The sequence below is a fragment of the Somniosus microcephalus genome, chromosome 19 (assembly GCF_052327205.1).
Source record: "Somniosus microcephalus isolate GS21.2 chromosome 19, FLI_Smic_1.0, whole genome shotgun sequence".
Classification (NCBI taxonomy): Eukaryota; Metazoa; Chordata; class Chondrichthyes; order Squaliformes; family Somniosidae; genus Somniosus; species Somniosus microcephalus.
The window spans coordinates 60530399-60672823 of record NC_141005.1 but is presented as its reverse complement, the minus strand read 5'-3'; the positions used below and the strand labels follow the sequence as shown (position 1 = coordinate 60672823).

The 142425-nt window shown below is 47.1% G+C and overlaps 1 protein-coding gene across 1 annotated transcript; it reads right to left on the bottom strand.

Annotated features, from left to right (window-relative positions):
• Positions 1–20807: 20807 nt before the first annotated feature.
• LOC147104512 (solute carrier family 2, facilitated glucose transporter member 11-like) lies at positions 20808–121478 on the bottom strand. Its single transcript, XM_085962187.1, has 10 exons — positions 121316–121478; positions 120284–120322; positions 79878–79976; positions 77205–77365; positions 70808–70932; positions 53816–53945; positions 33549–33697; positions 32118–32305; positions 22003–22113; positions 20808–20954 (listed from the first exon to the last, which is right to left on the bottom strand). Exons 1-10 carry the CDS (start codon positions 121337–121339, stop codon positions 20808–20810), a joined length of 1173 nt encoding a protein of 390 aa, XP_085818313.1. The 5' UTR covers positions 121340–121478.
• Positions 121479–142425: the final 20947 nt, after the last annotated feature.

The following is a 142425-nucleotide window of genomic DNA, read 5'->3' as shown; positions in this document are numbered from 1 at the left end:
GGAATGGAACGGTATAAAACACACTCTCGTTCCACCATATCATCCAGCTTCAAACGGAACAGCCGAATGGTCAATCAGAATAGTGAAAGAAGCTCTCTAAAAGCAAGTGTTGCAGGGTTGTTTGTGACTCAGCATGAAACAACGTTTGGCAAATTTCTTGCTGAAGTACAGAACTACTCTGTACACTACAACTGGACATACCCCAGCAGAACTCTTGATGAAGAAAGAAAGACTTGCATTTATATAGTGCCTTTCACGACCACCGGACGTCTCAAGGCACTTTACAGCCAATGAAGTACTTTTGGAGTGTAGTCACTGTTGTAATGTGGGAAACACGGCAGCCAATTTGTGCACAGTAAGTTCCCACAAACAGCAATGTGATAATGACCAGATAATCTGTTTTTGTTATGTTGATTGAGGGATAAATATTGGCCAGGACACCGGGGATAACTCCCCTGCTCTTCTTCGAAATAGTGCCGTGGAATTTTTTACGTCCACCTGAGGGGCCTTGGTTTAACATCTCATCCGAAAGACGGCACAATCCGACAGTGAAGCACTCCATCAGCACGGCACTGGAGTGTCAGCCTAAACTTATGTGTTCAAGTCCCATGGAGTGGGCCTTGAACCCACAACCTTCTGACTCAGTGGCGAGTGTGCTACCCACTGAGCCACAGCTGACAAGGAGAGTGAGAATACGATTGAGTCTTGTTCAACCGAATTTGGCCTCAAGAGTTGAACAGAAATAGTTGAGTCAGAAATGTTATTATGACACCAATCAGAAAGAACGCAGTTTCAAACAAAATGAGTGTTCATGTTCTCAGTCCCCCAGCAAGTCGAATTCACACAAGTGGGATGTAGGAGCCATCGTAGAGGTTGGTGGAACCAAGAGATATTTGGTTGAAAAGGGTGACAAAATCCGAAGTGTTCATGTAGATCAAATGATCTCTGCTAGAGATGAACCAAAACATGATCGTGAACCAACAACAGAAAATGCTGAAACACTCAGCAGGTCAGGCAGCATCGTGGAGAGAGAAACAGAGTTAATGTTTCAGGTCGATGACCCTTCGTCAGAACTGAAAAAAGTTGGAGATGTAACAGATTTTTAAGCAAGTGTGGGGAAGGGAAAGGGAGGGGGGGAGGAAGGAACAAAGGGAAGCTCTGTGATAGGATCGTGAGCCACTTGATCATGAACACAAACATGAGTTTGACTCAGTTCAGACTTCAGTAACTGAAGTATCAGGTTCAAACAAGTCTGAGATAGAAACAGGATCATCTTTGAGTTCGGAACCAAAACAAATCAACCCAAAATTTGGTTCAACACCAAAACCTTCTGTAAGGAGATCAAGAAGGCTCTGCAAACCTGTTATTAAACTGGATTTATCTATATATATAAATTGGTACTTCTGTCATTCTGTCTTTCTGTCTATCTGTCTATCTGTCTATCTGTCTGTCATCGCGTGTGCGTTGCGGGTATGCACTCGAAAGTTACAGGGCGTACCTACGCGCGCGTTACCTCCAAAGAAAGCTTACGCTTCCGAGACGGTTTTAAGCGTATTTACGTTTCGGCCGGGCTAAAATTGCGCCCGCGGTATCCCAAAAACCTTCAACATTCCGCTCATTAGCATCTCATTATCCGCTCATTCGCGACAGAGTGACCTCGAGCTCGACCAATCGTACGCCGGGTTGCTGGCGTGTGCCGCCGGGCCAATCGGTGCGCGTGTGGCCGGGCTTTATCGTTCTGAACCGAGGTGAGTCGCCGCCATCTTGATTCCAAACTTTTCCTTTCTTTTTCCCGCTTTCTGCATCTTAAAAAAAAACGTTGCTTTTAAAACACATATTGTTTTTTAAAAAAATGATTTAGAAAGTAATTAACTTATCTAATCTCATAAATTTTCCTACCTTTCCCCGTTTTTCCAGGTAGGCCTAGAAGCCTCGGCGTCTCCTCCGCACCCACGCCTGAGCTAGGCACCTCCCGGCCCCACTCGAAGGCTGGAGGGCCGAGCCTCAGCCCAGCGCCGCTAGGGTGCGCGCGCAGCAGGAGCTGAGACGTCTTTCTCTGCCGGGGCTTGCTGAGCGTCCAGCGTTACCCTGGCAACGGGCGCAATCGGCGGTCTTCACCTCGGGGGAGGGGAGGCGGCCGCGACCCTCGGGGGGGGGCGCGACCCTCGGGGGGGGGGCCGCGACCCTCGGGGGGGGGGGGGGCCGCGACCCTCAGGGGGGGGGCCGTGACACTCAGGGGGGGGGGGCCCGCGACCCTCGGGGGGGGGGGGGGGGGGGCCGCGACCCTCGGGGGGGGGCCGCGACCCTCGGGGGGGGGGGCCGCGCGCGCAGCAGGAGCAGCTGAGACGCGGCGTCTCTCTCTCTGGCTTGGTCAGCGTCATGGTTGCCCTGGCAACCGGGCCCGCCGGCCGAGAGAGACGCCGCGTCTCAGCTCCTGCTGCGCGCACAATCGGCGGTCTTCACCTCCGGGGGGGGGGGCGCGACCCTCGGGGGGGGGGCGCGACCCTCGGGGGGGGGCGCCCGCCGCCCTCCCCCCCGCCCTCCATCCCCCCTCCCCTCCCCCGCCCTTCCCCCCCGCCCCTCCCTCCCCCTCGCCCTCCGTCCCCCCCTCCCCTCCCCCACCCTTCCCCCCCGCCCTCCCCCCTGCCCTCCCTTCCCCCCCCTCCCTCCCTCCCTTCCTCCCCCCCGCCCTCCCTCCCCCTCCTCCCTCCCCCTCCCCCCCGCCCTCCCTTCCCCGCCCTCCCTTCCCCTCCGCCCTCCCTTCCCCTCCCCTGCCCTCCCTTCCCCCCCTCCCTCCCTTCCTTCCCCCCTCCCCTCCCCCCGCCCTCGGGGGGGGGGGGTCGCGACCCTCGAGGGCATGTTGTTCTTACCGGAAGCCATGTTGTGCTGTTGTATATATATGCAGTGTCTCAAGATATCACAGAATTGGTGATGAGAATGCGATTGCGGATTCGCTAGCTGAAATTTTTGTTGGAGGATAATCCTGCCAACTGACGGAGGGACTGTTAGAGGTTTTTTGTTTTGCAGAAAATTTAAATATCCGAGGTAAATTTTGAGCATGCATGGCTGAACTGTTGATGTTGCCAGAGTCCAGATGGTCATGCCTACAGGAATAATAGGGCGTTTGGGTGAGTTTCATCATGACTGAGAGACTTTCAGAGCATATGTGGAGTGGCTAGAAATGTTTTTCACCGCGAATAGTATTGTCGAAGTCCCCGATGATGTAAACCGTAACTAGGCGGTTTTAGAAATGAAACAGGCTATTTTTTTGAATAAAGCAGGCCCCGAGGTGTATGAAGCCCTGAAAAATTTGCTTGCTCCCACCAAGCCGAAGGACATGCCACTGAAGGAGATCCTAACCAAGTTAGAATAGCACTACAGTCCTGAGCCACTGGAAACTGCTGAAATTATAATTTTGGAACACACGATCAATTAAGTGACGAGGGTATCAGTGAGTACATTGTAGCTTTAAAAAAGCTATCCATTCACTGTCATTTTGGAAACTTTCAGGACTGAGCTTTGCGTGACTGCTTTGTTTGTGGGTTGAAAAGTGAACGTATCAGAAGTAAATTGTTGACAACCCCAACTTGATTTTTGACTTAGCTTGTCAGACAGCTATGTCGATGGATATGGCTGACCGATACTCCCGAGAGTTCTGCGCTATTTTCAGTCGTCAGACAACCGAGGTGAATCGGCTGCAGGCTAAAAGTAAAAGACAGTTGGGCCCCAAAGCCTCAGCAACTGGCCAAGGTAACAGTGCATTGAAGTCATGCTATCAGTGCCCGGGACAACACATCACACAAAGCTGTCCATATGTGAAAGCAGAAATAACAACAGAAAATGCTGGAAAAACTCAGCAAGTCAGGCAACATCCGTGGAGAGAAATTTGAGTTGACGTTTCGGGTTTGACCCTTCTTCAAAACTGGAGAGAAAAGGAACTAGATCGAAGGCAGGGCTGCGATCGGACAAAAGAATAAAAGAACCAAAAGAAGTAAAAGAGATTAGAAGCTAGATGAGATGGTAATAGGCTGTGATTAGGTGTAAAGTGTACTGGCAGGGCAAAAGATAGCTGCCAGGTGTGAGAGAGAAACAAAAGGAAAGGGGGGGGGGGGAAAGGAAAGGAGTGGAAAAATATAAGTGAAAATGAAATAGGGGCCGAGGTTATGATCTGAAATTGTTGAACTCGATATTGAGACCGGAAGGCTGCAGAGTGCCTAATCGGAAGATGAGGTGCTGTTCCTCGAGTTTACGTTGAGCTTCCGTGGAACAGTACAAGAGGCCAAGGACGGTGAGGTCCGAGTGGGAATGGAGCGGTGAATTGAAATGACAGGCGACCGGAAGCTCGGGGTCACCCTTACGGACTGAACGGAGGTGTTCCGCAAAGCGGTCACCCAATCTGCGTTTGGTCTCCCCAATGTAGAGGAGACCGCATCGTGAGCAGCGAATACAGTATACTAGATTGCGAGAAGTACAAGGAAATCGCTGTTTCACCTGGAAGGGGTGTTTGGGGCCCTGGACAGTGGGGAGGGGGGAGGTATAGGGGCAGGTGTTACATCTCCTCCGCTTGCACGGGAAGGTGCCAGGCGAAGGGGAAGGGCTGTTTGGGGTGATAGAGGAGTGGACTAGGGTGTCTCGGAGAGAGCGGTCCCTGCGGAATGCTGAAAGGGGAGGGGAGGGGAAGATACGTTTAGTGGTGGGATCACTTTGGAGGTAGCGGAAATGCCGGAGGATGATCCGTTGAATGTGGAGGCTGGTGGGGTGAAAGGTGAGGACAAGGGGAACCCTATCGTGGTTCCGGGAGGGAGGGGCAGGGGTGAGGGCAGAGGTGCGGGAGATAGAACTGACACGGTCGAGGGCAGTGTCAACCACGGTAGAGGGGAATCCTCGGTTGCGGAAAAAGGAAGACATGTCTGAAGCACTGGTGTGGAAGGTGGCATCGTCGGAGCAGATACGGCGGAGGCGGAGAAACTGGGAGAATGGAATAGAGTCCTTACAGGAAGCGGGGTGGGAGGAAGTGTAGTCCAGGTAGCTGTGGGAGTCAGTGGGCTTGTAGTAAATATTGGTCGATAACCTATCCCCAGAGATGGAGACGGAGAAGTCGAGGAAGGGAAGGCAAGAGTCAGAGATGGACCATGTGAAGGTGAGGGAAGGGTGGAAATTGGAGGCAAAGTGAATGAAATTGTCAAGTTCGGGGCGAGAGCAGGAAACGGCTCCGATACAGTCATCAATGTATCGGAAAAAGAGGTGAGGGAGGGGACCCGAGTAGGACTGGAACAAAGATTGTTCCACATAGCCCACGAAAAGGCAGGCATAGCTAGGACCCATGCGGGTACCCATGGCAACACCTTTGATTTGGAGGAAATGAGTGGAGTTAAAGGAGAAGTTGTTCAATGTGAGAACAAGTTCAGCCAGGCGGAGGAGGGTGGTGGTGGATGGGGACTGGTCGGGCCTCTGTTCGAGGAAGAAGCGGAGTGCCCTCAGGCCATCCGGGTGGGGGATGGAGGTGTAGAGGGATTGTACGTCCATGGTGAAAAGGAAGCGGTTGGGGCCATGAAACTGGAAACTGTTAAAGTGGCGGAGGGCGTCCGAAGAGTCGCGGATGTAGGTGGGAAGAGACTGGACAAGGGGAGAAAAGATAGAGTCAAGATAGGAAGAGATAAGTTCCATAGGGCAAGAACAGGCTGAAACGATGGGTCTACCAGGGCAGTCCTGTTTGTGGATCTTGGGAAGGAGGTAGAAGCGGGCTGTGCGGGGTTGGGGAACTATGAGGTTGGTGGCAGCGGGGGGAAGATCTCCAGAGGAGATGAGGTCAGTGACAGTCTTGGAAACGGTGGTTTGATGTTCGGTAGTGGGGTCATGGTCCAGGTGGAGGTAGGAGCAGGTGTCGGAGAGTTGGCGTTCAGCTTCCGCTAGGTAGAGGTCAGTACGCCAAACAACAACAGCACCACCCTTGTCAGCGGGTTTAATGACAATGTCAGGGTTGGATCTAAGAGAATGGAGTGCTGCAAGTTCAGAGGGAGGTAGGTTGGAGTGAGTGAGGGGAGCAGAGAAATGGAGACGGCCGATGTCACGGCGGCAGTTAGCGATGAAAAGATCTAGAGAGGGTAAGAGGCCAGGGGGAGGGGTCCAGGTAGAATGGGAATTCTGCAAGCGGGAGAAAGGGTCAGTTGTGCGGGGGGAGGACTCCTGGCCAAAGAAGTGGGCACGGAGACGAAGGCGGCGGAAAAAGAGAGTGTTTCTACTGCAAGAAAAGTAGTGGAAGAGAAATTTGCATTGAAAGATAATGGCCTAGAAATTCAGTTGGGCGCGGCAGCCGTTAGCGCCTTAGGAGGAGTAGATTTCGAGCGCTAGGCGCTTAGCGGCCGGGCGCAACGCGATCTGCGCCTCGCCCCAACTTCAGCACACATTTAGCGCTGGCGCAAAGTCTTAGCGCGCGCCCTGCTGCGCGCGCACATCATGACGTCATTTGCTAGTGCAACGCCTTTTGTGCGCCCCGAACCGGAACTTCACTCGCGCCGGCACATTGTGCGCCGGGCGGCCCGAGCGACTGTGAAGTGGAATGGTACACAGCCCAGCCGGGCCGCGGGGAGCGCAAATTAAAGGGCACTTACCCAAAAGTATAAAGGCCAGCCATTTTGCAGCATTCACTCTTGTGCAACGGTTTTTTGGACAGAGACCAAGGAGGAGAGTTTACTGGTTTGGACCAACACTTGGACAGGTATTTTTGGCTCAGGCCAGAGCTTACCAATTATCTTTGCCTTCATTCAGAGCTCAGTATTTGCCAGCATATAATGGGGGCTGCATTGGGTGGCAACGCTGAATTTCAGCCTTATGCCAGAAGGGCTTACAGACGCCATGAGAGAGTGGCAGGCCTGGCTGGACGCAGAGGGGGCAACAGGCGTCGCCAACTGAGGCCTTACCCACGCAGGGTATACCGCCAGCAAACCTCCTATCTGACCATGTCTGCCGCGATGTGTGTTAGGAGGCTGCGATTCAGAAGGGAGGTGGTTGCAGACATCTGCCGGCTGCTTCACAGAGATCTGCAGCCACAGCTGATGCGCAGGACATCTCTGTCAGTGGCAGTGAAGGTGACGGTGGCTCTCAACTTCTATGCCTCCGGCTCCTTCCAATCCGCTACTGGGGACATCGCTAACATCTCCCAGTTCGCCGTGCATTGCTGCATCCGCCAGGTGACCGAAGCCCTTTTCAGAAGGAGACATCAATTCATCTCCTTCCCCATGACCCTGGACAAGCAGCAGCAGCGTGCAGTGGGGTTTGCAAGAATAGCGGGCTTCCCCATGGTGCAGGGCGTCATTGACTGCACGCATGTGGCTTTGCGGGCACCTCTTGAGCATGCCGAGGATTACTGCAACCGGAAGGGCTACCATTCCCTCAATGTACAGCTGGTGTGTGACCACAGGCAGCGCATCCTAGCTGTCAATGCCCGCTTTCCAGGCAGCAGCCACGATGCCTTTATCCTGCGACAGACAACTGTGGCTGACATGTTCCAGGCACAGCCTCCCCCCAAGAGGATGGCTTATCGGGGACAAAGGCTATCCTTTGTGTACCTGGCTCATGACCCCGCTCCGCGCGCCCACGACCCCTGCTGAAGAGGCATACAACGAGAGCCATCAAGCGACGAGGAACCTCAGAACAAACAATCGGCGTGCTCAAGCAACGGTTCCGCTGTCTCGATCGCTCCGGGGGAGCCCTCCAGTATTCGCAGGATCGAGTCTCCCAATTCGTCGTTGTTTGCTGCATGCTGCACAACCTGGCTATCCGCAGGACTCAGGCACTGCCACCTCACGTTGGACCACCACCTCAGGAGGAGGAGCATGAGGACGATGAGGACGAGGAGTACCAGCCCAGGAGGGAGGCACAAGGTCCAAGGGCCGCCCGTCGGCGGCTTATTGAACGTCACTTCTAGGCCCCCGGTCAGGGAATGGCTTGTGCCAATGATAAAACATGATTGCAGCCGCTCCGCAAGCCCTCAGCCGGTTAAGGCAACAAACACTTCAAAGATCAAACATGGACAATGTGCATAAATAAAATGGTTTATTGTACAAACTCTGGGCCCTTCCCACATGAAAACCAAAAACAGACGAAACCCCCAAAAAACACTCAAACACATTACTCGCTCCCACAACCTGGAGAGGATTAACAAAATAGGGCAACTAAAATGGCCGTCATTCTCGGCCTTCGTCAAAAACAAACATCACATCATCGGCCTTCAAAAAACAAACATCCAATTCTCGGCCTCAAGAAACAAACACAAATGGCCACACATTCGACTATTTGGCCCGCTAGGGCGATGCCTTGGCCATCTTTGGGTGGCCCCTGCCCACCCTGCTGCTCCGCCTCAAAGTAAGGCCATTGGCTGCTGCAAGGCTGGGGGCAGGCTCCTGAGGGGCACATGTCGTGACGGCAGATGCCCTTGGGGGTCGGCCTAGTCGAGGTCTGGCCGTCGAGCGGGCGGCTGTTGATTGCTGCAGCTGTGGCTGGCCAGCATCAGTCGCTGCAGCAGCTCCTGGCAGATCCACTGGAGGACTGGCAGTGGCGGCTGGAGGAATGGCGGCAAGCTGGCGGATGGCAGGCGCTCGCTGGTCACCTGAGACACTGGCACTCGCCCGGGCCAGCACTGCAGCATGCGCACCAATCTGCCGAGGGACAGACCGCTGTGCTGCTGCAGCGCGCCGGGTGCCCTGGCGATGCCTGGCTGACACAGCGAGTGTGGCAGCAGTGAGTGCCCGTGTTGACCTGTTCACTGACCGCATCAGAGCAGCCAGTGACTGGACGGCACCACTGATCACCTGGCCAGTCGCTGACAGAGCTGCCCCGAATTCCGCCCGACTCGCTGCCTGATCTGCCCGGTATTCCGCCCGACTGGTGGCCTCTGAGGGCCCGAACTCGGCCACACTCCGAGAGAGGGAATCGATGGACTCAGGCAACCGTGCCACTGCCGCCATGAGCTCCGTGTGCCGGCGCTCCGAGTCCGTGGACAAGTCTTCGAGGCGTTCCATCTCCTCGGCGAAGAGCATCTCCTGACTGGAGGCCAGACTCTCCCTCTGGGGAGAAGGCTGCCGAGCTGGCCGACCCTTCCTGCGTTGCTGGAGGCCGCTGGGCCCAGCAATTGGACTCCCCTCCGACGCTTCCTCCCTCTGGGGAGAAGGCCGCCGAGCTTCCACCCCCCTCCCGCCTTTCTGCAGCCCGCAGGTCCCAGGAGCTCCCCTCCCCTTCGACACTTTCGCCACGCTGTCCTCCAGGGAAGACGTGTCCCCTACATTGGCCTGGGTGGCCGCGGCTGAGGGTTCCCCCGATGGGCCGCCTTCCTCTTGCTCCTCCTCCTGCTCCTCTTCGGAGGGTCTGTCACTGGCAAGTTCAGGGACCTCCTCTTCACCATCTGAAAGCAGGAAGGCACAAGAGTAGCTTTAGAGTGAGGAGAGGGAGTCAGTGCGGGATGCATGAGTGGTGGCATTCAGCGCATTGGTCGGACAGTGGCAAAGGATGTAGATCTGATGCACAAGTGGGACGAGAGAGGTGCAAAAGGTGATGTCCTTACCATTGCTGCCCAGAACAGGGTCGGCATCTCCACATGCAACGGGCCCAATCACCCGGCCACCCATGAGGCGCTCCACGCGATGTTGCAGGTCGGTGAGTGGCTGGATATGGGGTCGGCCTCCCCCGGTCGCAGTCCGGCTCTTGCGATTATTCGCCAGCTTGGCCTGCAAGAGAAAGGACGGCCTCTAAGTACAGTGTGTCGCCGTGATCTGGTGTGCACTGCCTCTCATGGTGGAATAGCCTGGCCAGTGTGTCGCCATGATCTGGTGTGCACTGCCTCCCATGGTGGAATAGCCTGGCCAGTGTGTCGCCATGATCTGGTGTGCACTGCCTCCCATGGTGGAATAGCCTGGCCAGTGTGTTGCCATGATCTGGTGTGCACTGCCTCCCATGGTGGAATAGCCTGGCCAGTGTGTCGCCATGATCTGGTGTGCACTGCCTCCCATGGTGGAATAGCTTGGCCAGTGTGTTAAGTGCAGAATGTGCAATTGATGCTCATGCCTGTCCCATAGCTGTTGGATGAAGGCTGGCCATTAGAGCTTTCAGGTACATTTGCCCATAATGTGAGGTGCACATGCAAGGATGAGGAGGTCATTGGAAAGGGTACTCACCCTGACAATGCGTGTGAGGTCATTTAACTTTTTGCGGCATTGGGCACCGGTCCTGGGGACGTCGCTGTTGGCTGACAGCTTGCTGGCGACATGCCTCCAGGCTCTCCTGTAGACGCGGACCATCGCCTTCTTGCCATTGTCCAGGTACAAAACATGGCGCCTCTTCTCCACAGCAGCAAGCAGCACACTCAGATCACGCTCTGAGAAGCGCTGCGCACGTTCACGGGCCTTCTCCATGTCTTCAGGCGCTATTTGGGTCCAGCAGCAGTGTTCAGGCCTAGCTGGAGGGCTCCACTATCCAGGGCGTGGCAGCAGACACAGTCGACCCTTCCCCCTTAAGAGCTGGCCGGCGCCAGGGTGTCTGCTGTCAATCACGAGATGGCCGCACCTGCGCTGCGCCCGGCCTCGGCGCTATCGATCACCACCTCCGGCTTAGCGCCCAAAGAGAGGCGTCCAGCAGCAGTTTTAGTGCTCGCCCGAACTCCTAGGGCGAAGCTAATGAATATCGGAGAAGTGGCATCGATTTGGTGGCGGCCGCAAACTTTAGCAGACGCCCCACTTTAGCGCCCCAAAAGTGGCGTCAATGAATTTCTAGGCCAATGTCTTCAAGCAGTATCCGAAGGTGTTCAGTGAAACAGAGAGTCCGATCCAAGACTTCAAAGTGAGTGTCAGAGTGCAGAAGGATGTAAGACCAGTTTACTGCAAGCCACGTCCCGTACCATACGCATTCAAGGAGAAAGTTGAGCAAGAACTCAAAAGACTAGAAACTGAGAACATTATCTCTAAGGTAGATCTGAGTAATTGGGCTACACCCATGGTTGTTGTACCTAAGTCAGATGGTAAGGTAAGGTTGCGTGGTGATTATAAGATAACCGTAAACCAGGTTCTAGAGTGTAATCTACCCAATACGTTGCCAAATATGGAAGATTTGTTCACAACGCTGACAGGTGGCCAGATCTTTTCGAAGTTAGATCTAACAAACGCCTACCTACAACTTGAGTTAGATGAAGTGTCCAAGTCATGCATGACTATAAATAATCACCGAGGCCTATATCAGTTCAATAGACTACCTTTTGGAGTGTCTTCTGCCCCCGACATATTCCAGGGGTGATGAACCAAATTTTGCATGGGATTGAAGGGGTAGTGTGTTATTTGGATGACATACTCATTTCAGCAAATCCATGATGAGGTGTTGAATGAAGTGCTCAAACGGCTAGAGAAGCATGGAGTACGAGTGACAGCTCACAAGTGTGAGCTGTTTCAAAACTCAGTGGAGTACTTAGGGCACAGAGTAGACAAAGATGGTTTACATCCAACCAAGGGAAAGCTGGATGCAATCAGAAATGCACCAACTCCCAAGAATGTCTCTGAACTTCGATCATTTTTGGGTCTTTTGAATTATTGCGGAAAGTTCCTCCCAAACTTGGCTACATTGTTACATCCACTGAATGAGCTGTTGAGAAAACAGGTTTCTTGGAAGTGGTCAAAAGAATGCGACACAGCATTCAAAGAGTGTAAAAGCCAGTTAGTAGAGAGTACCATATTAGTTCACTATGATGTATCTATGGAGATCAACTTAGCGTGTGACGCCTCTCCGTACGGGGTTGGGGCAGTGATCTCTCATGTACTACATAGTGGGGAGGAGAGACCAATTGCTTTTGCTTCACGCACTCTCAGAGCCAGTGAGCGGAATTGTGCGCAGATCGAAAGGGAAGCTTTGTCATTGATTTTTGGGGTCAAGAGGTTTCACAAATATTTGTTTGGTCATAAGTTTACCATAGTTACTGACCATAAGCCCCTGATAGTAATCCTCCATCCAAAGTCCCCAGTTCCAACCTTAGCTGCAGCCTGAATGCAGAGATGGGCTTTGATTTTGTCAGCGTATACGTATGACATGGAGTACAGATGATCAGCTGATCACAGTAATGCTGATGCCATGTCCAGGTTGCCATCCCCATCACAAGTTATACCCAATATGGAAGAAGTGTTCTATTTCTCATACTTTGATGAGCTGCCAGTCACAGCTGAAGAGATTGGTAGGGCAATCAAACGTGACCCAATTATGTCAAAGGTATATGATTGCATAACAAATGAATGGCCAAACCAGGTATCAGAGGAAGATATCCATCCATACTTCGTTCGTAGGAATGAATTGTCAGTGGATTATGGCGGAGCCACCAAAGGACTCAGATCGTTTGTACATAATTCCTTTAACAACATGTTAGCTGCAGTCTGAGTCTGTATCTTTATTTATGCTGTTTAACTGTACAGAGTGTGGTTGCTTTAACAGCGCGGTTAAAACGTGATGACGTCACGCCGTTCATCACGTGATCCCCCCCGGCAGGAAAACGTGATGACGTCATGACGTCAGCCACAGGACTGCAGGGGCAGTCCTCATGGAGCCTCCAGAGAGAGCAGACCTACATTCAATGTTATCCTGCAGTTTCTTGTTAAAGCCTGTTTGTTTCATTAAAGTTCATTTTGTTTGATCGCCTGAGTAGAACTCAGTCTTTTAGTTAGGAACCCACGTTCCTACAGGATAAAGATTGTATCATATGGGGAGCAAGAGTGGTTATCCCAAATAGGTCCAGGTCTAAATTGTTCAGAGATCTTCATGACCAGCACCTGGGAATGTGCTTGACCAAGAGCTTTGTAGAGAGTTACTTATGGCGGCCAGTTTTAGAAAATGAGAATACATAGTCAGTCAGTGTACAACATGCCAATCGGTGAGCAAGAAACCACCATCAGTACCATTACAGCCATGGAAATGGCCTCCCAGAGTGTGGCAAAGGTTACATGTAGATTTTGCTGAGCTAGAAGGACAGCAATTGTTCAGTGATATAGTCACTCGAAGTGGGTAGAGGCGTTTCTGATGCTGATAATAACAACAAGCAATACACTAGACAATTTGCAAAAATTGTTTTCTTCATACGGCCTCCCAGAAGAAATTGTGTCTGATAACGGGCCGCAATTTTGTTCAGAAGAGTGCACACAGTTCATGAGTAGAAACGGTGTGAAACATACCACACTTCCACCGTACCACACTGCTTCAAATGGTGCAGCAGAGCGCACAGTACAAACTGTCAAACGTGCCCTCATTGAGCAAATGTTGGATCCAAATCCAAAGAAACGTCAGTTGTCGTTGGACCACAAACTGGCAAATTTTCTGATTACCTATCAGAATACTCCTCATACCACTACTGGTAGAAAACCAGCATTGTTTCAAACAACAGCCACCAACTAGGTTTTTGTTGTTAAAGCCAAACTTGGCACAGTCCGTATAAGAGAAACAATCAAGGCAGAAAGAGAGTCATGATAAAGGTAGAGTTAGAGAGAGAAGTGGGAAGTTGAACCAGAAGGTTCAAGTGAAGAACCATCACCATAAATGGTTAAAGCGGTTACCAGGAAAAGTAGTGAAGATATGTGGCCCTCGCACATATTTGCCAAGATGTTTGATCATGGAAAGGTTAGGTTTGTTTACATTGATCATATCTTACCTACAGATGTGGAAGGAGTTGAAAGCTGGGATGATTCAATTTATTCTGATGAGTCAAATAGTCTTGATACAAGTAGAGTATCAGTAGCAAATCCTACATCAGACGTACCAGAAACAAGTCCAAGGCAAAGTCAAAATTTAAGTCTGAACCCAAGTCAGGCAGACAAACAGTCTGAAAGTGTAGCGAGTCCAAATGTAGATCAAGGTCAGCCCCTGGAGAAAAATTCTCTGCAGGCTAGAATGAGTCAAAGTCCTACAAGAAGATCTGAAAGTTCTGTTCAAGAAAGAAGAAAACAGAATACTCACACTCTCATCATCTCTCACCTGCTCCCTCTCACTTAAGCGCCTCAATAGAACTACTGCACAAACAGGGGTTGGCAATGGACAGATCAGATAGAATTCTTGCATTTTTAGACTAAGCAAGCACTAACCCATTTCTGTAAATGTTGGTCGATAATATTGCTATCCAGCAGCACCATACCTGCTCAGAAAACCAGTGGTTAAGTTTAATCTGTAAATATGGAAAATAAGTTCATATCTTTTGTTGTATTACAGAATTCTATAGTAGAATTTGGAAACATAAAATGGGTTCCATTTGAGAAATGTATACCTGTGGCAGAGCCACTGAGGGACTCTGAACAACTGTACATAATTCCCTTTAACGATGTGTTAGCTACAGACTAAATCTGTACCATTGTATATACTGTTTGCATGTAGAGTGCGCGGCCTCTTTAAGGGCGCGGGCAAACGCGATGACATCATGCCGCTAATCACGTGATCACCCAAACGCGGGAAAAACGTAATGACATCATGACGCCATCCACGGGACCGCCCAGGCAGTCCTCGTGGAGCCTCCGACCTGTTAAGACCTGTATTCATAGTTCTCTTGCATCAATCTGTTTAAACTCATTAGTTTGACATTAAAAACCTTTTTGATTGATTGCCTGCGTCGAACTCAATCTCTAGATAGGAATTTGAGCATTCCTACATTGGCGACCCCGACTTTTGTGAACGGATTTCGCAAAAGGAACGCAGCATGGAGGCGAATGCCGTTTCGTTGAAGCTGCCACAGTTCTGGGAGCAACAAGCAACCTCGTTGTTCATCCAAGTCGAAGCCCAGTTCGCCCTGAGAGGCATCGTTGAGGATCAGACCCGATACTTATACGTGGTCTCCACACTCGACGGCTCTACCCCCTTGCGATACGTCAGTTTTCTCGGGAATCCCCCAACTGACAGCAAGTATGAAACCCTCAAGACGCGGTTGCTACAGGTTTTCGGGCTCACGAAATCAGAGCGCGCCCGTCGGCTGCTCGCTATGCCCGGGCTCGGGGACTCCAAACCTTCTGAGCTGATGAGCCAAATGCTCACACTCCTCGGCTCCGAACCGGAATGCTTTCTCTTCAGAGAGTTATTCCTCAGCCAATTACCAGAGCAAGTGCAAGCGGCTTTGGCGAGATCCAAGGTCGAAGACGGCGCAGTGCTCGCTGCCGAGGCAGACAAAATATTCGCAGTTACACAACAGTACTGCGCTGCCACGAGGCACCCTTCCCCCACAGACGCCGCCCCAGCTCCTCAGCCCACGGGGCTGTGCTTCTACCACGCGCGGTTTGGGGCGAAGGTGAGATGTTGCCGCCCTCCCTGCAGCTTCTCTCAAAAAAAAAACGACAACTCTGTCCAATGAAGAACGGGTCTAACGGGTGCCCCGTGGCCGCGATGGCAATTGGCAATGCAGGCAAGCTGCTCTTCATCACAGATACCCTCTCCAGTCGTCGGTTCCTGTGCGACACCGTAGCGCAGTGCAGCATTCTACCCACGTCAGCTCTTGATCTACAGGCTGGGAGGCACAGCCTCACCCTCGAAGCGGCTAATGGTGGAGCTATTTTGACCTTCGGCAGACGGCGGGTCCAGGTGTGCTTCGGCGGCCAGCGGTTTGTCTGGGAATTCGTTACGGCCAAGGTTTCGCAAGTCATTCTCGGTGCAGATTTCCTGTGCGCCAACAGCCTCCTGGTCGATGTAAGGAACCGGCGGCTGATCAACGCGGCCACGTTTCACTCTATCCCTTGCCACCGTAGTAACACCATGTCGCGCACCGTCTCCTGCGCTTTCCCGACTCCGAATGAGTTCGCTCGCCTGCTGGGCGAATTTCCAAATCTGACCAGGCCCACGTTCTCCTCCACGGCCACGAAGCATGGTGTGGAACACCACATCACCACCACCGGCACCCCAGTCCACGTGCGGGCCCAGCGCTTCGAACCTGGCAAGCTAGCGGTCGCAAAGGCGGAGTTTGCTACAATGGAATGCTTAGGGATTATTCGCAGGTCGAATAGTCCCTGGTCCTCGCCTCTTCACATTGTTCCGAAACCTGGCGGAGGATTAAAAAAATTTTTTTTTAATTCATTGATGGGATGTGGGCGTCGCTGGCTAGGCCTGCATATAGTGCCCATCCCTAATTGCCCTTGAGAAGATGGTGGTGAGCCGCCTTCTTGAACCGCTGCAGTCCATATGGTGTAGGTACACCCACAATGCTGTTAGGAAGGGAGTTCCAGGATTTTGGCCCAGCGACAGTGAAGGAACAGCGATACAGGTCCAAGTCAGGATGGTGTGTGGCTTGGAGGGGAACTTGTAGGTGGTGATGTTCCCATGCGTCTGCTGCCCTTGTCCTTCTAAGTGGTAGAGATCGCAGGTTTGGAAGGTGCTGTTGAAGGAGCTTTGGCGAGTTGCTGCAGTGCATCTTGTAGATGGTACACACTGCAGCCACAGTGCGCCGGTGGTGGAGGGAGTGAATGTTGAAGGTGGTGGATGGGGTGCCAATCAAGCGGGCTGCTTCATCCTGAATGGTGTCGAGCTTCTTGAGTGTTGTTGGAGCTGCACTCATCCAGGCAAGTGGAGAGTATTCCATCACACTCCTGACTTGTGCCTTGTAGATGGTGGAAAGGCTTTGGGGAGTCAGGAGGTGAGACACTCGCCGCAGAATTCCCAGCCTCTGGCCTGCTCTTGTAGCCACAGTATTTATATGGCTGGTCCAGTTCAGTTTCTGATCAATGGTAACCCCCAGGATGTTGATAGTGGGGGATTCAGCGATGGTAATGCCATTGAATGTCAAGGGGAGATGGTTAGAGTCTCGATTGTTGGAGATGGTTATTGCCTGGCACTTGTGTGGTGCGAATGTTACTTGCCACTTGTCAGCCCAAGTCTGAATGTTGTCCAGGTCTTGCTGCATATGGACACGGACTGCGTCAGTATCTGACGAGTCTCGAATGGTGCTGAACAGTGTGCAATCATCAGCGAACATCCCCACTTCTGACCTTATGATGGAGGGAAGGTCATTGATGAAACAGCTGAAGATGGTTGGGCCTAGGACACTGCCCTGAGGAACTCCTGCAGTGATGTCATGTGATTGAGATGAATGACCTCCAACAACCACAGCCAACTTCCTTTGTGCTAGGTATGATTCTTATCGGCGCCTAAACGACGCCACCACTCCTGATCGATACCCGATCCCCCACATTCAGGATTTCTCTGCCCATTTGGCTGGAAATAACTTCTTCTCCAAGGTCGACCTCGTCCGGGGCTACCACCAGGTCCCGGTGCACCTGCAGGACGTCCAGAAGACCGCAGTCATCACCCCATTCGGCCTTTTTGAATTTCTGCGCATGCCTTTCGGCTTAAAGAACGCTGCCCAGGCTTTCCAACGCCTGATGGATTCCGTGCTGCGGGACCTCAACTTCATCTTCATCTATCTGGGTGACATTTTGGTCGCCAGCCCCACCAAAGAGGAGCGTCTTTGCCATCTACGCACCCTTTTTCAATGCCTCAGCCAACACAGCCTGATTATCAACCTGGCTAAGTGCCAGTTTGACCTGCGACACATCGATTTCCTGGGGCATCGCATCACCGCAGAGGGAGCGATTCCTTTGCAGGCGAAGGTGGAGGCGGTGACACACTTCCCACGCCCGCAGAACATAAAGGCTCTGCAAGAATTCCTAGGCATGGTGAACTTCTACCACTGTTTCGTGCCTAAGGCAGCACTGCTCATGCAGCCCCTGTACGAGGCCCTCAAGGGCAAGTCTGGCAAGGATCCGGTGGGCTGGACGGTTGACATGGACCGGGCATTCACCGACACCAAGAGCGCCTTGGCCAACGCGACCATGCTGGCGCACCCGCTACCAGGAGCCACCATCGCCTTCACCACCGATGCGTCAGATTACGCAATCGGCGCCATTCGGGAGCAGTGGGTAAACAGGATGTGGCAGCCGTTGGCATTCTTCAGCCGTCAACTGCGGCGTAACGAGCGGGCGTACAGTACGTTCGACAGGGAGTTGCTAGCCCTTTTTCTGGCCATCCGCCATTTCCGGTTCTTGTTGGAAGGACGTCCTTTCACCGCTTTCGTCGACCATAAGCCACTGACTTTTGCCATGGCCAAGACCGCTGAACCGTGGTCATCTCGACAACAACGTCAGCTGACATACATCTCCGAATTTACCAAAGATATCAACCTGGTGGCAGATTGCCTCTCCCGCGCGACCGTGCATGCGGTCCAGCTGGGCATCGACTACGCCCTCATGGCAGCAGACCAAGTCTCAGACCCAGAAATGCAGGCTTACCGCACCAACACCACTAGCCTCCACAGAAATCACAGAAACCACACAGTGCAGATAGAGGCCATTTCGGCCCATCGAGCCTGCACCGACACATATCCCACCCGATCCCCGTAACCCCTACACCAACACATATCCCACCCTATCCCCGTAACCCCACGTATTTAATCCCGCTAACACTAAGGGTCAATTTATCATAGCCAATCAACCTAACCCGCACATCTTTGGACGAAACCGGAGCACCCGGAGTAAACCCACGCAAACACGGGGAGAATGTGCAAACTCCACACAGACAGTCGCCCGAGGCCGGATTCGAACCCGGGTCCCTGGCGCTGTGAGGCAACAGTGCTAACCACTATGCCACCGTGCTGCTCCAGTTGGCCAACGTCAGGTTCCATTCAGCTGGTACCACGTTGTTGTGTGACGTCGCCGTTCGGGACCCTCGCCCTATTGTGCCGGTCGCCTGGCGCCACAAAGTGTTTGACGCCATACATGGGTTGTCACACCCAGGAATGAAGGCTTCTCAGATGCTAATGTCATCTAAGTTCATTTGGTGGGGCATGCATAAAGATGTCCGCGACTGGGCCAACACCTGCGTGGTCTGCCAAAAGGCCAAGGTACAGCGCCACATCAAGGCTCCATTGGCCACCTTTGCAGTTCCTGAGCAACGGTTTGACCACGTTAATGTGGACCTGGTAGGACCACTTCCACCTTCCCATGGTTTTACGCACATCCTGACCATAGTAGATCGCACCACCAGATGGCCGAAGGAGGTTCCCCTGTCATCTACTACTTCGGCGGACGTGGCCAGGGCGTTCATCTCTTCATGGGTCGCCCATTTTGGAGTGCCTGCTGACATCTCTTTGGACCGGGGACCGCAGTTTTCCTCTGAACTCTGAAATGCGGTGGCTCAACGACTCGGTGTCAAGTTACACCGCACCACAGCCTACCACCCACAAGCGAACGGTCTGTGCGAACATTTTCACAGATCACTTAAGGCCGCACTGAGGGCCAGCCTCCAAGACGCTGGATGGGCAGACAAGCTGCCGTGGGTCATGTTGGGCCTTCGCACGGCCCCCAAGGAAGATCTTCACTCTTCCGCGGCAGAGCTCGTTTATGGTCAGCCGCTGCGAGTGCCAGGGGATTTCTTGCCAACACCAACAGAGCCACGGTCCGCCTCACGCCAGCTTATCAGTCACCAGGAAGCAGCCAGATGTTTTGCGCCGGTTTCCACATCGCATCACGGGTTTCAGGGCTCTCATGTTCCAGCGGAGCTGAAACAAGCCGACTACGTGTTCATCCGCCACGATGCTCACCGGGGTCCGCTCAAGGCCCCATGCACTGGTCCTTTCCGCGTGTTAGAGGCAGGAGACAAAACCTTCAAGGTGGATGTCGGTGGTAAACCGGACCACATTTCGGTCGACCGTTTGAAGCCAGCACACCTGGACCTTGACCGTCCCGTTGAGACCGCATAGCCACCGAGACGAGGTCGGCCGCCCACCGTCGTCACGCCAGAACAAGTGCAACCACCCGCAAGTCCGCCCGCCGTCCAACAGCTTCCGCTTCAGGAATACAGGAGTCATTCTGACAGGCTTGTCAGACCCCCTCACCGTTTGACTTTTTCCGTTAAAGACAATTCTGGGGGGGTGCATGTGGCAGAGCCAATGAGGGACTCTGAACAACTGTACATAATTCCCTTTAACAATGTGTTAGCTACAGACTAAATCTGTACCATTGTATATACTGTTTGCATGTACAGTCCGCGGCCTCTTTGAGCGCGTGCAAACGCGATGATGTCATGCCGCTAATCACGTGATCACCCAAACGCGGGAAAAACGTGATGACGTCATCCACGGGACCGCCCAGGCAGTCTTCGTGGAGCCTCCAACCTGTTAAGACCTGTATCCATAGTTCTTGCATCAATCTGTTTAAACTCGTTAGTTTGACATTAAAAACCTTTTTGATTGATTGCCTGCGTCGAACTCAATCTCTAGATAAGAATTTGACCATTCCTACATACCAAGAGTTGTGTATACCATGCAAGTCATGTCCATGATTATTTGCTATGATTAACTTCTTCAATAAGGAGGGAGAAGTGTAATAGAGCCACCTGGTGGACCACTGATGTATATAATAATAAAGCCACGGGCAGTACAGTTCTTACCGGAAACCATGTTGTGCTGTTGTGTATATATATGCTGTGTCTCAAGATATCACAGTATGAGCATGCTCAGTTCGCTCTGGCCTAATAAAGCAAGCACCAGCAACTCATCCTGTCTCTGTCCTTCATTTGTTCTACCCAAGTATATTGCAGAATCCTTTTATCATTTTAAAAACTTCCATTAGATCACCCTTCAACCTTCTAAACTCAAGACAATGTTATGCAACCCATCCTCATAATTTAACCCTTTCCTCTGGCAAAAGTGAGTTCCATTACCTGATCCTTCTTAACTTAGTCTCCTAAGGCCTGACAGTTCTGGACTTTTCAACAGAGTAACAAACACAGACCTAAATAATTATTAATGCCAGTTTAAAAAAATGTCGTCAACAATGGTGGCTCCCTTTCGGTCCCACCCAGGTATCGCTCACCTGCAGTGCAAAGGTAACTGTCAAAAGTGCCGTCCACAGACTCATAAGCCCTAATCCTCCACAGAGGAGGGTTTTTCTCCCGGCTCGTTCAACAAAGAATCCCTGTGCAACAAGATTCATAAAAGAAAACATTCAGTAACAGTGAAACTCTGTTATTGGAAGTCCTTGGCCTGGCCTCAGGAGAAGCTCAAGTACATGTCAGTAAAGGAGCTCCAACTTGGGTTAAAAGAACTGCTTCGCGGCCCCATGAATCTCTAAAACTGGCTTTTGGTTATAAACCTAAGTCAGGACCCAGCAGAGTGCATGCCAGCATCATTGAGGTATCTGGGTGTCACTGAGCTTCAGGCAACTTCATGAAAATGTTAGTGCCTATTGATAAATGCCAGAGAACCTTGGTCATGTAAGTAACACGGGGAAGCTCTGGAATCTGCTCCCAGCTCTTCTAACTAGGCATTAATGAAGTAAAGTACAATATTTCCCTAGTCGGCAAATGCAATAGAAATTTCATGAGCTCACAGTCTTGCTACAGGATAAAGCTGTGCACAGTTGCAGTACTGTGTCAGATTGTATAGGGGCTGAGTATTTTGGCTGTGAACATGGCACATTTGTCACCAAGATTCAAGGTCTGAGATACAAACTGATTCCTCTATAGTTTTAAACATTTATTTCCCTTTAAAGAGGCAGCAAGACCTCCACAATGCAGATTGTGGGTATCACACTGTGTAGTGCAGCAGGTCGATGAGTGCGATGATATCAGACATCTCTGACGCAATTTCCTTTCCTGATGCACTTCCAGGCCCAAGTGAGCTAGAGTGTCACTCTTTAAATCACTGTAACAGCAGTCTGAACAATGGCAAAGTGGTGCTGGACCAGTGTGATTGGCATATAGGAGCTAGTCTGAACTCAATGGAACTAAAAGACCTGCAGCTCTTTACACACAATGGATACTGTGCATGACCTCAGCCAACCGGCGAGGATTCAGCCTTCAATAACCAATACCCATTGATAAATACCAAGTCGCAAAGAGGAGCCCAGCATGGAGAAAGCAGCTTCTGAACTAACTAACTCCAGCTAACTAACTCAAACTCCTGTAATCTGTGGCTTCTACTCATCCCCATCACCAATAATCCAGTTCAGCATTTGTACCTACACAGATTGCCAACGTGAAAGCTTCAATCAATCCTGTTCCAATGGACACATATGGTATTGTCTCATCGGGAATTCCTACTGCATGGAATATCTCAAAAGCATAAGAATAGATCTGGAAAACAAAATTTGTATAAAGGTACTTTGAGAATAGAAGTCTTGTTTAATAATGCATGATCATACAGTGATTTTATGGTGCACAACATTCACTGGTCCTCCTAGACTATCCAACACACTCTTTCATTGAATCATAGAATAACACAGCACAGAAGGAGGCCATTCGGCCCATCCTGCCTGTGCCGGCTCTTTGAAAGAGCTATCCAATTAGTCCCACTCCCCCGCTCTTTCCCAATAACCCTTTAAATGTTTTCCTTTTTAAGTATATATCCAATTCTCCTCCCTGCCTCCGCAATGCATTGAAATTAAGAACCATGGGGGGAAAAATTCAGTTGTTTGCACCTCCCGTTAGCGCCTTAAGAGGGCGCCAATTGGGGCGCAAAGCAACTAGCGCCCGGGCGCGGTGATGTTTGCGCCGCTCGCGAAATTAACTAGACATTTTGCGGTGGCGCTAAACACTTCCGCCACAATCTCCTGCGCCGGCAGATTGTGACGTCATTCGAGTGCGCAACGCCCCGTTAGCACTCCGGACCGGATATTGAGTGGCACCCCCTGCCTTACCGCCTGCCGCTAGCAACGACAGGTTGAGGGGAGCGTTATGCTGTCAGAAAGGGACTAGGGGAGCGCTATTTAAAGGCGACCGCTTCCTGCCTTTTTTTGTCGGTGACATTTTTGCACCACGCAGTCAGAGAGAGAGACTTCTGGAGAGATTCAACGCTGTGAAGGAATCTTTTGAGTACTGAGCAGCACTTTGCAGGTTTATTTTGATTTGCCCTTCCTTGCTTCGCCAGCGCTCTGAGGTAGCACCTCACTCTTCCGCGTTTGCGCCTTAAGAGAGGTGTGAAGCACCTGATTTAGCGCTCCAATCACCTCCAGGGGCGATAAAAGCCAAGTTTGCTGTCGGAGGCGATAATTAGCGCCAGGCACTAAACTTTGCGCACGGCCGATAACGGCGCCCCAAATGGGGCGATACTGAATTTTTCCCCCATGATATCTCTTACTCTAACTAAAAACTGTGGAGCTCCAGGTATGAGGTTCTTGCTGCCTGTGTGGATGAGGGAAAAGACTGCAGGATGGATGAGCAAGCTAACCATGGCACCATGGTGCAGGAGGCCATTCAAATGGGGGGAGTGAAAGGGAATGTAGTTGTGGGGACAGTATAGTCAGGGGGATAGATACTGTTCTCTGCAGCCGCGACCGAGAGTTCCAAAGGTTGTGTTGCCTGGGTTAAAGACATCTCCTCATGGCTGGAGGAGAACTTGGAGTGGGAGGGGGAGGATCGAGTTGTCGTGGTCCACGTAGGAACCAATGACATAGGTAGAACTAGGAATGAGGTTCTGCTGAGGGAGTTTGAGGAACTAGGATCCAAATTAAAAAGCAGAACCTCAAAAGTAATAATCACTGGATTGTTACGTGCAAATTGGCATAGAGACAAACAGATTAGAGGTTTAAATGCGTGGCTCAAAGAGTGGTGTGGGAGGAAGGGGTTTCAGTTCATGGGGCACTGGCGCCAGTACTGGGGAAAGAGGGAGCTGTTCCCTTGGGACCAGTGTCCTGGCAAACTGAATAACTAGGGCAGTAGACAGGCTTTAAACTAATGAAGCGGGGGTGGGAGGATTCAGGAAAGAGTAAATTTAAAATCAGCGAGAGAAATGTCAAGGCTCTAGAGCAGAGCAGAGTTTTGGGTAAAAATAAGCAGAGTGGGTCAGGAAGGGACAGAGAGAGTAACAAAGGTAATAAGGCATCAGTGACTAAGGTGACATCAGGGAAAAATAGAAATAAGTCAAAGCTAAAGGCACTATATCTGAATGTGCGAAGCATTCGCAACAAAATAGATGAATTAATAGCGCAGATAGAAATGAATAGGTTTGATCAAATAGCCATTACAGAGACGTGGTTGTAATGTGGCCAAGGTTGGGAACTAAATATTCCAGGATACTTAAATTTTAGAAGAGATAGGCAAAATGGAAAAGGAGGAGGGGTTGTCCTGATAATAAAGGATGGGATAAAGACAGTAGAGAGAAAGGATCTTAGCTCTGAAAATCAAGAAGTAGAATCAGTTTGGGTGGAGCGGAGAGACAGCAAGGGGCAGAATACATTTGTGGGAGTTGTTTATAGGCCCCCAAACAGTAGTTGTAATGTAGGGCAGAGTATAAATCAGGAAATTAGAGGTGCATGTAACAAGAGTAATCTGGTAATCTACATATAGACTGGGCAAACCAAATTTGCAGTAATAGTGCGGAGGGCGAATTTGTGGAATGTATGCAAGATAGTTTTCTAGATCAGTATGTTGAGGAACCAACTAGGGACCAGGCTATTTTAGATCTAGTATTGTGAAACGAGAAAGGGTTAATTACTAACCTTGTAGTAAAGGGGCCTTTAGGGAAGAGTGGCCATAATATGATAGAATTACTATATTGAGTTTGAAAGTGATTTAGTTAAATCCAAAACGGGGTCTTAAACCTAAACAAAGCAAACGACGTAGGTATGAGGGGGCGTGTTCGCTAAGGTAGATTGGGAATCTATATTAAAAGGTATGACGGTAGAGAAGCAATGGCTAGCATTTAAAGAATTAATACATAATTTACAACAAATATACATTCCTTTAAGGCACAAAAACCCCACAGGAAAAGTGGTCCAACCATGGCTAATAAGAGAAGTTAAAGACAGTATTAGATCAAAGGAAGAGCCTCATAATTTTGCCAAAAACAGCAGTAAGCCTGAGGCTTGGGAGGATTTTAGAATTCAGCAAAGGAGGACCTAGAAACTGATAAAGAAAGGGAAAATAGAATATGAGAGTAAACTAGCGAGAGACATAAAAACAGATTGTAAAAGCTTCTATAGGTATGTGAAAAGGAAAAGATTAGCGAAAGTAAATGTGGGTCCCTTACAGGCTGAGACAGGAGAAATTATAATGAGGAATAAGGAAATGGCAGAGAAATTAAACAAATACTTGTCTGTCTTCATGGAAGAAGATGCAAAAAACTTCCCGGAAATAGTGGAGAACCAAGGGTCTAGCGAAAATGAGGAACTGAAAGAAATTAGTACTAGTAAAAAAATAGTACTGGAGAAATTAAAGGGACTGAAAGCCAATAAATCTCCTGGACCTGATGGCCTACATCCAAGGGTTTTGAAAGAGGTGGCTATAGAAATAGTGGATGCATTGGTTGTCATCTTCCAAAATTCCATAGATTCTAGAACGGTTCCCACGGATTGGAAGGTGGCAAATGTAACCCCACTATTTAAGAAAGGAGGGAGAGAGAAAACGGGAAACTACAGACCAGTTAGCCTGACATCAGTAGTAGGGAAAATGCTAGAATCTATTATTTAGGATGTGGTAACAGGGCACTTAGAAAATAATAATAGGATTGGGCAGAGTCAACACGGATTTATGAAAGGGAAATCATGTTGGACAAATCTCTTAGAGTTTTTTGAGGTTGTAACTAGCAGAATAGATAAGGGGGGAAACCAGTGGATGTGGTATATTTGGATTTTCAGAAGGCATTCGATAAGATGCCACACAAGAGGTTATTAAACAAAATTAGGGCTCATGGGATTGGGTGTAATATACTAGCATGGATTGAGGATTGGTTAACAGACAGAAAACAGAGTAGGAATAAACGGGTCATTTTTGGGTTGGAAGGCTGTAACTAGTGGGGTACCGCAAGGATCAGTGCTTGGGCCTCAGCTATTCACAATCTACATCAGTGATTTGAATGAGGGGACCAAATGTAATATATCCAAGTTTGCTGATGATACAAAGCTGGGTGGGAATGTAAGTTGTGAGGAGGATGCAAGGAGGCCTCAAGGGGATATAGACAGGCTAAGTGAGTGGGCAAGAACATGGCAAATGGAATATAATGTGGAGAAATGTGAAGTTATCCACTTTGGTAGGAAAAATAGAAAAGCAGAGTATTTTTAAATGGTGAGAGATTGGGAAATGTTGGTGTTCAGAGGGACCTGGGTGTCCTTGTACACGAATCACTGAAAGTTAACATGCAGGTACAGCAAGCAATTAGGAAAGCAACTGGTATGTTGGCCTTTATTACAAGAGGATTTGAATATAAGAGTAAAGATGTCTTATTGCAATTATATAGGGCCCTGGTGAGACCACACCTGGGGTATTGTGTACAGTTTTGGTCTCCTGACCTAAGGAAGGATATACTTGCCATAGAGGGAGTGCAACGAAGGTTCACCAGACTGATTCCTGGGATGGGGGCATTGTCCTATGAGGAGAGATTGAGTAGACTAGGCCTATATTCTCTAGAGTTTAGAAGAATTCTTGACAGGGTAGATGCAGGGAGGATGTTTCCCCTGGCTGGGGAGTCTAGAACCAGGGGTCACAGTCTCAGAATAAGGGGTCGGTCATTTAGGACTGAGATGAGGAGAAATTTCTTCACTCAGAGGGTGGTGAATCTTTGGAATTCTCTACCCCAGAGGGCTGTTGAAGCTCAGTCGTTGAGTATATTCAAGACAGAGATCAATAGATTTTTGGATACTAAGGGAATCAAGGGATATGGGGATAGTGCAGGAAAGTGGAGATGAGGTAGAAGATCATCCATGATCTTATTGAATGGCGGAGCAGGCTCGAGGAGCCAAATGGCCTACTCCTGCTCCTATTTCTTATGTTCTTATGTTACCTCCCTCAATTGTTCCTTCTCCCTACAATCTACAGCAGTGATAGGAAGCCTATTCTAAATATGCTCAAAGTGTTTGAGTCACGAATTCCAAATAAACAAAACTGAAGAAAAGGAATAGAATTTTTTTTTGACTGCGCCACATTATTCATCGACAACCTAAGCTGCTTCCATGGCAGGCTGCATCAGAATGTGATCATGTGAAACTTGCAGGGTTTATCCCTTTGATGAAATGCAGCCAACTTCATACAGCTTTTGGAATAAGAACATCAAAGGCCAGAAACTGAGGGAGAGAGAGCCTGAAATGGGGAGACACAGAACCTGCAATGGGAGGAGAAAAACCGTGGCGCATGGAACATAGGAGGTTATTCAGCCTCACGAGCCTGTTCTACCTTTCAATTAGATCATGGTTGATCTGTATCTTAACTCCATCTACCTGCCTTGGCTCCGGAACCCTTAATACCCTTGCCTAACAAAAATCTATCAATCTCAGTTTTGACATTTTCAATTGACCCCCAGCCTCAACAGCTTTTCAGGAGAGAGTTCCAGATTTCCAGTACGCTTTGTGTGAAGAGGTGCTTCCTGATTTCATGCCTGAATGGTCTAGCTCTAATTTTAAGGCTATGCCCCCTTGTTCTGGACTCCCCCACTAGAGGAAATAGTTTCTCTCTATCTACCCTTTGATCACCTTAAATACCTCAATTAGATCACCCCGAAGAGGCAGAGTGTAGGAGTCACGAGGAGATTCTTAGACTGGCAGAAAGTGGGCAATGATGTGCTGCAGTGATCCGTGCTGGGACCACTGTCGTTCACCGTATACATAGATGATTTGGACTCAGGAAGGTGCAGATGATATCAAATTGGGGGGTGTAGCTAAAAATGTGAAAGGCTGCAACAAAATATAGGAAGACATCGGCAGTTCATTATGGTAGGAGGAATAAGGAGGCCACTTATTCCTTGGAAGTTAAAACAACTAAATGGGGTAGAGGAGTAAAGAGATCTCGGAATACAGGTACATAAAGTGTTAAAAATAGCAACAGTAGTTGATAAGCACATAAAAGGGTGGACCTTGACTTTGTGTGACAGTGTGAAATGGTCATAGTGAGCAGGCAGCCCGTTTTACGTCTCTCCTGATTGAGTTCAATGGAAATAAAAATGGGGAGAGATATAAAACGGGCTGCTGATTCGCTATCGCCTGTTTTACACTGTCGCACAAAGTCAAGCTCTACCCCAAAGAGTGCAAACAAAGTGCTGAAGATTCATGTCTAAAGGAATAGAATATAAAAGCAGAGAGTCATGCTAAATTTATATAGAACCTTGGTTGGACTACACTTGGAGTACTGGGTCTTCATACTACAAAACAGATATTGAAGAAAGTGCAGAAAAGATTTACAAGGATGTCAGCAGAACTGAGAGGATGCAACTATCAGCAAAGATTGAGCAAGCTTTTCTCTGGAAAAGAGACTGAGAGGAGACCTGACAGAGGTATTTAAAATTATGGAGGGGTTTGATGGGGTGGATGGGGAGAAACTGTTTTCATTTGTGGGCGAGTCCAGAACAAGGGGGCATAAATATAAAATAGTGACGAACTGATCAAATAAAGAATTTAGGAGGAATTGCTTTACACAGAGTGGTGAAAGTGTGGAACTCGCTGCCACATGGAGTGGTTGAAGCAGAGAGCAATGATGCATTTAAAAGGGAGACTTGATGATTACATGAGGACAAAGACAAAAGAGGGATATGGAGGCAGGGTAGGAATTGGAAATAAGAGTGGAAGGAGGTTTGTGTGGAATATAAATACCAGCATAGAGCAGTTAGGTCGAATGGCTTGTTTCTGTGCTGTAGATCCAATGTAATATGTAAAAAAGGGACTGAATTATGTCTGCATCTCTTCTTCAAATTGTCCCTCGCCTTCTCGACCCACATCACCCGAAGACTGCACTTGGTCTTGTCCCTCCGTATGCAATGTCCACAGAAGATCAACTAGTACATATTAAAAATCTTGTGTAAGCACGCATTTCCTGTCCAACTTCCTGTTGTCATGATTTTTGATCACGCTTTTCTGTCAACATTTAACTGTGAAACTGCCCATATAAATCTTGTAGGTAAGACATTGCCTGTAGTAGTTGCAAACTCGTGCCAGTAGGTGGTGCTGTGGAGTGAGTTTCCGAAATCTCTCCTGCAATTCCATCGCCATCTTGTATGTACAAAAAAAGCATATTTACCAACTAGCCATGCACAATGCCACAGGCAATCTATTACAGGTAGTATTAAATAATTTTTTTTAAGTATTCAATGTCCAAATTTCCATTTAGATACCATTTCTGAGTAACAGCGGTTTTTCAAAATGAGTGCAGTTTCCTTGATCTGGAAGTTAAAACAAATCTATTAACTGACTCCTCCATGTAATCATGTGACACAACTGTCATATTCTGATTGGGTCATAAAATACTAACTTAAAAATGTCTGATTAAAATAGCACGTAAATCCATCAGTCATTTTATATTAACCACCTGCCCCTATTCCTGTCTGTGACTATCAATGGCATCAGCTACTGTTGAAAATGCCAGCACTGATGTACATAAAGGAAGTGCCATTGCAGTAGTGAGGACGAATAAACATCATTATTAGTGAGGCTGCCTGCCCGACCCATGAACATCAGAACGGTGAGTGAGTTATAGTTGGTGCCACCAGTGGTGACATTTCTTATGGTCTGACTGTTAGCTAAGGTGTATTCAACTTATACCATGTTTAAGAATAGGTTATCAAGTTATAAACAGGGAAATCACACTTGGTGAGGTTATTATATGAAAGCTTAATGTGCTCATATCAATTTCCTCTCTCTGCTATCTTAACGGGACATTAACCCTGTAATGATCAATAACATGTCATTCTATAGTGGACACTAGGTGGAGCCGTAGAGCTGTGTAGAGCTGTATATAGCTGTATGTATAAGACTACACTACCCAGCTGTATGTATATTAAGACTACATTACCCATGAGGCACTAGGCTACCCACAAGGCAGCAGTCAAGATGGGAGCCTCTACAGATACTGTACCTAGTCCACATGTGCTCAATAAAAGTGTCTAGCAAAAGCTAGCTGTGTTCATAATAAGAATATCTATTTATTAATGAACATAAGAAACCCATTTAAAATAATAGTTGTATTAAAATAGAGAAGAATTTGATGAGTGTGGTAAACATTCAAATGATAACATCACTGACAGTAATTTCTAGCCTAAAATGTTCAACGGTATAAAGTCCTGAATATCATTACATCCAATCATATTGTCAGATTTATATTGTGCACCCCCCCGCCCATTCTAATGATATATCCCTACATTACCTGTATAACTCATCACTTCATCTAGTACTTCATTGGCTGTAAAACGAATGGGGCTATCCTGAGATTGTGAAAGGCGTTATATAAATGCTTTCTTTCTTTCTTTAGCGGAATAGTTCATGCAAAGGGAGTGGAGCAACCAAATACTGCAGTATCAGAATTCCGTATCAACAACCACAACAACAATCATTTGCATTATCTAGCGCCTTTAACATAGTAAAACGTCCCAAGACACTTCACAGGAGCGTTATAGTAAAAACATTTTTGACACCAAGCCACAGAAATTGTAAAATGGGTTTTAATAAGGGACCAGTAAGCATTTTGGGGGTCAGGCAGTAACTGTAAATGCAACGATAAAGGGTGGGCTACTCCTTTTTTGTGACCATTCCCCTCTAATCTAATGTTCCCTACCTACCTGATATCCCACATGTCCCAGCTGTGAATTTAAAGGGGACTGGGCTGGACCCGGCAGCCTTAATTACATGCTCACGTCCTGCAGTGCAGTTTAACCCCACAAACTGTCAGGAGAGGAAAATGTAGGTAAATGTGAGACCATCAGAAAGAAAGAACTTATACAGTGCCGTTCACAACCTCAGACACCCAGCCACCCCGACACCCAGCCACCCCGACACCCAGCCACCCCGACACCCAGCCACCCCGACACCCAGCCACCCCGACACCCCGACACCCAGCCACCCCGACACCCAGCCACCCCGACACCCAGCCACCCCGACACCCAGCCACCCCGACACCCAGCCACCCCGCCACCCCGACACCCAGCCACCCCGACACCCAGCCACCCCGACACCCAGCCACCCCGACACCCAGCCACCCCGACACCCAGCCACCCCATGGAGAAAAAAATGATAGGGGCAGAGTTTATGGTCTGAAATTGTTGAACTCTGTGTTGAGTCCAGAAGGTTGTAAAGTGCCTAATCGAAAGATGAGGTGCTGTTCCTCGAGCTTACGTTGAGCTTCATTGGAACAATGCAAGAGGCCGAGGACAGTGAGGTCTGAGTGGGAATGGGGCGGTGAATTAAAGTGACAGGCGACCGGAAGCTCGGGGTCACCCTTATGGACTGAACGGGGGTGTTCCGCAAAGCGGTCACCCAATCTGCGTTTGGTCTCCCCAATGTAGAGGAGACCACATCGTGAGCAGCGAATACAGTATACTAAATTGCAAGAAGTACAAGTAAATCGCTGTTTCACCTGGAAGGAGTGTTTGGGGCCCTGGACAGTGGGAAGGGAGGAGGTAAAAGGGCAGGTGTTGCATCTCCTGCGCTTGCACGGGAAGGTGCCGGGCGAAGGGGAAGGGGTGTTAGGGGTGATTGAGGAGTGGACCAGGGTGTCGCGGAGGGAGTGGTCCCTTCGGAATGCTGAAAGGGGAGGTGAGGGGAAGATGTGTTTGGTGGTGGGATCACGCTGGAGGTGGCAGAAATGGCAGAGGATGATCCGTTGAATGTGGAGGCTGGTGGGGTGAAAGGTGAGGACAAAGGGAACCCTATCATGGTTCCGGGAGGGTGGGGAAGGGGTGAGAGCAGAAGTGTAGGAAATAGAACGGACACGGTCAAGGGCCGTGTCAACCATGGTAGAGGGGAATCCTCGGTTGAGGAAAAGGGAAGACATGTCGGAAGCACTAGTATGGAAGGTGGCATCGTCAGAGCAGATGCGGCGGAGACGGAGAAACTGAGAGAATGGAATAGAGTCCTTACTGGAGGCGGTGTGGGAGGAAGTGTAGTCCAGGTAGCTGTGGGAGTCAGTGGGCTCACTAGTCCAGTGACATTACCACTATGCTACTGCACCCAGTCACTTCCTTTATGTAAGTCCTGAACCAGCCACTAGGGTGTGCTCTAAAGCCATCAGACACTTATGGGATGGCTGACTTTTTCTCCCGGACTATGGAAAGGTTGGTGTTCCCCTTGACAACATTTCTGAGGATGGAAGCTCAACATATGGGGGTTGTGTGGGCACCAATCTGTGTCCTACTCCCTGGGCTTTACCAGTTGTCTTTTAATACTTACAGCATTGATGCCACTGAGCTGTATAAACAGTGACACCATCATGTTGATAATGAGTTGGCTTCGTACAGAGGGGTCCCTGCACAGCTCCCACACACTCCTTGCCCTTACACCTCTTATCGCAGTCCGTTCGGCCTGCATTTCCTCAAGCTCTTGACTAAAATCACGCTTGCCCCATAGTCTTTGAAGTGCTGTGAGTAAAACAAATGGAAACAAGGAAGATATAAGTTTAGTGTAGGGAAGCACTCAGTGGTGCATTGTGTTTGTCTGCTGCTCTCAGGCACTGTTTGTGTTTCAAATGAGGCCATGAAAGGAGACAGGGGTGTCCTTTCAATCACAGATGGATTTGGCTTACTCGAAAAGTGCTCGCAGCAAAATCTTAATGTGATCTTCATAAGTTGAAGATCCTCATAAACCTGCGCAAAATGGCCAACTGGATTAGCAGGCCCAGTTCTGTGTCTCTTGAATGTATTAGGACTGAATTGTTGGAGTTATTCTATTTCAAGCCCTTTCCCACTACACTGACAACAAGTTCAGCTTCTGTTATCGGAGTTTGCCCAGAGAGTCTGGGCCAGCTCGAAAAGCAGCATCAGCTACTGTCAGTAAACTGGAGCTAAAAGCCTCTAAGGTCTACATTTAAGGACCAAGTAATTGATAGAGGTACTTTTTTATCAACATATTTGTAAGATTCAGTCACAAATATATTCTGCACAGCACAGGGAGAATTCACACTGAAATTACAACACCATTTTCCCTGGGAAAAGCATCGTTTGCAAGAAAAATGGCAGAAAAGATGGTTGCTCCTCAGCAGTTTCTTATTAAATGGACCCTTGACTCGTTAGACATGGGTTTCACAACAAAGGGTTTTGTTCCAATATGAGGCACCTAACCTTCTCAACAGTCCCAATACAGTTCAAGTGCATTATTGACCAATACAACGGAGCCCTATTACTGTATACTGCTACCATCCATGAAGAGCAGAATGACTATGGTCAGTAATTACTCCCATTACTGTTCTTCATGGAAGGCCACAGTGGCCCACTCCTTCTGTCAATGTAAGAGGACTGTATGACTATTTAAACAGGTTGGCCCTAAACACTGTGACTTGAGTACGTAATCAATCATGGCACTCTGCAAACCTTCTACAAAAAATGATTGGATACTCAATGCATGGCAGCAGACCAGACCATGGCTGAAATTTCAGGTGTTCCACTTTCCAGTACTGCCCACTGCCGATAAACACATACCAGCTTGAAGCACTGAATTGCAATGGACCAATAACTTAACCTTTCTTGACAACTAGTACCATGGTTGTCTGGATTCAACTGTACTGTTGAGTGTCACAAATAATTGGCTCTTTATGTCCACATTACATCTACAGAAATGGACTTAAACTTGAAAGCATCATCCAGGGGATAAACTGTTGTCACTTGCCATTCATGCACAAAGCTCTGTTTCCTTTGTCGATCAGGAGGTATCTGGGGCTCTCTGGAAACCAGGGCAGGGTAACAAGCTGTATAAAGGCAGGTATGGCATTGAAGGCCATCAGTAAAGGCCATACACTTTCACTGCCTAAAATCTCTCTGGAGAAACAAAAAGGGCACATAACACAGAGTTGAGATATATTAAGTCAGTCTAAAAGTTTTTCAGGTACATTTATATCGAGAAAAGATCAGCTTGTTCAAGTCAAAACAATCTTGCAGCTGGGATGGAACATTAAATTTGCAAACTAGCCTGGAGTTAGACACCCCCCAGCCTGGAGTTAGATACCCCCCAGCCTGGAGTTAGACACCCCCCAGCCTGGAGTTAGATACCCCCCAGCCTGGAGTTAGATACCCCCCAGCCTGGAGTTAGATATCCTCCAGTCTGGTGTTAGATACCCTCCAGTCTGGAGTTAGATACCCCCCAGCCTGGAGTTAGATATCCTCCAGTCTGGTGTTAGATACCCTCCAGCCTGGAGTTAGATACCCCCCAGCCTGGAGTTAGATACCCCCCAGCCTGGAGTTAGATACCCCCCAGCCTGGAGTTAGATACCCCCCAGCCTGGAGTTAGATACCTTCCAGCCTGGTGTTAGATACCCTCCAGTCTGGTGTTAGGTACCCTCCAGTCTGGAGTTAGATACTCACCAGTCTGGAGTTAGATACCCTCCAGCCTGGTGTTGGATATCCTCCAGTCTGATGTTAGATATCCTCCAGTCTGATGTTAGATACCCTCCAGCCTGGTGTTAGATACCTTCCAGTCTGGTGTTAGATACCCTCCAGCCTGGTGTTAGATATCCTCCAGCCTGGTGTTAGATACCCTCCAGTCTGGTGTTAGATACCCTCCAGCCTGGAGTTAGATACCCTCCAGTCTGGTGTGAGATACCCTCCAGTCTGGAGTTAGATATCCTCCAGCCTGGTGTTAGATACCCTCCAGCCTGGTGTTAGATACCCTCCAGTCTGGTGTTAGATACCCTCCAGTCTGGTGTTAGATACCCTCCAGCCTGGAGTTAGATACCCTCCGGTCTGGTGTTAGATACCCTCCAGTCTGGTGTTAGATACCCTCCAGCCTGGAGTTAGATACCCTCCAGTCTGGTGTGAGATACCCTCCAGTCTGGAGTTAGATATCCTCCAGTCTGGTGTGAGATACCCTCCAGTCTGGAGTTAGATACCCTCCAGTCTGGTGTTAGTTACCCTCCAGTCTGGTGTTAGATACCCTCCAGCCTGGAGTTAGATACCCTCCAGTCTGGTGTGAGATACCCTCCAGTCTGGAGTTAGATATCCGCCAGTCTGGTGTTAGATACCCCCCAGCCTGGAGTTAGAACATAAGAACATAAGAAATAGGAGCAGGAGTAGGCCAATCGGCCCCTCGAGCCTGCTCCGCCATTCAATAAGATCATGGCTGATCTGATCCTAACTGCCAATCCACTATCACAGAACCATCTCCTGCATCTAACAGAATTAGACACACAAAATAGGAGCAGGATCAGGCTACACGGCCCCTGGGCCCACTCCGCTAACCACAGGGCCATGACCGATCCGAACCTAGACTCATGTCCAAATTCCTGCCCGCTCCCCGTAACCCTTAATTCCCTTTACTTCTAGGAAACTGTCTATTTCTGTTTTAAATGTATGTAATGATGTAGCTTCTACAGTTTTTTGGGGCAGCATATTCCATGGGCCTACCACCCTCTGAGTGAAGTAGTTCCTCCTCATCTCAGTTTTGAAAGAGCAGCCCCTTATTCTAAGACTATGCCCCCTAGTTCTAGTTTCACCCTTCATCGGGAACATCTTCCCTGCATCCACCCGATCCAACCCCTTCACAATCTTATATGTTTCAATAAGATCGCCTCTCATTCTTCTGAACTCCAATGAGTAGAGTCCCAATCTACTCAACCTCTCCTCATATGTCCATCCCCTCATCCCCGGGATTAACCGAGTGAACCTTCTTTGTACTGACTCAAGAGCAAGTATGTCCTTTCTTAAGTATGGACACCAAAACTGTACGCAGTATTCCAGGTGCGGTCTCACCAATACCTTGTACAACTGAAGCAATACCTCCCTATTTTTATATTCTATCCCCCTAGCAATGAAAGCCAACATTCCATTGGCCTTCTTAATCACTTGCTGCACCTGCATACTAACCTTTTGAGTTTCGTGCACCAGGACCCCCAGATCCCTTTGTACTTCAGTACTTTCCAGTTTCTTGCCATTAAGATAATAACTTGCCCTACGATTTTTCCTGCCAAAGTGCATAACCTCACACTTTCCAGTATTGTATTCCATCTGCCAAATCTCTGCCCATTTACTTAGCCTGTCGATGTCCCCTTGAAGGTTTTTTATGTCCTCCTCACTCACTACTTTCCCCCCCATCTTAGTATCATCTGCAAACTTTGATATGTTACACTCGGTCCCCTCCTCCAAATCGTTAATATAGATTGTAAAGAGTTGGGGACCCAGCACTGACCCCTGCGGAACACCACTAGTTACTGATTGCCAGTCTGAGAATGAACCATTTATCCCAACTCTCTGCCTTCTGTTAGATAGCCAATCCTCTATCCATGCCAGAATATTACCCCCATCCCGTGATTTTTTATCTTAAGCAATAATCTTTTGTGTGGCACCTTGTCAAATGCCTTTTGGAAGTCTAAATACACTACGTCCACTGGTTCCCCTTTATCCACCCTATATGTTACTTCCTCAAAGAACTCCAGCAAATTTGTCAAACATGGCTTCCCCTTCATAAAACCATGCTGACTTTGTCCTATTAAATTATGATTATCCAAATGTCCTGTTACTGTCTCCTTAATAATGGACTCCAAAATTTTACCTACCACAGATGTTAGGCTAACCGGTCTATAGTTTCCAGCCTTCTGTCTACTGCCCTTTTTAAATAAGGGTGTTACATTAGCAGTTTTCCAGTCTGCCGGGACCATTGCCGAGTCCAGGGAGTTTTGGAAAATTATTACCAATGCATCCACAATCCCTACCGCCACTTCCCTCAAGACCCTAGGATGTAAGCCATCAGGTCCAGGTGATTTATCCGCCTTGAGTCCCATTATTTTACCGAGTACCACTTCCTTAGTGATTTTGATCGTGTTTAGCTCCTCCCCCCCTTTAGCCCCCTGTTTGTCCAGTGTTGGGATATTCTTAGAGTCTTCTACTGTAATGACTGATGTAAAATATTCATTCAGTGTTTTTGCCATCTCCATATTTCCCACCATTAATTTCCTGGTCTCATCCTCTAAGGGACCAACATTTACTTTAGCCACCCTTTTTCTTTTTATATAACTATAAAAACTCTTACTGTCTGTTTTTATATTTTTTGCTAATTTACTTTCATAATCTATCTTCCCTTTCTTAATCAATCTTTTTGTTATTTTTTGTTGTCTTTTAAAGTTTTCCCAATCCTCTATCCTCCCACTAGATTTGGCTACCTTATATGCCCTTGTTTTTAGTCGAATACCCTCCAGTCTGATGTTAGATACCCTCCAGTTTGGAGTTAGATATCTGCCAGTCTGGTGTGAGATACCCTCCAGTCTGGTGTTAGATACCCTCCAGTCTGGTGTGAGATACCCTCCAGTCTGGTGTTAGATACCCCCCAGCCTGGAGTTAGATACACCCCAGCCTGGAGTTAGATACCCTCCAGTCTGGTGTTAGATACCCTCCAGCCAAGAGTGAGATACCCTCCAGTCTGGTGTTAGATACCCTCCAGTCTGGAGTTAGATACCCTCCAGTCTGGTGTTAGATACCCCCAGTCTGGTGTGAGATACCCTCCAGCCTGGAGTTAGATACCCTCCAGCCTGGAGTGAGGTACCTTCCAGCCTGGAGTTAGATACCCTCCAGTCTGGAGTTAGATACCCTCCAGTCTGGTGTGAGATACCCTCCAGTCTGGAGTTAGATACCCTCCAGTCTGGTTTGAGATACCCTCCAGCAAAGAGTGAGATACCCTCCATCCTGGTGTGAGATACCCTCCAGTCTGATGTGAGATACCCTCCAGTCTGGTGTGAGATACCCTCCAGTCTGGTGTGAGATACCCTCCAGTCTGGAGTTAGATACCCTCCAGTTTGGTTTGAGATACCCTCCAGTCTGGTGTGAGGGACCCTCCAGTCTGGTGTGAGATACCCTCCAGTCTGGTGTTAGATACCCTCCAGCCTGGTGTGAGATACCCTCTAGTCTGGTGTGAGATACCCTCCAGTCTGGTGTGAGATACTCTCCAGTCTGGTGTGAGATACCCTCCAGTCTGGTGTGAGATACCCTCCAGTCTGGTGAGATACCCTCCAGTCCAGAGTTAGATACCCTCCAGTCTGGTGTGAGGGACCCTCCAGTCTGGTGTGAGGGACCCTCCAGTCTGGTGTGAGGGACCCTCCAGTCTGGTGTGAGGGACCCTCCAGTCTGGAGTTAGATACCGTCCAGTCTGGTGTGAAATACCCTCCAGCCTGGAGTTAGATACCCTCCAGTCTGGTGTGAGATACCCTCTAGTCTGGAGTTAGATACTCTCCAGTCTGGAGTTAGATACCCTCCAGTCTGGTGTGAGATACCCTCCAGCCTGGTTTGAGATACCCTCTAGTCTGGTGTGAGATACCCTCCAGTCTGGTGTGAGATACCCTCCAGTCTGCAGTTATATACTCTCCAGTCTGGTGTGAGGGACCCTCCAGTCTGGTGTGAGATACCCTCTAGTCTGGTGTGAGATACCCTCCAGTCTGGTGTGAGATACCCTCCAGTCTGGTGTGAGATACCCTCCAGATGGAGTGAGATAAAAAGTGCAAGTCATGAGCGTACTCATCCCTCCATCTTTAATCCCTCATTGTTGCTTTCCCTCACTAAACCTGTCAGGGAAATTGAATCCTAAACAGGTGTATAAGTGTCCAATATGGTGGGCAAGAAGCACACTCTCATTTGGAGCCAGACGTGCGCTGCCCGCCACAATGGATCGGGGCCAGGGCACTCACCAGAACTATTTAAAGGAATAAATAACATGTAAATAAGGGTCCTATGCTTGTTGTAGGACCCTTTTGCAATATTGGGCTGCCCCAGCGCTTGACTCGCCACATGGTAAACTTGCCCAGCAACTCATGGCACTAACAGGCAGGAAGGACCCTTCACCAGCGCTGTTTAAAGGGATCATGCAGTACTTACAGGTTTGCTGATTTATCACTTCCGGTTGCTGTTTAACCTTGCCGTTTTTTGGCCTGTTTTCTGACTCTGGAAAATTAATTTTGACTGCTCAGAAGAAGATTTTGCTGGTGTTGCACTGTTTATGGCTGCCTTCTAAACAATTTGACTGCAGTGGTCTGGTAGGATTGCCTTTGGGGCAAATATCTGGGGTGCTGAAGCAACACTTCAGGTGCTTGGAACACCCCAGGGGGTCCGTTCCACATTCCCCACGGAAGGTGCCCAAAATCGTTAGAGTGAGTTGCATGTCGCAGAACATTGCAATGGACAGAGGTCTGAATGGACTTCAGTGAGGGATAGCAGGAAGGCATGAAGGAGCAGGAGGCAAAAGATGCAGTAGAGCCAAAATCAGGAGACCAGGCACTGCAGGCAAGGAATGAGATGTGGACGGGTGTCGCAGCCTGGTTATTACAGTGGGGTCTACTAAAAGGCAATAGATCTTACAGGTGAGCAGTTGGCACAGTTTTGCAGCCATTTTGTGCTGCTTTTTCTTGTTCTGCTAAGAGCTGCAGATGTTGAACTTAGATAGCTGAGACTTCACTTTATGCTTAACAAAGTGAAGGCACAATGTAACATGTAGTTGGAACTATTTTTATTTACAATTTCTTTGGATGCAGCGCCTAAGTGCATGAGATCCCGAAGTACGTGTATTGTATTTGTTCAATGTGATTTCTTACTGTCCTCATCAGGACAGTCGTGGGCTTCTGCACAAGATTGACACGCCTGATCTTGAGCCAGCTGCCCCTCTAGATGATGGGACAGAAGAGTTGGGTGTCTGCGGCGTCAAAGTGCTACGTGTCTAAAATACAAGGGCTGATTCTGCAGTCAGGCACTCTCAGTGTGGAATGGCGTTCAAAGGGATTGCAGGCTAGGAAATCCTGGGCCAGCAGTGCCTGATTTTCCCTCTGTTGATTTAAATGGCAGTGGATCTCAATGAGATTCTGGAATCCCTCTGTGCTCATTCGGGCAGAGTGTAAAACGGACCGCAGGTTCACTATTGCCCCCTTTGCACTGCTGCCCGAGATAAATTTATACCCCAGTGTCTCGTGTTACTGCGGTGACCACTGCCATTGCAATAAATGCTGCTCCCTCATCTATAGCAGACTGCTGTGCATTCAACGGATCATCCATCCTGGAGGTCAGTAAGGGGCGTCTCAGTGTAGTGCACGTGCTTAGTAAGCTATTGTTGGGATGCAGATGTTGGTAAGCAGTTGCAACCTAAGGAACTTCATCAGGTCACACAGCGAGCCTGACCCTCACCCGCCTGGCTGCTCGTGGAAGGTGTCAGCCGTGGCTCAGTCGGTGAGTAGCACTCTCGCTCCCGAGTCATAGGTTTGTGGATTCAAGTCCCACTCCAGGGACTCGATCTGTCGGAGGTGCCATCTTTCAGATGAGACCTGAGGCCATGTCGGCTCCCTCAGGCGGGCGTAAAAGATGCCATGGCACTATTTTGAAGGAGAGCAAGGGGGTTCTCCCCAGTGTCCTGGCAAATACTTATCCCGCAATCAGCATCACAAAAACAGATTATCTGGTCATTAGCTCATTGATGTTTGTGGGAGCTTACTGTGCGAAAATTGGCTGCCGTGTTTCCCACATTACAACAGTGACTACACTTCAAAAGCACCTCATTGGCTGTGAAGGACTTTGGGACATCCTGAGGTCATGAAAGGTGCTATATAAATGCAAGTTCTTCTTTTCACCACTTTTCTGCCCCTCATCGCCACTGAGTCAGAGTAAAGCCAAGTGACCCCTTATGTTCCTCATTATCTCCAAACCACGAGATATTTGAATATGGGCCGGCATTCAAAGTAGGTGTGAATGGTGACATGTGATGCTCTGACGCAAGGTGCTCTTCAGGTTTATGATGTAGATTCTGTTCTCCATCGGTAACGAGAGCACGGGCTACATTTCTAAGTATGTAGCGCACTTCTCCATTTCACAATTCTCTTTGAATGTGATAAGCTGCAAAACTGTTAAACTAACCCCGTGAGTATGTTGCCTACTCAGCAGATCTGAGGAGAAAGCATGAACTTGGAACATACCTGCTCCTCCCTATCACCTCCTTCTTGAAGAATGCCAGACTGTATGGACAGTCTGTCACAAGCCCTGGTCCTATAACCTACAAGTATGAGTACAGATTTATGATTAACCATCTGTATGTAAATAATGAAAAGCTGCAACATGTCTCCCCTGAATCTTCTTTTCTCCATTGAAAATGTTCAATTTTATGAATCTCTCCTCATAACTCAAGGCCCTAAGTCCAGAATAACTCTTGTCACTCTTCTCTGAAGCCTCTCCAATGTATCTTCATCCTTTTGAAGATAGGGTGTTCCAAACTGTACCCAGGGGAGAAGATTTCCTCGCTGTCTGAAGAACATGTCTCCATCTTCACTACATCTAGCACACAGAGCAAATCTTTTCCCATATTCCAAGTGTGGCTTCGTCAAGATTAGAATCATTTGTCTTGATTTGCACCCAGCACATGGTTAACACTGTCGACAGTAGATTCACACAGGGACTGGATGCTTTTAGTAAAAGGACAATAATGACATCCAAGTTCTTTTCCACCCGTGCTTCAGGATAGTCCTTTGTTGCAATGTCATGGGGTTTGTTTGCTGCAGCAATCATCTCTCTGATTAATGTGACTTGTGAGACTCTTCCAAACCCACCATTCAGCCCTCCATAGAGTCAGCTAAAGCTATACTGAGGATAATATCTGGGCCCCACCCAGTGGAGCTGTGGCTAATATACCAGTCCAATCTGAGGGTGACCCAGTGGCGACCTCCATTTAGGATTCCTCTGAAAGCTGATGTGAGTCATCTGTAAATGTACCAAGGCAGTGTATAGTGTAACTAAAAGTTAATTTCCATAATACTATCATGTATCTACCTCACAGATTTTGTTCTACAGCCACATTTGAAGTTTAAAGTTGCATTAATTTACACTATAGTACTTTAAAATAATGTTGCTGCATCCAAGTGTCGATGGGAAATATTCTTGTGTCCTTTAAACTTACCAATTATGTATACAATATTGTTTAGCTTTCATGACATTTACAATCCAAATATTTTTCTACCTACCATGAGAACGTTTCCAGTTTTGTGGAATCAAAGTATTTTTTTATATAACAGATCACTTCTTTGTCCTGGACCTGTTTTTCTTCACCCATTGGAGTTTTCCTCTTAAATTCAGACAAAGTATGAGGCGAGTCCTCGCTGGGCCGTTTAATCAGAAGTCCAGCTGTCGAAGACTTCCTGCAAATCAGCACCCCCGAGCAGCCCTGTCTTTCCCTATGGGTCTGGTCTTCATTTACATATTAATATGGCATGCAGTCGGGATTGCTCCATTTCACAAATTCATACAGGCCGCTGTAACCGTACATTGTCTGAAGGACATCTGCAAAGATCTGTCTCCAGGTAATGAAACACTGAGCTAGAATTGTGTTGTGACCTGTCAGCATTCACCTGTGGAGGCCAGGGACATGGGCTTACTGCTGTAAGTATTTGTAATGGAGGAAAAATGTTGTGCAATATTATGAATGTAACATCTGAGAAGATTCCCTATTAATGGGCGACAGTGCTTTCATTGCAGTGAAACATGTTTATCATGAGCGAGTCCAAGGTAAGGTTGGTGTTGTGTCGGTACCTTACTACCTAGACACAATTTAGGACTCCGAACTCAGAGATTGAAACATGAAGTGCTTTATTGGAAGGAAAGGAAGTTCTGGAAAGTTCCGAAGAGAGCTAAAACTTAACAGAGAACACCCAACCATTTATCTCCTGTGACAGTGCCACCACAGGTGGGAGGAGAACACACAATAGAACACACAATACATAACATTTCCTCCCCTCTTAAATGGAAGGTCCACATTATTCCTCAACAGGTAAGTTACTTTCAATGCACTCAACGAACCTAGGGTAGAGGTAGACTGCCTCAAACCCTGACTTTACCCTGGGGTTTATTCTGCCCCAGTCTTGTGGGTAAGTCACTAAGTCTACAGATCCAAGCGCCTTGGAGGCCGCCGCTCTCTGACAGGATACCAGCGGTCATCGCTGGCTTCCACAGCAGTAGGCATTGACACAGGCCTGGATGGAGAAGGTGCCTGTGTCAGTTGAAAGTCAGGAGTTTGCACAGGTGGAACAGTCTCTTTGACTTCCTGTGTTGGAGAAGAGCACTGTGGCAAAGGATGCTGGTTTGCGGTATCATCCAGAAACAGTTCAGGCCAACCAGCCACTGCAGCCTCTGTGGCTGTCTCTGCTCCTAGCAACAGTTGATCTGTGTGTCTTCTCCAGACGACGTCCTCAGCAGTCTCAACCGTGTAAGACACAGGGCCCGTCTGCGCGATCACCATAGCAGGAACCCATTTCGGTCCAGTGTTGTAGTTTCGAGCTAGGACGTGCTCTCCCGGATGAAACCGTCTCTCCTTGGCTCTTTTCTCTCTCTTTTCAACTTGAGCTTGTTGTTGACAATGGACAACCTGTTCTGCCCTTGGAGGTTTGAGTAAGTCAAAACTTGTCCGCAACTGCCTCTTCATCATGAGTGAAGCGGGGGAAGTTTTGGTTGTGGCATGTGGCTCGTTCCTGTAGGACAACAGGAAGCTGTTCAGATGTTGGCGGATTGAGCCCTGACCTTGCGATGCCTTCAAGGCGTGCTTCAAAGTTTGCACAAACCTTTCTGCCTGGCCGTTAGTAGAGGGATGATAGGGCGCAGACCTGATGTGTTGGACACAATTCACATGCAGGAAGGTTGCAAACTCCTGTGATACAAATTGTGGACCGTTGTCACTTACGAGTTGTTCTGGTGAGCCATAACGGCTGAACATCTCACTAAGTTTCTCAATTGTTTTCTCTGCCGTGGTAGACCTCATCACAGCGACCTCCGGCCACTTGCTACGAGCGTCCACAACCACCATAAACATCTTCCCTTCGAAAGGACCGGCGAAGTCCACATGTACTCACTGCCACACTTCTGCAGGCCAATCCCAGGGGTGTAGGGTTGCCAGCTGTGGAACATTCCGGACCCTTTGACATGGGGAACATGTTTTGGCTTTCTCCTCAATATTCCCATCGAGGCCTGGCCACCAGAAGTAGCTTCTTGCCATTTCCTTCATCCGAACCATCCCACTGTGGCCTGTATGAAGTTGTTGCAGTATAGGTTCCCTCAGAGGTGGCGGAATGATGACACGGCGTCCCCAAAGAAGACAACCTGCCTGGACGGAGAGCTCATTTCTTTTTGAAACGTAAGCTTTCAAACTAGGAGAATCTCCTATCGCTCTCCCTCGAATGACATCGTCCATTACCTCAGACAGGACTGGATCGTTGCAGGTGTACCTTCGCACCTGAACCGCAGTGACAGGTGCTCCCTCCACTTGTCTAAAGTAGAAGATGTCTATCTGACGAGGCTCTGGGGGAGTAACAGGCAAGGGTAGCCTCGAGAGACCGTCTGCGTTGCCGTGCAAGTCTGATTTGCGATATTTGATGTCGTATGTGTGTCCTGACAACAGTAAAGCCCACCTTTGCATCCTGCTTGCAGCGAGAGACGGAATTCCGGTGTGGGGCCCGAAGATTGAAGTCAATGGACGGTGGTCTGTCAGGAGTGTGAACCTTCTCCCAAACAGGTACTGATGAAATTTTCGAATTCCAAAAACGATTCCCAAGGCCTCGCGCTCGATCTGCGCATAGTTACTCTCGGCCTTGTTCAAGGTGCGTGATGCGAAGGCGATAGGTTTCTCTTCACCCGAAGGCATGATGTGGGATATGACTGCTCCCACACCATATGGTGATGCATCACATGCTAGCTGCACGGGTAGCTTTGGGTCGAAGTGTGTCAGGACCTCCGAATTCAGCAATGCTTTCTTTGCTTGGGCGAAAGCTTCGTTGCACAGTTCAGTCCATTTCCATGTTTTGCCTTGACATAGCAACATTGCTGAAGCCGTTACATCAGTTGCTAAGTCTGGAATAAACTTCCCATAATAGTTAAGTAGCCCCAGAAATGAACGTAACTGGCTCACATTCTGGGGTGCTGGGGCCTCCACGATCGCCTTGACCTTTGGCGGCGCCTTATGCAGGCCAGTAGCGTCAATCACATGCCCCAGGTACTCAACTGAAGACTGAAAGAATTCACATTTGTCTTTACGAACTCTGAGTCCGTACTCTTTCAGTCATTGTAGTGTCGCATCCAAGTTCAGAAGATGATCCTCCTCATTTGTCCCAGTGACAAGGATGTCGTCCAGGTAGCACTGGACTCCTGGCAGTCCACTCAAAATCTGATCCATTGCCCTTTGGAATAGAGCAGGGGCCGACGTAATTCCAAACGGAAGGCGGCAGTACCTGTATAGCCCCTTGTGTGTCACAATTGTCAGCAGCTCCTTTGATTTGTCATCGACATGCATTTGTAGATAAGCCTGGCATAAGTCTATTTTGCTGAACTTTTGCCCTCCAGCCAGGCCCGTAAAAAGATCATCAATGAGGGGAAGAAGGTACTGTTCCACAGACAGCACCGGGTTAATAGTCACTTTAAAATCCCTGCAGATTCGAACAGATCCATCCTTTTTCAGGACAGGAAAAATGGGTGTGGCCCATTTGCTCACGCTCACAGGCTCCAGGACTCCATTCTCGACTAAGGCCTCCAAGTTAGCCTCAACTTTTGGCCTAATTGCATAGGGTACAGGTCGGGCTTTGTGAAACTTCGGCTTGCTGTCAGGTTTAATGTCCAGTCTCACGCTGATCTTTTTCATGCTCCCAAGTTCCCCATTGAAGAGTTTTGCATGTTTGTTTAACACTGCAGTCAGACCTGACTCCCCTTTTGACATCATGCGGACTGCAGGCCAGTCCAGCGTGATTTTCTCTAGCCACGCACGTCCCAGTAGCGATGGGTAATTTCCCTTTACCACATATAGTGGCAGTTTTGCAGTCTGTCCATTCAATTTAACTGTCACCTCAATGACGCCTCTCATGGCCACAGGTTCGCCGGTATACGTCTTTAGCACAATGTTTGTTGGCTGAAGGTTAAGATGCTTTAACATTTTGTTGTAGACAGTGTCTGAAACAAGGGACACAGCCGCGCCTGTGTCCACCTCCATCCGCACTGATTGTCCCTCCACCAGTGGTGACACCCAGTAGCCATTTGAACCACCTGCAACCGTCAGTATGTGCACCTCTTCCTCCTCAGAGGTGTCGCTCCCCTCTGTTTTGCTTGTTCCATCATACTGCACTGAATTAACACTCTTTTTCCTCTCTTGTCCAAATACAGACATTTTGCTTCCATGCTTCCCAGCTCTGTCTGTTCTTTTTTTACCTCTACAGGCGCGTTCAATGTGACCCTTTTTGCCACAATTTCGGCATTCCAGCTCCGTACACCAGCAGTCATTAGCGTGATGGCCCGTTTTCCCACAACGGTAACATGTGCCGTTCCGCGCACCTTTAGGCTCAGACGACACCTTGTGAACTCTCCCTGTTGAACTCAACTGGTGAGCCTCCTTTTCTGCCATCTCCATGGAGACACTAACTTCAATGGCCTTTTCAAGAGTAAGGTTGTCCTCCGTAAGAAGGCGCTTCTGTGGCGCTGCATTTTGCAGACCACACACAAGTCTGTCTCTAATGGTGTCATTCAGCACCTCCTTGAACTGGCAGTGTTCCGACAACCTTTTTAAAGCAGCAATAAACATCGTCACTGATTCCCCCTCCTCTTGATTCCGTTTGTGAAATCTAAATCTCTCAGCAATAACCAGAGGTTTTGGTGAAAAATGTGCTCCAAGAATTTCCACTAGTTCCTTATATGTTTTAGTTCCTGGCTTATCTGGCTGCACGAGGCTGCGAAGTAAATTGAAAGTCTTCGGCCCTGTTGTGTATGTCCCTTTAAGGGAATAACTGGTCTCAGACTGCAGTACCGGCAGTGACCACCCCTGTATAACAGGCCCTAGCAGGCTTCTGTAGTTTCAGTTTCCAGGTTGTCTCCATTCAGTAAAGACTTGTTAAACCAACTCCTGCATTCCGTGTCTCCATTAACACACAGATCTAATACTGGCGACGAGTAAGAAACGAACTTACCTGCAACTCAGCAGCACCTCAGACGACGTTATTGAAGGTCGAAGCCAGAAGAAAGAAAAAAAAAACAATCCAAAGAAACTCGAGAAACAGGCGTCGACCGTGGGCAACCTCCCTCCAAATCATCGGATTGAAAACTTGCAGGAGAGACTGTCAAGAGCCAGGCTTGGTTCTCCAGTCTGTGGTTTCCCAGCTAATCGGGCTGGTGGCAGGTAGTGCACTGATCCTTCCTGGGCTGCGGCGGGCTAGAGCTCGATCGGGTGGCTCTGCAACGGGGCCGGGCAGCGAGTCGGGAAGCAAAGAGAGAGAGAGAGGGTGGAGCACACAGGGCGCGACCGGTGCTTCGCAGCCGGGCAGCGTTCGGACCTAAGAAGAGGGAGGGAAGTGTCCCAGAGGGTCCGCTCCACGACGGGAACGGTTCTTCAATTAACGGAGCAAATATTGAAGCGCGATAGGAAAATAAAAATACCGCAGAGAACAGCGTTGGCAGCAGCGGCAGCGGCGGGAAAGCGCGGGAGGGGCCATCTTAACTCGGCGGGGAAGAAAGAAAAGCGTGGGAGGCGCCATTTTGATCCATCGGGGACGAAGGAAAAGCGCGGGAGGCGCCATTTTAGATTTTTAAGATGCCAAAGACTGGCGATATCACTGCCTTCGAAAATGCAATAGAAGACTGGACCACGTATGTGGAAAGAGTCGAGGTATATTGCGAGGCAAACGAAATAGCCGATGAGAAAAAGGCATCGGTATTGCTAAATTTAATGGGCGCAAGAACGTACGGCCTATTGCGGGACCTGATTACTCCAGCCAAACCGAAGGCGAAGAGTTTTAACGAAATTGTTACTATCCTACAGGAACACCTAAATCCTACACCGCTGCTGATAGCAGAAAGATTTAAATTCCACAGGAGAAATCAGCATAAAAATGAGAGCAATGCTGATTACCTTACGGAACTACGCAAGCTATCAAAGCACTGCCAGTTCGGAGCAGGACTGGCAGATACCCTACGGGACAAATTTGTCTGTGGACTCCTGAGTGAAGGAACACAGAAGAGGTTACTCTCAGAGAAAGAGCTGACACTAGATAAGGCTTTCAGCATGGCAGTATCGTACGAAGCAGCAGCAAGGGGAGCTGCGGAAATATAACAAAAGCCACAGGAATATGGCACCCACGAAATGACACGGGGATTTGCAAAATGTTATTGCTGCGGCAGAACAAACCATGACCAGAAGGACTGCTGGTCCAAGGACAAAATATGCAGGCAATGCGGAAAGATGGGACACATTGCACGAGTTTGCAGGTCTGGGAAGAAGACCAACGACAACAAAAAGGCTACTAAGGAACCGTACAGGAAAGTACAAAAGATGACGGACAGCAGTTCCGAAGACCAGATGAGCGATAGTGAATCCGGGAACAAGAGACTAAGCTGTCTCAAACTTCACAACGTAATCACAAAAGAGGATCACCGAACCATTTGGGTCACCCTCACGATAGCAGGGTCCCAAGTCAAAATGGAATTGGATACAGGATCAGCGCTAACCGTCATGAATCGACGAGACTACGAGCGGCTATTCTCACACATACCCTTGAGAGAGACATCCATTGTCTTGAGGACGTATACGGGGCAAAAAGTATACCCCAGAGGAAAAATAAGGGTGCCTGTCGAATACAACGGCAAGAAAATACGGAAATTGTATCTCTACATTCTGCAAGATGGTGGACCACCGTTATTGGGACGTGAATGGATCAGAAAGATAAGTTTAGACTGGCACTCCATTCAGGCACTGACGGTGGCTGGTAAAAAGGATGACGACGTCACTCCTGGACGATTGTCAACAATCTTAGCTGACGTCAAAGAGGTATTTCAACAACAACTGGGCACTCTTAAAGGCGTAACCGCCTCGATAAAAATAGAGGAGAATGCAATTCCCAAGTTTTTCAAAGCAAGACCGGTACCATCTGCAATTTGCCCAGCCGTCGAGGCAGAGCTGGAGAATCTGGAGAATGCAGGTGTGTTATCTAAGGTAGACTGGAGCGAGTGGGTGACACCCATCGTTCCTGTCATGAAGAAAACGTTAAACAATAAGTCTGAGGAGCCAAGGAAGGTTCACATCTGTGGGGACTTCAAGGTGACGGTGAACCCAGTCCTTCACAGTACAATATCCTCTTCCAAGGATAGAAGATATCTTCGCCTCACTATCTGGAGGGAAGCGTTTTACAAAAATTGACCTAGCACAAGCATATTTGCAGATGGAGGTTGAAGAATCCTCTAGGAAGTATCTCACGATAAACACTCACAAAGGTCTTTACCAGTATAATCGACTGGTATTCGGAGTAGCATCAGCTCCGGCGATATGGTAAAGAGCGATGGAACAAGTCCTGCAAGGGATTCCGGGGACTCAGTGTTACTTGGACGACATCCTAGTGACAGGTGAAGATGACAGTGAACACCTTGCCAACCTAGAGCAGGTGCTCACTAGACTACGTGAACATGGGCTACGAGCCAATCGCCCCAAGTGTGAGTTTTTTAAGAAACAGATATCGTATTGTGGCCACGTGATTGATGAAGAGGGGTTGCATAAGTCCCCTGACAAAATTGAAGCGGTAGTTAAGGCTCCAGCGCCTGAAAATGTGTCGCAACTGAGGTCATTCCTCGGATTGGTGAATTACTACCATAAGTTTTTGCCGAATTTGTCCACAATTCTGCATCCACTGAACGCCCTACTACGAATGGGAGTAGCATGGAAATGGAGCGATGAATGTAAGTGGGCCTTTCAGAAGAGTAAGGACCTAATCACTTCAAGAGAAGTATTGGCTCACTACACCCCATCACTACCGATAAGACTGGCATGTGATGCGTCTCCCTACGGCATTGGGGCGGTACTGTCACACAAATTCCTTGATGGTTCAGAGAGGCCGATAGCTTTTGCGTCACGCTCGTTAACTTCAGCCGAGCGTAACTACGCCCAGATTGACAGATAGGCCCTCAGCCTGGTGTGGGGGGTGAAGAAGTTCAATCACTACCTGCACGGTCAGAAATTTACTCTACTAACTGATCATCAACCTCTCGTCTCCATTTTCAACCCTCAGAAGGGTGTACTGATAATGACGGCACAATGGCTACAGAGGTGGTCCCTTTTCCTAGGGGCACACCAATATGACATCGAGTACAAAGGAACTAAACAGCATGGGAATGCTGATGGATTGTAGTGCCTACCGTTGCCGACGGTGGAAGAAGAACTGGCAGTGGATCCAGTGGAGTTATTCCACTCGACTATAGTCGAATGTCTCCCTGTGATGAATGCAAACATAGAAAAGGAAACACACAATGACCCGACACTCTCCTGGGTCTATGATTTAACGGTGAAGGGATGGCCAGCACATGGCGAGCCACTGCTGCCAGCATTCTCGCCGAGAAGAGAACAGCTGTCAGTGTGCAGAGGAACCTTGATGTGTGGATCCAGAGTAGTAATTCCACCCAATTTGAAGGATAGAGTGCTCAATGAGCTTCATGAGGGTCATCTGGGAGGGGTAAAAATGAAGAACTTAGCCACAGTGTTTGTGTGGTGGCCGGGAATCGATAGAGAAATCGAAGAGATGACCAAGAGCTGTACAGGATGCCAGAAGGTCCAAAACGCCCCACCACAAGCCCCTCTACATCCATGGGAGTGGCCCTCATCTCCATGGCAAAGGGTGCACATTGATTTTGCTGGTCCCTTTATGGACTCGATGTTTTTAGTTGCGGTGGATGCACATTCAAAGTGGCCAGAGGTAATAAAAATGTCCTCAACCACCACAGAAAAAACTATCACAGTCTTACGAACCATATTCACCAGGAATGGGCTGCCTGAACAGATTTGCTCTGACAATGGACCACAGTTTGTGTCTGAAGAGTTCCGGAGGTTCTTAAAGAACAATGGTGTTAAGCATTACACATCCGCCCCATATCATCCAGCCACTAATGGATTGGCCGAGAGGTTTGTTCAAACATTCAAGAAGGCTATCAAGGCAATATGTAATGAAGATATACCCCTACAACACAAGGTGGATAACTTCTTGTTTACCTACCGGAATGCGACACATGCGGTTACCAACCAAACTCCAGCCATGATGTTCTTCAATCGAAGACTACGATGCCGCTTGGATTTGGTTAAGCCAAACGTCAGAAGAGATGTGGAGAACAGGCAGTTTCAGAATATGAATGAAAGGCCGACCAGGAGTTTTAAGATAGGTCAACCAGTTTTGGCCCGGGACTACCGCACAGAGAAATGGCAGCCAGGAACGATCTGTACACGGCAAGGACCTCTAATGTATACCGTGGACGTTGGAGAGAGCATTGTAAGACGCCATGCTGACCAGATTCTAGAGTCACTGGAAAACGTCAACTCCACACCACGATCTGATACACCTGACGATGAAACCGAAGTACCAATTGCATCTACCGCCGAATCGGTGATATTGGAAGCAGACGAACCAAACAACGACATTGATCCCGACTCAACCTTGCCAGAAGAACCTGATATCCCAGAGGCGTTATCCAGACAGAATCAGGAAGCCTCCTCAAAGACTGAACTTATAATTGCTTAACTTCAACCAATGTATCTAGCAACCGTAATTGTAATTAGTTATTATTTAGTTGTTAAATGAATGTTATGTACTGTTTATCTAAAAGGGGATGAATTGTTGTGTATGTCCCTTTAAGGGAATAACTGGTCTCAGACTGCAGTACCGGCAGTGACCACCCCTGTATAAAAGGCCCTAGCAGGCTTCTGTAGTTTCAGTTTCCAGGTTGTCTCCATTCAGTAAAGACTTGTTAAACCAACTCCTGCATTCCATGTCTCCATTAACACACGGATCTAATAGGCCCGATTACACTCAAAAAGGTAGGCACGACCTTTTCATTTGCCACCGCATTCGCCAATACAAAATAGTCAAAACGTTCCGTATATGCGCTCCATTGCTCCACATTTTCATCAAAATCACCGATGTTTCCTAATATAGTAGCCATCTCACATTTCAAATTAAATTTTCTGTTTACTCACTGCACCCGTAACGTACGCAGATTCATCCGCTCCTCGTTGCCACTTGTTGTGTCGGTACCTTTCTACCTAGACGCAATTTAGGACTCAGAACTCAGAGATTCAAACATGAAGTGCTTTATTGGAAGGAAAGGAAGTTCTGGAAAGTTCCGAACAAAGAGAGCTAAAACTTAACAGAGAACACCCAACCATTTATCTCCTGTGACAGCGCCACCACAGGTGGGAGGAGAACACACAATAGAATACACAATACATAACAGTTGGGGGCAACATAGAATCCATTTACTGGGTCTATGAGTGACAGGACTGCAGATGATGCCACTTACTGGGGTAATTTTTCTCCTTCACCGCCCATTATAGCCAGAAGTGCCGAGTGGATGATCCATATTGGCCTACTCCTGAGGTCCCCACCATCACAGAAGCCAGTCTTGAGACAATTCTATTCACTCCATGTGATATCAAGAAATGGCTGAGCGCACTGGATACAGCAAAGGCTATGGGCCCGACAACATCCCAGCTGTCATGCTGAAGACTTGTACTCCAGAACTAGCCACGCCTCTAGCCAAGCTGTTCCAGTACAACTACAACACTGGCATCTATCCGACAATGTGGAAAACTGCCCAGGTCTGCCAAGGCTTCTTCGGCAGCACCTCCCAAACCCGCGACCTCTTCCACCTAGAAGGACAAGGGCAGCAGGTGCATGGGAACACCACCACCTCCAAGTTCCCCTCCAAGTCATGCACCATCCTGACCTAGAAGTATATTGCCGATCCTTCATCGTCGCTGGGTCAAAATCCTGGAACTCACTCTCTATCAGCACTGTGGAGATACCTTCACCACACGGACCGCAGCGGTTCAAGAAGGCGGCTCACAACCACCTTCTCAAGGACAACTAGGGATGGGCAATAAATGCTGGCATTGCCAGCGACGCCCACATCCCATAAAAAATGAATTAAAAAAAATTATAGAACCCGCCCAAATTTTATTTCCATTGAAGTCAATAGAAGTAATGATGGGGAAAGATGTAAAACGGGCTGCCGATTCGCTATCGCTTGTTTTACGCTATTGCACTGTGTCGATATTACCCCCAGTGTCCCAGCTGCTGAGTTTACTCATTTCATCCAGATTGGCAGTAGGGACACTGCAGTTGGAATTGCCCCTGAGTTAAGGAGCCTGTGTTCCTTCTCCTCATCATTATCCAATGAGACTTGCAGGAAGTGCTTTATGTGAATATTGGGTAAGGACACGACCAAGCCAGGCTGTGATGTCCTGCATGAATACATAGTTTGTCACTATCTGTGCTCACACATGAAGAGGTACCAGAGGGCAACTGTACCCAGCAAGGAGTCAACACCTTCAGGGAGCAGAGGAGAGAAAATTGGCAGAAGAGGAAAAGTGATTTGATGAAAGCATCAATGGTGGAGATCAGGTATCAGATACACAGAATGCAAATCCCTCTTCAAGGTGAGGTCTATTTGGTAGCTCAGTGGCCACTGTAGAAGCAGCAACATGGAGGGAGGAGGATGCAGGTTTGATTCATCACTCCACTCAGCTGAGTATCCGAGTTGTGGCGTACAGCGAGACACTGAGGCAGGGGAAGAGGCAGCAAAGTCCACCAACATGTCCTCACTGGGCCTGACCCTGGAGCAGATCCTGGATCAGGCCACCCACCAACGACAGTATGACCTCTGACAAGAATAAAAATGGGAATGAATTGCCAAAAAAAAGGGGAATTAAGCACTCCTCTCACCGTACAATCCTGAATGCTCAAAAGGCATCTCAATCCTCTCTTACTCCCATATTTTATGCCTGTGAACAGACAGTTTCCTGTAATGACATTGTGAAGTATCACTGTGGAATGGAAAGCACTGCCTGCAGCCCTCTAGCTCCTCTCCCACCACTGGTGGTCACACTGACGATGCAATCCTACATGTGTGATTGTAATACAGCATTGCAAAGAGACTGACCTGAGTCCAATGATCTGTCCTATGCATTTACCAACAGAAATGAATATTGCTGTGGTGATGGTCACAACCCCTCGCAACTTCTTCGGAGAACACTCCATAAGGTACATGCAGTGAATATTCATACCATTCCCTTCAGATAGAAAGGAAATAAAACACCAATGTTAATTATTACACTTGTTGGAAGATTGAAGGAACAGGAGGTACAAGTCTCCTTCAGTACAATTCTCTCTTTAAATAGTGTTACAGTTCTGTTTATTGGACAGGAAGGGACTGACCCAGGACAGGAAGGGACTGATCCTGGACAGGAAGGGACTGACCCAGGACAGGAAGGGACTGACCCAGGACAGGAAGGGACTGACCCAGGACAGGAAGGAGACTGACCCAGGACAGGAAGGGACGGACCCAGGACAGGAAAGGACTGACCCTGGACAGGAAAGGACTGACCCTGGACAGGAAGGGACTGACCCTGGACAGGAAGGGACAGACCCTGGACAGGAAGGGACAGACCCTGCACAGGAAGGAGACTGACCCTGCACAGGAAGGAGACTGACCCTGGACAGGAAGAGACTGACCCTGGACAGGAAGGAGGCTGACCCAGGACAGGAAGGAGGCTGACCCAGGACAGGAAGGAGGCTGACCCAGGACAGGAAGGAGGCTGACCCAGGACAGGAAGGGACTGGCCCTGGACAGGAAGGGACTGGCCCTGGACAGGAAGGGACTGGCCCTGGACAGGAAGGGACTGGCCCTGGACAGGAAGGGACTGACCCAGGACAGGAAGGGACTGACCCAGGACAGGAAGGGACTGACCCAGGACAGGAAGGGACTGACCCAGGACAGGAAGGGACTGACCCAGGACAGGAAGGGACTGACCCAGGACAGGAAGGGACTGACTCTGGACAGGGAGGGTGTGACCCTGGACAGGAAGGGACTGACCCTGGACAGGAAGGGACTGACCCTGGACAGGAAGGGACTGACACCAGAAGAAAATTTTTGAAAAATTATACTTCTAATCAACACCTTGAAAGCAAAAGTTGCAGTAACTGGAGGCGATCGAGAGATACCAATAAGTGTACAGATATTTAGCAGTTAGGATTCAATGCCATACAGTCACAGGAGGGAGGAGCTTACTGTCACAGGAGGGGGGAGTTTAATGTCACAGGAGGGAGGAGTTTACTGTCACAGGAGGGGGGAGTTTACTGTCACAGGAGGGGGGAGTTTACTGTCACAGGAGGGGGGAGTTTAATGTCACAGGAGGGAGGAGTTTACTGTCACAGGAGGGAGGAGTTTACTGTCACAGGAGGGAGGAGTTTACTGTCACAGGAGGGGGGAGTTTAATGTCACAGGAGGAGGGAGTTTAATGTCACAGGAGGAGGGAGTTTAATATCACAGGAGAGGGGAGTTTAATGTCACAGGAAGAGGGAGTTTAATTTCACAGGAAGAGGGGAGTTTAATGTCACAGGAGGGGGGAGTTTAATAAGAACATAAGTAGTAGGAGCAGGAGTAGGCCATACGGCCCCTCGGGCCCGCTCCGCCATTCAATAGGATCATTGCTGATCCGAATCTAGACTCACGTCCACTTCCCTGCCCTCTCCCCGTAACCCCTAATTCCCTTATCTGCTAGGAAACTGTCTATCTCCATTTTAAATTTATTTAAAGTTGCAGCTTCCACAGCTCTCTGGGGTAGCAAATTCCATAGATTTACTACCATCTGAGTGAAGAAGTTTCTCCTCATCTCAGTTTTGAAAGGGCAGCCCCTTATTCTAAGATTATGCCCCCTAGTTCTAGTCTCACCCATCAGTGGAAACATCCTCACCGCATCCACCCGATCAAGCCCCCTCACAATCTTAAATGTTTCGATAAGATCGCCTCTCATTCTTCTGAACTCCAATGAGTAGAGTCCCAACCTACTCAACCTTTCCTCATACGTCAATCCCCTCATCTCCGGAATCAACCGAGTGAACCTTCTTTGAACCGCCTCGAGAGCAAGTATATCTTTTCGTAAATATGGAAACCAAAACTGCACGCAATATTCCAGGTGTGGCCTCACCAATACCCTGTATAACTGAAGCAAGACGTCCCTGTTTTTATACTCCATCCCCCTTGCAATAAAAGCCAAGATTCCATTGGCCTTCCTGATCACCTGCTGTACCTGCATACTAACTTTTTGTGTTTCATGCACCAGGACCCCCAGATCCCTTTGTACTGTAGCACTTTGCAGTTTCTCTCCATTTAGATAATAAATTGCTCTTTGATTTTTTCTGCCAAAGTGCATAACCTCACACTTTCCAACATTATACTGCATCTGCCAAATCTCTGCCCACTCACTTAGCCTGTCTATGTCCTTTTGCAGGTTTTTTATGTCCTCCTCACTCACTGCTTTCCCTCCCATCTTTGTATCGTCGGCAAACTTGGATATGTTGCACTCGGTCCCTTCCTCCAAATCGTTAATATAGATTGTAAAGAGTTGGGGTCCCGGCACTGACCCCTGCGGAACACTGGTTACTGATTGCCAGCCCGAGAACGAACCATTTATCCCAACTCTTTGTTTTCTGTTAGATAGCCAATCTTCCACCCATGCCAGTATATTACCCCAATCCCGTGATTTTTTAATCTTGATCAGTAATCTTGTGTGAAACCTTGTCAAATGCCTTTTGGAAGTCCAAATACATTACATCCACTGGTTCCCCTTTATCCACCCTGTATGTTACGTCCTCAAAGAATTCGAGCAAATTTGTCAAACATGACTGCCCCTTCATAAAACCATGCTGACTCTGTCCTAATAAATTATGTTTATCCAAATGCTCTGTTACTGTTTCCTTAATAATGGACTCCAACATTTTGCCAACCACAGATGTTAGGCTAACTGGTCTATAGTTTCCGGCTTTTTGTCTACTTCCCTTCTTAAATAAGGGTGTTACATTAGCAGTTTTCCAATCTGCCGGGACCTTTCCTGAGTCCAGGGAGTTTTGGACAATAATCACCAATGCATCCACAATCCCTACCGCTACTTCTCTCAAGACCCTAGGATGTAGGCCATCAGGTCCGGGGGATTTATCTGCCTTAAGTCCCATTATTTTACCGAGTACCATCTCCTTAGTGATTTTAATCGTGTTTAGCTCCTCCCCCCCCCCATTGCCCCCTGTTTGTCCAGTGTTGGGATATTTTTAGTGTCCTCTACTGTAAAGACTGATACAAAATATTTGTTCAACGTCTTTGCCATCTCCATGTTCCCCACCACTAGTTTCCCGGTCCCATCCTCTAAGGGACCAATGTTCACTTTAGCCACCCTTTTTCTTTTTATATAGCTGTAGAAACTCTTGCTATCTGTTTTTATATTTTTTGCTAGTTTACTTTCATAATCCATCTTCCCTTTCTTAATTAATCTTTTAGTTATTGTTTGCTGGCTTTTAAATGCTTCCCAATCTTCTATCCTCCCACTAGATTTGGCTAATTTATATGCCCTTGTTTTCAGTCGGATACTATCCTTTATTACTTTACTAAGCCACGGATGGCTGTCTTTTCTTTTCCTCCCCTTTTTCCTCAGTGGAATATATTTATCTTGAAAGATGTGAAATATCTCCTTGAATGTAGACCACTGCTCTTGTACCGTCTTACACTTTAATTTGTTTTCCCAGTCCACTTTAGTCAATTCTACTCTCATACCTTCATAGTCTCCTTTATTTAAGCTCACTACTCTGGTTTGAGATCCAACTCTCACCCTCAAACTGAATTTGGAATTCAACCATATTATGGTCACTCATTCCAAGGGGATCCTTTACTAGGACATTTTTTAGTAATCCTGTCTCATTACACAGGACCAGATCTAAGATTGCCTGCCCCCTGGTTGGTTCAGTTACATACTGCTCAAGGAACCCGTCCCTAATACACTCTATGAACTCTTCCTCAAGGCTGCCATGCCCAATTTGATTAGTCCAGTTAATATGAAAGTTAAAATCCCCCATGATTATAGCTGTTCCCTTATTACAAGCCCCAACTATTTACATAGATACATAGAGATAGGAACAGGAGTAGGCCATTCGGCCCTTCGAGCCTGCTCCGCCATTCAATGAGATCATGGCTGATCTTCGTCTGAGATCATAGCTGATCTTACCAGTTCAGTACCCCGTCCCCGCCTTTTCTCCGTAACCCTTAATCCCCTTAGCCTTCAGAAATATATCCAATTCTCTCTTGAAAATATTTATTGAATTAGCCTTCACAGCCCTCTGTGGCAGGGAATTCCACAGGCTCACCACTCTTTGAGTGAAGAAATTCTTCCTCATCTCTGTTTTAAATGATTTGCCCGCTATTTTTAGACTGTGGCCCCTGGTTCTGTGCTCCCCGGCCATTGGAAACATTCTCTCTGAATTCAGCCTGTCCAGGCCTGCCATAATTTTATATGTTTCGATGAGATCCCCTCTCAATCTTCTAAACTCCAGTGAGTACAAGCCCAAACTATTTAATCTCTCTTCGTAGGTCATTCCCGCCATTCCAGGTATCAGCCTGGTGAATCGCCGTTGCACTCTTTCCATGGCAAGAACATCCTTCCGCAGATGGGGCGACCAAAACTGTACACAATACTCCAGATGCGGTCTCACCAGCACCTTGTACAGCTGTAGTAAGGTATCCCTATTCCTATACTCGAACCCCCTTGATATGAAGGCCAACATACCATTTGCCTTCTTAATCGCCTGTTGCACCTGCATGCTCTCCTTCAGTGACTGGTGCACAAGAACACCCAGGTCCCTCTGCACTTCCCCATCTCCCAATCTATTGCCATTTAGATAATAATCTACCCTCCTGTTTTTACCCCCAAAGTGGATAACCTCGCATTTATCCACATTATAGTGCATCTGCCACGTATCCGCCCATTCCCCCAACCTGTCCAAATCGCACTGTAGCCTCCTGACATCCTCATCAGAGCCCACCCCTCCTCCTAGTTTAGTGTCGTCAGCGAATTTGGAAATATTGCATCCAATTCCCTGATCCAGATCATTTATATATATTGTGAACAGCTGGGGTCCCAGGACAGATCCTTGCGGCACCCCGCTGGTCACTGCCTGCCACTCCGAAAACGAGCCGTTTATTCCAACTCTCTGTTTTCTATCTGCCAGCCAGTTCTCTATCCACGTTAATACTTTGCCCCCAATCCCATGAGCCTTAATTTTGCATGATAATCTTTTGTGTGGAACCTTATCGAAGGCTTTCTGGAAGTCAAGGTACACCACATCCACTGGCTCTCCCCCATCTATTCTACCAGTTACCTCCTCAAAAAATTCCAGCAGATTAGTCAAACACGATTTACCCTTTGTAAATCCATGTTGACTCTGTCCGATCCTTTCCCCATTTGTCAAGTGCTCCGCTATTTTATCCTTAATAATGGACTCTAGCATTTTGCCCACAACCGATGTAAGGCTTACTGGTCTATAATTCCCTGCTTTCTCTCTACCCCCCTTTTTAAATATTGGGGTAACATTAGCTACCCTCCAATCCACGGGTACTGTTCCCGAGTCAATGGAGTTCCGGAAGATGATCCTTAGAGCATCTGCTATCTCCAGGGCCACCTCCTTAAGTACCCTAGGATGTAGTTTATCAGGCCCCGGGGATTTGTCGGGCTTCAGTCCCCTCAACTTACCCAACACCATATCCCTAGAGATACTAATTTCTGTCAGCTCCTCCCTCTCATTAGTCCCTATGTTTGCCGATATTCCTGGGAGGTTATTTGTGTCCTCCTTTGTGAATACAGAACCAAAGTATGAGTTTAATTGGTCTGCCATTTCCTTATTCTCCATTATATATTCTCCCGAATCGGACTGCAAGGGACCGACTTGGGATTTTACCAGTCTTTTCCTCCTGATATACCGATAAAAGCTTTTGCAGTCTGTCTTTATGTTTGCTGCAAGTTTACTTTCGTATTCTATTTTCCCCTTCCTGATTAATCCCTTTGTCCTCTTTTGCTGTATCCTGTACTGCCCCCAATCTTCCGGTCTGGTGCTTTTTTTTGCCAGTTGATATGCCCTTTTTTTTGATTTTATGCTGTCCCTAATTTCCCTCGTTATCCACGGTTGAGTCACCTTTTTAGGTTTATTTTTATGCCAAACCGGTATAAACATGTTCTGGAATTCTTCCATTCTATCTTTGAATGCTTGCCATTGTCTATCCACTGTCAATCCCCCCAGAAACACCACCCAATCAATCTTACCCAATTCCCGTCTCATACCCTCGTAATTCCCTTTATTTAAGTTCTGGACCTTAGTCTCTGATTCAATTTCCTCACTCTCCATCTCGACTGAGAGCTCGATCATATTATGATCGCTCTGACCCAAGGGGCCTCGTACAAGAAGATTGCTGATAAGTCCCTTCTCATTGCACAATACCCAGTCTAAAATGGCCTGATCTCGAGTCGGCTCCTCGACATATTGGTCCAGATAACCGTCCCGAAAACATTCCAGGAATTCCTCCTCCTCAGAATTTTTACTAATTTGGGTAGTCCAATCAATATGTAAATTAAAGTCACCCATGATGACAGCTGTGCTCTTATCGCACGCTTCTCTAATTTCCCTTTTTATGCCTTCCCTCACCTCCATATTACTATTTGGAGGCCTATATATCACACCCACTAACGTTTTCCTCCCCTTGCTATTTCTCATTTCTACCCATACAGATTCCGTTTCATCCGAGTTAATATCCTTCCTTTCCATTGCATTAATCCCCTCCTTTACCAGCAATGCTACCCCACCTCCCCTACCTTTTTGCCGATCCTTCCTAAATATTGTATATCCCTGGATGTTAAGTTCCCAGCCTTGCCCACCCTGCAGCCACGTTTCTGTAATCCCAATCAAATCATACTTGTTTACCTCTATTTCCACAACTAATTCATCCACCTTGTTCCTAATGCTTCTAGCATTAAGATACAAAGCCTTCAGGCTTGCTTTTTTCACACTCTCATTATGAATTAGTTTGGCCCTTTGTGTTTCTCTCCTTTGCTTATTGCTTCTCACCTTTCTACCATCTATTTCTGACTTCATATGACTTCCCTCTTTTCCACTACCTAGGTTCCCATCCCCCTGCCAAATTAGTTTAAATCCTCCCGAACCGCCCTAGAAAATATTACCCCGAGGACATCGGCTCCCTCACAGTTCCTGATTTATACACCAACCAACAGAGTTGCAACTGTTAGGAGGCCTATAGACTACACCCACTAGAGACTTTTTCCCCTTATTATTCCTTATCTCCACCCAAACTGTTTCACTATCCTGATCCTTTGACCCAATATCATTTCTGACTATTGCAGTGATTCTATCCTTGATTAACATAGCAACCCCACCTCCCTTTCCTTCCTGTCTGTCCTTCCTAATTGTCAAATACCCTTGTATGTTTAGTTCCCAGTCATGATCATCTTGCAGCCATGTTTCCGTAATGACCACCAGATCATACCCATGTGTAGTTATTTGTACCATCAACTCGTCTATTTTGTTACGAATGCTGCGTGCATTCAGATAAAGAACTTTCAAATACGTTTTCTGACAATTTATTCCTGCTTTTACCACCTTTACTACTTTACCATTATACATTCTGTCCCTTCCTGACACGCTCTGGTTTTTAATTCCCCCACTGCTACCTTGCTCTATTGCCTTCGCCGCTGTCATTTTTATTTTTCGCTCTCTTAAAACCTCCCCCCCACTAATTAGTTTAAAGCCCTCTCTACAGCCCTAGTTATTCGATTCGCCAGGACTCTAGTCCCAGCACAGCAATGTCACAGGAGGGGGGAGTTTAATGGCACAGGAGGAGGGAATTTAATGTCACAGGAGGAGGGAGTTTAATGTCACAGGAGGGGGAGTTTACTGTCACAGGAGGGGGGAGTTTAATGTCACAGGAGGGGGGAGTTTAATGTCACAGGAGGGGGAGTTTACTGTCACAGGAGGGGGGAGTTTAATGTCACAGGAGGGGGGAGTTTAATGTCACAGGAGGGGGGAGTTTACTGTCACAGGAGGAGGGAGTTTAATGTCACAGGAGGAGGGAGTTTACTGTCACAGGAGGGGGGAGTTTAATGTCACAGGAGGGGGGAGTTTAATGTCACAGGAGGGGGGAGTTTAATGTCACAGGAGGGGGGAGTTTACTGTCACAGGAGGAGGGAGTTTAATGTCACAGGAGGGGGGAGTTTAATGTCACAGGAGGGGCAAGTTTACTGTCACAGGAGGGGCAAGTTTACTGTCACAGGAGGAGGGAGTTTAACGTCACAGGATGAGGGAGTTTAACGTCACAGGAGGAGGGAGTTTAACGTCACAGGATGAGGGAGTTTAACATCACAGGAGGAGGGAGTTTACTGTCACAGGAGGAGGGAGTTTACTGTCACAGGAGGAGGGAGTTTACTGTCACAGGAGGGGGGAGTTTACTGTCACAGGAGGGGGGAGTTTACTGTCAATTCAATTCAATTCAAATCGCTTTATTGGCATGACAAGGTACATCTTATGTTGCCAAAGCATCGAAAAACATTCATGGTTGTACACAAAAATACAGATCTATCCATACAGTGTATAAACAGATATATCCCTGAGTGTATAAATATACATTCATATAATTTGTATATACTCTTTTCTTATATTTAGTGGTTGTCCCTCTGTTTATGGCAAGCTGTAACATAGTGTGCCGCTAAGGTTACACAATTTCTCTCTTCCCCTAGGAGGTATGGGAGTTTTTGGTCGTCATTCAAATTTCTGAATTCCGGGCATATTTTTGTGAATTTTGGGTAGAAATTCTCCCTTATGCCCTGATATTTTCTACAAGCTGTGAGGAAGTGCATCTCTGTCTCCACCACTCCCTGACTGCAGTGAGAGCATATCCTGTCCTCTCTTGGTAGCCGGGTCTGCCTGTGTCTACCTTTTTCGATCGCCAGGCTATGTTCACTAAGTCTGTACATTGTCAAGGTTTTTCTCAGTTTGCTATCCTTTACCCTGGTCAGGTAATCAGCCATGTTGTATTGTCTGTTTAGGACCAAGTAGCAATTGAGTTTGCTTTGGGTTTTTGTTGTTTCTGCCCAATATGACAGATATTTTTCCTTTTGCTTAGCGACGATTGTGTTGGGTCGAATTCTTTGTGTTACGCTGTCAGTGTCCTGGGGCTGGTTATTGTTAGTAGTGTTAGTAGTTACTTCACTGAGTCCCAGGACTAGTTGACTGAGGGTATTCTTCTTTATGGTCCTCTCTTGGCATTTCAGGGCTTCGTAATGATAGCATTGGGGGTTGCTCATTTCTAGGTGTTTCCAAAATTTGGTGGCTCTTTTTTGGATAGTGATTATTAATGGATATTGGCCTAGTTCTGCCCTGCATGCATTGTTTACAGTTTTCCTTTGAGTCCGGAGGATACCTTTACAGAATTCTGCATGTAGGATCTCAATTGGGTGTTTGTCCCATTTTGCAAATTCTTGTTGTGTTGGCGGTCCCCACACCTCACTGCCATAGAGTGCAATTGGTTCAATTACTGATTTGAAAATTGAGCCAAATGCTAATTGGGATTTCTATTTGGATTGATTTTTTAATGGCATAGAAAGCCCTTCTTGCTTTCTCTTTCAGTTCATTCACAGCCAGATGAAAATTTCCCGTAGAACTGATTTTTAAGCCCAAGTATGTGTAGTTAGTGGTTTGTTCAATTTTGGTTGTTCCTAGTGTGAAATTTATTTTGGGTCCCTGATGTCTGGATCTTTGCTGGAACACAAGGACTTTGGTTTTTGGGGGATTTATTGTCAGGGCCCAGGTCTGGCAGAACGACTCCAGCAGATCCAGGTTCTGCTGTAGACCCTCCTTAGTTGGTGACAGCAGAACCAAGTCATCTGCATAGAGGAGGAATTTAACCTTGGATTCATATAGGGTGAGGCCGGGTGCTGTAGATTGTTCAAGTAGTTTTGCCAATTCATTTATGTAAATATTAAAAAGAGTGTCAGTGAGATGGGCGAGCCCTGCGTCACCCCTCGCCACTGTGGGAAGTATTTTGTTTGTTTGTCTCCAATTTTACTGCACATTTGTTGTTTGTATACATTGATTTAATTACATCATATGTTTTTCCCCCTACCCTGCTTTCGATAAGTTTCAGGAATAAACCGTCGTGCCAGCTGGAATCGAAAGCCTTCTGGAAATCTATAAAGCATGCGTAGATTTTGCTTTTGTTTTGATGAATGTGTTTGTCAATTAGGGTCTGTAGGGTGAAGATATGATCTGATGTTCTATAGTTTGGCAGGAATCCAATTTGGCTTTTACTCAAGACATTGTGCTCCTCAAGGAAGTTTATAAGTCTTTTGTTTATGATACTACAGAATACCTTCCCCAGGTTAATGTTTACACAGATGCCTCGATAGTTATTTGGGTCGACTTTGTCTCCACTTTTGTATATGGGCGTTATGAGTCCTTTGTTCCAGATATCACAGGAGGGGGGAGTTTAATGTCACAGGAGGGGGGAGTTTAATGTCACAGGAGGGGGGAGTTTAATGTCACAGGAGGGGGGAGTTTAATGTCACAGGAGGGGAGAGTTTAATGTCACAGGAGGGGGGAGTTTAATGTCACAGGAGGGGGGAGTTTAATGTCACAGGAGGGGAGAGTTTAATGTCACAGGAGGGGGGAGTTTACTGTCACAGGCGGGGGGAGTTTAATGTCACAGGAGGGGGGAGTTTACTGTCACAGGAGGGGGGAGTTTAATGTCACAGGAGGGGGGAGTTTAATGTCACAGGAGGAGGGAGTTTACTGTCACAGGAGGGGGGGGAGTTTAATGTCACGGGAGGGGGGAGTTTACGGTCACGGGAGGAGGGAGTTTACTGTTGTTGTGTATGTACCTTTAAGAGAATAACTGGTCTCAGACTGCAGTACCGGCAGTGACCACCCCTGTATAAAAGGCGCTAGTAAGCCTCTGTAGTTTCAGTTTCCCGATTGACTCCTTTCAGTAAAGACTTGTTTTGTTCAACTCCTGCTGTCCGTGTCTCAATCATTCACGGACATAATACTGGCGACGAGCAGATACGAACTTACCTACAGTCTGCACCACCTCCTGGGATCCATTCCTGAAGCGAAGTGAGCAGAGGTCGAGGCCAGAAGGAAGAAAGAAGCAGTACAAACGGGCGTCGACCATGGGCATCCGCCCCTGTGTTAGCGGAGTTGAAGATTGCTGGAGAAGCTGTCGAAAGCGGGGCCTGGTTCCGGTCGACGGTGCTTCAGCTAATCGGTCTGGTGGCAGGTAGTACACTGATCCTTCCTGGGCTGCGGTGGTCGCGAACTCGAGCGGGTGGCTTGCAACGGGGCCGAGCAGCGTTGTCGGGAAGAGGAGAGAGGGTGGAGCGCACAGGGCGCAGCCGGTGCTACGAAGCCGGGCTGCATATAGACCCGAGAAGAGGGAGGCAAGAGTCCCACAGGGTTGTTCCACGACGGGAAAATAATAAAAAGAAGAAATATTAAACGCGTAGGAAACCGCGAGGAGCTGCAGGTTGCAACGGAAACCGTGGAAAGCAGCGCTAGCAACAGCGGGGAAGAAGGCAAAGCGCAGGAGACGCCATTTTAGATTTTCAAGATGCCGAAGACTGGCTGTATCACTGCCTTTGATAATACAATAGAGGACTGGACCATGTATGTGGAAAGAGTCGAGGTATATTGCGAGGCAAACAAAATAGCCGATGAGAAAAAGGCATCGGTGTTGCTAAATTTAATGGGTGCTAGAACGTACGGCCTATTGCGGGACCTGATTACTCCAGCCAAACCGAAGGCGAAGAGTTTTAACGAAATTGTTGCTGTCCTACAGGAACACCTAAACCCTGCACCGCTGCTGATAGCAGAAAGATTTAAATTCCACAGGAGAACTCAGCATAAAGATGAGAGCAATGCTGAGTACCTTACGGAACTACGCAAGCTATCAAAGCACTGCCAGTTCGGAGCAGGACTGGCAGATACCCTACGGGACAAATTTGTCTGTGGACTCCTGAGTGAAGGAACACAGAAGAAGTTACTCTCAGAGAAAGAGCTGACGCTAGATAAGGCTTTCAGCATGGCAGTAGCGTACGAAGCAGCAGCCAGGGGAGCTGCGGAAATACAACAAAAGCCACAGGAATACGGCACCCACGCAATGACACGGGGATTTGCAAAATGTTATCGCTGCGGCAGAACTAACCATGGCCAGAAGGACTGCTGGTCCGAGGACAAAATATGCAGGCAATGCGGAAAGATGGGACACATTGCACGAGTTTGCAGGTCTGGGAAGAAGACCAACGACAACAAAAAGGCTACTAAGGAACCGTACAAGAAAGTACAAAAGTTGACGGACAGTAGTTCCGAAGACCAGATGAGTGATAGTGAATCCGGGAACAAGAGACTAAGCTGTCTCAAACTTCACAATGTAATCGCAAAAGAGGATCACCGAACCATTTGGGTCACCCTCGCGATAGCAGGATCCCAAGTTAAAATGGAATTGGATACAGGATCAGCGCTAACCGTCATGAATCGACGAGACTACGAGCGGCTATTCTCACACATACCCTTGAGAGAGACATCCATCGTCTTGATGACGTATACGGGGCAAAAAGTATACCCCAGAGGAAAAATAAGGGTGCCTGTCGAATACAACGGCAAGAAAATACGGAAATTGTATCTCTACATACTGCCAAATGGTGGATGGTAAAAAAGATGAAGACGTCACCCCTGGACGATTGTCAACAATCTTAGCTAACGCCAAAGAGGTATTTCAACAAGAACTGGGCACTCTTAAAGGCATAACCGCCTCGATAAAAATAGAAGAGAATGCAATTCCCAAGTTTTTCAAAGCAAGACCGGTACCATATGCAATTCGCCCAGCCGTCGAGGCAGAGCTGGAAGGTCGACTGGAGCAAGTGGGCGACACCCATCGTTCCTGTCATGAAGAAAACGTTAAGCAATAAGTCTGAGGAGCCAAGGAAGGTTCGCAACTGTGGGGATTTCAAGGTGACGGTGAACCCAGTCCTTCACACAGTACAATATCCTCTTCCAAGGATAGAAGATATCTTCGCCTCACTATCTGGAGGGAAGCGTTTTATAAAAATTGACCTAGCACAAGCATATTTGCAGATGGAGGTTGAAGAATCCTCTAGGAAGTATCTCACGATAAACACTCACAAAGGTCTTTACCAGTATCATTGATTGGTATTCGGAGTAGCATCGGCTCCGGCGATATGGCAAAGAGCGATGGAACAAGTCCTGCAAGGGATTCCGGGGACTCAATGTTACTTGGACGACATCCTTGTGACAGGTGAAGATGACAGTGAACACCTTAACAACCTAGAACAGGTGCTCACTTGACTACGGGAACATGGGCTACGAGCCAACTGCCCCAAGTGCGAGTTTTTTAAGAAACAGATATCGTATTGTGGCCACGTGATTGATGAAGAGGGGTTACATAAGTCCCCTGACAAAATTGAAGCGGTTGTTAAGGCCCCAGCGCCTGAAAATGTGTCGCAACTGAGGTCATTCCTCGGTTTGGTGAACTACTACCATAAGTTTTTGCCGAATTTGTCGACAATCCTGCACCCACTGAACGCCCTGCTACGAACGGGAGTAGCATGGAAATGGAGCAATGACTGTAAGCGGGCCTTTCAGAAGAGTAAGGACTTAATCACTTCAAGAGAAGTATTGGCTCACTACAACGCAGCACTGCCGATCAGACTGGCGTGTGATGCGTCTCCCTACGGCATTGGGGCGGTACTGTCACATAAATTCCTTGATGGTTTAGAGAGGCCGATAGCTTTTGCATCACGCTCGTTAACTTCTGCCGAGCGTAACTACGCCCAGATTGACAGAGGCCCTCAGCCTAGTGTGGGGGGTGAAGAAGTTCAATCACTACCTGCACGGTCAAAAATTTACTCTACTAACCGATCATCAACCTCTTGTCTCCATTTTCAACCCTCAGAAGGGCGTACCGATAATGACAGTGCAACGGCTGCAGAGGTGGTCCCTTTTCCTAGGGGCACACCAATATGACATCGAGTACAAAGGAACTAAACAGCATGGGAACGCTGATGGATTGTCACGCCTACCGTTGCCGACGGTGGAAGAAGAAGACCTTGCAGTGGATCCAATGGAGTTATTCCACTTGACCATAGTCGAATGTCTCCCTGTGACGAATGCAAACATAGAAAAGGAAACACGGAATGACCCGACACTATCACGGGTCTACGATTTAACGGTGAAGGGATGGCCAGCACATGGCGAACCACTGCTGCCAGCATTCTCGCCGAGAAGAGAACAGCTGTCAGTGTGCAGAGGAACCTTGATGTGTGGATCCAGAGTAGTAATTCCACCTAAGTTGACGGATAGAGTGCTCAATGAGCTTCATGAGGGTCATCTGGGTGGGGTAAAAATGAAGAACTTAGCCAGAGCGTTTGTGTGGTGGCCGGGAATCGATAGAGAAATCGAAGAGATGACCAAGAGCTGTGCAGGATGCCAGAAGGTCCAAAACGCCCCACAAGCTCCTCTACATCCATGGGAGTGGCCCTCATCTCCATGGCAAAGGGTGCACATTGATTTTGCTGGTCCCTTCATGGACTCGATGTTTTTAATTGCGGTGGATGCACAAAGTGGCCAGAGGTAATAAAAATGTCCTCAACCACCACAGAAAAAACTATCACAGTTTTACAAACCATATTCACCAGGAACTGGCTGCCTGAACAGATTTGCTCTGACATTGGACCACAGTTTGTGTCTGAAGAGTTCCGGAGGTTCTTAAAGAACAATGGTGTTAAGCATTACACATCTGCCCCATATCATCCAGCCACTAATGGATTGGCCGAGAGGTTTGTTCAAACATTCAAGAAGGCTATCAAGGCAATGTGTAATGAAGATATACCCCTACAACACAAGGTGGACAACTTCTTGTTTGCCTACCGGAATGCAACACATGCGGTTACCAACCAAACTCCAGCCATGATGTTCTTCAATCGAAGACTACGATGCCGCTTGGATTTGGTTAAGCCAAACGTCCGAAGAGATGTGGAGAACAGGCAGTTTCAGAATATGAATGAAAGGCCGACCAGGAGTTTCAAGATAGGTCAACCAGTTTTGGCCCGGGACTACCGCACTGAGAAATGGCAAGGACCTTTCATGTATACCGTGGACGTTGGAGAGAGCATTGTAAGATGCCATGCTGACCAGATTCTAGAGTCACTGGAAAACGTCAACTCCACACCACGATCTGATACACCTGGCAATGAAATCGACTTACCAATTGCAGCTACCGCAGAATCGGTGATATTGGAAGCAGATGAACCAAACAACGACATTGATCCCGACTCAACCTTGCCAGAAGAACCTGATACCCCAAAGAGGCGTTATCCAGACAGAATCAGGAAGCCTCCTCAAAGACTGAACTTATAATTGCTTAAACTTAACCAATGTATCTAACAACCGTAATTGTGATTGTAATTAGTTATCATTTAGTTGTTAAATGAATTAATGTACTGTTTATCTAAAAGGGGAGGAATTGTTGTGTATGTACCTTTAAGAGAATAACTGGTCTCAGACTGCAGTACCGGCAGTGACCACCCCTGTATAAAAGGCGCTAGTAAGCCTCTGTAGTTTCAGTTTCCCAATTGGCTTCATTCAGTAAAGACTTGTTTTGTTCAACTCCTGCTGTCCGTGTCTCAATCATTCACGGACATAATAACTGTCACAGGAGGAGGGAGTTTACTGTCACAGGAGGAGGGAGTTTACTGTCACAGGAGGAGGGAGTTTACTGTCACAGGAGGAGGGAGTTTACTGTCACAGGAGGAGGGAGTTTACTGTCACAGGAGGAGGGAGTTTACTGTCACAGGAGGAGGGAGTTTACTGTCACAGGAGGAGGGAGTTTACTGTCACAGGAGGAGGGAGTTTACTGTCACAGGAGGGGGGAGTTTACTGTCACAGGAGGGGGGAGTTTACTGTCACAGGAGGGGGGAGTTTAATGTCACAGGAGGAGGGAGTTTACTGTCACAGGAGGCGGGAGTTTACTGTCACAGGAGGGGGGAGTTTAATGTCACAGGAGGAGGGAGTTTACTGTCACAGGAGGGGGGAGTTTAACGTCACAGGAGGGGGGAGTTTAATGTCACAGGAGGGGGGAGTTTAACGTCACAGGAGGGAGGAGTTTAATGTCACAGGAGGGGGGAGTTTAACGTCACAGGAGGGGGGAGTTTAACGTCACAGGAGGGGGGAGTTTAACGTCACAGGAGGGGGGAGTTTAACGTCACAGGAGGGGGGAGTTTAACATCACAGGAGGGGGGAGTTTAACGTCACAGGAGGGGGGAGTTTAACGTCACAGGAGGGGGGAGTTTAATGTCACAGGAGGGGGGAGTTTAACGTCACAGGAGGGGGGAGTTTAACGTCACAGGAGGGGGGAGTTTAATGTCACAGGAGGTGGGAGTTTACTGTCACAGGAGGTGGGAGTTTACTGTCACAGGAGGTGGGAGTTTACTGTCACAGGAGGTGGGAGTTTAATGTCACAGGAGGGGGGAGTTTACTGTCACAGGAGGTGGGAGTTTAACGTCACAGGAGGTGGGAGTTTAATGTCACAGGAGGGGGAGTTTAATGTCACAGGAGGGGGGAGTTTAATGTCACAGGAGGTGGGAGTTTAATGTCACAGGAGGTGGAGTTTACTTTTACAGGAGGGAGGAGTTTCAAACATTTGCCTGCTGCCTCTAATCAACAATTGCAAAACACAAGTTTCAGTAACTAGGGGTTACCAGGAGACAGCGATAAGTGTACAGATATTTAAGAGTTATGATTCAACACCAGTACAGCCAATTGTACATCCCCTTTGATATTTTGGGGTCAGATTTGCTCTGGTCACTCACTACACGTTGCAACATCTTAAACACAGCACAATATTGCCTTTGATCCCTATTCCTAGAAAAATTAGGGATGCCCTGGGGTTTCATTTGATGCATTTACAACTGTATCATAAATGGCAAATAAGCAAAATCTTCCCGCAATGCTTATAAAGTCAAAGAAACATTCCTCGTACCTGTATTTACTCCATACAGGAACCTCGCCACCAGGATCATCTCAAAGGATCTCGCCATCCTGCTGAAACCCACTATAAAAGCCGCCACTATTGCCAAAATATTGTTGAACACCAGACAGTTCTTCCTGAAACACAACGCATTTAATTTGAAAGGATCCATTCAACAGAATCGAATGCGCCATGATGGGTTATCTAACACGTGACTATCCATCTTGGGGTGAGAGGAGAAGGGGTAAACTAGTGCTCTTTGAGCTGGCTTCAAGATGATATGGCTGGTGATGGAAGTTCAGAATCAAGTCATCTCGTGGTGAACCCGATACCTGAGCCAGACAGGTCTGCGGCACTCTATGGTGCTGTTGATGACTGAACAGCCAGTCTGGCTCACAAATAGAACCTGGAGAAGTAGACCTATCATTGGCGCTTGGGATTGTTCCCACTCAGCTCCAGATAACCTTACAAGCCAATGCTCGAATGGGTACGGTGGTCCTAGTTGGACAAGTCGTGGACAATTTACCACTTCTCTGGACTGCACTGTTTTAGCTGGTTAAGCACGAGCAGCACCCCAGCACCCAGTTCGAGATCCCTAAACCTAGGCTCTGTAACTCTGTGCCTCAGCTGTCTGGATTTCGGTAAGTGAGATGTGTCCTTATGGATATACACCACTTACCTAAATCCAGGAAGTGTAGGCATATCAGCCAAACAGAAACTCTACCTGTGCAGATTTCTCAGTAACTTTGTTTGGAGACTCAAGGGTTTCCCTTCTATCAGACACTCAGCTGACCTCTCAAGTTCAACCCCTTATGGATCCCTTTGAGTTTTAATTCCCTCTCGCAATACTCTGCTATTGCTATAGCACTGGAAGAATTTTTTTGGCAATATATTATATCTGCTGGCAACCTCTTCCAAAAGTTCTCTTTTAGACTACGTGGCACCACAGCGTTCACCAGTTTCTGATACTTATATTAATTAAACTTGCATGTATATACCACCTTGTCATGTTGCAAAGTCTGAAATACTTCCTGCAATGAATTATTTTTGACGTGTAATAGCTGTTATGTAGTCAAACACAGCTGCCATTCAGCACCAACGTTCTACCAAAAGCCATGCGATGAATAACCAGCTCTTGCTTCCTAGTTATAAGCTGGACAGGGAAACAAGTGGGGGGGGGGTGAGAAATTTGACTAGCTCCCAAAACTGGCGCACAGTTGCTGGAGCGATGGCTTGGCGCGCCAGTCTGTGCTGGCCTGAGGCCTGAGCTAAATTCAGCTTTGGGCCTCATTGAAATGCTACCGGTGAACTGCAGGGTCCAAGCAGGCACCCTTTGGTCAGGTCTGTGGGGTAGGCAATCCCGAAGAGGGCCTTGAACAGGCTGGAGTTTATTTGTGGGCCCAGGAGGAGCACTCCCGCTTCTCTGGGCCCACACAAATAAAAAAACTGAAGATTTCCCGGGCCTTTGTTTTGAGCAACCGCCAGTGGTCCCTTGAAAGATTCCTGGTTAGTTAGACCACGCCAATTTACATATCTAAGGAACACACTGCTGATCTCAGGCGGACACCTTGGATGACTAAAGTGTAATGATATGCAGTAACATGTCATTCTAGAATGGTACACTAGGTGTAGCTGTATGTTTTAGTTGTGGGCTACATCTATATGGGTTGTCTTGTTTAACACGAGGCACTGGTCGAGAGAGTCAACATGGCTACTGTATACAAGTCAACATGGCTGAATAAATGACTAGCATAAGCTAGCTGTTCATAATAAAAACGTCTATTTATTTATGAACATAACATGGTACCAGGAGTGGTAATATCTGCTGAATATTGTGAAATGCAACATGGAGAATTTGAAGCCACCGGAGGGTTTGAAACTCACGGGGAATGTCGACTGCAATTGGCGGACTTTCAAACAACAATTCGAACTCTACATTGCCGCCATCGGGTTCGGTACGAAGCCAGACGCAAGGAAAACAGCGTTGCTGCTCACGGTTGCAAGCCCGCAGGCGATAGAGGTATTTAATACGTTTGTATTTGATCAAGAGGAGGACAGAGAAAAAATGGACGACGTGCTAAAGAAGTTTGATACACATTGTTCTCCCAAAAAGAACGAGACCTATGAGAGGTATGTGTTCCGTTCACGGACACAGCAGCAAAATGAGACTTTTGATAGCTTTGTGACCGATCTGAAACTGAAAGCACAGACATGTAATTTCTCTGAACTGAAATCATCCATGATTCGTGACCAGATTGTGTTTTGTATTCATGATAAAAGGTCAGGGAACGTCTGTTGAGAGAAACCGAACTGACATTGGAGGATGCTGTGAAAATATGCCATGCCAGTGAGCTAGCTCAGCAGCACGCAAAGACTTTCAGTGAAATTAATAATGGTGCGACTGTAGTGAGTGACAGTGCAGCTGTCAGTGCGGTGTCCTGCAAGGGGAAGAAACGTGGGCAGAACAGGAATGCAAAGCAATCGGAGGATGGAACTTTCAATTGTAAACACTGTGGTTACCAGCACCAGTCAAGACAATGCCCAGCGTTTGGGAAAATGTGCACAAAATGTAATGGAAAGAATCACTTTGCCAAACAATGCTTTTCAAAAGTAAAAACAAAGAAAGAACATAAAGTTAATGCAGTAAAAGAGGACACTGATTTAAGTGAGACATTTTTTGTAGGAATGGTGTCATGTGACAATATAGAAAAGGATACAGAAAATATGCAGCCCTCAGGAATGGGCAATGCTGAACATAAAAGTTAATGCAGTAAAAGAGGACAAATGGATGATGCCACTGCAGGTAAATGGAGCATTAGTTACATTGAAACTAGACACTGGGGCAAAAGCAAACTTAATCAGTATGAGTGACATTAAAAATAAGAAAGAAAAGCCCAAAATACAGAAAAAGTCAGTACTACTGAAGTACTATAATGGACAGAAAATAGATAGCTTAGGTGTATGCAGACTTAAAGTGACAGTCAAAGACAAAGTGCATCATCTCATGTTTTCTGTTGTGGCTGAAGGACTTGATTCACTACTAGGTGACAAAGCTTGTGAGGACTTAGAACTGGTCAAGAGAGTCTACCGTATAAACTGTGCCATAAGCAGACCAGATGACTCAGTGGATTCTGTAATGAGTAATTCCCAGGATGTGTTCAAAGGATTTGGAGTTCTACCATTCACTGACAAGATCCAGCTAAAGGAGGATGCTCAGCCAGTGGCACATGCTCCACGGAGAGTTCCAGCACCCCTGCGTGACCGGCTCAAGAAAGAACTGGACAGAATGACCACACTAGGAGTCATCAGGAAAGTCGAAGAGCCAACAGACTTGGTTAACTCCATGGTATGTGTAAAGAAAAAGAACAATGATCTAAGAGTATGCATGGATCCAAAGGACTTAAATGCAAATATATAACGTGAACACTACCAGATTCCCAAGCGAGAAGAAATCACCAGTGAAATGTCAGGTGCCAGATACTTCACAAAGCTCGATGCCTCACAAGGATTTTGGCAACTAAAACTGGATGAAGAGAGCACCAAATACTGTACCTTCAACACACCATTTGGCAGGTATTGTTTCCTCAGAATGCTTTTTGGGATAATATCTGCATCTGAAATCTTTCATAGAGCGATGGAACACATAATTGAAGGTCTGGAAGGAGTTTGGGTCTATATTGATGACATCATCATCTGGGGCTCCACACTGAAAGAACACAATGAGAGACTGACTAAAGTGCTACAGAACATACGCCGGAATGGACTGAAGCTCAACAAAGCCAAGTGTCAGTTTGGCGTCCAGGAAGTCACTTTCCTAGGAGATAATCTATCTGGTAAAGGAATAGAGCCAGATATGGAAAAAGTAAACGCCATACTCAACATGCCCCGACCCACTGACAAAAATGGAGTGCTACGCATCATGGGGATGATAAACTTCATTGGAAAGTTCATTCCTAACTTGTCAGCCAAGACAGCCTGTCTGCGAGACCTGCTACATAAAACAAATGAGTTCGTATGGACAGAAAGACATGAACAAGAGTGGATGAACCTCAAAACAGTGCTGACAACCACACCTGTACTCATCTTCTTTGACCCAACAAAGAGAATCAAAGTGTCAACGGATGCATCAAAAGATGGCCTAGGCGCGGTCTTGCTACAAGCAGAGGGTGAAGATTGGAAGCCTGTTGCCTATGCCTCCAGGTCTATGACTGAATCTGAGTGTCGATACGCCCAGATTGAAAAGGAATGTCTAGGCTTGGCAGTTGGACTAGAAAAGTTCCATGGCTACATATATGGACTTCCCACCTTCACAGTTGAGACAGACCACTGCCCACTGGTTGCCATCGTAAAAAAAAAACCTGAATGAGATGTCTCCAAGGATTCAACGACTCATGATGAAGCTGCAAAGATATGACTTTGAACTGATCTACACACCAGGCAAACACATAGTGTTAGCAGATGCACTATCCTGAGCACCCACAATGAGTCATGTGAGCTCTACTGAGGAAGACGTGGGTGTTCATGTGAGTATGGTCACTGCTGCGCTGCCCGTGTCAGACACAAAATCAAAGCAAATAGCAGAAGAAACAGTAAAAGATAGTGTTACAAACAGTAATAGAGAACATTCATCATGGTTGGCCTAAAGGTTCCTGTCCAAAGTACTATCACATCAGGTCAGAGTTGAGTGTCGCAAGTGGACTATTACTAAGACAGAACAGAATAGTCATTCCACAGGCTTTACGTCGAGACATGCTCAAAAGGATTCATGAGGGACACCTCGGAATTGAAAAATGCAAAAGGAGAGCAAGAGACACTGTTTATCGGCCTGGCATAAATAAGGACATTGAGAACATGATAGGCAAATGTGAGACATGTCAGAAACACCAAAACAAACAAGCAAAGGAACCAGTGATAGTAGCTGACTTACCAACAGCACCATGGCAAAAGGTTGGTATGGACCTTTTTCATTTGAATGGTAAAGACTATCTATTAGTGATTGACTACTATTCTAACTATCCTGAGATGGCACTGCTCTCAAGCACATCAGCAAGCAGTGTCATAATGCATGTTAAATCCATCTTCACCAGACATGGGATTCCCAGGATTGCCGTTAGCGACAATGGTCCGTGCTTCAACTGTAAGGAGTGGCAACAGTTTGCAGCACATTATGACTTTCAGCACATCACATCCAGTCCTCTGTATGCTCAGTCGAATGGTAAGGCAGAGAAAGGTGTTCAAGTTCTCAAACAGCTACTGAAGAAAGCAACAGAAAGCAAGTCTGATCCTTATCTCGCCCTGCTGAGCTACCGAGCCTCCCCTTTAGACTGTGGTTCTTCACCTGCAGAACTCCTAATGGGTCACAAGTTGCGCACCACGCTACCCTGCTGTGCAAAAGAAAAGCAGAGTAAGGAACTGAGACAGAGACTTCAACTGTTAAAGCTGAAACAGAAATCACACTATGACAAGTCATCCAAAACTATGAAACCATTGACAAGGGATAATGTTGTCAGGATTGAGGATCCAAATGCATGGAACAGGAAAGCTACAGTTCTTGAGGAAGTAGGACCAAGGTTAGAACTGAGGAAGGACAGATTCTCAGGAGGAACTGCCGTTCCCTCCTGAAAACACAAGAAACTATCCAAGAGCAAATCGATGACAATGCCACAACTGAATTTTGTCACTCACCACCAGAACAATCTAACACAAACACACATCAGACTTACCTGTGCTGAGAAGATCCACATGTGAAGTAAAAAAGCCTGATAGACTTAATCTTTGAGTAGAAAGAAAACTATAATAAAAGAATGAAAAGCTTAGTTCATAAAGTAAAGCTTTGAAGATGTGTTGACTGTTGTGAAGATGTTTTAAAAAAAAATGTTTGTGTCGTTATGTAAAAAAAAAGTTCATTCAAAGGTTTATAGAGCACTAACAAAAGTGTTACTGATATCATCTTTAATGTTTTTCTTGAAAGTTGATTGATATTGATTTTGTTTAACCTCAAAGGAAGGGGGATGTAATGATATGCAGTAACATGTCATTCTAGAATGGTACACTAGGTGTAGCTGTATGTTTTAGTAGTGGGCTACATCTATATGGGTTGTCTTGTTTAACACAAGGCACTGGTCGAGAGAGTCAACATGGCTACTGTATACAAGTCAACATGGTTGAATAAATGACTAGCACAAGCTAGCTGTTCATAATAAAAACGTCTATTTATTTATGAACATAACATAAAGGTCGCTCGAGCCAACATGGCATCCGGAATATTTTCGGTACAATTCGGGAACGCAAAATTCAGAGGCCTAACACAGATTTTACACCAGATAATCGGGCGGTCGTGTGCTGCATTTCTGCCACAAGGACAACAAAGCCTGAACGATTCTCCTTTCACAGATTTCTATGCTCTTACCTTCCATATCTTACTGAGACATGTCCAGCGATCAGTGCTCCAAACACAGCTCCAACCGGATACATCGACACTATGACCGACCAGGTCACTTTTATTACCTGTTCCTCCATCGCTGTGCCATGACGCTCCAGCCAAGTCTCGTTGATAAAATACTTAATGTACTGGAATTAGAAAGTGTGGTGTTAAAATCAATATTTGTGGTGGGAGGTTCCTTTGTGCTGAGGGTATTCTACATTCTCCCAACTTCCTCTTTCTTTTGACCTCCCTGTTCTGAGGCAGTATCGCTGGCTGGGCAAAGCAGCCTGCTCCAAGACCTCTGTCAATACTTCTCTCAAACCGCTCGCTGGAAGAACAGCCCAAGGGGTGATTTTTGCCACTCTTTTCGTGTGAAATGCCAGATCTCAACATCTGGAGCATTATAAGCACAAATCCACATCCTCCCCATCTGTGACCCCACTCACTGCACACAAATTTTAAGATTGTTTCTTTATTTTCTTTGCCTTACTTCCTTGCCCATCCTTTGCCCTTTGTTTCTAGGCCCTCGCACTGTGCACCACTCTCCAACCAAGAGAGCCAGCGGGTGACTTGTGCACTGAATTCTATCAGCGCTGATTCCCTACAGCTGCTGTGAGATAAAGAAGAAAAGACTTGCATGTATATAACACCTTTCACGCCCTCAGGACATCCCAAAGCGCTTTACTGCCAGTGAAGTACTTCTTTGAAGTGCAGTCACTGTTGTAATGTAGGGAACGTGGCTGCCAATTTGTGCACAGCAAGATCCCACAAACAGCAGTGTGTTAATGACCAGATCATCTGTTTTCAGTGATGTTGATTGAGGGATAAATATTGGCCAGGACACCAGGGATAACTCCCCTGCTCTTCTTTGAAATAGTGCTGTGGGATCTTTCACGTCCGCCTGAAAGGGCAGGTGGGGCCTCAGTTTACCGTCTCATCCGAAAGACGTCGCCTCCAACTACTCAGCACTCCTCAGTACTGCACTGGAGTGTCAGCCTGGATTATGTGCTCAAGTCTCTGGAGTGGGACTTGAACCCACAACCTTCTGACTCAGATGGCAAGAGTGCTGCCCACTGAGCCATGGCTGACACCTATGCACAGATTCAGCATGCAGACTCGGTCTCTGACCTGCCCTCAAGGGGTAGCATCCCATTACCATTCATTGCCTATTCAACACAGCTTGAACCAAAGTCTTCATCCTACAATCATGTGGCACAACACATCGACACGTCACAACTTGGTGCCCACCAAAGATGTTCTATATTTAAACTATGAAGCACTTCTTTCCCAGAGAGCAGTGAGCCTCTGGAATACATTGCTGGCTGGTGCAGTGGGTGCTGACTCTCTGCCTGCCTTCAAGAGGGAGCTGGACCGGTTCTTGATGGGACAGAGATTGCATCATATAGAAGATAAGTGTCTTTATAGACAATACTTGCTCCGTGTGATCTCTTAGACTGGGTTCGATCGCCTGAGGTGATCGGAGAGGAATTTTCCAGAGTATTTTTTTCCTTATTGGCCCTGGAAGTTTTTCTTCTGGGTTTCAACCTCTCCCAGGAGATTGCATGGCTGCGGGGGAGGAGTGGAGCGAGGAAGTGTCTAGTCACGATGCTCCAGCCATCACGGTGTGGGACAGGCTTGATGGACCAGCTGGTCTTTTCCTGCCCATCAATTTTGTATGTTCATATGTTGACACTATTCAACAAATGGAGGCTTGGACTTAAAAGGTGTGATGTTATACTTGGGGTCATTTTGATGTTTCTTCACCAGACAGAAAATGGCTGCTAGTTGTAAACCCTGTCATCTTGGTTAGTATTTACACTGGATTGCAAATTCCAACATACGTTTAACATGGTGGTAAAGTCTTATGCCCAGGGATCTATTCAACAACCCCTTCCAGTCCCATGATCTCTACCGCCAAGAAGGAGAAGAGCAGCAATGTTCTGGGAACACCATCACCCCCAAGTTCTCCTCCAAGTCACACAGCATCCTGACTTGGACACATATCACTGTTCCTTCATCATCGCTGAGCCAAAATCCAGGAACTCCCTATCTTAACACCATCATGGGAGCACCATCATCTCAGGGACTGCAGTGGATCAAGGAGAAAGCCCACCATCTTCTCAGGGCAACTAGGAATGGCCAAAAAATGAGGCTTTGCCAACTTCACCCACATCCCAAGAAAAAATAATTTAAAAATATTATTAGGGGAAAGGGAGGAGAAATCCAACTAAATTTAGCAACACTAACTTCCAATTAATGGTGCTGTAACCCGTGGCATTTGTTGAATTTTATTGGTTTTTTTGCTGACATATTTTATGCATAAGTTCAACCTCTGGAAGAGGGAACATTATTTTGGTCTGAAGAGAAACATCATTTATAAACTTTCCAAGCAAAATAAACAATTTAGATCGGTCTCCTGGGCTACATTTTGCACCATCACCTCCAGTGGCACATGATGTCACATTCATTACCACCAGTGGTAATTTAAGTTGTTTGTCAAAAGCATTGTTCCTACTTGAAGGCTGAATGAAGACACTCACCGTCACTCAAATCTGTAAGGACCTTAATGTTGGCCTCTATCACCCCAAAAATAAACGGCACTATAACCTGTATCATTTTCTTAACGTCTCAATAATAGAGCAATATAAAGGTACTCACAACTGACGGTGCATTAATGAGAGACATATTGAGTCCATGCTGGAGTGTTCCTCCCATTCCCGAGACAATGATCAGCAGCAAAAGAACCTTCAGGTGGAACTGTATTTGGAGAAAGTGTTACCGTTTGTAAGCACTTATTATAGTTAGTACTTGTTAAGATCACAAGATAGGTTCGGTTGAAGAAAGACATGGGGGTTCTTTTGATCTCAAACTTGCAGAATACCGACCCTTCCTATTACAGCACCTAGCTGTTTCTTAAATGAGTCTTGTGTCCTGGCCGTAACCACACTTCCTGGCATCACACCCCAGATGTTGATCAGTCTCTGTGTAAATAAATGTTTCCTGGTGTATAGTTCCAGGCTTACTTAATCTATTACATTAAGTACCTTCTATATGGCCTCTATAAGGTCCCCTCTGGATTTTTTTTTGAGGCAGTAGAGCCCTAGTTTATTTTGCTGTTCCTTAGAGATCTACCTTCCAACACTGTTTCTCTCCTGTACAACACCTCTTGGGCCTGAATGATCCCCTTAGGAGTAGGCCATTCAGCCCCTCGAGCCTGCTCAGTCATTCAATTAGAACATGGCTGATCTGTATCTCAACTCCATTTACCCGCCTTAGCTCCATATTACCCAACAAACTCTACCCTTCTCAGTCTGGAAAGCTCCAATTGACCCAGCATCCACAAACGTTTTGGGGGAAGAGAATTCCAGATTTCTACTACCCTTTGTGTGACAAAGTGCTTCCTAATTTCACTTCCAAATAGCGTACATTTTAAGATTTGACAGCCTTATGCCGTGGTAATTAGAATTGTATTTAGTGCTTCACGTACAGCCAATGTACAGCTTGTGCAGAATAATGGACTCTCAAGCAATGAATGCAGACAGTCCTTCGCACACATACATACAAATCTAAATTCACTTTAGGAAGAACTTCCCTTTGCCCCTTGATCCTACTATTCTTGTGCTCATCAAAGATGAAAGAGAGGAACGTTATTGCTGGGATATGGAATATTTTGCCATTTCTTATGGTGTCAGTCAGCATTCAGCACTTCCAGTCAGGTGCAGCCCAGGTTATCTGTGGAATAAAGTTCTCTCTGCACTGCTCCATCAATGACTCCCAGGTCAGGTACAGCACGGGTAAGATACAGAATGAAACTCCCTCTATTTCCCCCCAATGAATCTGCAGGTTTATTCAGATTCAGGGACCAGGGAAAGTTCAAACTTCAATCCCAAATCAGTGCTGAGGTAGCTGATATCAGCTTGGGAGGAAACAGGGCTGCTACAATTGGCCTAAACACCCCTGTATTAGGGAGGGGAAGAATCAGCCAGATTCTCACTCCTCTCTGCTGTTCAGCACCTGAAATACATGGAATCAGGTAAGGACATAACTGGGTGTGGCTGTGATGGCCCCCCCATCATAAGGTCAGAAGTGGGGATGTTCGCTGATGATTGCACGCTGTTCAGCACCATTCGAGACTCGTCAGATACTGACGCAGTCTGTGTCCATATGCAGCAAGCCCTGGACAACATTCAGACTTGGGCTGACAAGTGGCAAGTAACATTCACACCACACAAGTGCCAGGCAATGACCATCTCCAACAAGCGAGACTCTAACCATCTCCCCTTGACATTCAATGGCATTACCATCGCTGAATCCCCCACTATCAACATCCTGCGGGTTACCATTGATCAGAAACTGAACTGGACCAGCCATATAAATACTGTGGCTACAAGAGCAGGCCAGAGGCTGGGAATTCTGCGGCGAGTGTCTCACCTCCTGACTCCCCAAAGCCTTTCCACCATCTACAAGGCACAAGTCAGGAGTGTGATGGAATACTCTCCACTTGCCTGGATAAGTGCAGCTCCAACAACACTCAAGAAGCTCGACACCATTCAGGATAAAGCAGCCCGCTTGATTGGCACGCCATCCACCACCTCCAACATTCACTCCCTCCACCACCGGCGCACTGTGGCTGCAGTGTGTACCATCTACAAGATGCACTGCAGCAACTCGCCAAAGCTCCTTCAACAGCACCTTCCAAACCCACGACCTCTACCACTTAGAAGGACAAGGGCAGCAGACGCATGGGAACATCACCACCTACAAGTTCCCCTCCAAGCCACACACCATCCTGACTTGGACCTGTATCGCCGTTCCTTCACTGTCGCTGGGCCAAAATCCTGGAACTCCCTTCCTAACAGCATTGTGGGTGTACCTACACCATATGGACTGCAGCGGTTCAAGAAGGCGGCTCACCACCATCTTCTCAAGGGTAATTAGGGATGGGCACTAAATGCAGGCTAGCCAGCGACACCCACATCCCATCAATGAATAAAAAAAAATTTTTTTTTAATATCCTGCCAATGCTTGCTACAAGAGTCACAAATAAATAATGATGCATTAATATTGATTCATAATTTTGAACAATAATTTTAAATCTCTCCTTAACCCTCTCTGCTCTAAGGAGAATGGCGGAGCAGGCTCAAGGGGCCATATGGCCTACTCCTGCTCCTAATTCTTATGTTATGTTCTTATGAGAATAATCCTAGCTTCTCTAGTCTCTTCAAATAACTAAAGTCACTCGTCCCAGGCACCATTCTAGTAAATCTCTTCTGCACCCTCGCTAAGGACTTAACAGCCTTCCTAAAGTGTGTTGCCCAAAATTGGACACAGTACTCCAGCTGAGATCTGACCAGTGAATTATGGTTAATATTGAATTATGAAAATGTGCTTGACTAATTACTCAGCCTCAGACGTTATTAAATAATTGTTGGCTGCAGTGTAGAATGAAGATGCTGCATTGCAAAGAGCACATTTAATTATCTGTGTTTGTTTATTACTAGTAGGCACACAGAAACAGATATTGAGCCAACTTTTGCTGTGGCAGGGTGTCTAACGGCGTCTGCTGTTCGTTCAACTTGCCCTTGCACATTTAGGTGTTTAAGTTTTTTGCGTGGCAGGTTGCTGAAAGTGCGAGCTGATAACCTCGCAGCGACGGAAACTGGGCATTTGGGGCCTGAGTGAACAGGGCAAGCAACTATGTATCTTCCTAACCAATCAGATTGAAGGATTGAGAGTTAAACAGAGGAAGGACAGTGAAGGAAGTGCGTTAGTCACTAAGCTGTGCGATACAATCATGATAATTAGCAGGCAGCACCAAACTGACGTGCTGCCTGCGCTTTCTGAATGGGCGCGGACATCTCTCACATCGTGGTGCCCGCGACCGTTTTTGGGCCTAATCGAATTTCACCCCCTACATTTATAAAATATCCAACAACAATTAATGTCTGAAGGAATGAGACTCCACACTTGTAATAGTTCATTTTCAGTGGCAGAGAGGTTGTTTGGCAGTCATGTCGTTAAAAGGGTACTTAAAGAGAAATGGACAAGACTTCACTTTCTAGGGCACGTTTAGTTCGTATCTACCGCGCAAATACAGCAACTTCACACTATTCAATGCATTTCAATAGTGAGGCAGTAAAAAGATGTCGTTTTCGCAAAGCTAGCGGCGGAGAAACTCGGACAGCAACATTTGGATTTCCGCGTTTAACCACGCATCTGCCTAGCGCCTGAAGTTGCTGTACCATTTGCACATAAATAACGACAAGTGCAAGTAGCCTTGCCATTACTTTGACAGCAAAACCTGTTCCGATTACATAGTGTCAGACTGAGATTCTACCAGAATGGAATGTTACAAGTTTAGGAGCTGCCATAGATACCGTCTCAGGTTCAGTGGCAAATCACTCCCGTAAGTGGATCCCAGGCTCCTTACATCACAGAGTTCACTCACACTATCCAATATTTATTTCTGCAAAAGCGTAACCCGAGGGGATGTAACAGTATGTCGCCCTAGATGTACAAACTGGATATTGTGTCTTTCAGACATGTTCCCCTCCTCGTGACTCTCCAATCTTTTCAAAGGCGGATGGAGAAAACAACTAGTAAGACATGGGGCTGGATTTTGCCAGGCCCGAGGAGGCGGGTTTGGAGGCGTGTGAGGTGTTAAAATTGCAAAAAATGGTGGGCGGATCCGATCCCACCTCCAACTCGTCTGAGCAATTTTCCAAAAAGCAGCCTTTCAGACCCCGTTTCCATCCTGCCTCCAAGAGGTGGGATAGGCCCTTAACAAGCACTTAATTGCCTCTATAATGCCATTTTGAGAGGCCTTTCCAACTAACACTTTTCCCCCGTGCTGCACGTCTCCTCTGGAACACGCCAGATAATCCTGGCGGCCTCACAAGTGGATGGCTTACTAACAGCTGCAGTTCCATCATTAAAAAGGAGTTTTCACCAATGATCATTTGCAGGTGGCAGAACTTTGTTTCCTCAGGTCTGGGAGAACTTTTAGCAGGCCTACTCATTGTGGAAGTTTTGAGGCTGAGATCCATCTGCAGGGTGACATCCTGGGAAACCCCTCTCCCCACCTTGACTGAGCGCTTCCTCAGCTGAGGTATATACCAGAAGCATGGGAACCATTTATTTCCTTTCCCCCTGGACATCAGATTTGGACGAAGACCAGCCGCAGCAGCAGCAGCACCCAGAATAATAGCAGCACCAACAGCAGGAGCAACAACAGGAGCGCCAAGCTGCTGCTCACCCACCTGAAGCTGCACAGGCCAGAAGGTGCCAGCGCATGGAAGCACATCGCCACAGGAGATACCCCCAAAACAGGGTTTACAGACAGAGGATGAGCTACCTCAACGTGACTGAGCAGCAGTGCCAAAGGAGGCTGAGACTTTCGCGAGAGGTAGTGGGTGACATCTGCGCAATGCTGCAGCAAGACCTGGAGCCCAGAGGAGCGGGTGGACACCCCTTACCAGTGGCCGTCAAAGTCACCACCGCACTCAACTTTTTTGCTTCAGGCTCATTCCAGGGATCAGCAGCAGACATCAGCGGCATCTCCCAGGTGGCTGCACACACTTGCATCACGCAGGTAACCGATGCCCTCTTTGCCATCGCGCACAATTACATCAACTTCTCCAAGGATCAAGTAAGTGTAACCGCACATGCGGTTGGATTTGCTAATCTGGCAGGCTTTGCAAGGGTGCAGAGCGTCGTTGACTGCACACATGTGGCCCTTAAGGCACCCCATCACAATCCAGGTATTTTTGTCAACCGCAAGGGCTTCCACTCCCTCAACGTGCAGCTGATGTGTGACCACAAGAAGGAAATTTTGCATGTTTGCGCCAAGTACCCTGGAAGTTGCCACAACTCCTTCATCCTGCACCAGTCTAGTGTGCCTCCGCTCTTCAGTCCGCCAGACCAACCTTTTGGATGGTTACTTGGAGACAAGGGCTATCCCCTGAAGACGTGGCTAATGACACTGTTGAGGAGGCCATCCAACAAAGCTGAGAAGCGTTACAACTCCAGCCACATTTCCACCAGATCCATAATTGAGCAAACCATCGGCTTGCTGAAGATGCGATTCAGATGCCTTGATAGATCAGGTGGAGCCCTGCAGTACTTAGCAGCCAGGGTCTCCAGAATTGTCGTGGCCTGCTGTGCACTTCACAACATGGCACAGCATCGCGGCTTGCAGATGTCTGAGGTAGAAGTGGCTCATCGCATAGCCTCCTCAGATGAGAATGAGGAGGAGGAGGAGGAGGAGGAGGAGAGCTACAACGAACAGCTTGCGGAGGCGCATCAACCAGCGGCAGCAGCACGCGAGCACATTGCTGCTCGGGATGCAAGCAACGCACTCATCTTGGCCAGGTTTGCTTAGCCTGCCCAACCAAACACTTTTGCCTCGCACCTTCTTAACAGAGCATCGACAATGGCCAAGAACCTGTGGATTCCTATCACTCTGACCACCATACTGACAATTGCAAGTGGCCCTAACGCCCTAAGTCCCATTTGCAAAATGACACAGGCCACAACTTCAACAGTTTGCCATCAAGTTTATTTATCACAAAGTCACGGATGGCTTTTCAAAAATAAACACAACAGAACACCCAAGTGACTACCTTTGTGACTACTTGTGCTTTATCTTCCTCTTATGCATGCTCCTATGTGGTGCTCCCCCTGTGGCCTCAGCAGATGTGAAGGCCCCTTGCTCACTTTCTTGCTGCTCCTGCCTTGACACCTTTGGCGGGCGTCCTCTGGGGTTGCGAACCTGTGATGGCTTGGCAACAGTCTGCTGCTCCTGCGGCTGTGCAGGGGATGAGACGCCGATCTCAGTTGGGTGAGGACTCTGGTGGGGCTCTGACTGAGGGCTCTGCAGTGGCATGGTTGTGTGAGCGCTTGGAGAGGAGCCCCCACTTCCTTGTTCTCTGCCACCAACATCCCTCTCATGGGTCAGCCCCACTTCAGAGCTAGCAAGTGGCTTGACAGCACCTTGCTGCACTGCAGGGGGACCATGAGGACCCATTTCTGCACTGGAAGTCCTACTCCAGAGGACTTCCATGAAGGTCTGGTTTCTCTGCTCAATAACTGACCATCGCTCCTCAAAAGATGTCAGTCTATTCTGAGCAATGACCATGTTTTCAAGACCCTGGCGATTAAGCTCCTCCTTGGCCGTAGCCATCCTCTCCTCTATGGTAGCCAGCCTTACCACGGAGGTAGCCATCCTTTCCGTGGTGATGCATTCATGCGCCAATGCCTCCACAAAGGCTCTGCTCATGTTAGCGATGGACTGCTCCATTCGCTCCACACTCGCAGCGACCCTGGAGACAAAATCTGCCAGACCCCTGAACCTGTTCCTGGAGTTCCAGCACTGCTCTCCTGCTGGATGGACCCGGAGGCACAGGGTCAACATGCAGCGGAGCTGAGCTGGAAGAGTCCTGCGCCCTCCGACGAGGACTCTCCACTGCTATCCCTGTCTCCACCATCTGCTGATGCTCACTTGTGAGCTATGATACACTAAGTGACAACTCTACTCTATCTCCTGAAGGGCCCACTGAGGTCTGAGTGTCTGCGCTGGTGCTGGGTGCGCTTAATTCTGCTGACGCTACGCCCTCAGAGGTTGCAGCTTCCTCTTAGGAGTCTGGGGACTCAGGCTGTTCCTCCTAGACAGTGGGGAGGCGGGCTGTCGATGGTCCTGTGGGGGAGTAAAGTAAAGAGTTAGACATGTGAGATAAACGTTGCATGCACATTGAATTGTGCAGATGATCATAAGTCAATCTGTTAGAGCATCAGAATCAAGATCAGTCACTCATGCAATGTCAATGAGAGAGATGAAAAACTATACTGTCACCAGCTTGCTCTGATGCGCCCATCTGTCCCCACTTGCATATCCTCCTCCACTCCCACAATCTCCAGGGCTGCTTCCTCTGCAGTGGTGAGCTGGGCTATTGAGGGTGGCCCTCCTCCTGTCCTCGCCCTCTCCCTCTTATTGTGGGCTCTATTTTCCTGCAATGAGGGACACAAGTGGAGTTTGAGTGAGAATGAAGGAGTGCGTGTAGAGAATCCATAGCATTGATGCTTAGAAGGACACAAAGATGGAGTGAGGTGCCAAGACCAAGGGCCCTCCCTGTGTGTTGAAAGTTGTCGTCATTGCATCGCAGTGATAGGGAGTGTGAGGGCTGCATAGTCGAATAGTTAAATGAATGTGAACATAGAGAGAGAGGGAATGGTTAAGGGTGCAGGGATGTAAGGGTCAAGTGGGATGTGGAGGAGGAGGTTGACAAAGCAGAATGTTGGTGATGAGAGGCGATGGGGATCAGATTGAGGGTCATGGGGATGGAATACTCACTTTTCCTGTGCGGAGAAGGTCATGAAACCTCTTTCTGCACTGCAGCCAGGTTCTGCTGCACATTGAAATGGCATTCACCTCCTGTGCCACTTGCAGCCACACAGCTTTGGTCTGTTGGGGAGGCTTTTTCCTCCCTGAAGAAGGAAAGAGCACTTCCTTATTTGCTCTTGCTCCCTCCACCAGAGCTTGGAGGGAGTTCTCATCGAATTGGGGTGCACACTTTGGTCTGGTGCTGGACATGGTTGCAGCAGGAATCCCTCAGAAGTATTATGCTAAAGCTGAAAGGCTGAAAAAGAACCAAGGCTGCTTGCAGGCCTTAAATGCAGCTGCATAGATGACATCATCGGAGGTGAGTTTCAGGACCAAAAGACTCATTGGGCCAGGGGTTCTCACACGCTGGAAATCAAGTGCCCAATTAGGGCAAAATCGCTCATTTGTCCCGCCTCACTTTGAAGGCGGGGTCCGGACACAACGACCACCTGACACGCCCCAGCCCGCCCCCAATGACAAAATCCAGCCCCTGGTCAGATACAAATAATTGAACTACTTTACTTCACAGACAGCAAGTGAATGCACAGAGCAACAGTTATGATCGGACTTACTAAAGTACAACAAAATAATGAACGTGCCACGCTTCCCCAAGTCATTGGGTCGTCTTACTTGACTGAAACAAAATGACATAACTACTTTCTTGTATTCTAACCTTCTTACAGCCTTTACTGGGCCTGACTGCCCTTGCAGAAGATTTCAGTTTTCATAAAACCTGACTGAGTGCGTGTTTCTGGTTCTGCAGGGACTTGCTCAGTGTCCCACTGTGAGTCCGGTGGGACTGAGTGCGTGTTTCTGGTCCTGCAAGGACTTGCTCAGTGTCCCACTGTGAGTCCGGTGGGACTGAGTGCGTGTTTCTGGTCCTGCAAGGACTTGCTCAGTGTCCCACTGTGAGTCCGGTGGGACTGAGTGCGTGTTTCTGGTCCTGCAGGGACTTGCTCAGTGTCCCAGTGTGAGTCCGGTGGGACTGAGTGCGTGTTTCTGGCCCTGCAGGGACTTGCTCAGTGTCCCAGTGTGAGTCCGGTGGGACTGAGTGCGTGTTTCTGGTCCTGCAAGGACTTGCTCAGTGTCCCACTGTGAGTCCGGTGGGACTGAGTGCGAGTTTCTGGCCCTGCAGGGACTTGCTCAGTGTCCCAGTGTGAGTCCGGTGGGACTGAGTGCGTGTTTCTGGTCCTGCAGGGACTTGCTCAGTGTCCCACTGTGAGTCCGGTGGGACTGAGTGCGTGTTTCAGGCCCTGCAGGAACTTGCTCAGTGTCCTAGTGTGAGTCCGGTGGGACTGAGTGCGTGTTTCTGGTCCTGCAGGGACTTGCTCAGTGTCCCAGTGTGAGTCCGGTGGGACTGAATGCGTGTTTCTGGTCCTGCAGGGACTTGCTCAGTGTCCCACTGTGAGTCCGGTGGGACTGAATGCGTGTTTCTGGCCCTGCAGGGACTTGCTCAGTGTCCCACTGTGAGTCCGGTGGGACTGAGTGCGTGTTTCTGGTCCTGCAGGGACTTGCTCAGTCTCCCACTGTGAGTCCGGTGGGACTGAGTGCGTGTTTCAGGCCCTGCAGGAACTTGCTCAGTGTCCCAGTGTGAGTCCGGTGGGACTGAGTGCGTGTTTCTGGTCCTGCAGGGACTTGCTCAGTGTCCCACTGTGAGTCCAGTGGGACTGAGTGCGTGTTTCAGGCCCTGCAGGAACTTGCTCAGTGTCCCAGTGTGAGTCCGATGGGACTGAGTGCGTGTTTCTGGCCCTGCAGGGACTTGCTCAGTGTCCCAGTGTGAGTCCGATGGGACTGAGTGCGTGTTTCTGGCCATGCAGGGACTTGCTCAGTGTCCCAGTGTGAGTCCGATGGGACTGAGTGCGTGTTTCTGGCCCTGCAGGGACTTGCTCAGTGATGTGCCTCAATAATTCCGAGACTCGATGTTAACGAAACAAAACAAGGCTTTTATTAACTTAGAAGATAACACGCAGTGGAGAGAGGTATCTTCCATCTGGAGCTCTGCAGTACTGGATATATGTGGGCAGACTGAGCTGGCTTACATAGAGGCCAGGTATGGGCGGAGCCCTACACACAACACATTCCATACATTCCAATATACAATAGGAGAAACCTGAAACCAACCACAGTCACAGGCAATACAATGGTAAGGGGGAACCTGAAACCAACCACAGTCACAGGCAGTGATGAATGGAATATTTCATCACATTCACCCCTTCTATAGATTTAGTCTGTTCGGGGGTTTGGTAGTCCTCTGCGACCGACGTGGCAGTTGTGGTGTCGCGGGTGTCGGCTGGGTGTCCCCGGTGGCCTCCTGGGTCTCTGCCGGGGGTGCCGCCAGGGTTGTTGAAGGGGTAGTTGGTGGGGGTGCCGTTGGTCGATGTTCTTCCGGGGGTGATGAAAGAGTAGTGGGTGCGTAAGAGTTGCAGTGGTCGTTGTTGCTGCTATTGCCGTGGTTGTTGTCGTTACCGGCTGGGGCGACGTCTTTTATTGACACGGTGTCCTCCCTTCCGTCGGCGTGCCGGACATACGCATATTGGGGGTTGGCGTGGAGTAGGTGCACTGGCTCCACGAGAGGGTCCGTCTTATGGCCCCTCACATGCCTTCGCACGAATACCGGACCTGGGGTGGAGAGCCATGACGGCATGGATACGCCTGAGGTGGATTTCCGGGGAAAGCTAAACATTCGTTCATGAGGCGTGGCATTAGTGGCAGTACACAATAGCGACCGTATCGAATGGAGCACATCTGAGAGGACTTCCTGCCAGCGGGAGATAGGGAGGCCCTTGGTCCTTAGAGCTAGAGTGACTGCTTTCCATACTGTCCCGTTCTCTCGCTCCACTTGGCCGTTACCCCGGGGGTTGTAGCTGGTGGTACGGCTCATGGCGATACCCCTGGACAGCATGTACTGGCGTAGCTCTTCACTCATGAAGGACGCCCCCCTATCCGTGTGGATGTAGCTCGGCATACCGAACAGGCAGAACAGGCTGTTGAGGCATTTAATGACCGTGGCGCTGGTCATGTCTGGGCAGGGGAAGGCGAATGGGAACCGGGAGTATTCGTCCACAATGTTCAGGAAGTAAACATTGCGGTCGACGGACGGGAGGGGGCCCTTGAAATCTAAGCTGAGCCGCTCAAAGGGCCGTGTAGCTTTGATTAAGTGGGCTCTATCAGGGTGGTAGAACCGAGGCTTGCACTCAGCGCAAGTGCGGCAGTTCCTGGTCAGAGACCGAACTTCCTCAATCGAGTAGGGTAAGTTGCGGGACTTTATGAAGTGGAACAGCCGCGTGACCCCTGGGTGGCAGAGGTCGTTGTGGAGGGTCTGTAGCCGATCCCCGGTGGCGCTGGCACACGTCCCTCGTGAGAGGGCATCTGGGGATTCGTTAAGGGCCCCTGGCCGGTAAATGATGTCATACTCGAAGGTGGAGAGCTCGATCCGCCACCTAAGAATCTTATCATTTTTGATCTTCCCCCTCTGTTTATTATTGAACATAAACGCTACCGACCGCTGGTCGGTAAGTAGGGTGAAGCGTTTGCCGGCTAGGTAGTGGCGCCAGTGGTGCACTGCCTCCACGATGGCTTGGGCCTCCTTTTCCACGGAGGAGTGTCTGATCTCGGGCCCTTGGAGGGTCCTCGAGAAGAAAGCTACGGGCCGCCCCGCCTGGTTGAGGGTGGCCGCCAAGGCAAAGTCAGATGCATCACTTTCCACTTGAAATGGAGTGTTCTCGTCCACTGCCTGTAGCGTGGCCCGCTCAATATCCTGCTTAATGCTTTTGAAGGCGGCGTGGGCCTCAGCAGAGAGCGGAAAAGAGGATGCTTTCAAGAGGGGGCGGGCTTTGTCGGAGTAGTTGGGGACCCATTGGGAATAATAAGAAAATAACCCCAGGCACCTTTTCAGGGCTTTGGGAGTGTTGGGCAGGGGCAGCTCCCGTAGGGGGCGCAATCGGTCGGGGTCTGGTCCGATTTCCCCATTCTCCACCACGCTGCCTAGTATGCAGAGGCGCGTGGTGTTGAAAACGCACTTGTCCTCGTTGTAGGTGAGGTTGAGTTTTTGTGCGGTTTTCAGGAACCTCTCGAGGTTCGAGTCGTGATCCTGCTGGTTGTGACCGCAGATGGTGACGTTGTCGAGGTAGGGGAAGGTTGCCTGCAAGTGGTGGTCATCGATCATGCGATCCATCTCCCTCTGGAAGACCGAGACCCCATTCGTCACCCCAAAGGGGACTCTGAGGAATTGGTAGAGGCGTCTGTTCGCCTCGAAGGCGGTGTACGGGCGGTCCTCTGGTCTGATAGGGAGCTGGTGGTACGCTGACTTGAGGTCGATGGTGGAGAACACCCGGTATTGGGCGATTTGGTTCACCATTTCTGATATGCGGGGTAGCGGGTAGGCGTCTAGTTGGGTGTACCTGTTGATCGTTTGGCTATAGTCGATCACCATCCGTTTCTTCTCGCTACCCCTTACCACCACCACTTGGGCGCGCCACGGGCTATTGCTGCATTCAATAATGCGCTCTTTCAGGAGCCTGTCTACCTCGGTCGCGATAAACCGCCTGTCCTCCCAGCTGTACCTCCTGCTTTTGGTCGCTATTGGCCGGCAGTTAGGGGTAAGGTTCGCGAATAGCGAAGGCGGCTTTACCTTCAGGGTAGCCAGGCCGCACACTGTGAGGGGCGGCTGGGACCCACCGTACTTGAGCGTGATGCTTTGGTGGTTGCACTGGAAATCCAGGCCCAAGATCACGCTCGCGCATAGATTCTTCATGATTAATACTTTAAAATTATCGTATACAGTTCCGTTAACGGACAATTGTACCGTGCAGTAACCCAGAATGGTCGATGTCTGGGTTTTATCAGCCATAGAGATGGTACCCCGAGTAGGGACCACCTTTAGGGAGAGTTGTCGTGCCAGTTCCGGGTGGATAAAACTCTCCGTGCTTCCACTGTCAATTAAACATTTAACCCCGCACCCGTTTACCTCGATGTCCACCATTGATTTGGATAGCGGGTGGGGCCTGGTCTGGTCCACTGTGACCGATGCCACTGTAGGGCCCTGATCGAGACAAGATGGCGTCCACGCTGTCTGCTCACAAGATGGCGGACCCCACGAGGTCGGGCAAGATGGCGTCCAAGGTGGCCGCTCCCACGGCGCACACGCGGCGGTGGCGGGTTTTGGTTTTCCGGCGGGGTTCCCTCTGCACACCTTCCCGAAGTGCCCCTTCTTACTGCACTTAAAGCAGGTGGTGCCTTTCGCCGGGCACGGGTTTCTGGTGTGCTTTGGCTGCCCGCAGAAGTAGCAGTTGGGTCCCCGACGCATCGCGGCTGTCGTAGGGCTTCTGGGGGGAGAGCGGGGCCCCGACGGTGTCGGGCTGCCGGGCGGGGAAGATGCCTTCCAAGATGGCGGCGCCCTTGGTGCACACGTGGCGGCGTGGACGGCGCAGGCTGAAGAGTAGGCGTCCGAGTTTCTCTGGGCCACATCCAGGGATCGCGCGGTGTCCGCAGCCTGTTTCAGGTCCAATCCCGTTTTTTCCAGCAGTCTTTGCCGGATGTAAGTGGAGCTGAGGCCTGTGATAAAGGCATCGCGAACAAGCTCGTCGGTGTACACTGCGGCTTTTACATCTCGGCACTTGCAGTCTTTGCCAAGCATTTTCAGGGTGCCTCGGAACTCCTCCACCGATTTCCCAGGTCGCTGTGCGCGAGTGGCGAGCAGATGCCTAGCATACACCTCATTCGTAGGCTGCTGGTAATGCGCCTTTAAGATGTCGCAGGCGGCCAGGTACGTGTCGGCATCTTGGATGAGGGGGTAAACCCGGTGGCTTACCCAATTCCGCAGAATTCCGAGTTTCATACTCGCAGCGTCCGTAGCGTCTTTGACGGCTGCGGAATTGTCCAGGAAGAATTCCATACACATAAACCAGTGTCCGAAGCGTGCTGATGCGTCCGGAGCATGCTGATCCAAATCCAAACGTTCGGGTTTCAGGAGTTGATCCATTGTGTTGAAAAATAAGTTAATAAAATTGATGTGCCTCAATAATTCCAAGACTCGATGTTAACGAAACAAAACAAGGCTTTTATTAACTTAGAAGATAACACGCAGTGGAGAGAGGTATCTTCCATCTGGAGCTCTGCAGTACTGGATATATGAGGCCAGACTGAGCTGGCTTACATAGAGGCCAGGTATGGGCGGAGCCCTACACACAACACATTCCATACATTCCAATATACAATAGGAGAAACCTGAAACCAACCACAGTCACAGGCAATACAATGGTAAGGGGGAACCTGAAACCAACCACAGTCACAGGCAGTGATGAATGGAATATTTCATCACACTCAGTGTCCCACTGTGAGTCCGGTGGGACTGAATGCGTGTTTCTGGCCCTGCAGGGACTTGCTCAGTGTCCCACTGTGAGTCCGGTGGGACTGAGTGCGTGTTTCTGGTCCTGCAGGGACTTGCTCAGTGTCCCACTGTGAGTCCGGTGGGACTGAGTGCGTGTTTCTGGCCCTGCAGGGACTTGCTCAGTGTCCCACTGTGAGTCCGGTGGGACTGAGTGCGTGTTTCTGGCCCTGCAGGGACTTGCTCAGTATCCCAGTGTGAGTCCGGTGGGACTGAGTGCGTGTTTCTGGCCCTGCAGGGACTTGCTCAGTGTCCCAGTGTGAGTCCGGTGGGACTGAGTGCGTGTTTCTGGTCCTGCAGGGACTTGCTCAGTGTCCCACTGTGAGTCCAGTGGAACCCCCAGAGAGAAATGGCATTATCTTCCTGTGCTCGCCACCCAAGGGAAGGTCCGACGTCAGACACCCTCTGCCGAGCGGCTGGGAGCAGGGACCTCCGAACACAATATCAATAACACAATGGGCCGTCCGTTATAGAAACCGCCCAATTTTCATTTCCAATGATATGAATGGAAAGAAAAATCAGGCAGTTACTAGAACAAGCAGCTGATCTGCAGTGCCAGCATTACGCCCGGCTGGCAAGTTGAAAATCCACCCCAATGGGTGTGAGCAGTTTATTGATTAGGACAGGTTAACAGATTACTTATTGTTTAGAGTTTGGGGAGAAAATTAGCGTTTAAAACACCTTTCGTCTCACTGCCTTTTTTGAATAAAATTTGCGTGAATCTAATTTGCTTTGGAACACAATCCGGATACCTAACCTTTTTCCCAAAACCTCTCTGACAAAATAGTCAGAAATCGCAAAACGTGTTGTGGGGACTTAAAGTAAAACAAGCAGTATTTCGATGTTAAAAAGCCAACTCCCTACACCACACTGGGTAGAGCTTGACTCTGGGCGATGGTGTAAAATTGTCGATAGTGGATCAGCAGCCCGTTTTACGCCTCTCCCAATTTGAAGTCAATGAAAATAAAAATCAGAGAGTTGTAGAATGGGCTGCCGATTCAATAGCACCCATTTTACACTATCGCACGCGGTCAAAATCTACCCCCATGTGCTTTCCAGCTAAATTAATAGATAATTGCTCTGTATGGGACTATTTCTGGACTGATGCTGCGTTTTGCCCTTTTATTGAGACCCCTTTTATTTGGACCTGCTCCGTGTTCCGTGGATCAGCTTTAGTCTTTTAAAAAACATTCTAGATGTAGGGAAAACAGCCAGTCCACAGGCCACAAAGCCTAATCTTCAAAATGCGCTCTTGCCGGAAAAATTTTAAATGACAGATAATTCAGCAGGTAATTGGAACTGTTTCAAATACTACGATATGAAGTCATATCTCATTGAGAAGCTGAACAATATCAGGATTCCTACGGGCAGAGAAGGCCTGAAACTCTGGATGGTCTTCAATTTACGATGGATGAAGACAAGAGAAGACTGATGTTCTTACCAAGGAAGAAAGGAAGAACTTGCATTTACATAGGATTGCACAGGCTATATGGCACAGAAACAGGCCATTCGGCCCAACCAGTCCATACCGGCATTTATGCTCCACTCGAGCCTCCTGTCTTTCGTCATCTAAATATATCAGTATAACCCTCTATTCCCTTCTCCCTCATATGTTTGTCTAGCCTCCCCTGAAATGCATCTGTACTATTCGCTTCAACCACTCCCTGTGGTAGCGAGTTCCACATTCTCACCACTCTTTGGGTAAAGAAGTTTCTTCTGAATTCCCTATCGGATTTCTTGGTGACTATCTTATATTGATGGCCTCTAGTTATGCTGTTCCCCACAAGTGGAAACATTCTCTCTGTATCTACTCTATCAAAACCTTTCATAATTTTAAAGATCTCTATTAGGTCACCCCTCAGCCTTCTTTTTTCAAGAGAAAAGAGACCCAGCCTGTTCATCCTTTCCTGACATGTGTACCCTCGCATTTCTGGTATCATACTTGTAAATCTTCTCTGCACCCTCTCCAGTGTCTCCACATCCTTTTTATAATATATCCTATTTATACCGCGCTTTTCATGACCTCAGGAAATCCCAAAGCGCTTTACATTCAATTAATTACTTTTGAAGTGTAGTCACTGTTGTAATGTGGCTGCCAATTTGTATACAGCAAGGCCCCACAAAGAGCAATGAGATATAGGATAAATATTGGCCAGGACACCAGAGGGAACTCCCCTGCTCTTCTTCGAAACAGTGCCATGGGATCTTTTATGTCCACCTGAGAGGGCAGATGGAGCCTCTGTTTAACGTCTTATTCGAAGGACGGCACCTCCGACAGTGCAGCACTCCCTCAGTACTGCACTGGAGTGTCAGTCTAGACCTTGTGAATGTTTATGGACCCTGGGGTAGATCTTCACTCTAACCACACAGAATGGAAAATCTGGTATGGATAATCGCATATTCCAAAAAGAATGATGGGATTTTCTTCCCAATGAAATGAATGGAAAGGAAAGTGGGCAGGTTCTGTTATGGCTGGACAATCCTTTGTGCCAGATTTTCCTCTCTGCTCTCCACCCAGGCGAAGCTTGACGCCCAAAGGGTAGAGGCATCTTCAATAATTGGGATTAAGGCCCTGATGAAACGATAGGGTCACATGTAGTGGGGCTCCGTGTTCTTAGTCAGAGCCTGCAATTACTGGCTATGGCAGAAAGCCTATCAGAGACTCAACAGTTATTGACATTATGGCACTAAAACGAGATTGTTACAAGAAACAAAAGTAATACTGAAAGCTTTGACCGACATATGTGAATCTCGTAAATTGGACAGGAAAGCCAACAAAAGAAGTAAGTCCCTAGGAGGAAATACGGCAACAAGAAAATATGAAGGAGAAAGGGAAGTCATAGAGTCGTCATAACGGCACAGAAGCAGCCATTCAGCCCATCGAGTCCGTGCTGGCTCTCTGTAGAGCAATCCAGTCAGTCCCATTCCCCCGCTCTATCCCCATAACCCTACAAGTTTATTTCCCTCAAGTGCCTGTCCAATCGCCCCTTGAAAACATTGAGTGTCTCCACTTCCACCACTTCTGTCGGCAGCAAGTTCCAGGTCCTCACCACTCGCTGCGTAAAGAAATTTTTCCTCACGTCCCTCCTGTATCTCTTGCCCAAAACCTTAAATCTGTGTCCCCTAGTCCTTGTACCATCAACTAGTGGGAACAGCCTTTCCCCGTCTAGCCTATCCAAACCCATCATAATCTTGTACACCTCTATCAAATCACCCCTCAACCTCCTTTGCTCTAATGAAAACAAATCCAGCTTCTCCAACCTGTCCTTATAGCTAAGATCCCACATCCCCAGAACTATTCTGGTACATCTCCTCTGCACCTTCTCAAGGGCCTTCACATCCTTCCTAAAGTGTGGTGACCAGAACTGAAGGCAATACTCCAGCGCTTTATAAAGGTTCAGCATAACTTCTCTACTTTTGTACTCAATTCCTCTATTTATGAAGCCCAAGATCCCACATGCTTTGCTAACCACTCTCTGAATATGTCCCGCAAACTTCAGGGACCTATACACATTAACTCCCAGGTCCCTCTGTCCATGCACACTCTTTAAAACTGTGCCATTAAGTGTATATTGCCTCTCCCTGTTCCTTCTGCCAAAATGCATCACTGCACACTTTTCTGTATTAAATTCCATCTGCCACTTGTCTGCCCATTCTGCTAGCCTTTCTATGTCCTGTTGCAGTCGATTGGTATCATCCTCACTGTTTGCCACACCCCCAAGTTTGGTGTCATCAGAAAATTTAGAAATTCTACTCTGTATTCCAATATCCACATCATTTAGATATATCACAAAAAGCAGTGGCCCCAGCACTCACCCTTGGGGAACTCAACTGTCTACCATCCTCCAGTCTGAAAAACAGCCATTTACCACAACTCGCTGTTTTCTATCCTTAAGCCAATTCCTTATTCAAGTTGCTACTGACCCACCTATTCCATGAGCCACAAATTTGTTAACCAGCCTTCTATGTGGTACTTTGTCAAACGCTTTCCTAAAATCCATATAGACAACATCCTTGGCATTCCTTTCATCAATCCTCCCTCTTACTTCATCAAAAAATTCAATTAGTCAAACACCATCTGCCTTTTACAAATCCATGTTGACTCTCCTTAATTAGCTTAAACCTCTCTAAGTACCCGTTAATTTTTCAACATATAAACATAGAAGATAGGAGCAGGAGTAGGCCATTCGGCCCCTCGAGCCTGTTCCGCCATTTAAAGAGATCATGGCTGATCATCCAAATTCAGTACCCTGTCCCTGCCTTCTCCCCGTATCCCTTGATCCCTTTAGCCTTAAGAAATATATCTAACTCCTTCTTGAATATATTTAATGAATTGGCCTCAACTGCCATCTGTGTTAGAGAATTCCACAGGTTCACCACTTTCTGGGTGAAGAAATTCCTCCTCATCTCTGTCCTAAAAGGCTTACCCCTATCCTTAGACTGTGACCTCTGGTTCTGGACTCCCCCGCCATCGGGAACATCCTTCCTGCATCTAGTCTGTCTAGTCCTGTTAGAATTTTATAAGTTTCAATGAGATCCCCTCTCATTCTTCTAAACACTAGCGAATAAAAGTCTAATCGACCCAATCCCCCTTCATGCGTCATTCCTGCCATCCCAGGTATCAGTCTGGTGAATCTTCGTTGCACTCCCTCCATGGCAAGAACATCCTTCCTCAGATAAGGCGACCAAAACTGCACACATTACTCAAGGTGTGGTCTCACTAAGGCCCTGCACAACTGCAGTAAGACAGTAAGGGGGAGGGATTCAAATTCCTGGAACATTGGAACCGGTTCTGGGGGAGGTGGGACCAGTACAAACTGGACGGTTTGCACCTGGGCCGGGCCGGGACCGATGTCCTAGGGGGAGTGTTTGCTAGTGCTCGGGGGGAGGGTTTAAACTAAAATGGCAGGGGGTTGGGAACCTGAGCAGGGAGACAGAGGAAAGGGAGACAGAGGATAAAAGCAAAAGTTAGGAAGGAGAAAAACAAAAGTGGCAGTCAGAGAAATCAACAGTTTAAATCAAACATGGCCACAGTAAATAATAATTCTAATACTTCTAAGAGCACTAAAAAAACAAGCCTGAAGGCTTTGTGTCTTAATGCAAGGAGCATTCATAATAAGGCGGATGAATTAGCTACGCAAATAGAGGTAAACGAATATGATTTGATTGGGATTACGGAAACATGGCTCCAGGGTGGCCAAGGCTGGGAATTCAACATTCAGAAAAGATAGGCAAAAAGGAAAGGGAGCTGGGGTAGCATTACTGGTTAAAGAGGGGATTAACACAATTGTAAGGAAGGATATTAGCTCCGATGATGTGGAATCTGTATGGGTAGAACTGAGAAATACCAAGGGGCAGAAAACGTTAGTGGGAGTGGTATATAGACCTCCAAACAGTAATGCGGAGGTTGGGGATGGCATTAAAAGGGAAATTAGAGAAGCTTGCAATAAGGGTACAGCAGTCATCACGGGTGACTTTAATCTACATATAGATTGGGCTAACCAAATTAGTAACAATACTGTGGAAGAGGAATTCCTGGAGTGTTTACGGGATAGTTTCCTGGACCAATATATCGAGGAACCAACTAGAGATCAGGCCATCTTAGACTGGGTATTATGTAATGAGAAAGCATTAATTAGCAATCTTGTTGTACGAGGCCCCTTGGGTCGGAGCGATCATAATATGATAGAATTCTTCATTAAGATGGAGAGTGAAGCAGTTGACTCAGAGACTGTGGTCCTGAATTTAAATAAAGAAAACTACGATGATATGAGGTGCGAGTTGGGTAGGATTGATTGGGGAATGTCACTCAAAGGGTTGACGGTGGATAGGCAATGGCAAACATTCAAAGACCGCATGGATGAACTACAGAATTTGTTCATCCCAGTTTGGCATAAAAATAAAACAAAAAAGGTGACTCAACCGTGGCTAACAAGGGAAATTAGGGATAACATAAGATCCAAGGAGAGGACATATAAATTGGCCAGAAAAGGCAGTAAACCTGAGGATTGGGAGCAGTTTAGGATTTAACAAAGGAAGACAAAGGGATTAATTAAGAAGGAGAAAATAGAATATGAGAGTAAGCTTGCAGGGAACATAAAAACTGACTGTTAAAGCTTTTATAGATATGTGAAGAGAAAAAGATTGGTGAAGTCAAGCGTAGGTCCCTTGCAGTCAGAATCAGGGGAATTTATAATGGGGAACAAAGAAATGGCAGACCAATTAAATACATATTTTGGTTCTGTCTTCACAAAGGAGGACACAAATAACCTCCCAGAGATGTCGGGGAACATAGGGTCTGATGAAAGGGAGGAACTGAAAGAAATCAGTATTTGTAGGGAAATGGTGTTAGGGAAATTGACGGAATTGAAGGCCGATAAATCCCCAGGGCCTGATAATCTACATCCTAGGGTACTTAAGGAAGTGGCCCTAGAAATAGTAGATGCATTGCCGGTCATCTTCCAACATTCGATGGAATCTGGAACAGTACCCATGGATTGGAGGGTAGCTAATGTTACCCCACTATTCAAAAAAGGTGGTAGAGAGAAAACGGGGAATTACAGACCGGTAAGCCTGACATCGGTAGTGGGGAAAATGCGAGAGTCCATTATAAAAGATGTAATAGCAGAGCACTTGGAAAACAGTGACAGTGACAGGATCGGACAAAGTCAACATGGATTTACAAAAGGTAAATCGTGCTTGACTAATCTACTGGAATTTTTTGAGGATGTAACTGGTAAAATAGATAAGGGAGAACCAGTGGATGTGGTGTATTTGGACTTTCAAAAGGCTTTCGATAAGGTCCCGCAGAAGAGATTAGCGTGTAAAGTTAAGGCACATGGGATTGGGGGCAAGGTATTGACTTGGATAGAGAACTGGTTGGCAGACAGAAATCAAAGAGTTGGAATAAACGGGTCTTTTTCCCGAGTGGCAGGCAGTGACTAGTGGGGTACCGCAGGGATCTGTCCTTGGACCCCAGCTATTCACGATATATATTAATGATCTAGACAAGGGAACTAAATGTAATATCTCCAAGTTTGCAGATGACACAAAGCTGGGTGGGCATGTGTGCTGTGAGGAGGATGCTGAGAAACTCCAGGATGATTTGGACAGGTTGGGTGATTGGGCAGATGCATGGCAGATGCAATATAACGTGGATAAATGCGAGGTTATCCACTTTGGTGTCAAAAACAGGAAGGTAGATTATTATCTGAATGGCAATAGATTGGGAGAAGGGGAAGTGCAACGAGACCTGGATGTCCTTGTGCACCAGTCGCTGAAGGTAAGCATGCAGGTGCAGCAGGCGGTTAAGAAGGCAAATGGTATGTTGGCCTTCGTAGCGAGAGGGTTTGAGTACAGGAACAAGGATGTCTTGCTGCAGTTGTACAGGGCCTTGGTGAGACCACATCTTGAGTATTGTGTGCAGTTTTGGTCGCCTTATCTCAGGAAGGAAGTTCTTGCCATGGAGGGAGTTCAGCGAAGATTCACCAGGCTGATACCTGAGATGGCAGGAATGACGTATGAGGAGTGATTGAGTCGATTGGGCTTATACTCGCTGGAGTTTAGAAGAATGAGAGGGGATCTCATTGAAACTTATAAAATTCTGGTAGGAATGGACAAACTAGATGCAGGAAGGATGTTCCCGATGGTCGGGGAGTCCAGAACCAGTAGTCACAGTCAAAGGATAAGGGGTAAGCCATTTAGGAGAGAAATGATGAGGAATTTCTTCACCCAGAGAGTGGTGAATGTGGTGTATGTAACCTGTTCCACCTTAAGAGAACTACCTTAAGAGATGTACTACTTTCTCTTGGCTGCTGTATACTGTAATACCGGTGGTGAACACACCGGTATATAAGTGTTGTGTAGGGATTTGCTGGGCAGTTCAGCCCTGACCTCCGAATAGTAAAGATCTGTTCAAAGTTATTCTTGTTGTCTGTGTCCAGTGATTGATCATAAGTATAACTGAGACACACAGACTCAACAGTGGCGACGAGTCCGATCTTACCCTGCGGCAGTTTTACATCCAAGGCAGCTTCGTCCTCAGAACGGGCGTCGAGAAGAGGCATCCGCCCTCATCACCCTGCTGAGCACCATCGCACGGGAGGCATCGAGAACCCGGGTTAAAAAGAAAAATTCTGACCACGAAGCCCTCCATCAGCGACAGGCAGTGATCATCCCTTCTACCATGGTGGTGGGTAAGCCGATCAGCGACACGAGTAGAAAGTCAGCCGCGTTGGCTGTGGAGTAGGGGAGGGAAAACGGAGGAATAAGGGCGGAGAACTCGACTACGGCCGGTAAAAAGGGCCGGGCTGCAATCGAGGCCGAGAGGCGCAGCGACTGGGGCAGCTTAAGGCACGAGAGCCGCGGAGAACTCAAACGCAGCCGGTGTAAAGGACCGGGCTGCGAGCGGGGCTGCGAGGCAAAGCAGCGTCGGGGAATTGAGAACCGCTGGGGAGGCGGAACGGCAGCAGCACGGCAATCGCCATTGCAGCCAGCGGGGGAAGAAGGCAAACGTGGGAATCCGCCATTGTAGTCGGCGGGGGAAGAAGACGAGTGCGGGAAAGACCGCCAAGCGCGGGAAGCCGCCATTTTAGTAGGCGGGGGAAGAAGACAAGCGCGGGAAGCTGCCATTTTGAGAAAAAGAAAAATTTAAAAACTTGCAAGGATGCCTAAACATGGGAACATTAATACCTTTGATAGCGATATCGAAGATTGGACCACGTATGTAGAACGCATGGAAGTTTATTGTAAAGCAAATAAGGTACCAGATGATGAGAAAGCACTAACCTTATTAAGCTCAATGGGTGCGAAGACATACGGGCTGTTGAAGCACCTTCTATCACCAGATAAACCGGCGGATCAGACTTCCACGAATATTGTTACTGTCCTGAAAAATCATTTAAACCCCACGCCGCTGATGATAGCAGAACGATTTAAATTTTACAGAAGAACGCAGCTGAAAGACGAAAGCAACGCTGAATTTTTAATTGAACTGCATAAGCTATCAAAGTACTGTCAGTTTGGAACAGGACTAGCAGATGCGCTGAGAGATAAATTTGTGTGTGGATTGTTAAAAGAAGGAACACAAAAGCGACTGCTTGAGGAGAATGATCTTACGCTTGATAAAGCTGTCACTATTGCAGCATCGCACGAAGCCGCAGCAAGAGGCACGGCGGAAATGCAGCTACGGTCACCGGAACTCAGCACCAATCAAATGGTCTTGGGTACAGTAAAATGTTATCGTTGTGGAAAGACAACGCACGATCAGAACCAGTGCTGGTTCAAAAATCAGGAATGCAGAAAATGTGGCAGGCTTGGTCACATAGCTAAAGTATGCCGGTCAGGAAAGAAGACCAGCAACAAAAAGTCACCGCAGGAAAAGTACAGAAAGGTACACAAGGTGACAGAGAACAGTTCGAACGAACAGAAGTCAAATTCAGACTCCAGCAGTAATGAACTGGGTAGTCTTAAGAGTACACAATGTTGGTAATGAAGCAGACCTCCAAACAATCTGGGTCACACTTCAGATAGCAGGAGTCCAAGTGAAGATGGAATTGGACACTGGATCGGCATTGACGGTCATGAATAAGCAAGATTACAAAAGGTTATTCCCATATATTCCCCTACGGGATACGGAGATTGTATTGAAAACGTACACGGGGCAAAGAGTATACCCCATCGGGAAGATAGAGGTAAAGGTGGTCCACAAGGGCAAAGAAAGCCGAGGTTAATGGACTTATATGTGCTACCTGAGGGAGGTCCACCACTACTGGGACGGGAGTGGATTAGGAAAATAAATATGGACTGGCATTCCTTAAAAGCACTAACGGTAGATTCTGGTAAAAAAGATGTCAAACCTAAACGATTGTCCAGAATATTGGACGATGCTAAAGAGGTGTTCCAACAGGGACTGGGAACACTGAGAGGAATTACGGCAAACATCAAGGTTGAAGAACATGCAAACCCGAAATTTTTCAAAGCCAGACCGGTACCTTATGCGATACGACCTGCTGTGGAAGCTGAGCTAGAAGGGCTAGAACGTTCAGGAGTACTGTCTAAGGTAGACTGGAGTGAGTGGGCCACGCCCATTGTTCCCGTCATGAAGCGTTCATCGAGCAACAAGCCGGGGGAACCGGGGAAGGTTCGCATCTGTGGAGATTTCAAGATCACTGTTAATCCGGTGCTTCACACGGTGCAGTATCCGCTTCCGCGGATTGAGGATATCTTCGCTTCGTTGTCTGGCGGGAAACACTTTACCAAGATAGACCTGGCGCAGGCGTACTTACAGATGGAAGTTGAGGAAGAGTCACGCCAGTATCTCACGATCAACACGCATAGAGGCTTGTACCGGTATAATAGACTGGTTTTTGGAGTGGCATCGGCTCCAGCAATTTGGCAGAGGGCCATGGAGCAGGTATTACAGGGAATTCCAGGCACACAATGTTACCTGGACGATATTCTGATTACAGGAGATGATGGCGAAGAACACCTTGCAAATTTGGAACTGCTGCTCACCAGATTGAAAGAATATGGACTTCGAGTTAATCGCCAGAAGTGTGAGTTCTTTCAGAAGCGGATCTCGTACTGTGGTCATGTCATTGACCAGGAGGGGCTTCATAAGTCTCCTGACAAGATCGAAGCTGTTGTGAAGGCTCCCGCTCCGGATAATGTATCCCAGTTGAGGTCGTTCCTAGGGTTGATTAACTATTACCATAAGTTTCTGCCAAATTTATCCACGGTGCTGCACCCGCTGAACACTCTTTTGCAGAAGGGAGTACCATGGAAGTGGAGCAAGGACTGTAAGAGGGCCTTTCGCAAAAGCAAGGCATTGATCACCTCAGAGGAAGTGTTGGCTCACTTCAACCCAACGCTGCCTATTCGTTTGGCTTGTGATGCTTCTCCATATGGTATTGGGGCAGTACTCTCACACAAGTTGCCAAATGGCCTGGAGAGGCCAGTTGCATTCGCATCCAGATCATTGACCTCCGCTGAGCGCAACTATGCTCAGATAGATAGGGAGGCTCTCAGCCTTGTGTGGGGAGTAAAGAAGTTTAATCATTACCTGCAGGGCCAAAAGTTTACGCTTCTGACAGACCACCAGCCGTTGGTATCCATTTTTAACCCTAAGAAGGGTGTTTCGGTGATGACAGCACAGAGACTCCAGAGATGGTCCCTTTTCCTAGGGGCACATCAATATCAGATCGAATTCAAAGGTACAAAGCAGCATGGTAATGCTGATGGGCTGTCGCGCCTGCCACTACCTACAGAGGAGGAGGCACCGACGGTTGACCCTGTTGAGTTATTTCACTCGACCATCATCGAATGTTTACCAGTCACCAATGCAAGTATTGAAAGAGAAACCAGGAACGACCCGACACTGTCCCGGGTCTACGAAGTGGCAGTGAAGGGATGGCCAGCACATGGTGATCCACTGTTACCGGCATTCTCAGCAAGACGAGAACAGCTGTCCGTCTGTCAAGGAACATTGATGTATGGAACAAGGGTGATTATTCCTCCTAACTTAAGAGAGAGAGTTCTAAAGGAACTGCATTAAGGTCATCTGGGGGGGAGTCAAGATGAAAAGCTTTGCTAGGGCTTAGGTGTGGTGGCCAGGTATCGACCAACAGATAGAGGATCTGACGAAAAGCTGCTCAGGGTGCCAAAAAGTGCAAAATGCACCTCCGATTGCACCGCTGCATCCATGGGAATGGCCTTCAACCCCATGGCAACGTGTACATATTGACTTTGCTGGTCCATTCATGGACTCCATGTTTTTAATTGCGGTGGACGCACATTCTAAATGGCCAGAAGTGATTAAGATGACTACCACTACCTCGGAAAAGACGATCGCGGTGCTAAGAACGATATTTGCGAGAAATGGATTGCCAGAACAAATATGTTCAGACAACGGACCGCAGTTTGTGTCAGAAGAATTCCAGAAATTCATGAAGAAGAATGGGGTGAAACATTATACCTCTGCCCCATACCATCCGGCTACAAACGGGTTGGCCGAGAGGTTTGTACAAACGTTCAAAAAAGCAATAAAGGCCATGAGCGAAGATCAGATTCCACTACAACACAAGGTGGACAAATTCCTACTGGCATATCGAAACGCCACTCATGCAGTGACAAACCAAAGTCCTGCCATGATGTTCTATAACAGGAGGTTGCGGTCCAGGTTGGACTTGTTAAAACCAAATGTGCGGAGGGAAGTTGAAAACAAACAGTTCCAGCATATAAATAACAAGACCACTCGGAGTTTCGAAATAGGACAACCAGTGTTAGCCCGGGATTATAAAAACGAGAAATGGCAATCTGGAACAATTCGGGCCAGACAAGGACCCCTGATGTACACGGTAGATATTGGTGAAAATGTAATACGGCGTCATGCTGACCAACTGGTAGAATCGAGAACAAGGGTCGAACCCAGGGTTACGGCAGAGACAACCATGTAAGAAGTTAGTGAACCTGAAGCATCTACCTCAGAAGTGAATGTACCTGAGGATGATGTCCAATCCATAAGAGATCAACTAGATGAGTCACCCCAGCAACAAGAATCAGAGACCCCTGAAAGGCATTATCCAACTCGAATCAGGAGGCCTCCTCAGAGACTGAATCTTTGAACTGTTTTGCATGAAGTTGTATATATATATCTATATGTTATTATGTTATGTTAAATGGGGATATAACTGTTAAGCTAAAAAGGGAGGATTGTGGTGTATGTAACCTGTTCCACCTTAAGAGAACTACCTTAAGAGATGTACTACTTTCTCTTGGCTGCTGTATACTGTAATACCGGTGGTGACCACACCGGTATATAAGTGTTGTGTAGGGATTTGCTGGGCAGTTGAGCCCTGACCTCCGAATAGTAAAGACCTGTTAAAAGTTATTCTTGTGGTCTGTGTCCAGTGATTTATAATAAGCATAACTGGGACACACAGACTTAACACCATGCACCTGCCCAATCACCCAACCTGTCCAAATCATACTGGAGTTTCTCGGCATCCTCCTCACAGCACACACGCCCACCCAGCTTTGTGTCGTCTGCAAACTTGGAGATATTACATCTAGTTCCCTCGTCTAGATCATTAATATATATTGTGAATAACTGGGGTCCTAGCACCAATCCCTGCGGTACCCCACTAGTCGCTGCCAGCCACTCGGAAAAAGACTCGTTTATTCCAACTCATTGCTTCCTGTCTGCCAACCAGTTCTCTATCTAAGTCAGTACCTTACCCCCAATCCCATGTGCTTTAACTTTGCACGCTAATCTCTCATGCGGGACCTTATCGAAAGCCTTCTGAAAGTCCAAATACACCACATCCACTGGTTCTCCCTTATCTATTCTACCAGTTACATCCTCAAAAAATTCCAGTAGATTAGTCAAGCATGATTTACCTTTTGTAAATCCATGTTGGCTTTGTCCAATCCTGTCACTGTTTTCCAAGTGCTCTGCTATTACATCTTTTATAATGGACTCGAGCATTTTCCCCACTACCGGTGTCAGGCTTATAATTCCCCATTTTCTCTCTACCACCTTTTTTAAATAGTGGGGTTACATTAGCTACCCTCCAATCCATGGGAACTGTTCCAGAGTCTATAGAATTTTGGAAGATGACCAGCAATGCATCTACTATTTCTAGGGCCACTTCCTTAAGTACCCTAGGATGTAGATTATCAGGCTCTGGGGATTTATCGGCCTTCAATCCCATCAATTTCCCTAACACCATTTTCCTACAAATACTGATTTCATTCAGTTCCTCCCTCTCATTAGACCCTATGTTCCCCGACATCTCTGGGAGGTTATTTGCGTCCTCCTTTGTGAAGACAGAACCAAAGTATGTATTTAATTGGTCTGCCATTTCTTTGGTCCCCATTATAAATTCCCCTGATTCTGACTGCAAGGGATCTATGCTTGACTTCACCAATCTTTTTCTCTTCACATATCTTTAGAAGGTTTTACAGTCAGTTTTTATGTTCCCTGCAAGCTTACTCTCATACTCTATTTTCCCCCTCTTAATTAATCCCTTTGTCCTCCTTTGCTGAATCCTAAACTGCTCCCAATCCTCAGGTTTGCTGCTTTTTCTGGCCAATTTATATGTCCTCTCCTTGGATCTTATGCTATCCCTAATTTCCCTTGTTAGCCACGGTTGAGTCACCTTTTTTGTTTTATTTTTATGTCAAACAGGGATGAACAAATTCTGTAGTTCATCCATGTGATCTTTAAATGTTTGCCATTGCCTATCCACCATCAACCCTTTAAGTAATGTTCCCGAATCCATCACACAGAATCACAGAAACCCCACAGTGCAGATAGAGGCCATTTCGGCCCATCGAGCCTGCACCGACACATATCCCACCCAATCCCCGTAACCCCTACACCTAACACATATCCCCATTTAATCCCCCTAACACTAAGGGTCAATTTATCCGGAGCACCCGGAGAAAACCCACGCAAACACGGGGAGAATGTGCAAACTCCACACAGACAGTCGCCCGAGGCCGGATTCGAAACCGGGTCCCTGGCGCTGTGAGGCAACAGTGCTAACCACTATGCCACCGTGCTGCCATCCTAGCCAACTCGCGCCTCATACCATCATAGTTTCCTTTATTTAAATTCAGGACCCTAGTCTCTGAGTCAAATACTTCACTCTCCATCTTAATGAAGAATTCTATCATATTATGATCGCTCCTCCCAAAGAGGCCTCGCACAACAAGATTGCTAATTAATCCTTTCTCATTACATAATACCCAGTCTAAGATGGCCTGATCTCTAGTTGGTTCCTCAACATATTGATCCAGGAATTCCTCCTCCACAGAATTGTTACTAATTTGATTAGCCCAATCTATATGTAGATTAAAGTCACCCATGATAACTGCTGTGCCCTTATTGCACACGTCTCTAATTTCCCTTTTAATGCCATCCCCAACCTCAGCATTACTGTTTGGGGTTCTGTATACAACTCCCACTAACGTTTTCTGCCCCTTGGTATTTCTCAGCTCTACCCATACAGATTCCACATCATCAGAGCTAATATCCTTCCTTACTATTGTGTTAATCTCCTCTTTAACCAGCAATGCTACCCCACCTCCTTTTCCTTTTTGCCTGTCCTTCCTGAATATTGAATACCCCTGGATGTTGAACTCCCAGCCTTGGTCACCCTGGAGCCATGTCTCCGTAATCCCAACTATATCATATCCCTTTACATCTATTTGCACAGCTAATTCATCCACCTTATTACGAATGCTCCTCGCATTAAGACACAAAGCCTTCAGGCTTTTTTTTAACACTCTTAGACCTTTTAGAATTATTATTTACTGTGGCCATATTTGATTTACACCCTTGATTTCTCTGACTGCCTCTTTTGCTTTTCTCCTTCCTGTCTTTTGCTTCTATCCTTGCTTCCCTTTCCTCTGTCTCCCTGCACAGGTTCCCAACTGCCTGCCATGTTAGTTTAAACCCTCCCCAACAGCACTAGCAAACACTCCGCCTAGGACATCGGTCCCGGTCCTGCCCAGGTGCAAACCGTCCAGATTGTATTGGTCTCACCTCCCCCAGAACCGGTTCCAATGTCCCAGGAATTTGAATCCCTCCCCCTTGCACCATTCCTCTAGCCACGTATTCATCTGAAATATCCTTCTATTTCTACTCTGACTAGCACATGGCACTGGTAGCAATCCTGAGATTACTACCTTTGAGGTCCTATTTTTTAAATTTACCTCCTAACTCCCTATATTCAGCTTTTAGGACCTGATCCCATTTTTTACCTATATCGTTGGTACCTATATGCACCACGACAACTGACTGTTCACCCTCCCCCTCCAGAATGCCCTGCAGCCGCTCTGAGACATCCTTGACCCTTGCACCAGGGAGGCAACATACCATCCTGGAGTTTCGTTTGCGGCCGCAGAAACGCCTATCTATTCCCCTTATAATAGAATCCCCTATCACTGTAGCTCTCCCTTTTTTCCCCTTGATTATTGTTTCTAACACTTTACCCACCACTGATGTTAAACTGACTGGCCTGTAGTTACTAGGATTGTCCTTACACCCTTTCTTGAACAATGGTGTCACATGTGATGCCTAAGTTTCCAAAAGCCGTTGAACTGATTGCAGATACTGTGAATGAAATTACGTCAAACAGAAAGAAACTTGTCCTGTGTAGGGTCAGAAGTACATGTTGTGAACAGAACCATTTCTTAGCCAAATGTCTGAAGACAAAAACACAGGTGAGAAGCAGAGAGCAGCTACATACTGTAAACTGAAGCTGCTGGGGGCTCGGACAGACACTACATTCTCTTGGAAATACTCAGCAGGTCAGGCAGCATCTGTGGAGAGAGAAACGTTAACTCTGTTTCTCTCTCCACAGATGCTGCCTGACTTGCTGAGTATTTCCAGCATTTTCTGCTTTTATTTCAGATTTCCAGCATCCGCAGTATTTTGCTTTTGCACTACATTCTCTTGCCTGAAGTTGTTACATCAGTATTCGGGTACGCTAGTGTAGTGGATTAGTAATCCAGTGGCCTGGAGTTAATAATCCAGAGAGCATGAGTTCAAATCCCACCAAAGCAGTTTGAGAATTTTAATTCAGTTTTTGTAAATAAAAACCTGGTATCAGTAAAAGTGTTCATGAAGCTGTCGGATTGTCATAAAGACCCAACTGATTCACTAATGCCCTTTAGGGAAGAAAACCTGCCGTCCTTACCCGGTCTGGCCTATAGGTGACTTCAGACCCACGTGGTTGGCTCTTAACTGCCCTCTGAAGTGGCCGAGCAAGCCACTCAGTCATATCAAGACAACTAGGAAATGGGCAATAAATGCCAACCTTGCCAGCGACACCCACATTATACCAGTAAACTGTATGCAGCGTATTCAGAAACAATACGTTGGACTTCAGCTCGACTGTGGTGCTACAGTTAATACGATAGCAAAATACTGCGGATGCTGGAAATCTGAAATAACAACAGAAAACACTGGAAAAATTCAGCAGGCCAGACAGCATCCGTGGAGAGAGAAACAGAGCTAACGTTTCAGGTCGAAGACCCTTCGTCAGAACTGGAAAAAAAGCAGGAAGAGGGATACATTTTAAAGCAAGTGGGGGCTGGGAAAAGGGGGAGGGGATGAAAGAACAAAAGGGAAGGTCAGTGATAGGATAGAAAGCAGGAGAGATTAAGAGACATTAAGAGATATTCAAGGAACAAAGGATGAAGTGTGAATTGCGCTGGCAGAATGAAGGACAGCTGCCACGTGGGAGGGAAGAAAAAAGCCCAGACAAAAGTGTGGATTAAAAAAGGGGAAAAAATATCTATCTATATATATAAAAGGATCCGTCCGTCTGTATGTCTGTGTCTGTATGTCTGTCTGTCTGTCTGCTATACACTCAAAAGTTATAGAGCGTACCTACACATATGTTATATCAAAAGAAAGCTTATGATTAGGGGAGTCTCATAGGCATATTTACTTTTTGGTCAGACAAAAATTGTTCGGACAGTATACAAAAAACGTTCAAAAATCCACTTATTAGCGGTAGACCAATCCTACCGCTCATTAGCGTTGAGTGACGTGATGGTTGACCAATCCTACAGTTCAGTGACCTGATGGTTGACCAATCGGTGCATCACGGGGGTGTTTCATTCTGTGTGTGGGCGGGACCTAATCCTGCAGCCTCCCGAAATGTACCCGCCATTTTTTTCACTGCTTTTACTCAACAGCGAGCGGGGCAACTGCGGGAGGTGAGTTGTGGTCACTCGGGCCGGGCCTGACAACCGCTCGGCCCGAGACACAGAGCGGGGGAATGGCAGCGGCTGGCCGTAAACCGCGCGGCCCTGTAAACTGCCGTTTTACAAAAAAGCCTTGGCAACGCCGGGCCCCCCAGCTAGTATATATCTATATATATATGATAGGAGCTGAGGTTATGATCTGAAATTGTTGAACTCTGTGTTGTGCTACAGTTAATGTTTTATCTCAGAAGGAACACCACCGTCTGATGATCCAATTGGCAGAGAGCTACAGGTCCCTTAACAGTTCACTGCTCATGTTCAACAAAACAGAGATTACATCAGCAGGGAATATAGACAATCAGTGCCAGAACACTGGGCACCACACAAAGTGCAGCGACCCCTTTTCATGTAGTGTCAAGTGGGTGTAGACCTGTTCTAGGTGTCAAAGTCACTTCAAATTTACCAGCTTGTGACAGTGAATCACCAGATGATTAAAACAAGATTACAGGCCAAATACAAGGACTTCCACAAAATTAGAAAGCACCCTGCATCTTCAAATTAACTGTAAAGCCTCACCCACACAGATACCACCCAGAAACTGTGTGTTATTGTTGAATAACTCACCAAGAAGCATATTAACAAGCTATGAAAAGTTTTGCATCAGTCAATGCCCCTGGTTCTCTTCAGTGGTGATAAATGGGAATGATAAAGTGCACCTGCGCATTGATCCAAAGGCACTTAACGCTCTCAAACATAATGGGCTGGATACTAACTCAGAGGTGGGGTGGGAGCGGGATCGGGGGGAGCTGGATTGAGGTCGAGCAACCCAGACAAACTAGTCTCCCTCAGGCCCTGCCGATTTTACCGGCAGCATCTGATTAAAATGTTTTGTCTCCATTTCCCGGCCACAGCCAGCCAGATTAAGAGGCCGGCTGGCTGTCGAGCGGGTAGGCCTTCGGCACCAGGCTACAGCTGGGGAGCGGAGAGGAGGGAGGGAGTGATCGGGGAGGCTGGAGTTGGGGGGGGGGGGCGGGGGAGAAGATTGTGACTCCTGCACCGGGAGAGATTGGGAAGGCTGAGGGGGGGTGGGGGGGAAGAAGATTGGGAGTCCTGAACTGGAGAGATGGGGAGGCCATGGGGGAAAAAGATTGGGAGTCCTGAGCTGGGGGAGATCGGAGTCCGGGGTGATCGGAGTCCAGAGGCCACAAGGGAGATCGGAGGGAAGAGCAGGGGGGAGATCAGAAGGATCTGGGGGGTGCCCGATTGCGGAGGTTGGGTGAAGCAGGTAAGCTGGATCCAGCAGATAAGTGGAAAGGCACTTACCTCCTGGATTCAGCAGTCCTCACTTCCCTTTAGCCACCAGGAATCTCGAGGCTCAGGAAACCTAGCCAGCCAGGGTTAAATTTTAAATGGTGGTTAAATGTGAGGCTCTCAGCCTCATTCTAATATTTAAATTGCTAATCCGCCTCCTGGGAGCAGGTTGGTCTCCTGCCACCAACTGCCGCCCGCCACCCCCCCCGCTCCCCGCCACACCGTTAAAACGGGGTGGGCGGGTTGGAGGTGCATTGGGGTTGGGATTCAGATTTTTAACATTTTAACATCCCATCTGACCCCAACCCGCCCGTGTTTGGGTGTTATAATTGCTCCAATGGTTCTGCTCCTCCGCCCGTAGGGCTGGGACAGGAAGCTCTTGGGTACTGCTGCCAGCTCTGTGATGTCACTGGCTGCTTCAGGGTGACCGGAAATGAAACCGACTGAGGAGAAGCAGCCGGGAGCATTGGGGGAGATGAGCGATGGAGCGGGGTCCACAGAGGTAGGGGAGAGATGGGGCCTGTTAAAAGTGGCATTGACTGAGAAGCGTGACCGCATCTTGTACAATATAAAGGGATTCTGGCTGTAGTTACAGGGCGAATATCAGCCGGTTATAGGGTTGCTATTGGTTTAGGTAAAATATCGGGGCATTACATCTATTACAACCAGTTACATATAGACTTTCAGGGAGTTATTGTATTCCTGTTAATAATGAGGGGAATCTGAGTGTCACCAGTCTTACTATTAGTTTTTGGTTCAATTTCAGTGAGTTACTATTAGTTACTGGTGGAATCAAAGTTCCTTCCAACTCTGGTTTCCCCTCTGTGAATCGTTCCCCCGCCTTCAGTTTCCCCTCTTCTCTGCCCTCGATTTCCTTCTTTGCCTGCTTGCCGGTGGCCTCCTGGTTCCGTCATCTCTCTGTTCTGGGTGGATTGGAGCTCAGGTGCCAGAGATGAAACACACCAACTTCCATAGGAGAGTAAAGGCCAAGCTGGTGCTCCCTCCATGGAGCAATGTGACTTCCGTTCTCTTCTATCCACAGGAATGTTGCTTGTGGAATGCAGCAAGACTGGATAATGTTAGGTTGATACTCTGCCATTTTACTCTGTTACCTTCAGATAAGAGATTGCGGAGTTGTCTCTATTAGAATGTATTTCTCTGCAGATATTCACCTTCCGCAGGAGAATAAGTAAGTGGTTATGTCACTGGACTAGTAATCCAGAGGCCTGGACTAATGATCCGGAGACGTGAGTTCAAATCCCACCACGGCAGCTGTGAAATTTAGACTCAGTTAATTAAATAAATCTGGAATTGAAAAGCTGGTATCAGTAATGGTGACCGTGAAACTACTGGATTGTTGTAAAAACCCATCTGGTTCACTAATGTTCTTTAGGGAAGGAAACCTGCCGTCCTTACCCGGTCTGGCCTATATGTGACTCCAGACCCACAGCAATGTGGTTGACTCTTAACTGCCCTCTGAAATGGCCCAGCAAACCACTACCAAACTGCTACTGTGGGAGCACCTTCACCACAAGGACTGCAGCGGTTCAAGAAGGTGGATCACCACCACCTTCTCAAGGGCAATTAGGGATGGGCAATAAATACTGGCCTTGTCAGCGCGCCCACATCCCGTGAATGAATAAATAAAAAAAAAAGTTTCAAAAGATCTATGTACAAATTGTACATGGTCTGTGCAAAAAGCAAATCAATGGAATTGATCTTCCATGCTCTCATTTTTCATGAATGGACTTATACATGAGAAGTGTATTGGTGTAGGACAAAAGGAAAAAATGCAGGGCTTTGTGGAAAGAGCGGGGGAGTGGGACTAATTGGTGGCTCTTTCAGAGAGCCGGCACAGGCACGATGGGCTGAATGGCCTTCTTCTGTGCTGTATTATTCTATGATTCTATGATATGGCTGATTCCAATTGCAACACAGGTCCAGTTTCCAAGATATTAAGTACAATCCCAGTTTAATCAGAAGGAATCAATAACATTACATGTTATGGTCACAAATCTGGATAAAATATCAGCTTACATAAGTACGGAATGCTCCAAACCTGGAAACCATGGAAGGTGCTTTCTTTTTCCACGAAATAGTCTTTGTGAAATCAATATGTTACAGAACATTAAGTTCTCTCAAATATAATCACTAATTGTCCTCACTTGTGCACATTGTCAGGGATGATGCACTGGGCAGTGCAGGTTAATAATCAAGGCATGGGTAGGAGGGTGAGGCAGTGTCACCAATAGCGACTGCCTGCTTATTCACCTTACTGCCCTCAGCGACAGGGGCTGAGTGATAGCCAACAGGTTGACCATTTTCAATTAATAATTCCTTTGAAAGAGGATTAGACTGAAAGGTGACTGAGGATAATTTGTCAGATCCAAAGTCTTACTCAACTTTCATAAGTAACTATCAACTGACCAGTGAACAGTGGGCGGTTGAAAATAAACGAATCCTCAAAAATGTAAACCACCTGAGCAGCTAACTTGTTTTGGATAACAAGAGCAGACGGATTAAAGATTAGATAAATATACTGTGCAATTTAATACTTCTCTGGAATTGGCCAACAAAATAGAATAGTAAGGAAACTAGCTGAGGTTTTACAAGGTCACAGTGCAACCAAATGCTTTAACATTCAGCTCTTTTACATCCTTAAGTTAATATCTTAATAGTCAGGATTGAATTAGATCCCAGTGATTTTAATTATTTTCTCCTGCGATTCACTTCTGTCCATTTACTAGCAACAAACATTTCTCATCCGTTTCTCAGTTCTATGGTCTCAGCAGTCTGGGCTCACTTATTTTGGGGCGAGTGTGATTTTTATGTTCACACAATGGAAGATTCAAAATACTTAAAAAAGATAGACTTGCATTTATGTAGCGCTTTTCACAACCTCAAGACGTCCCAAAATGCTTTACAACTTTTTAAGTTTAGTCACTGTTGTAATGTAGGAAACGCGGCAGCCAATTTGCACACAGCAAACTCCCACAAACAGCAATGAAATAAATAACCAGATCATCTGTTTTAGTGATGTTGGTTGAGGGATAAATATTGGCCAGGGCACCAGGAGAACTCCCTCCTGCTCTTCTTCAAATAGTGCCATGGGATCTTTTACTTCCACCTGATGTAAGAAAATCACTTTAACTCCCCAACAGTACACAAACACGATTGTACACACAGACATACATGCACAGATACACAGACATACATACAAACAGTACAGTCCACAGGCATACAGGTCACGACAAGAAACTCATAACATAAAGCAGAGGTTCCACATAGGAACTGGGGCTCAGTTAGCTACACTTCCTATCAGAAAGACAAGATTTAATGGTGATTCTAATAGCATTGATGGAGGAATGCAGACAGCTGCTCGGGAGGAACAAGAGTTTGAGAGAGGATAATGAGGGTGAATTTTGTGATGTGACCCCATTGTGTATTTTGTACTATTCCAATGCTCTCTTGGTCGGCCTCCCACCTCGCACCCTCCGTAAACTTAAACTCATCCAAAACTCTGCTGTCCCTGTCCTAACTCACCCCACATCCCATTCACTCCTCACCCCTGTGCTCGCTGACCTACATTGGCTCTTGGTCTGGCAACGCCTCGATATTAAAATTCTCATCTTTGTGTTCAAATCCCTCCATGGCCTCGCCCCTCCCTATCCCTGTAATCTCCTAAGTAGGGTCGTCAACACTGGTTGGGCGTATGTCAAGGATTCATCACATGACGTCACACCTCCACCCGCCCCAGCCAGTCAAGCAGTCTTTTTCCCCATCTCCAATATTGTGACGACTAATAAATGAAAGTGTTCAATTTTGTTTAATGTCCCTATGATTTTTCTAACCGGTTGCTTGCAGCTGTGACCAGGAGATTAATCTCTAATTCCTGGAGACGCCAGGACGATCCTTGAGGGTTGGCAACCCTACACCTAAGTGGGAAGTTTTTGAACCACAGATGGCTGCACTGCCCCAGTGCCCGGTACAAACCTTACAATTGGAGTCAGGGACAGCCAATTAAAATGGCCCCCAGTGTGTCGAGCAGCTTGCTCCGGTCTGCGAACGTGGTTCTTTACCATTGTCCTGTAACAAGGCTTTCAGGAACGCTCCCGGCACTGAGGGAGATAGTCACAAACATGAACTTATACACAGCAGAGTATGCGCACTTGTTTTAGATTCAATCCGGTTACCTTAGAAACGAGCCTACAGTAGGGTTGCTAACCCTCCAAGGATTGTCCTAGAGTCTGCGGGAATTAAAGATTAATCTCCTGGACGCTGCTTCCAGCGATCCTGGAGAAAAATTATTAGAGACTTTAAAAAATTTTTAAAACATTCTTTTTAAACACTTTCATTTATTAGTTATAAAATTATTGGAGATGGGGAAAAAGGCTGTTTGACTCACTGTCAAGAATCATCCAATCAGGTAGAGAGTCTGTTCGCTTTCCAATTGGCCGTGGGAAGGTGATGTGCTGTGAGGATGGTTGTGTCGAGTGAACGGCGTTTCTAGAGCACCCGGGACTGGGGTCCAATGTTAAGAACATATAAGCCTTGAGATTACTGTTATGCCCAATATGCCTCTCTAACTCTCTCTCCTCCTTTAAGACGCTCCTTAAAACCTACCTCTTTGACCACCTTCCCTAATTTCTGCTTTTGTGGCTCGGTGTCAAATTTTTTTGTCTTACAACACTCCTGTGAAGCACCTTGGGACGTTTTACTATGTTAAAGGCGCTATATAAATACAAGTTGCTGCTGTTGATATTAGCCGCCGAATGCTTAACCTCTTGGCATGATATTCTGTTCTCTGCTATTTTAGCGTGAGTGGGTTAATAATTGTGTTCATATAACTATCAGAGGAATGTCATACCAATGCGTTTAGCATTCGTCAGTCTAAGTCATCAACAGTGATTTCTAGACTGTACGAGCAAAAACAAAAGTCAGGTATAAGAAAAGGCCCCTCTACGTTCAAGTAACTCCATCCTCCACTCCTCTCTGTGGCTCAATGGTCCACTTCTGAGTGAAAGATCGAGAACACACAGGGACAGACCCTGAACTACTGCTTCAGGACCTGGCTCTCCAATATAACAGGTGAAATAAAGTCAGTTGCAATACTAGCTTGTGACCTTCTCCATCTACAGTTCAACTCCCATCATTCCTGTCAGCTCCACCTTGTCTGATGACCACGGCACTCAATAATAACAGTAACTTGCATTTATATAGCCCCGTTACCAGAGAAAAATGTTCCAAGGTGCTTCACAGAGGGGAGAAGGAATGGACGCAGAGCCTTTTAGGGAGAAGTATTTTGAGAAGGGTTTTGAAGGTGGGGAGGGAGGTGGAAAGGTTTGGGGAGGGAGTTCCAGGGCGTAGGGTCAGGACAGCTGAAAGTGGGGCTTTCAACAGTGGAGCAGAGGGAGGGGGGATACACAGGAGGCCAGAGTGTGAGGATCGGAGGGCACGGGAGGAGATATAAGGCTGGCTGAGGTTGCAGAGGTCAGGTTAGGGCAAGGCCATGGAGGAATTTGAAAAGAAGGAGGAGGATTTTAAATTCAATCCATTGGGGATGGTCCTGATGTAGGTCAGTGAGGAGGCAAGTGAGAGACGAGCAGGGAGCAGTGTGGGACAGGATGCAGGTGGTGCAGTTTTGGACAATTTCGAGTTTACAGAGGGTGAAGGTTGACACGGAGGACATTGGAGAAGTTGAGTTTAGATGTAGCAAAGGAGTGGATAAAGGTTGTCAATGAATAATGTCACTGCGGGGCAACATGAAGATGAGAAAGAGGAGAGATGTGTGTTTATGTGATGGTAACATGATTGGAGTCTCTTGAAAGTATATAAATTTATGTGACTATGATACTTTATACAAAAATAGTTATTTAAGATTGGTGTGTTGTCTTTGTATGTGTGTCTATGCGAACATGGATCTATGTACATTTGTGTGCCGGGGATGTGTATAAGTCTATATGTTTCTCTCCTTCTTTGTGTGTCTGTGTCTGTGTATGTAAGCGTGTCTGTATTTACATGCCCAAATGTATAAGCGCGTGTGTGTGTAAAAGCCCCACCATGGTAGCATCACTTACTGTACAAATGATTGCTGTTTGTTAGACACCTTTATTGGCCAAGACTCCAATTACCATCATCTTTTGCTGATTTCATTATGGGTTGCCCAATTACTCAACAGCTCTGCTTATTATCACTTGCGTACTGATCATCTTATGCTCATTAAAACTTAAAGCATTATTGCTACTATCCTCTGTCCCTTTTCCTGTCTCTTTAAAGTAACAGAGGAATGTAGAATCAGTAATGATTCCACTTTCCTGTTTCTTTACTGTACTTTCTTTTGTCTCTTTATTGACTGCACGTTCCTCTGTCTTTTTACTGCTTTCTGTACTTTCTTTCCTGGCTCTGTGTGTTTCTCAATTCACTGGCCCGGATTTGTGCTTTTCACCACCCCTTTACTAATGCTGTACTTTTCTGTATTTACTGGCCCTCTACTTTTCCCTATCTGCTGGTTCTATGCCTTGCTCTATTTACTGTCCCCGTGTATCTCTCCTTATTTTACACACTCTCTATTCACACACTCTATGCTTCTCTCTCTCTATTCACACACTCTGTGCTTCTCTCTCTCTATTCACACACTCTATGCTTCTCTCTCTCTATTCACACACTCTGTGCTTCTCTCTCTCTATTCACACACTCTGTGCTTCTCTCTCTCTATTCACACACTCTGTGCTTCTCTCTCTCTATTCACACACTCTGTGCTTCTCTCTCTCTCTTCACACACTCTGTGCTTCTCTCTCTCTATTCACACACTCTGTGCTTCTCTCTCTCTATTCACACACTCTGCTTCTCTCTCTATTCACAGACTCTGTGCTTCTCTCTCTCTATTCACACACTCTGTGCTTCTCTCTCTCTATTCACACACTCTGTGCTTCTCTCTCTCTATTCACACACTCTGCTTCTCTCTCTCTCTATTCACACACTCTGTGCTTCTCTCTCTCCATTCACACACTCTGTGCTTCTCTCTCTCCATTCACACACTCTGTGCTTCTCTCTCTCCATTCACACTTTGCTTCTCTCTCTATTCTACAAGCTCGGTGCTTCTGTTCTGTCTCTTTACTGGCCCTCTGCTTCTCTCTAGTTGTTGGCTGCAGTGACTTCTGTCGCAGAATGCTAAATAATTCACTCTAGTATGGTAAAGTACTGTTGTGAAGTTGGCGTTAACGTGCATTTTCCCTGGAATTACTTCTTGCGATAATGTAGGAAAGTTACCACACTTGTGTGAGATTCCTTTGTCCGCCAGACATTGACCTGTTTAAAGTAATAACAGACTATTGTTAGGAAGAGAGTGATGGGAGTTTTACTTGCTCGCTAGCCTGTGCTGTACCTGACCTGATATTATTAATGAGTGAGTAGAGAGGCTATTTCCCAGCATGGAACCCATGCTATACCTGACCTGTGAATAACCTAGTGCAATACTGCTGCATTCCCATCACCGGCATCTCTCATCCTGATGAGCAGAAAAAAAGCCACCAAAGAAAATGAATTAAAAACAAAGGCAGAAAGAGCCTCGCAATCAGGAGAATGAAATGTCCTACTTACAGTTAGCCATTCTCTTACAGTCTCTCTCTCTCTGTTGAATTACACTGTCTGATAGACAGTTTAAATTAAGCTCCCAAGCACTGTGGGGACAGTTATGCTACTGAACCAGTTCCAAGTCATTAGCTCTCGTGAGTTAAAGAAAAATATATAAGAAAACGGACAAAGCAAAATGGAAGGATGTTAATTGGAATTCTGTTTACGCATTGTACAAAGGAAGAGTCCCGGCAGAGTTCCGCAGTTAAATGGTCCCAAGCTCACTCTAAAGACAAATGGCTGCCAGTGTTCGAAGGTCTATGCCCACCGCCCAATGGGCACTGAAGACCATCTGCACCAGTGTGCTCTGCAGAGAGTGAATGGGTTTCCACTGTTAATCAGCTTTCTTCCATCTGCTTCTCTTGTCTTCTTGTGGATACTTAAGTGGTCATTGTGTGAGTCTGTGCTGCCGAGAAATCCCAGAAAGCGCGCGCCTCGGTTTCCCACATGCGCTGCCTCTGGGCGAGGCTCCCCATGGGCAGCACAGCCTGGCAAAATTACCCCATGGTTTTATCACTAGATTGCCTTGTTTGAAGTTAAAATTAATTCTGCTCAATAAAAATATAGTCTACAAATCACAAAATAGACACCAATAATAACAACACAAATTATACATACACAATATTAAAATTCAGTTAATAAACTGGAGAAGATGTAACGGGTTCATACCAGCTCCTTCAGGATATTTTCCATTAGATGTTTGATCTCAAATCACTCCCTGCTCCCAATTTCTGCAAAGCTATGAAAAGTTACAAAGGGAGCAAAGCCTGGACAAGTTTAAATTGAATGACAGAGGAGAACTGAGGAGCATTGGGAGTCCAATGCTGTCGAGTTCCGGGATGGGTCTCATATATAGTTTGTGCAAGAACAGGACCATTCCAGAATATCTCTTCATGGTCTGTTAATTATCCCCAAAATACCTGAATTGCATTTTCTTCATTTTCATGATGAGAAGTCAATTGACCTTTAGAAGAACTGAACTTTCCTAGTGACTGGTGCTGTCCAGGTGACTGTGACGCAGCAATCGCTCTTCCATTGCAATCTGTGTGAGTGTTCTACATTGGACAGGTTGGAAACCACAACCGACGCCTCCAAAGTCACAGAGGTATCTTTGGTGGGCCCCACAAGAGATTCTATATCATGGGCAGTGGCACAGTGCCATGGTGCTGTGGTGAGTCCTCCCCATGGTCATGAACCCAGTCTTCTGACCACACTTCCCCCAGTTGATGAGTTCTTAACCTCAGCCATGGTGTGCAAAGTGGAGACAAGATGAAAGTAAAGCAAATGTAATGATTTCCATTGCATTACCAAGTGTCAGCCTTGGCTCAGTTGGTAGCACTCTTGCCTCTGAGTCAGAAGGTTGTAGGTTCAAGTCCTGCTCCAGTGACGTGAGCACAAAATCTAGGCTGACACTTCAGTGCAATACTGAGGGGGGTGCTGTTGGAGGTGCAGTATTTCAGATCAAATGAGATGTTAAACAGAGACCATGGGCCAGATTTTCAGTGTGCCATGAGGCAGGCTTTTAGGCATGCGGGGGGAAAAAATCCTGAATTCAGGGGTCCCGACACCATCCCGCCCAAAACCTGCCTCCACGTAAGTTTCAAGGGAGGCGGGTACCCGCCCCGCACTGGGACCCGCCGACCCGAGGCGGGAAGGGATTAGTGCCAATCCACAGCTTTTTCACAGAATTTTAGCCTAATCCCTATTTTGAGGGGTGTCGTGTGGGATTCCCGACAGCTCCAAACCACGCCAGGTTAGAGCAGGCAGGCCGTCGGGTTGAAGGACTTGGAGGGGTCGCGATGTCAGTGTTCAGGTGAGTGATGGGTACATGAGTGCAAAGGTAAGTGTGTTTGGTGTGTCTAAAGTGTGTAAAGAAGTTTAAATTACCTGTACTTACCTTTACAGCCTTTCTTCCTCTAGGCGTCGGGAGTCCATCACTCAGCTGGCACTGAAAGCTGAATGGCTGCGGTCTGTCAAAAGTGACAGCCTTCAGCTTTCAGTGCCGGTGAGAGTTCTAACTGAGTCTGTGTAGAAGGACTCAGGTTAGAAGTCAGACTGTCAGTGTTTGACAGCTTCAAACAGCTGTGAAACACTGATATTTCATCTGTCAGATGAAATTTCAGTCTGTGACGTCACCTGTTGCCGGGTGGCCCTTAATTGGCCTGCTGAGCCCGCTGGGCAGGCTCAACAAGGTCAATCAAGGGAAAATCATGTCAATTGGCCGGACGTCGATGGAGGCGGGACTAAAACCCGAAAGTTGTAGTCCCACCTCCTTCCCGACTGCTAAATGAAAATCCAGCCCCATGTCTACATTCTCAGGTGGATGTAAAAGATCCCACGGCACTATTTTGATGAAGAACAGGGAGGTTATCCCCGGTGTCCCGGCCAATATTTATCCCTCAATCAACATCACTAAAACAGATTATCTGGTCATTTATCTCATTGCTGTTTGTGGGACCTTGCTGTGTGCAAATTGGCTGCCGCATTTCCCTACATTACAACATTGACTACGCTTCAAAAGTACTTCATTGGTTATTAAGTGCTTTGGGACGTCCTGTGGTCATGAAAGGCACTATATAAATGCAACTCTAATTTTCTTTCTTTTTACTTCACTAGCACAATAAATTTCTAGTCAACTCCCTGCTGCAGGATTACCAGTGTTCCCTTCCCCAATGGATAGGCTGTCTGGGGCTCAATGTCTAGGTCTTCCCAAGTGGCTAACTGCTGCTCAGTACTCAGCACTGGTAATCGTCAATGACTTGTTCTTCATTCGTTTCACAATCAGAAAGGCTTTTGGCTCATTCTGACAATACACTATTGTGTCAGTCTTTGTAACACAAAGGGCTGGATTTTGATACTGGAGACGTGTAGGAGGCGGGACTACAACTTTTGGGGTTGTAGTCCCGCCTCCATCGAGTTGTGGCCAACCCACACGATTTTCACTTGATTGACCTTGTTGAGCCCGCCCAGCGGGCTCAGCAGGCCAATTAAGGGCCACCCGGCAACAGGTGACATCACAGATTGACATTTCATCTGTCAAGAGCTCTTGACAGATGAAATATCAGCGTTTGACAGCTCTTTGAAGCTGACAATCTGTACACTAAGTTAATTCCTTCCTCTCAGGCTGATTTAGAGATCTCTCCAGAACAGAAAGCAGAATGCTGCAGATTTTGACAGCTCGCGGCCATTCTGCTTTCTGTGCAGGTGAGATGAGGGACTCCCAAGACCTGAAGGAAGGAAGGCTGTAAAGGAAAGTAAAGGTAAGTAAAACTTCTTTAAACACTTTACAGACACCAAACACACTTACCTCTGCACTCATGCACACATCGCTCACCTGAACACTGATATCTCAAACCCTCCAAGCCCTTCAGCCCGACAGTCCGCCTTGCTAGCTTGTCGTGGTTTGGAGCAATCGAGAATCCCACACTTCAGGAATAAAAATAGGGATTAGGCTAAAAACTGACTGTTAACTACCTGTTAACAGGCAGTTAATTGGCACTAATCCCCTTCCCGCCTCGGGGAGGCGGCTCCCAGTACAGGTCGGGTACCCGCCTCCTTTGAAACTGACATGGAGGTGAATTGGAGGCGGGATGGGTTCGTGCCCCCCAATTTTGCGATTTTAACCCCCCACATGCCTCCAATCCTGCCTCCATGGCCCAATGAAAATCCTGCCCAAAGACTCCAAAATGATGATGCAACTGTGCTCAGGAACTGGCCACAAGGATAAAGAATTTCACAGCGTTTACCATGGGAGTATGATGCCACAAAAACACACTGGACTAGATTGTATGATATGAAAAGTACAGTAACACAGGCATTCTGGAGATTTCCTTATGGTCTGTAGAACCTTCCTGAGGATATTAGATGGGTTGAGCAGAGTGCGCAATAGACCAGGTTTAACAGTCTAGGAGGAACAGGTCTAATGTGCAAAATGGCCCTTTCTCATTTCATCCTTTCTTATGCATATGTAACTCTCCAACATACAAAACCTTGCAATCGTATTAAGGAGTAAGTGATGCTTTGCCCTGTTGGGTGGGTCAGCAGCCTGCGGTCCTGTGAATTGCTGCCCCTCATCAGTACCTATGGAAATACAATGTGAAGCTGAAGAGATTACAATGTCCCTTGTAACACATTTCAGTACCCAACTTCAGGCTTCAGACACTGCGACACATCAGGGAGGGGGAAAAGTCCCTGGACTCTATGTTTCAGGAGGTAGTCACACCTATGAAATTAATTAATTCAGATGTAGTCCATGGTCAGGGACAGGACGGTGTGACTAGGAGTGAGGCAGGTACAGGGATCCAGGAGGTAGTGTTGGAGGAGCCTCAGCCCTTGCTCTTGTCAAACAGGTTCGAGGTTCTTACTCCCTGTGGGGACGGGAGCAGGGACTGCAGGGAGGATGAGCAACCTGGCCACAGCAACATGGAACGGGGGGCCATTCAAGAGAGGGGAGTAAATAGAAATGTTGTAGTGGTAGGGGATAGTATCATTAGGGGGATAGATAGGGTTCTTTGCAGCCGAGAGCGGGAGTCCCGAAGGCTGTGTTGCCTGCCCGGTGCCAGGGTTAAGGACATCTCTTCTGGGCTGGAGAGAAACTTGGAGTGGGAGGGGGAGGATCCAGTTGTCATGGTTCATGTTGGTACCAACGACGTAGATAAGACAAGGAAGAAGGTTCTGTTAAAGGAGTATGAGCAGCTAGGGGTCAAATTAAAAAACAGAACCTCAAGGGTAATAATCTCTGGATTATTACCTGAGCCACGAGCGAATTTGGCTAGGATAAATAAAATTAGAGAGTTAAATGCGTGGCTCAAAGACTGGTGTGGGAGAAATGGGTTTTGCTTCTTGGGACACTGGCACCAGTACTGGGACAGGAGAGAGCTGTTCCGCTGGGACGGACTTCACTTGGCCAGTGCTGGGACTAGAATCCTGGCGAATCATATAACTAGGGCTGTAGAGAGGGCTTTAAACTAATTAGTGGGGGGGAGGTTTCTAGAGAGCAAATAATAAAAATGACAATGGAGAAGGTCATAGACCTAGGTAGCAGTGGGGGAATTAAAAACCAGAGAGTGTCAGGAAGGGACAGAATGTATGGAGTAAAAGGTAAAGTAGTAAAAGGGGAAAAAGCAGGAACTAAGTGTCACAAAACATATTTGAAAGTTCTTTATCTGAATGCACGTAGCATTCGTAACAAAATGGACGAGTTGACGGCAGAAATAACTACATATGGGTATGATCTTGTGGCCATTACAGAAACATGGCTGCAGGGTGACCATGACTGGGAATTAAACATACAAGGGTATTTAACAATCAGGAAGAACAGGCAGGAAGGAAGGGGAGGTGGGGTGGCTATGTTAATAAAGGAAGGAATCACTGCAATACAGAGAAATGATATTGGGTCAAAGGATCAGGATAATGAAAGAGTTTGGGTGGAGATAAGGAATAATAAGGGGAAAAAACACTAGTGGGCGTAGTCTATAGGCCTCCTAACAGTTGCAACTCTGTTGGACGGAGTATTAATCAGGAAATAGTTGGGGCTTGTAATAAGGGAACAGCTATAATTATGGGGGATTTTAACTTTCATATTAACTGGACAAATCAAATTGGGCAGGGCAGCCTTGAGGAAGAGTTCATTGAGTGTATTAGGGATGGGTTTCTTGAGCAGTATGTAACTGAACCGACCAGAGGGCAAGCAACCTTAGATCTGGTCCTGTGTAATGAGACAGGATTAATTAAAAATGTCCTAGTAAAGGATCCCCTTGGAATGAGTGACCATAACATGGTTGAATTCCATATTCAATTAGAGGGTGAGAAGGTTGGATCTCAAACAAATGTATTGAGCTTCAATAAAGGAGACTATGAAGGTAGGAGAGTGGAATTGATTAGAGTGGACTGGGAAAATAGATTCAAGGGTAAGACGGTACATGATCAGTGGTGTACATTCAAGGAGTTACTTTACAACTTTCAAAAAAAAAATATTCCACTGAGGAAAAAAGGGTGTAAAAGAAAAGACAGCCATCCATGGCTGAGTAAAGTAATAAAGGATAGTATCCGACTAAAAACAAGGGCATATAAAGTAGCCAAATCTAGTGGGAGGATAGAAGATTGGGAAGTCTTTAAAAGACAAAAAATAACTAAAAGATTGATTAAGAAAGGGAAGATAGATTATGAAAGTAAATTAGCAAAAAATATAAAAACAGATAGCAAGAGTTTCTATAGTTATATAAAAAGAAAAAGGGTGGCTAAAGTTAATGTTGGTCCCTTAGAGGATGAAACCAGGAAATTAATGGTGGGAAACATGGAGATGGCAAAAACGCTGAACAAATATTTTGTATCAGTCTTTACAGTAGAGGACACTAAGAATATCCCAACACTGGACAGACAGGGGGCTCTGGGGGGGAGGAGCTAAATACGATTAAAATCACTAAGGAAGTGGTACTCGGTAAATTGATGGGACTTAAGGCGGATAAATCCCCTGGACCTGATGGCTTACATCCTAGGGTCTTGAGGGAAGTGGCGGTAGGGATTGTGGCTGCATTGGTAATAATTTTCCAAAACTCCCTGGACTCAGCAAAGGTCCCGGCAGATTGGAAAACTGCTAATGTAACACCCTTATTTAAAAAGGGTAGTAGACAGAAGGCTGGAAACTATAGATCAGTTAGCCTAACATCTGTGGTTGGTAAAATTTTAGAGTCCATTATTAAGGAGACAGTAACGGGACATTTGGATAAACATAATTTAATAGGACAAAGTCAGCATGGTTTTACGAAGGGGAAGTCATGTTTGACAAATTTGCTTGAGTTCTTTGAGGACGTAACATACAGGGTGGATAAAGGGGAACCAGTGGACGTAGTGTGTTTAGACTTCCAAAAGGCATTTGACAAGGTGCCACATAAATGATTATTGCTCAAGATAAAAAATCACAGGATTGGGGGTAATATTCTGGCATGGGTGGAGGATTGGCTATCTAATAGAAAGCAGAGAGTTGGGATAAATGGTTCATTCTCAGATTGGCAATCAGTAACTAGTGGTGTTCCGCAGGGGTCAGTGCTGGGACCCCAACTCTTTACAATCTATATTAACGATTTGGAGGAAGGGACCGAGTGTAACATATCAAAGTTTGCAGATGATACAAAGATGGGAGGGAAAGTAGTGAGTGAGGAGGACATAAAAAACCTGCAAAGGGACATAGACAGGCTAAGTAAGTGGGCAGAGATTTGGCAGATGGAATATAATACTAGAAAGTGTGAGGTTATGCACTTCGGCAGGAAAAATCATAGAGCAAGTTATTATCTTAATGGCAAGAAACTGGAAAGTACTGCAGTACAAAGGGATCTGGGGGTCCTGGTGCACGAAACACAAAAAGTTAGTATGCAGGTGCAGCAGGTGATCAAGAAGGCCAATGGAATGTTGGCTTTTATTGCTAGGGGGATGGAATATAAAAACAGAGAGGTATTGCTGCAGTTGTACAAGGTATTGGTGAGACCACACCTGGAATACTGCATACAGTTTGGGTGTCCATACTTAAGAAAAGACATACTTGCTCTCGAGGCAGTACAAAGAAGGTTCACTCGGTTAATCCCGGGGATGAGGGGGTTGACATATGAGGAGAGGTTGAGTAGATTGGGACTCTACTCATTGGAGTTCAGAAGAATGAGAGGTGATCTTATTGAAACATATAAGATTGTGAAGGGGCTTGATTGGGTGAATGCGGTGAGGATGTTCCCAATGATGGGTGAAACTAGAACTAGGGGGCATAATCTTAGAATAAGGGGCTGCTCTTTCAAAACTGAGATGAGGAGAAACTTCTTCACTCAGAGGGTGGTAGGTCTGTGGAATTTGCTGCCCCAGAGTGCTCTGGAAGCTGCATCATTAAATAAATTTAAAACAGAAATAGACAGTTTCCTAGAAGTAAGGGGAATTAGGGGTTACGGGGAGCGGGTAGGAAATCGGACATGAGGCTAGGTTCGGATCGGTCATGGCCCTGTGGGTGGCGGAGCGGGCCCAGGGGCCGTGTAGCCGGTCCTGTTCCTACTTCTTGTGTTCTAATTCTGTGTTAGATTTCAGGAGATGGTTCTATTCACAGGGATTAGTGGAGACCTCGGGAACAGGCTGCCAGCTAGGAGTCCTTCAAGAGTAAATTGGGCCTGTTCCTGGCTGGGGTGGAGATCACCTCTTACAGAAGGTAAGTACTGCAGGAAATACAGGGACAGAGTGATCTCCTGGACGAGTTTCGATCGCCTAGATGGGTCGGAGAGGAATTTCCCAGATTTTTTTCTCCCAAATTGGCCATTGGGTTTTTTATCTGGTTTTTCGCCTCTCCCGGGAGATCACATGGGTTCGGATGGGATGGAGAGTGAAAGTAGATTTGAGGGTAGGATCAGATCAGCCATGATCTTATTGAATGGCGGAGCAGGCTCGAGGGGCCGATTGGCCTACTCCTGCTCCTATTTCTTACGTTCTTATGTAACACACACCATATTGTGTGCGCCTGCTTCACCCAAAATTCTGCTGCCCGTATCCTAACTCGCACCAAGCCCCGTTCACCCATCGCTTCTGTGCTCACTGACCTATATTGGCTCCCAGTCCAGCAATGCCTCAATTTTAAAATTCTCATGCTCGTGTTCAAATCCCTTCATGTCTTCGCCCCTCCCTATCTCTGTAACTTCCTCCAGCCCTACAACCCTCCGAAAACTCTACTTTCTTCCAACTCATACCTCTTGTACATCCCCCACTTCCTTCGCCCCACCAGTGGTGGCCGTGCCTTCAGCTGTCTAGGCCCTAAGCTCTGGAATTCTTTCCTTAAACCTCACCACTTCTCCACCAACCTCTTCCTTTAAGACCCTCCTTAAAACCTACCTCTTTGACCAAGCTTTTAGTCACCTGTCCCAATATCTCCTTCTTTGGCTCGGTGTCAATTTGTGTCTGATTATGCTCCTGTGAAGCACCTTGGGACGTTTTACTATGTTAAAGGCACTACATAAATGCCAATTGCTATTGCTGTTATAATGCTCGATAAGTTGCCTATTGACGGAATTCATTGAGGAAAGAAAAATTTGCAAGAATGCTTATTAGTCTGGAGGTGTAGCCGGGATCTGTCACTATCAATTAAATGTGGCAAGGTGGTCAAGACATGAGTGTCCAAGATGTCTGTTGGAGGGATGACAACTATCTAATGCCCAACTTACGGTTTGGGTTTTGGTAGTAGACCCCCTGCCCCATTTTCCCTGCTGTAGATCCAATATATTATCCAAAATCGTGGTGGTATAGCCAAGGAAAATCCAGTCCATAGACTTTAGAATAGCAGAATAAGCCCATATTGATTTAAACCCAAAGCCAGACTAGTTAGCTTAGGAACAACCAGCTTAAATGTGCGTTCTCACCTAGAATGAAAAGAAAGACTTGCATTTATATAGCACCTTTCACGACCACTGGACGTCTCAAAGTGCTTTACAGTCACTGTTGTAATGTAGTAGACGCGGCAGCCAATTTGCGCACAGCAAGGTCCCACAAACAGCAATGTGATAATAACCAGATAATCTGTTTTTGTTATGTTGGTTGTGGGATAAATATTGGCCAGGACACCGGGGATAACTCCCCTGCTCTTCTTCAAAAATAGTGCCATGGGATCTTTTACATCCACCTGAGAGAGCAGATGGGGCCTCAGTTTAACGTCTCATCCGAAAGACAGCACCTCCAACAGTGCAGCACTCCCTCAGCACTGCACTGGAGTGTCAGCCTGGCATTATGTGCTCAAAGTCCCTGGAGTGGGACTTGAACCCACAACCTTCTGACTCAGAGGCGAGTGTGCTACCAACTGAGCCACAGCTGACACTGTGGCTCCGAATGAGAATGGCAGCAGAAGAAGCTGTATTCTGTTCGTTTATGTATTTTATGTAAAATAAAGCAGTTTTTAAAAATTAGTTTATGGGATGTGGGCGTCGCTGGCAAGGCCAGCATTTATTGCCCATCCCTAATTGCCCTTGAGAAGGTGGTGGTGAGCCGCCTTCTTGAACCGCTGCAGTCTGTGTGGTGAAGGTACTCCCATAGTGCTGTTAGGGAGGGAGTTCCAGGATTTTGACCCAGTGACGAGTTTGTTGGTTTGCATTCATGCCTAATCTGAATAGAATGCTTTTCAGTCTGCCTTCAATAAGACAGGAGAACGCACATGGCAGCATGTGTGAGATTACCATAGCCGGTATATGCAACGAGGGTTCTGTGTTATGATCCCTGGGTCACACTATCATTTCATTAGAGATTGGGCAGTAGTGGTGCTCTCTCGATTGTAGGGGGACACAAGGTCCTCTTATACCCAAAAATATACATTATGTGTTATCAATCAATAATATACACTGGGTGTTGTTGCCCAGTGACATACATTCTGTCATCACTACATAGCTATAGTGAAATTATTGTATGTGTTAGAGCTACCCCATGTATGGTAAATTAGCACTTTAGCATTAAACATTCTTGCCCTTGCTCCCTACAGTTTAAAGGCTAACACACAAACTTGTCCATGCTTGCATTCGGTCATGTTAATGACACCTGTTGTAAAAGTGACATTAATACAGTGCGAAGAGTCAGCAATTGTAAATAGCGGGCCCGAAAATTTGCAATCCTGCTCCACTACAATAACAATGGTGGAGCGCGACTTCAGCATTACACCATTACTCACTTGACCCCCTTAGAATTCCCAGGGTCAAGCCATTTAAGTAGAATGGGTGGATGCCTGTGCCAGTAGCAGCACAGCGGGGGTGCCCACTAGGTTGGGGGTGGAAATAGTAGGATTGGCAAACCACTGAGAACCAGTGGCGGCAGGTCCGGCAGCAGAATTTAGACATGAGCAAAGATCAGTTCTGATGAAGGGTCATCGACCTGAAACGTTAACTCTGTTTCGCGCTCCGCTGATGCTGCCTGACCTGCTGAGTATTTCCAGCATTTTCACTTTTACCCCATTTGCAACGAAGCTTTCCTCTCTAAAGTACTCGAGTGTGTCAGAGTGTCCCAGCTCCATGCCCATCTTTTCTGAAGCGCCCTATTCAAATCCCTCCAGTCAAGCTTCTCACAGCATTGAAACCACCTTCGTCAAAATCACAAATGACGTCTTTTGTTATTGTGGTGCATTAACCTTCTCATTCTCCTGGCCGTATTGTGTGTAATTAGCCAGTAACACATACTGTATGTGCTATAAGTCAGTGATACATACCGCATGAGTCATCAGCCTGTAATTCATACCGGGGCTGATTTTAGTCTTTATTTTGCCCTGGTAACAGGCACAGAAAAAGCACAGGTCACCTTGAGAGATTTGCCCCCATTTTTCATGGCTCTTGATTTTCCTGTGGGGCTTGGGTGGGCAGGGGTCGAAAGTTCCCATCCAAAACAGGCTGGAGCTTCATAAGTATATGGAAATGACCAGAAAGTGGTATCATTTTCCAGCCTTTACACTGGTACAGCACCAGATTGTAATCAAGCCCACAGTTGCTGGGCACTGAGCTGTATATGGAAAAGCTTAAAGGGTCCAGTAAGAACCAAAAGAAAGAATGTGCATTTATATAGTGCCTTTCACATCCTCAGGACAGCCCAAAGCCCTGTTGGATTACAGTTGAGGTGCAGTCACTGCTTTTCTGGAGGCAAATTTGGCAACTAGATTTCATACAGCAAATCCCACAAACAGCAAATGAGATGCACGGCCAGTTAATCTGCTTCTGGTGGTGTTAGTTGGAATGCTGCCTCTTTTTCTTTGACAAAGTGTCACTGGATCTTTTGTATCCAATTCAATAGGCATTCGTACATATTATGGGTGTATTTAGCCTGTAATACATATAACGAGTGTTCTGTGCCAGTGATACATATTATGGGCATTGGCCAGCAATATATACTAACCTGGAAAACACTGTTTCTTATATAAATGTTCGAATGATAATCCTTTGCCCATGACTTTACGAAGGTGTTAAGGAAACAGAATAACACTTACATTAATGTAGTAGGCAAATGATTGCCATAGCAACGAGTTCCATTGGGGATCTAGAGTGGAGGGTGTTGCACCATCCTCATGTACTCCCAGGCCGCCTGTAACTTCTGCGGCCGGGAAAGGGCCATGTTTCACCTTTGCACAGAGTGTGAGAGGTTGCAGCCCCTGTTTCACTATTTCAAGGGGCTGCTCCTCAAATTCAGGCTCCACTCCAATCCCACGCTCCTGATCTTTGGCCACCCGGTGCGGAGGAGGGCGGGCAAGTCGCAGGAACTTCTCGTGGGTCTGCTCCTGGCCCTGGACAAGGTGGCCATCCACTGGTCCAGGTTGGACGCGGCCCGGGGGTTGGGGGGGGGGGCTCTCTGGCTGCCTGCCTCTCTTCCGTGGCTACGTCCATGCCCGGGTGACCCTGGAGAAGTTCGCCGGTACACGTGAGGTTTTTTGCGACTGGTGGGCACCACAGGGACTGGAGTGTATAGTAGACAAATAGTATTATTATTTAACGTGATAAGTTTCCTTTGTTTTTTATGACGTGGTTTTCTATTAGTTTTGCCCCTTTAAAAGGGGGCACTTTTGTTTGTTCTTGTTTGAGGACACGTATCTCCTTTTCGTTAATTAAAGAAAAGGCAAACCAGTTAGTTCCTTGTTCATACAATAATTCACAGATAGTAATTTCTAGGTTGTGTGTAATTGTATATTACAATTAACTGCAAGGTTGGCATTTGGAATGAAATAGTTGTGGGCTTGCTCCTGTTTATTCCCCCCACCCCCCAAATACCAGCCGAGCATCATGTAACGCGGCACACACAAAATCACAGATCAAATGCAGTTTTTAGGTGCCTGGATCACTCTGAAGAATCCCATGTCACTTCGAAGATAACCTTGACCTTTGCCAGGTGCAACTTAGAATATCCGCGCACCTGGCCGTTATGAAGAGCGGACACTGTGTACCCTCCAGAACCACATCCTGCACTCATCGTCTCAAGCAGCTTCCAGCAATCCTGTCAACGGCCAAGATGACTTTGTACAGCTCGTCCTGGTAACTATAGACCACTCGACCGTTTCCGAAGTGCTTTTGCTTTAAGACGGCAGCTCTTCCGTCTTGTCTGAAACCGCAGCGTGAATCACAGAAACTGCGGACAGAGGAGCCCCGTGCTCGGATTTCACGCACTTTTGTGGTTGCACCCGCTGTACGAGCCTCCGCAGCGGAAAATTCAACACCCCGCCCGCAGAGTCAGCTCCGGTTATTTCAGTGTGCTGCCTTAAGCACGGGCATGGAGCCACTCAACCTCAGCGAATGACTGTGTTTCTCACTCCACACAGCTGGTGGAGAGAGGGAAATGGCACTGAGACAAGACACCTGGTGGAAACCCACATTCTTCCCAGTGGCCCTGGCTTTAAAATGTTCTGGTTAAAGCAATTCACAATATTTCTAAATGTATTTTTAGGCATTAAATAAAGACGCTTCTATCAGACGGCCATCAGCAGGTCGGGATATTATTGATAAATGGGAACTAATTGTGAAAAGTCACACTTTAAGTTGTAACCGGACACAACCGCTTTTAATAAAACAGCAACAAGTCAGACAGCAACATGCCAATATTGTTGGGGGGTTTTTTTTGGAGGGGGGTTAAGAATGACTTGTACAATGGGGGGGGGGGGGGATTAAGAATTCCTATTTTCTGGAAGACTCCACAACTTTTGGGGTACAGTAGCCTAGTGATCATCGCACTGAACCAGTAAATCAGAGGTTGTGAATTTGAATGTAATTGGTCTGGTAAATTTGTGGGCTGGCAATGGGGGAAATAAATGATATGAAAGCTGCCAAGACCCAACTGGTTCACTAAAGTTGTTCAAGTCATTTGTCATTCCCCCCCAAACCCCTAATACAATATTGGCATGTTGCTGTCTGACTTGTTGCTGTTTTATTAAAAGCGGTTGTGTCCGGTTACAACTTAAAGTGTGACTTTTCACAATTAATTCCCATTTATCAGGGAAGGGAACTTGCCCCCACTGCCCCCGTCTGGGTCTATACGTGTCTTCAATCCCACGCTAGCTGGTTGACTCTTAATGCCCTCAAGGCTGGTAGAGATGGACAACGCTGTATTGCCAAAAGCATCCAATATAAAATAAGTTCTGGTGAGTGCTCTGTTATTTTAACAAACCATGTTGTATTACTCCATAAGCAACAACTGCAGCTGCCATTGTTACACACTTGTATAAAATTCTTTGCAATAATACACATGCAAGTATTTTGGAAGATATGTAGGTCCGCAGCCCCTAATCATTTGCTTTTTCCTTAAGTTCAAATCAGTAATGATGGGTTTTCAAAGTTCTTGCTCGGTTTTATATATTTTTATTTTCTCTTGAGGTTTGGGCAACACTGGCAAGGCCGCATTTATTGCCCATGCATAGTTGCCCTGTTAGCCGACTGACTTCAGTGTTAACCACATAGTGTGGGACATAGGGTCACATGTAGACCAGACTATGTAGGGATGGAAGTTTCCCTTTGAGGGACATCAGTGAACCAGTTGAGTTTTGTGCAATCATCCAGCACCATTCACTAACTTTTACCATCCTACAAATGATCAGATTTAGTCAATTTAATTTCACAAATTAACATGCTGGAATTTGAACACACAGCCTCCGGGTTGCTATCCCAGGACTATAGCCACGAGGCCACTATGGGTTTATTGTGATAAACTTCATTTTAGAATAATCCAAATTCACATCTCATTTCACCACAGATGACTCTTCAGAGTCAAAACAGCAGAAACTATAGTTATTTCAGAGAGGCAAGAAACTGCAGCACCTTTTAGATATCCAGTGCCTCCGCCAGGTATCGCACAACTCAATGGAGAGTAAAGCTCCCTCTACTCCGCCTCAGCATTGCGCCTCATTTCCAATCTCGGATGAGGACCAATGTGGCATTTTTCCATTTCCACCAGTAGCTGTCCCCTGGCCTCTCCGCATCAGCCTTCCAATTTATTGCCATTAATTAATACAAAATTAAGGGTAGTTTTGTGCAGTGACCTTTGCCCACTAGGAGTTCACTACCCGAACTCATTTCGAGTAAGAACCTTAGAGCCAGCAGGCAGTGGAACCTTTATCCCATCAAGCTGAAATAGAATTTAAAACCTTATGGGTGGCTTTAAAAATATCCAACTCCTATAATGTGCAACACAATGTTAAATATTCTTTACACTCTGATTCCGAGAAAGAGGAGGGGACAGAATCTGTGCCCAACAGACAGCCAAGAACTAAACAGGTCCGGAGTAAAGCAGAGACAACATAACCTACATTCTAGGGTCATCCAGAAGGCTAATATCATCCGAGAAGCCAAGTCATCGGGAAAGAAAATCGGGCGGACGGTAAAACAGGCGGTCGATTCGCTATCGTACGTTTTGCATTACCGCCCAAGATGAATTCTACCCCCTCTAACTCTCATTTCCACCTCCTTTAAATCCCTACCGTAAGCTTGCTCCGATTACACATACACGCTGCAGATTGATTTAGGTCAATCAGATATCTGTTTGTGCTTCCAATTACAGGACCAGGAGGTGAGAACTGTAGAAATACTAGAAGGAATGCCTGGCTCAGAGACATTCTCGGTACAAACACAAGGGACTGCATTGAGTTGGTCTCTAATGGAATGGGATCTGTACAGGGCAGCAGGTAGAAAAAGGGACATGCATGAATGTTGAAGCCTGGAGATAAGAGTCTATGGCGGAGTAATATGTGAATTACAAGTTACTTATTTAACTGCAGTAATGTATCACAAATTCCTTATACTGTTCTGATTTTGTAACAAGAGGCCATCACAATCCTAAGCCTTACTTATCCAGGGCAGATCCTAACCCCCACTACCATTACTTTACCAAGTTCAGAAGAAATACTGAACACAGTTGAATAAAACAATGCAACCGATGAAATCAACAATACATATAATTAGACCTGGTCTTAGGAGGCTCCACTTTGCATGCAGCTGAGGAAGGCAATTTGAATCAGATAATTAATTAATTAATTAATTAATCACTAGAGAAGGTGCTAAAAAGATTTACAAGGAACTAAGAAGGTACAACTCTCAGGAATGACTGAACAGGCTGGGGCCCTTTTCTCTAGAAACGGAAAGACTGAGAGGTGATCTGATAGAGATCATTCAAATTATTGAGGGGTTCAATAGGGTAGACGTAGAGAAGATGTTTCCACTTGTGGCGGAAGCCAAAACTAGGGGCCATAAATATAAAGTATTCACTAATACATCCAATAAGTTATTCAGGAGAAACCTCTTTACTCACAAAGTGGTGAGAATGTGGAATTCGCGACCACATGGAGTGGTTGATGCAAATAGCACAGATTCATTAAGAGGAAGTTTGATAGGGTGAGATGAAGGTGGGAGGAAGCTTGTGTGGAGTATAAACACTGGCATTGTTTCTGTGCTGTAAATTCCGTCATTTTATGTAAGTACCCCTTTTGTTATCAATAATAGCATATCAGGAACACCCAACATGGCTTCATCTTGTTAGTGACAAGCTGAGATTCTTCAACACCTATCTGACCTCAAATGGACTGCAACCCTCTCCCCAATTCTATTCAAATAGGAACCTTGTAAACAGAGTAGGCTTTCATCTATTGTTCTAGGTCAGATTTGAATTCAGGTCCAAGCGGTGAAAAGGACAAGTTGTTCTAACATCAAGATGGTGGCCTAGCAATGCAGAATATATGAGTCATATATGTCGCACAGAACGCCAACAAAGAAAAATCCACCCAACATCATGATGTCACATATCATGGGATACATCAGTGCTGCTGTTTACATTTACATACCTGTAGAAGTCTGACTCCATGGGCTGACAGATGATGCACCAGAGAGAGGCACAGCATGTTCCAGACAGCTTAGACTGACTGCTCTGCACTTCAAGCTCCCAAGGAAGCCAGAGCTCTTAGTGTGTGTGACCGATATAATCTGCACATACTGATCACCCTCTGGGGTCAGAATTTATAACCAAGGCATGGCAACCACTGATGCCAATAAATAGAATGAGTTACTGAGTTTCAGTTCACATCCCAGTGGGAATTATTCCAGGGCACAAACATGCTGCCATTAGTACTTAATTTAACAGTACAAGGCTATATTTTTGAATCGGGCCATCCCATTACTGACGTAAATTAGGCTGTTTGCATCAGAAAATAGGCTGAAGTTCCATTCTGCTACAACTCCACCCACGTTAGCACTGCCCTATTTTCGTTATTTCCAGCTGCATTGAGATGTCCTACACCCCATTTCTATCTCATCCATGATTGTTCATGTTCTCGCACGAACAAAACTGGTCTCCAGGGTTAGTCTCCTTCATAGAAAAGGCAGGAGTGAGTATTTAGAGCCCAGTAGACATTGTAAGATTGGTAGAAGCTTTGGGGGTAATTTTAACCTAACGGGAACAAGTGGAACACTGGTTTAACACCCTGCCTAATATTACTCTCCATTGACTTCATTTTCTGACTTGATTTTTGGTGCCATCTACTTTTGTGTCATATACTGTGAAGCTGACATTTCCACCCTCCTCTCCCACTCCAACACCCCCATCCACTTCATTTCAGACAGGGCAATAATGGGTTTCCCATTGGGAATTCCCCTGTATTTTTGTTTTTTGGAAGAAGCAATGGAGGGATGCCAAGCTTTCAGGCAGCACTGGTGGTGCTTGGCACTCACCCACCAGTACCTTCCCAACAAAATATATAGGCAGATGTGTACATGGCTTTTTAAAAGGAGGCATAATGTGTAAAAGCAAGGAAATTATGGTAATCCTTTGTAAATCACTGGTAAAGTCTCAGCTAAAGCATTGTGTCCAATCCTGGGCAGCACCCTTTAGAAATGTTGTCAAGGCCTTAGAGAGGGTGCAGAGGTGCAGAATGGTACCAGTGATAAGGAAATTCAGTTATCTGGGGTTTTGATAGAGTAGAAAGGGAGAAACTGTTTCCAGTGGCAGGAGGGTCGGTAACCACAGGACACCGATTTAAGATAATGGGCAAAAAAAAGAGGGGAGATGAGGAGATTTTTTTTTTTACTCAGCGAGTTGCTGTGATCTGGAATGCACTGCCTGAAAGGGAGGTGGAAGCAGATTCAATAGTAACATTTAAAAGGGAATTAGAAAAATACATGAAGGGGAAAAATTTACAGGGCTGTGGGGAAAGAGCGGTGGAGTGGGACTAATTGGTAGCTCTTTCAGAGAGCCAGCACAGGCACGATGGGCCAAATGGCCTCCTTCTGTGCTGTATGATTCTGTGATAACTCCATTTGTGGAGTTGAGGTTGATGGTCAGCCATGATATTATTGAATGGCGGAGAAGGCTCAAGGGGCCGTATTCCTGCTCCTATTTCTTATGTTCTTTTTTGTCTTGGGAGCAGTGTTTGCAGGAGCCTTGCTGTACAAGTGAAGCTATCAGTAACGTTAGCCACATTCTGCAACTCGACCGACCTACAACCTACCTCCATGACAGGTATCGCACTCACTGCTAATGTCTGTAACTGTCACAACTGTCTTGAAATTCTATGCTATGGCATTTAACGTAATAAAACTCACTACACACTTGGTTTGAGTATAAAGCAAGGCTTTAATCAACTTGTTTCAGAACATGGAGGTCTAGTTGTACTTCACTAGTTCCTGTCTTACAAAATGTCCCTGGCCAAGCTGGGCCCACGCCAGAGTATTTATACTCCTTGGACGGCACCACCAGCTGGCCATCCAGTGTTATTTCATGAGTAGTTTCTTTATGATGATGAGATTTATAACATTATTCCTGCCTAAAAGATTTGGAAGTCCGACGACTTCCTCTTAATGGATTAGGCGGACCATGAATAGCCGCAGTCTTTTAGATCTTTGTTTATGGCTGGAAGGCACGTCTCCCCGGACCGTGTCTTAGTCCCTGGGCTGCTTGATCTGTACCGCTGGATCGACAGGGCCCATGTTGCCCTGATCGACCCGAGGGAGGCTGGGGAGATCGTGACTCCGGGTGCGGGTCCCCACAGGCACAGAGCTGGCTTCATCCTGTTTGATAGCCGGGGATTGACCGGCGTCCTGGCCTCGGGTGGCCATCCCACGGGGAGCGCTCGGCTCCCCGAGTGGATCCGGTGGGGCAGCCGGCAGATCTCTCGCTGTCCCAGTGCAACATACAGGTAAAGCCAGGATGGCATAAGTCAGTATGAAGATCCATAAGAGTCAAAGTTGACATAGAAGAGCAGAATTCCCGCGTGAGGGTATCCGGGGCCACATTCTCTTTGCTGGGTCGATAAGGTATGGTGTATCCAAAGGTGGCCAATTCCATCCTCCAGAGTTGTATTTTGTTATTCTTGATCTTAGTGCGTTTTCGGTTATTTAGCATAAAGGCCACGGATTGCTGATCGGTTATAAGTGTGAAATGGCGACGAGCGAGAAAATGACTCCATTTACGTACCACTTCAATGATGGCCATAGCCTCCTTCTCGACAGGAGGATAATGGGGCTTGCTACCCTGCAAAGTTCTGGACAGAAATGCAACGGGTCGACCACCTTGATTCAAGGTAGCAGTGATCGCCACATCCGATGCATCGCACTCAACGACGAAAGGAAGATTTTCATCAATGGAACGAAGCGTGGCTTTTTCCAGTTGTCGCTTGAGGAGGTTGAAAGCTGAAATAGCTGTTGCCTCCAATGGAAATGACTTTGCGTGAAGCAGGGGCTGGATCTTGTCGGAGAAGTTGGGTATCCATTTCACATAATAGGCAAACATGCCGAGTGCCCGACGAAGAGAGCCGAGATTCGTAGGGGGTGGGAGCTCCTGAAGCGGATGAAGTCGCTCCGGATCCGGTTTGATGACACAGTTGCCCACCCAGTAGCCAAGGATGTTGACTGATGGGACTAATTTCACAGATTTGGACTCATTTAAGGTTAAGTTGTGACGACGGAGAATGTCAAAAAATTTCTGGAGATTGGCATCATGCTCTTTCTGGTCATGACCAGCAATGGTGATATTATCCAGATATGGAAAAGTGTCCGTTAAGTTCTCCTGTTTGACTAGGCTATCCATTGCCCGTTGAAAGACGGCCACCCCATTGGTGACCCCAAATGGAAGGTGACAAAACTGGTAAAGCCGACCATTGGCCTCAAAGGCCATATACTTTTTGTCAGAGTCCTTTAACGGTACCTGATGATATGCGCTCTTTAAATCAAAAGTTGAAAATACCTTGTAGTTGGCAAGGTAATTGACCATGTCATCAATGCGTGGTAGTGGGTAGGCATCCAGGTCGATATACTGGTTAATAGTTTGCGAGTAATCGATGCAAAGATGTTTCTTGTGTTGCTTCAGAAGATTTTTAACAACGACTTGAGTCCGCCAAGAAGATGAACATGGCTCAATGATACCATCAGCTAGAAGGCGAGAGATTTCTGCCTCGATAAAGGAGCAATCATCTTGGCTGAAACATCGTGATTTAGTGACTATGGGCTTACATCGGGGGAAAGATTGGCAAACAAGGAGGGCTCGTCGAGTGAAGCCGCCGAAAGCGCACAAAACGGTACTTTGGAAATAGTAAGCTCTGCCTTTGACCCTCCAAACTTGAAAGTGAGTCTTTTGTGTTGTTTTTGGAAATCCTGTCCCAGGAGCACATCACTGCATAGGTTTTTGAGCACCCCGAGTCGGGTGGAGAAATAAGTGCGGCCATTGAGAATAAGGTCGACAAGACAAAAGCCGGAAGAATTGGTGGTCAGTGTCATCAGAGGCATTGCAATTTCCCTGTCTGAGGGGTAAATACACAGTTTTAACTTACTGACAGCCCGCTCACTAATGAAGCTGTCAGAGCTGCATGAGTCAATTAGTGCGCTTAAAATGTGTCCATTTACCAAAACCTTCGTGGCTGCATGGGACAGACTTTGGGGAAAAACAGCTGTGATGGGAGATGGGGCAGTTTTACCCTTGACAGCTGTAACCTTAGTAGTGGTTCTTGGGGGAGGAGCAGTTTCATAGATAGTAGCTGCTAAACTAACAGGAGCTCTCAACCGGTATACCTTAGAAAAGTGCCCTTTCTTGCTGTAATGATTGCAGGTTGCGTTACGAGCAGGACAAAATTTCCTATAATGGAATGCACCTCCACAGAAGAAACACTTCCTTCCAGATTGCCAAGATGCCGCTAGGGCGGGGTCATCATCAGTGAAGGCTTCTAGGGTAGGGTTGTCATCCACTAGGTTAGAGTCATCATCAGTGAGGGCTTCCGCCCGAGACCTATCGAAGGAGTCATTAAAAGTGATAGCAGCAGCCTGTGCACAAGGTAAAAGATAGGTATCTGCATTCCTCTTTGCTAAGTCCAGGGAACATGCCTGGTCATAAGCAGCCTGTAACTCGAGGGTTTTATTCTCCAACAGATGCTGGCGTATGAAGGGAGACGCAATCCCATTAATAAAGGAATCACGAATTAACTCCTCATGGTACTGCTCAGCTGTGACAGCTTTAAGATTACAATCCTTGCTGAGCTTGCGAAGCTTCTGAAGGAATTCATCAAGTGATTCCTCGGGTTATTGTCGAGTTGTGGCCAGTAGATGCCGAGCAAAAATTTTGTTTGGGGCCTTAACATATATTCGCTGTAATATTAGGATAGCGGAGTCATAATCTACACAGTCTTCGATATAGTCAAACACATGAGGAGATACATAATTGGCAAGTATCTCTAATTTATCAGGAACATTCTCACCACACACCCTGAGAAAGTTGCTGAAGGTACGATACCAGTGTTTCCATACCTTAGCAGTTGTAGGCGAATTCGGGTCCAGGTCAAGACGGGC

Excerpts from the sequence above, each read along its gene's own strand:
- LOC147104512 (XM_085962187.1), bottom strand. The coding sequence starts at position 121,339 with ATGGAAAATATCCTGAAGGAGCTG. Across the intron at positions 120,323-121,315 it reads AAAATATCCTGAAGGAGCTG|GTCAATGTCTGGCGGACAAA; the intron begins GTATGAACCCGT and ends TACTTTAAACAG. Across the intron at positions 20,955-22,002 it reads CTTTCACGTTGGCAATCTGT|GGATTCTTTGTTGAACGAGC; the intron begins GTAGGTACAAAT and ends CTTGTTGCACAG.